This window comes from Juglans microcarpa x Juglans regia, chromosome 2D (genome assembly GCF_004785595.1).
Source record: "Juglans microcarpa x Juglans regia isolate MS1-56 chromosome 2D, Jm3101_v1.0, whole genome shotgun sequence".
NCBI lineage: Eukaryota > Viridiplantae > Streptophyta > Magnoliopsida > Fagales > Juglandaceae > Juglans > Juglans microcarpa x Juglans regia.
This window is the reverse complement of record NC_054596.1, coordinates 2746074-2884351: the sequence shown is the minus strand read 5'-3', so window position 1 is coordinate 2884351 and position 138278 is coordinate 2746074. Positions and strand designations below refer to the sequence as shown.

Genomic DNA, 138278 nt, shown 5'->3' with positions numbered 1-138278 from the left:
TGTAAAAGAGTACGAGGCAGAATCCCACTGGCTTTCAGGAAAATATAACGATGAGAAACTCTTTGCCAGTTGTGTAGTCTCAGGCTTTCTAGACTTGTTAATTTCGTTACAGAGTCAGATTCGTTTCTCATATAATATAGGCACGGCTTTTCTAAATACACTTGTAACTACAGGATATTGCAACTTTAAACTCCATTGTTACCCGACAAACAGAAACTTGTGTTTTAAGTTAGGTACCAGCGAAGAAGGTCCATCCACATGCCCCTCACAAAGACAGACCTCGTGTGCAGGCTAATAAATTAATGGCACTGATGAGAAATAGATATACTTATACAGCAGACACAGTTTCCAGGGCACGTGGGTCGAAATCTTGAGTTAAATCTTACTTCTGGACCAGCAATTTCCACCCAAAATAAAAGAAAAATACCCATTTAAGTTTCTGACAATTAGCCATAACTTGTGTTGCAGTGTTCCGGTGAAGCTGGCATGCGCAGTTTGATTAACTCGAAGCCAGCTTGTCCTCTCTCCATGCTTGAGCTCTATATATACCAGAGATGTTCTGACTTGAAGCAACATCGAGTGACTTTCCTTCCAATTTTCTTGTCTTCTTTTCTTGTCCTGCTCGATGGCTTTTAAAGTTCTGCTCTTTTTGTTCACCTGTTTTATTGTAGTTACCTCAAGAGTATGGCTCTCTCTCTCTCTCTCTCTCTCTCTCTCTCTCTCTCTCACACTCACACTCACACACACTTCAGTATATCTATTTGCTTCCTTTAGTTGGGTGTCCTAATTTGTAGGATTTGCTGTAGGTTTCATCTAAAGATGAGGAACTCGCAACGAAGGTGATTATTAAGACAACTTTATAGCTAGTCTTTTTTACTTTCTTTTCCTTTTTGTCCTTTTTATTAGTTTGGTTTAATTGATTCCCCCATGTATATGCTGTTATTTGAGTACCTAAACTTACATTCTTGATTCTTGTAAGTTGTTACCTACAATATCGTTTTTCACGAGAAACAAGGTTTACTTGCTACTTTGATTTACATGAAGTTCTATATTTTCTTCATGATTCTTGCAAAAAAGAAAAACCCAAGTGAATAGAAGTGGACTTCACCATTTTGTATAGGCTGTCATTGTCGAAGCCCCGGTACCATCACAGGCTCCTGCTAAGGTCCCTGCAGTGAAGGCACCAACTCATGCTCCTCCAGCGGCACCTACATATGCGCCTCCACCCAAAGAAACCGCCCCCGCACCCCCAGTTAAGCCACCTGCTCCTGCACCACCGTCCCCACTCCCAGTGAGGTCGAAAAAGGGTAAAATATATCTTTCCCACCACAGATAATAAAGTTCAACAGACACGTTTTGTCATGGTATATTTATATATTGTGCACTTTTTTTTTTGTGAATGTTTTGTGGTAAATGTGGTATTGTGGATTGGATGCACAGATTGCATCCCCCTATGTGATCAGAGATGCCAACTACATTCAAGGAAGAGGCTCTGCACGAGAGCCTGCATGACATGCTGTGACCGCTGCAAGTGTGTTCCCCCAGGAACTTTTGGCAACAGGGAAAAATGTGGCAAGTGTTACACAGATATGACAACTCATGGCAACAAATACAAGTGCCCTTGAGATGGCTCCCAATATATTTCCTAAAAAGTGGGTTATAAGTATGAGAAAGGGGTGAAAATAAATGGCTTTCCTGAGTCCTTTCTACTGCTTCCTGGAGCATTAATTAATTAGTTTGGCATCTAGTGTTGTTACCTTTCTGTTCTGTTTAGGCCAATTAAAAGTTCTCTGTACTGTCTATTAAATTTTCCAGTTCATATGGCAGATATTGATATTAATACATCTCTCATCTTTTCTTGTAAACCATTAAATGGAGTTTTGTCTTATTTGCAAATAATTTGTTACCCTGTGATTGGAAGCTCTCAAGACTCATAGCAGGTTCCAATACTTGGCACTTCACCTTGTTGATCAAAAATAAAGTGTAATTATTTATATCAACCTATAACTGCAGCATACATGCGCTGAGTTTAAAAATATATATATATATATATATATATCATGAGAGGTGCGTAAAGAGTATGATTGATGTATAGTTGCATTTAAAAAAAATATATATGCAAAATCAACGGTGCTTCTCTGGAAACTCATTAGGAAACAGATTTTTAAAAGCGATCAATTCATTTGGGTATCTTATGTACCATTTTATTATCATGATTAGGTCTTGTTTGAATGTTAAGCTGACTTAAATAAGTTGAATTCTTTATAAAAAATAGTGATTTAAAATAGTAAAGTGAGTTTTATAAGATTTATTTAAGATGATTTTAAATATATTTAGATGTTAAGTTTAGTTTAGATGTATTTATGAGAAATTAAAAAAAGTTAGATCTCGTGTCTAAAGAGGTGTTGAGTTAAAAAAGATTGTGAATTTTACGTATAAAGAGATTTTGAGTTTAGATGAGTTTAATGATTTGAGAGATGAGAGTTGAATATTTAGATATTAGATTTGCTTAAAAGTAGATTGACAGTCCAAATTTCAAATGAAACTTAAATTAAATTTACAGTTTTCAATCAGCTTAAATTTATGAGACAACTCATAAATTAACACATAAATATCATTAATTTTATGGCATAGCCATAATTCATAGTGTTGCTCAAGCCATCTGCTCTAATATCAAAGCTTTATAATTAATCATTCTGATAAAAAATAGTTATTTAAAATTAAGAAGTTAATTGATATGATTGTAGATGACAAAATTCATAATAAAAATAATATTTGTTTAACGGTTTTGATAAAGGGATACAGCCTTCAACCAATTCCATACAAATACAATTAGGGAAATTCTTTTTTTAAACTGTAAGAAATTCGGATGATTCTAATGAACAAGAAATTAGAGCGATGCCGCAGTTACGGGCTGATTCATGGACATATGCATGGGCCACTCACATTTTTATAACCGTTCACTATAATGATGTTCAATTGTCCGTGAATCAGCCCGTTTTCCTATCGTTTCGAAGAGTAGAGGCCCATGAACTGAGACCCATCATGTCTTCTAGATGTTAATTCCCTAGGCCCAATCAACCGGCCCACGTAGAGAGAGAGAGAGAGAGAGAGAGAGAGAATAGGGGTTGAATTTGGTTTTTCGTTATTCTTTCAGGTACCACTTCCAGGAAGCGACTTTCTCCGATGCGCATCGGAGCAGGGAGGTGTGACGCAGTTCGTTCTCTCTCTTTACAGACTATAGAAGAAAAATAGGACACGGAGCTCAAACCGAGAAGCAGCAAACATGAGAGGTGGCGATGGGATCTTAGGCAACAGAGAAGTAGAACGAAGAAATGTATTTGTGAGCACCACAAGGAGAAAATGGCTGAAACGGCGAGAGATATGGCTTGTTGTTCTAGGTGTCATTCTTCACGCCGTTTACATGATGAGCATTTTCGATATCTACTTCAAGACTCCCATTGTACACGGCATGGATCCCGTCGCGCCCCGCTTCAGCGCCCCGGCCAAGCGCCTCGTGCTGCTAGTCGGTACGTTCTACGGAAAATCGCACTCTACATGTTCGTCGAATTGTCTTGCTGCAGTATTTTGCTCTATTTTGTTCTTTTGGCGAAAACTCTCTTGGCGTTGTATACGGAATGGGCTGGGTTCGTATTGTGTATAGTACTAATAGGAGAGATCCATTTTTTGAGTTTACGCTATTTAGTTAACTTTAAATTAGTCGTTTGAGGTCTAAGGTTTTTCATTTTTTTAAAAATAAATATTTGGGTTTTTGAGTCCTTGTCGACGGATCATTGACGGAGTTGGAAGTGAGAAGTTTCTCTTATAGAATTCATTTGTTGTTAAGACTGACTTAACTAGAAATTTGAGTAAGCTGTAAAATTTGGAACTTTGTTTTAATTGGGAAAAATGTTTATGCAGCTGATGGTTTGCGTGCCGACAAGTTCTTTGAGCCGGATTCTGAAGGACATTATAGAGCTCCATTTTTAAGAACCATAATTAAAGGGCAAGGTCGCTGGGGAGTATCTCATGCACGCCCTCCAACTGAGTCGAGGCCTGGACATGTTGCCATAATTGCTGGTTTCTATGAGGATCCTAGTGCTGTTACAAAAGGTGGATTGTCTATTTTCTTGTGCCAAAGTTACCGTTGTGCTTCTTTCACTTTTATCATTATCCTCGTTGCATTCTGTCCGGACACTAAGGTAATCCATTCCGTTCACAGGATGGAAAGCTAATCCAGTTGAATTTGATTCGGTATTTAACCGAAGCCGGCATACATTTGCTTTTGGGAGCCCTGACATTATTCCAATCTTCTGTGGTGCTGTGCCACACAGCACGTGGAATGCCTATCCTCATGAGTTTGAAGACTTTGCAACTGGTTCAAATACAATCTCTGACCACAAATATTTTTATTAATTAATGTTATGATAAGTAAAGGCTCAAAGGGAATGGAAGGCTAAGATAGTTATATTTACATTTTAGAAATTAACTTCTATAACTCACTTTTATTCATGAATTATCAATTCAATATTGTTGATGCAGATGCATCCTTTTTGGATGAGTGGTCTTTTGATCAATTTCAGAGCCTTTTGAATAGGTCCAGTGAAGACTCAAAGTTGGAGAAGTTACTCCTGCAGGATAATCTTGTTGTATTTCTGCACCTACTTGGTTGTGATTCGAATGGTCATGCACATAGGCCCTATTCCTCCATCTATCTCAATAATGTAAAGGTTGTTGACAGTATTGCCGAAAGGGTGTACCATCTGATTGAAGATTATTACAAGGACAACAGTACAGCATATATATTTACGGCTGATCATGGAATGAGCGACAAAGGTTGAAACTTCCATTAACTTCATTTTTTTTTTTTTCTAAAACTCTTTTGCTTGACAGTCACTTGATGTTGATACTTTGATATAAGCAAGCCGTCTTCTGATACCTCCTTAAGGTTTGCACTTTGTCGAAGGCATCCTTAATTGGTTAAAAGTTTGTAGCACGAAAGAAATAGCATCAAAATGTTTCATGTTTATATGCATACCTGACTACTTCTTGGCCTTGAATATGGATGCTAGTAAACATTATCTGTTTTTTACATATGTTGTTGTAGAGTCCGTTTGTTAAGATGTTCTCTATTTGGTTTCCTTCGGGCTAACTTTTCTATTTGTTATCCCGAAATCATTTTTTCCCTGATACTTCAACTTGCTTTGAAATCTGATCCTGACACAATTGCGATTTTATTGATAGGAAGCCATGGAGATGGGCATCCTTCAAACACTGATACACCACTTGTTGCATGGGGAGCTGGTATTAAATATCCCAAGCCAATGTCGAGCACCAACCATTCTCATTGCAGTTTCCGTTTTGTAGATGAACATATGCATGACACACCAACACCTACAGAATGGGGCCTCCATGGCATAGAAAGAGTTGATGTCAATCAAGCTGATATTGCACCACTTATGGTTGTAAATTTTTTTCCCTTAATTTTTTATTCTCCAAGCCTATATCCATTGAAACATCCTCCATTTTACTGATCCCATGTCCTTGATGGATTTTGTTTCAGTCCACTCTTATTGGTTTGCCATGTCCTGTTAACTCTGTTGGAAGTCTTCCCCTCGATTACATTAACATGATCGAGGTATGTTCATTAAGCTTTTATTAATAGTTGAATTCTCTTATCTTGATAAATAACGACAAGCATCTCAGTTTCTTTTTAACATCTTGTTGTGTTATTGATAATTGAATTGGGCCTTCTCAGTTAAATGAATAGAGGAGTAACAATTTATAGTTCACCATAATCTTCAGGCAGAAATATTTTCGTTCTTAAAACTTCTAGTTGATTATTTGCATCAATCCAACTTGAATTGAAATTGGTAGATAAGTGATGGAGATTTTCATTTATTTTAATTTCAGGTGGAAGAAGTTCACGCTGTGTTAGCTAATACAGAGCAGGTTCTCAACCAGTTTCTTCGCAAGTCATGTATCCCGTATATCAATTTAATGTCAAGTAATATAGTCCTTAATGGATATCACTTTCTTGAAGCTTTGAGTAGTATATCTTTTGTTCCTCGCAGATAAATATTTTTGTAGGAGCTAATGGAAATAAGTTTTTTTTCTTAAATATTTGTTTGGAATAAGAAAAGTCTTCTCTTTAACCCATTGTGTTTCTATTTCTGATTTTCATTTTTGTGCACTAATTTTCTTCCCAATTGAACTCATTGTGTAATACCTGTATGATACTTTCACAGCATTGCTTCTTTGAAAAATGTTTATATTAAGTCTTCTTCCTAATTTAGTCTTAGCTATTCTGGTGGCGATAGAAAGAAAAGGTGGTAGGGGATGAGCTGTGTGATTTATGTTTGTTTTCTTAACTTGCTTAGATATAAAGCAGTCGAATTCATTATATTTCAAGCCTTTCAAACCATTAGCCAATTGTTCCTCCATACTGGATCAAATTGAGCATCTAATTTCTTTTAGAGACTATGAAGCTGCTATGAAGCTACTGGAAAATCTCAGAAGCTTGGCACTTCAAGGGCTTCATTATTTTCAAACATATGATTGGCTGATGCTTATGACTGTAATTACTCTTGGTTATATTGGTTGGATGATCTATCTTGTTCTCCACATCCTGCAATCTTATACTTCACTGCCAGGAAATATGTTAAGAAAGGAGCAAGCGGTTCACCAGAGGAACTATACCAGAAAGGTAATGTCTCTATAACTTAACCTCCAAGATGTATTAGGATCATTAAAAGTGAAGTAAGGGAGAAGTGAAATGAAAAAAAGAACAAAGAAGTTTAAAAAGGTGGGAGGAAAAGGAAAAGAGAACAGGCTGGAATAAAAATTTGACCTCTTGTGTTGTTTTTGCTAACTATGCATTTCATGTCTAATATGCCTCATTTGCTTGGCAGGTATACCTATTTGGATGCATGCTCATGGGATTACTTTCTGTTTTACTGTTTCTGGAGCACTCTCCTCCTCTTTATCATGCCTATGCTACAATGACAGTATTTCTCTGGACACAAATTGTTAGTGAATATTGGCTCATAAAAGCATTATGGAAGCACTTACATGGAAGAAAATTCAATTACATCGTCAAACTTTTAGTGACTACTGCTGTGTCAGTGGTCATTCTTGAATTCCTGGTATGGATATCAATATATTATATGTTGTCCTGCTGTAGTCATGATGACGTAATAGCCTTCATTCCAACCGATGTTTTCTGGTACCTTGTGCAGGTGAATAGTTTCACTGACAGGAAGCTCTACACTTGGTGCTTCCTGACCATTGGGGTCGCAGCTTCTCTTTATCTTTATAACTCAATTCCATGGAGATCTGGCATTCCAATTTTTGTTTGCATTGCATTTTGGTTTTTGTCTGTGTTTACATTGATGCCAGCAGAAATCCCAGATAACAATCAATTAGTGTAAGTCACTTTCCTTGTGTTTACATTTCCTATTGTGTGGATATGATGAAGGCAATGTATATGTTTAGGTTATGGTTTTGAACTTTTGAAACGATTTTAAATTTTTGAACTGAGAAGAAGGGAATTTTAAATGTTAGTTAGCATGAACGCAAACCCTCAATACAATGCATTTCTTCAATTGACATGCTAAGGGCTGACAAAGCTTTGTACACACAAGGTGGATATGCTGATTGACGGATTAACCATCTTTTAAAACTTCTTAACATTTATAGGTGTCTTCTCATCTATGTGATCATTTTACCATTAATTCTTTGTCATGGCTCATAAAATGTCTGTCATGTTTTCATTTTCCATGGTTCTTCGTGAATACTCAATCAGTCTACTTTTCTTTCACCTGCGATAATTGTGTAAATTTTTTAAAAAATTTAATCCTCTTTTTTTAATGGGTAAAAATACTTGTATAACGATAATTATTTGTAATCAGAGCACTCAAGAGGAAATTATTTATGGCAAGAGGCTCATCTATTAGTTGATTTCATTTGTATAGGTTGAATATGTGTTGGAACACAGTTGAGTACATTTGTGTCTCTATAACTGTTTGGGCTATGAATTGCTTTAAATCCACTAACAAAAACTGCCCTTTGCATTTGAGATGTGAAATTTCCATTATTGCTTTCCATCAGTCAGTAACTGTGCAGGTTGCCATCTTATGTTTTGTTCGTGTGGAATTAAGACAGGAATTCAGTTATTGAAATGATTACTTAATGAGATCCACAATTATGACAAATAATAGCGTGTTCGCTATCAGAGGTCAAAGTTTATCAGTTACATATGGGTGATCCTGATTGCATTGTATGTGTGTTAACATTAACTTCTGCAGAATTGTGAGTGGAGCTATGATTATCTTGATAGGAATAGTTGCAAGGTGGCTAAATCTGCATGCTGAAGGGAAATATTGGCTAAGTATCTCTAATCATGAAGTAAAGAAACCCGAGTTTCCCATGCTCTTTCAGTTACAGGTGCGTAGCTTGGCTTTACCTTTCACTGTATTACAATTAACTACATATGTTGCTGTACAGATTGAATGATTACTCCTTTTTTTTAAATGACAACCAGGCTCTTTTGGTTGGTTTATCTTCGGTGATGGTGTCATTATCAACATCTCATAGAACACAGAAGCAAGAACTACTTGCATTACACCAGCTGATAAATTGGTCTATAGCTGGTATACTCTTGCACTCTTCCTGCTTTGCTTGATGTTGACTTCTGCTGTCTGGGCTTTCCATGAAGACAACATCAAACTCTAACTTTAACTCTTATTCTTTTCGAGTTCTGATTTTCTTCTATAATGGTGATTGTTCTCTTGTACTGTATATAACTCAACCCATGCCATGCATGGTGTGCTAATCATTTTAGAACCTGTCCCACGCCCAGAGAAAGGATGAAGTTTATACCAATTGATTCTTTCTTACCATAAGCCAAAGATTCATGGTAGTGATGCTAGTACATGTAGTTTCCCTTCTTAGAATGTATTTAGGTGTTCTTCTGTATACTTCCTGTGTACACGGGCTATGACTATTTCATTCATATCAATAATATTTATCTCTTACTTATAAAAAAAAAGTACATGTAGTTTCATGAAAGTATTTGTTGAAAAACAGAAAAGAGCTTCAAACAATGGGTCTGCAGAACTTTATGCATGAGGGAATGCCTAAGGTAATATGATGGTTCATAACTAATACATCAGTTTTTTGTTAAACCCGGTAATAATAGAGGATAAAACTTTGTAAAGTATAGTCCCTATATTTTGAAATTGTCTTTTGAAAGACGTTGTACCTAGCCTGTATCCATATTTGCAGCTGACAGCCCATAGATTGGTTAGGCTCATGGTTAAGAAATGGTGTGAGCATGCCATCAAAGACCCACCATCAGTAACTGGCTAATTTGAATATCTGAAACAATAGGAGCACTTATGTGGACAATATTCAGGATTTCTTGTCTTTAATTTATCGTTCTTAGAATGTATTTAGGAGCACTTATGTATACTTCTTGTGTACAAGGGCTATACTTTTTCATCCATATATATAATATCTATCTTTTACTGAAAAAAAAAAAGAATATCTGAAAGATCTTCTGAGTTTTTGTTCTTTATCAGCACTTAATATTTTATTATATTACAACTTATCAAAAAAAAAAAAAAAACTTTCTTATATTACAAAACCGAACCGATATTCCTGTTTGATCATGGAAGCTTCTTGATTCTACATGTGTGCATTCCTATTTTCACTTCATGGTACTCATTGCGGAGTTTCCACTACTTGAAGCATATGCAAATGAACATTACCTATCTATCTCAATTCACCTGTTAGTTTTTGTATAATAGGTTTTTCGATGGTTCTCCCGTTATTTTCAGCAAATGGCCTCTTGTCCCGGCTTACTTCTATATTTCTAGGTTTTGCACCCACGTTCCTTCTTCTATCTATTGGGTATATATCTCGTTTATAAGCAACTGTGGTGGTATTCATTTAACAGCTTCATGAAAAACAGCTATTCTTTTTCTTTCTTTACATTTTTTCCTCTTTTTCAAACTTTTGCAGATATGAAGCTGTCTTTTATGGTGCTCTGGCTCTTGTACTAATGGCATGGATAATATTTGAAAACACAGTTTTATACTTTAGTAAGGTTAAGAAATCTTCAGCTTCCACTAATAATGAGAATGACAGTGTCATTTTTAAACTTGATGAGAGATGCTTGCAGCTGTCTGATGTGAGAATCCCTTTAATCTTTGTAAGTCACATCCTTTTTCTTGTTATAGTTTCATTTATACATCTTAATCAATTTTGACCATATGTAAATATGTCTAGTTTGGATTAATTCTCAGTATAGTGAGGTTGACTAGATGTTTTTCAAATATTTGTTCTTTTCCTTATGGTCACCAAGTAATTTCGGAACAATATCAGCCTTGCGTTTTTTTTTTTTTTTTTTTTTTTTTTTCCGTTTTAAGTAGTTTTCTTGTTTGGTGGTTATTTTATATTCATCCTTTCACGAAGTAATGTTGGTGGAGATTTTCTCAGATATTGACTTTATAGATTTGTAATAGGAGAGAGGCTAGGAACAGGATGTGGTGTAAAGATAGAATTTACACCCTCCAATGGTCGGACGACACATCATCATTCTAAGAAGATTACAATAAAACCGCCCGTACAATCCTTCCTCTCTTTCTCTCCTTCTCCCCTCTCTCTTTGTGCTCTCTCTCTCCTCAAGCCGCGCCCCCAGTCTCTCTCCTCTCAAGAATGCTGACCAGGAGCAGTACTTATCTTCCACAAATATACAACTTACATTGATTAATGTAAGGACTCGATTTTGGAATCATTCTCAAACCGTGTGAATGAGAAAGAAGAATCTGGGTCTGTAGCCAATGATTTGAAGAACAAAATGAAGAAACTTAATGCAGTGAGGTGCCAGGAAATGGATAATGTGGCCATGGGTGGAGTGGGTTTTGGTTTTGTGCAAACTGGTGGGTTTCTAAGGTTTGTGGAGTGGACCCATTTGCATAATTATTTGCTTAAGGCTGCGATGGATTGAGAAGGGGTGCGGCTTGAGGAGAGAGACTGAGAGACGGGATTGCATGGGAAAATCACCTCAGACGGGTCTTGTTGTAATATTCTCTGAAAGATGACGTGTCATCCGGCTATTGGAGGGTCTAAACTCTCTCTTTACACCACATTTGGTTTGAAGTTATTCTCTTGTAATAGTGATAGGGTTTGCAATGATTGGTGTGCAATTACCAATGATAAGATTGGGGTTTTAGTAACCTGTTTTTTATGCTTATTGTGTGAATAATTCAACGGCACAGCTTTGTAAGTTACAGAGAATCTAGAGACAGAGATGCAAAGAAATCTAGGCAACTATGTATGTCTTCCCTTCTTCTGGCTACTCCCAGATAATGAAATCAATGGCTCTGCTTGAAATTCTGTGAATGCTGATATTTAAGCTGATTTACTGTATATCAGTACGTTGAACTTAGATTTTTCGTAATTCTCCCGATTTCAAGAAATAGAATGATTTGCATTGTATAGAGTTGTATCACAATCAAAATGGTCATGATATTGACATGTGTGTCTCTTTTGGCTTTTTTGCTTTCTTTTTAGATGATTTTATTCAACGTTGCCTTCTTTGGAACGGGAAATTTTGCAAGTATTGCTAGCTTTGAGATTTCCTCTGTCTATCGGTTCATTACGGTCTTCAGTGTAAGTAAAGATTTTCCTTTGATGTGTATCACTTTCTTATTAGAAATCTGTTACTGAGCTGATATAGTTTACTTTTAAATGCAGCCGTTTCTGATGGCAGCCCTACTTATATTCAAGCTATTTATACCATTCATGCTCGTCATGTGAGTGAAATAAATGTATTTTTGTTTTTCTATTTCTAATGAAAAAATGATCGCATAAATTCTTCACTTTGAAAAGTTATTTTCCAGTTGCAATGGCATGTCAAAAAGGAGAACAAACTAAGATTTACCTGGACGGGGTCAATAGGTGATCAAGAAGGCCGATGGCCTAGGTTGGTGACCTCCATTGCACATAGGAGGGGTGCCCGCCTAAGAGTGGGAGAGCCTACATCATAATTTGTGGCATTGGGGGCCTAAAATTTAACTTAAAAAAAAAAAAAAAAAAAAAAGGAATAAAAGGGAAAACAACTCTAAAATAAAAATATTGAGGGTCTGTTTCTTTCTTTCTTTTTTGCGTACAATCATATTCATTTTTTCACTATCATCAGTGAGAACCATTTTAGGAAGTCTCTGTCCAGATAGCCAAAACTCAAAAGTCTCGATTGCTATAGCTTCCAGCACAACATAAATCTGCAGTCCTTATATTGCTTGTTTTGGTTTGAATTGCAGATGTTCGTTCAGTGCAATAACCAAACTACACCGACTTCCACGTTTGGGATGCTATTTTCTTGTTATAATATTTTCAGATGTAATGACCATTCACTTCTTCTTCCTGGTAAGAGCATTATTTTCTTCACCTGGCCCTTTGTTTTCATTGGTCCTCATTTCTTTCCCATCACATAAAATGACTCTTCTTTTTGTTGCTCGGTATAATAGACAGTACAAATATTTTCAATACTCAAGTGAAAATATGAAACTCACATTTGTGGTTAGGAGTTTTTAGTCACTGTAATCATTATTTATTGATCATGTGCTTGTCTTGCAAATACATGTCATTAATGGGCCTGGAATTTTTTTCTGGTCCAGCTTGGGAACTTTTTTTATTGGTGTTAATGTCTTGCTGGGCCAAGTTATCCCGTGAACTAAACGAAACTTACCTAGTTGGAATTTTTAGACTATCCAGATTAATGTCAGATTAATCATTCATTTTCGAGTCCCACCAAACCCAAAGCTCCCTGCTTCCATTGACTTGGCTGACTAACTTGTCCAGTTTTTCTTGAATGGTAAGAAATTATGACTTTATTGATAAAAAAATGACTTTGTGGATAGTTTTATATTGTCTGTTTGTCACGACGAAAGTAAAGTAATGGGAAATTGTGACTAGAGTTTGAGGTCGAGACAATGTATGGAATCATTGGGGGTGGTCCTACTGACTTTGTGAAGTATATCAGGTTCGGAACACAGGAAGTTGGATGGAAATTGGGAACAGCATCAGCCATTTCGGAATCATGAGTGCCCAAGTTGTTTTTGTGCTTTTACTCTTTGCACTCACAAATATATACACGAAAGATATCCAGTGTAATTCAGCACTGGCAACTTCTCATAAAGCGATGTGAGCCAAATCAAATTGGGAGATTCGGCATCAGCATTGGCCGTCTGCTTTCCTTGAAGGTTAGCGTTTTCGTTCCTACAGCGGCTTTCCTGGATATTTAAGAGCGGCTTCTCATCCCACATCGTTGTGAACGCATGCATGCGTGGTACAGGTGCTTTTATGTCTTTGTCTTTTACCAGAAACGCCAGGTTCACGTCTTTGTAGAATTATTTGCCATCTATTTATGTCGTTGTACAAGAACATTGTACCAATGGGATTTTTCAGATGTCCCCCATTCATTTGGCAGTCATGGCTGTATGTTTTGCATATTTACGAAAGACTTTCCTAGCTTATTGATATTTGCAAGCTATAATGTGTACGGATATCATTGTTACGGTTTTAATATATATGGAAAATTTTATACATCATATTATTATCTTACTTTCATTCCACTAAGTAGATGTGACATATTTATCATTATTAAATGATCATTTATTGCATGTCTCTTTATCATCTAATGGTGATACATGCGTCATATACTATTTAGTATAATCAAAATAAGATGAGAGTGTGGTGTATAGCATTACTTGTGGCAGTGCAGATGGGTGGATGATGAGCATAATTAATAAACAAGAGAGTCATTTAAACAATTATTTGGAATCTTCATTAAGCATTAAACCCGCAAATTTGAATTTCATGGAGATTATAATTATAACATGATTCTATCAAAATTGTTATTATCGTGCCACCATTATTGTCGTATCCATCCATATTGTAATTATCGTCCGTTGCCATTGTTACTCCCCCAAGTCCCACGGCAACTACTAGTCGACCTCAGTCAACTACCAGCAAAATCAATACAATCGACAGCATGCAGTCTACTCCATGTGATTGCATTTCCTTGAATCTATCCTTTCAAAAGTTCCAAAGGGAAAAAATAAAATAATTTCGTATTTCACGTTTCAATGGAAAAAAAGGCGTCGTTTTCTAGGATCTATTTGTAGCTATCAAAGAATAATTTTTATGGATAATTTTAGCTGGTTGCTCTCATCATATTCCAATCATATAATGTTGGTGTAAGATTGTGTATAATTCCGTAGATCAGTTCCATATATATATATATATAGCATTTTCCGGTTATGAATTTACTGCCTAACTACCCATGCATGTCTCTGTAATTACTTACAAGTTATATTGACTTGCTCTGCCGGTCGTCTGGTCCTTAATTTCCTATGTTTGACTCAGTAGCTATTGTCCATTTCTTAAATGTTAAGTTTCTTCGAAGTTACTCGGCTAAGCTGCAAAGTCAGATTGATATATTCTTTTTTCTCTCGGCTAAGCTTGGTATCGATTCTACTAATTGTTCATTTCTATAAAGCCAAATCAGTATTGCTGCTTGCGATAGCACATCTAACAAGGCAGTAGAGGATGAGCCAATCTCCATTGTAAGTTAAAAATTCAGTACTGCAGTTCTTTTGCTTTTTTTCCTTTTCTTTGTTGGTTTTGTTTCTGTTCTTTCTTCATGTTGTTTTTTCGACCAAGACATCTCTTACTCAAAATTTGTTACAGATTTGCATTTCTTGACTATTATTTTTTCCCTTTGATTCTTTATACCAGATTTAGCAGTGGGTCAGAATTAGGAAATTTGGCTGTGACCTCTGGTGTCCTGAGCGATTCATGGGATGTAATTTCTGCACTTTACAGAGAAATCAACAACGTATCATCCTCGGATTTCCCTGTTATATTCAAGATTGATGATAAGCGACCAAACTGTAACATCATTGCTTTTGTTACTTGGCCTCCTTGTACCAAAGAACATCTTCAAGCAATAGGAGCATCAGATGTTGTTTCATCGTCAGCTCTCAAAGATACACTTCCACTCTTTGAATTCCTCTGCTCCAAAACCAACCCATGTTTCTCCATTAACAAACTAGCTGTTGAGTGTTTTAAGTCTATCCGTGGAGTGCTCCCTTTCTTGAGATCTCAGGTACCTCTGGTTCTCTGTCCTGAAAATTTCCTCTCTTTTATTTATTTATTTGCGTTTTACTTTTCTCGGTGATCCATGTCTCGAGCTGCATGGGTCAAACTCCCTGCACAACGTTTCATTTCGTTGAAAGTTCTTTGTAACTACCAAGCTATGCTACGCTTTACCTCGTGTCGTTTATGTGTTAGTCTTACATATACCCGTACTTACCACCACATGATTGAACTTAGTGGTTTGGAAGATAGCTATGCAATGTACTTTTAAGGTCTTTGTATACTTAAATATATAATTTTTTTGTCTTTTTGTTGGGTAAAATGACGGGGATCAAGGGGTTAGAGTTGGAGTTGGGTGTTCAGGTAGAGTTTTAGTTCTAGGAGAAACAATGGGTTGGGGTCGGGTTTGGTGTTTTTTGGATTGTTTTTCCACGGACTTTTTGGATTATTTTGAGCAAGGTATTTTCTTGTATATATTCAGTGTTGTAAAATGACATTGAGAACGATCAATTGCCCTGTTTTTAATGTCGTATAAGATTCATATCTCAATGCAGATTTCGGATTCCAAGCCATTAATTATAAGTGGACACGGCCTGGGAGGATCTGTCGCCTCTCTCTTCACCTTATGGCTGCTATCAGAAATCAATTTATCAAAAACCAAACGCCCACTTTGCGTCACTTTTGGTTCACCCCTTATTGGTGATGAAGACCTGAAAGAAGCTATACTACAATACTCAGTATGGAACTCTTGCTTTCTGCATGTAGTTTCTGCCCAAGATCCACTCCCCAGAGTCTTAACTTCAACCCTCAATCCTCCTTCCACTGAATCAGCTTCCCGAACTAATGAATACAAGCCTTTTGGCACATTTATGTTGTGTTCGGAACTGGGTTTTACTTGTTTTGAGGACCCCGAGTTAATTTTAGTGTTTTTGACGGCAACCTACTCAGAGGTCTCGCCGCAGTTCCTTGACTATAAGCCAGTTGTCGAACAGCTCAAGCTTAAGGTAATTTGCAAGGACACAAGCTGGTTGGATGTATCTATTTCGCAACCATTACGGGAAGGCAATACTGTGCAAGTATTAGCAACCGGACTCGGACAGGTGCAACCTTTGGTAGCTAGCTCAATTTCAATTCAATCCGGACAATAATATATGTAACTGCATGCAATGCTTTTTTGACTCACACATATATATGTCATGATATGTGCACATACCTAATTGAGTCGAACCAAAACGTGCAATGCTTCTTACTAGCTGAAAATCACAAGCATTTTATATATCAAGACCTTGATTTGTGTTAAATTTGAGATCTTACAAATTAAACCGCACTTCTTGTTCAACTCAACTCATTTAAAGCCGTTGCAGCAGCAACCATGGCAGAATATCGACATCAACGATCTGATTGCAAAGGCAGAAAAACGGAAATTCTCATTGATGAGACAGGTTTTTGATCCGTCCATGGAGCTGAATGACATCAAAATAAACATGGCCCAGCTGGAATGGTATAAGAAGACTTCTAAAGATAGTGGAATTGGATATTATGACAGCTATAAGAATCAAAGCTTCACAAGTGATCAAGATGTTGAGAAGTATAAGAAAACCCTCACGTGCTACTGGCAGAGATTAGTTGATGAAGTAGACAAAAAGCCCCAGAAGGAAGGCGCCTCCTTTCGTACCCGCTGGCTCTTTGGAGGAACCAACTACCGAAGGATGATTGAACCTCTGGACATTGCTGCATTCTACAGAGATGGCCACACGGACTACTTACAAGAAAGGCCCAAACATTACAAACTATTGGAGCAATGGCTGAATGACGATGCGAGACCTGCAAGCAATCGAAATATTAATTCCAAGAAGAAAAACGTGGAGGCTAATCTGACCGAGGATTCTTGCTTCTGGGCACACGTCGAGGAGGCTCGCATTTCATGCAAATTAATGCTGATCCGTAACAGCGAGTCGAGCATCGTGGACTTGGAGGGACCACATAAATCCAACCTGATTGCATTTGAAGGCTATGTATGGGGGTTGCTCAGGAATTATGCAATATCGCCTGAGATTTTCTTAACAAAGAGCAGCTTCATGGGATGGTGGAAAGAGTACGAGGAAATTATAGCTAAAGGTATTATGGGAACTTCTCACAGTTCGCCACTCGCCGAGTTAATGAAGACCCGCCGGTACAGCCATTATGCTACTGGCTCTCTAGAGTTCCCTGAAATTTGTATGCAATAATCAAAGCTTTCGACATCCATGTGCACTTGGTTTTTAATTTGTGTGGGATTCCGAAGCCATTCCCCAACAATGCGTGAAGGGGTTTTTCCCAATGTCTTCTGTGCTTGCTATTTTTGGGTTGTATTTGAGCACACTTTCTATGGAATTATGAAAAAAATGGCTTTCTGTCTTTGTTTCTTCTTCCCTTTCTTTTAATGGCAAAGGAAGTATGCAAGTACCATACCTTTGGATGAATGACTTTTGTAGTAACGCACGTAGAGCTCTACGGACCAATCTCATCTTCAAACTTAAAAGAAGTTTAAAAAAACTCCTCGTCAAACTCGTGCCGTGGACAAGGTATGGCTAAGCAGAATGAAAATAACAGAGAGAGGATTGTTGTTGTCCTAGGCCAACTTAATACTCACGAAGGTGTGGGGCTTAGGAAAAGACAACTAGGGAAGGTGTGTGAACAACAGCTTTATTGAGGTAGGATCATGGATGAGATAGCTAGCAAGCAGATGGAGCAGAGCTCAGCTTTTGACCCAATAATCATGTCATGTACGTAACTATCTCTGTTTCGTGGGAAGCTGTTTAAGGCTTGCGATCGGATGCTTTCTTGTTTCTTGCGGCCTAGAGTTGCACCTTGCCTTTTTGTTAGGCCCTCTCTACTTTCTTCCAAGTCCTATCTGAAAATCCCTTTGTTTTCTACCCTTCATCGTCCTTTTTTTGTTTGTGAATGCTTCCACCGACACATGAATTCCGGTGCTCTTTTTTTCTTTCCAATATTTTTGTTCTACTAAAATTATCATTCATTTAATATATAGAGTTGTAAGAGAGTTATAAATTATTTATTTTTCATACTAGTTTATGACTCCATTACTTATAGAATTAAAAGAGCACAACTAGAGAAAAAAGTAAAAGAACTTTAATGCTGTGTTTGATAAGTAAAATAGTCTCAGATTACTTTACTAATATTCACAAACAAGTCATTATAATTTACAAAATTTTTATTTTTTTTATTATTATTCACAGATCATCTGAGATCACCACAATATCAAAACGCAGCCAAATGAAAGTAATTAATTCAAAGATATTGTTGAGTTTTCATCAAATGAGAAAATAAATGATATAGTTAAAAACAAAACTCTCCACTTCAAAAATTAAACATGATAATTAGTTGATCTTACATTTCCTATTTTTGAGTTGAAACGGACAGGCAAGTATAAGCCATAAAATGAGATAATTATAGTATTTATTTTAGAAAAATTTTACTCAATAATCTTACATCATATTCCTGTAAAGGAAAAAATAAATAAAAGAATAAAAGCATATAAATGATGTAAGGGATGTGAATAGAAAACTTTTTTTAAAAAACAAAACTAAAATTATGAAATAAAAAATAATAATTATATATTAATTGATGAGTGATGACTGAGTCCATCTGCACTTTACGCCGCAAGATCACCACCGTCAATCTATGGACAGAATTGAATGGGGCCCATCATATTAGAGAGCCGCGTTGTAAGATGAGTTGTCATCAAGCATTTATGATCCACCATGTGACCTAACGCAATCAGCGCAAAAGCTCATTGTTCAAACCCAAAAATACTCTCAATTATATTTTAATTTTTGTTTACTTTAATTTTAAAATAAATTATCAAATAACACTTTAATTATTTTATAATAAGTTCGAATTTCTATACCATTCATAATGCTAATAATTTTCTTTATTTTTTATTTTTTGCATTTAATTTAAACGGCTTTGTAGGTAAGAATAATGGCACCGTGTCCCCCCACAATACTTTCGCATCTACCATACTGGCATATCCTACGGTCCCAATTCACAGAGGCTCGAAAGATTCACCCATGTATGGTAGCTTTATACCCCTCCGTATCATAGTCATTTTGTCAAACACTGCAAAGGCATCTGAGTGATTTCGGGGCTTGTTTTGGTAAGCATCGGGGCCGTTTAACGTGTGTCCGGCGCCAACTGTCTGCATGTTGAGATTGTAATTCAAACACGAGGAGGCCCCACCCTTTCCCTAAACCACGCATCCCGTGATTGGTGGTGCAGAGAGTAACGCGTGCACTCTCTCTCTCTCTCTCTCTCTCTCTCTCTCTCTCTCTCTCTCTCTACGGTAAAATACTCCCAAGTCCCATCTATCCCCCACACCCTCAGTTTTCCGCATGCATAGCTCCAGTTCCTTCCGCTTCAGCTACAGCTTCTTATCTCTCTACAGCCCACTGAGGCATTAGGCTCCTTTCTTTCGTCTCTGAGAGAAAACCAAGAGAAATGGCATTGCTTCTCCTTCTCTTTCTCACATCCCTATCGCTCTTCGTCAATCCCTCACAGTCTCAGCTCAGCTTGGATTACTACCAGAAATCGTGCCCGAGATTTAACCAAATCATGCAAGACACCATCACCAGCAAGCAGATCAACAGCCCCACAACAGCCGCAGGAACTCTCCGCCTCTTCTTCCACGACTGCCTCGTCAACGGCTGCGACGCCTCCATCCTCGTCTCCTCCACCCCCTTCAACTCAGCCGAGCGCGACGCCGACATCAACCTTTCCCTCCCCGGCGACGCATTCGACGTCGTCGTCCGCGCCAAGACAGCCCTCGAGCTCGCCTGCCCCAACACCGTCTCGTGCGCCGACATCTTAGCCGTTGCCACTCGCGACCTTGTTACCATGGTGGGTGGTCCCTACTACAACGTCTTCTTGGGACGCAAAGATGGGCGGGTCTCTAAATCATCCTATGTCGAAGGCAAACTTCCAAGAGCCACAATGTCTATGTCTCAGATCATTAATCTTTTTTATTCTAATGGGTTCTCGATCCAAGAAACGGTGGCCTTGTGCGGTGCTCACACCATTGGGTTCTCTCATTGCAAGGAATTCAGCTCCGGGATCTATAACCAGAGCAGCAAGTATTCGCAGTACGATACGCAGTACAATCCGAGATTTGTTCAGGCGTTGCAGAAAGCTTGTGCGGATTATCAGAAAAACCCCACGTTGTCGGTGTTCAATGACATCATGACTCCCAACAAGTTCGACAACATGTACTTCCAGAATCTGCCTAAGGGGTTAGGGCTGTTGAGGTCGGATCACGGCCTGTACAGTGATTCGAGGACGAGGGAATTTGTACAAATGTACGCGGCGGATCAGAACAAATTCTTTGAGGCGTTTGGCAAGGCAATGGAGAAGCTAAGTTTGTATAAGGTCCAGACGGGGAGGCAAGGAGAGATTCGGCATAGATGTGATGCCTTTAACTAAGAATCATGAGTTGAAACCTTTTTCTGAGGCCGTTCTCTGTTTTGATTGTTGGTGCGAGCGAGTGTGCAATGAATGAGAATCTGATGGTGGCGGTGGTGGTGGTGGTGGTGGTGGTGGTTGTGGTGAGGACGAACTGTATATGTATACATATACAAATATATATGTATGTGTATATGTATACATGTATTTGTATTAATGTCGTATTTTCAAGCTCAAATATACACAATTATTTTATTTTCTGGGTTTCAAATTATATTTTTTATGTTTTCAGTTCTTCAGAATTTGTGTAAAGTGATCATGGCGCAGCTGGATAGAGATGGCTCTCTCTCTCTCACTCTCTTCAGTATCTGATGTTTGTAACTTGTGTGTTCTTTATAAATGATACAGTATTAAGAAGTCGTAGAACTACACATCTCATCGACAAAATCTAGTACTGCATGTCAATGAATTATTATGAAGTGCGGTAAAAAAATAAATGATAAATTGCAAAATTATTTTTATTATTAATATATTAATTAATAAATTTATTTTTATAAAAGTTATAGCTGTAGAGAGATTTTTTTTTTATCAATCCAACCTACCAACTACTGATCATTCGCAGTACGTCGGCTATGCAAGAAACCGAATCCTATGTTATTACTCGGTTTGAAATTCGACGCACGTATCCTTTTTTTGTGTTTGTGGTCCATGGCTACAGCTGGACTTCTTGGAATGCTCTCAGACCTCAAAGCACCAAGAAAACAGAAGGTGGGCAGAAAGAGTTTTATAAGCTCACTGCTTGATTATATTATCTTATCTATAGACTTTCAATTAATATGCTAAAGAATAAAAATATCAAGAATAATGGAGTCTGCGAATTGCGCCTCAAAAGCTGGTTAACCCTATCTGGTTAGTGAATGCTGGAATAATTCGTTTCTCTTTTACAAATGAATAGACAAGATGTCATAATCAGCAGACAATGGTAGTGCTGCCACTCCATAATGCAATCTCATTAATACATCGAAAAACAATCAATAAGCTTAACCCATTGGCCCTTTGGGAAAGGCTCCACCAGGAGAGATTCTAGCCTAAGGTATATGTGGCTGTTACCTTTGGGCTTTTCGTTCCCTACTAAGACACCCCCTTCCCATTTAAGTCAAGAGAAAACTCTAGCACCAATCTATTTAACATTATCTAATTAACAGCTCGTCAATAATTAAGTGACATGTAGCATCCCACCACAACTATCATGGAGATGTTGTGCATCTCAACTCCCACTCGTTTCTCCCTTCGCATTCGTTTTTTCCTTTACAGAAAAGCTAGTCTCCCACCTCATCCCAGAAAACATCTCCATCGGTCTCATCTCTCACCTCTTCGGCAGTGACTCATCCAGTTTCTACTCCTTCTCCTCAAGCGGCTGCTGAGTTTCTACTCCTTCTCCTCAAGCGGCTGCTCATTCTCCTCAGATGGCTGCTCCATCTCTGACTGCAGCTAAATCTCCTATGTCGCTATATCCAGGGTGCTCGACGCTGCACACGAGATGTAATCTCAAGATCAAGGAGTCAGATACAAGAATTTCTCTGTTCTCTATTTTGATGGATTAGAAAAAATTTCGAAAAAATGTTGATTGTTTGTATTATGGAAAAGAATGATGGAAACACAAAAGAGCTGCTACGATGGAGAACATGGTGTGCATTCAAGGTGTTTGCTAAAATGTAGAAGGGAAAATCACAAGTATATTGTGTAAATATCAGATTTTTCATATGATATTTATGGTGGTGTAAATATTAGGTTTTTCACAATTTGGGTGTTTTCATCTTGAACAAATTCAAGAAGCAAATGACATTTTTATTCCTCTTGATTTTGTGGTCTCAGATTTTAGGAGTATGGGGATAGTAATACCTTGCGTGGTAGAAATTTTTTTTTTTTTTTTTTTTTAGCTGATCTTCATAATAATTTGGATTGTTTTCATGTTGAACAAATTCGAGAAGCATATTTCAATCTGATTATTGTTGACTTTTGGTTATTATGAGAATTTATGTCATTCCGTTTGTTGAAATTTGGTAGTTGGGTTTGTGTAATTATTTGGAGACTTTGAGAATCTGTCAATGAGAGCTTTGGAAGAGGGACACTTCGACGTGGAGCTTGAGAATGAAGTGAAACTGGTTTGCACTGAATTGAGATTTGAAGCAAAATTGGATACTATAAACATTGAGGATGGGAGAGAGGAGAGAGGAGAGTGGATTAAGGGTCACAGGATCTGCGATAAAGGAGATGGGTTTGTGTGTGGTAGAGAGTATTGATGTTTTTGTATGATTCCTGACGTGGCAACAGTGCAATGGAAGGTTGTTTTACTTTAAAAAATAGCTTGACCACTTAGAAGCAGGACTGTTAGTCAAACCCATCATTCTTCTAAAAGAATTATTCCAGACATAAAAAAATTATACAAAATAAATTTACAAATAAATATGACTTTACGTGATTCATTAGATCTATTTTATAATACAAAATTAATTTTACAATCTAATGTATTGCATCAATTAACGTTAGTTTATAAATTTACTTTTTGTATAATCTCTTTGTAGTTAAAATATTTTCTTTTTTCGAATGGTTGAATCTGAAATAAGCTCATGGGAGGGATTATTAAACATAACAACTCCAATTTGAGCTCCTCCTTGAGCATGATGCTAAAATAAATTCTGCTAATACTTGCCGTATCATTTAACTAATAATTGACACACTTTATTGAGGAATTTGAAGAAGAAGAAAAAAAAAAAGGCAGTGGGGGGAATGGAATGATACAGTATGACACCCATCTCAAAATTGAATTCTTTCTAAGAATAAAGTACTGCACCGCAGCAAGTTGAGCTAGAACAGTCGTGCTCCAAAATCAGCTGTGACAAAAGCTCTTATTTACACCTTCACTGCCCATGATTTAGGTGAAAAAAAAAAAGTCACAAAAGATCAAAACCACAAAAACCACCCATATAAAACCCCACCAGTAATTACAACATGAACCCAAAAAAAAAAAAAAATGCAAAAAGGAGAAAAAAAGGCACCAAAAGAATAATAACTTCAAACACTGTACTTCAAAACTCAGACAAATTAACCCCTACTTGTCTGATCCACCATGGTGTCAACACCCAGTCTGACTCCCCAATTCAAGCAATTCCTCCCAATCTATGCCTTCATCCTCCTCTTCCCCGCCTCTCATTTTCATCATCTCAAGCATTCTTTTCGCCTTTTCCTTTGCCCGGTCCCTTCCTACTGTCTCCACCTTCTTCATTACTTCCGCCAGTTCAACTGCCATGGCCAACCCTTTGAACCTCAATCCACCATGACTCAACCCATATAATGCGGTAACACAACTCTCCCGAGCTGACTCGGACTCCAACTCGACCCCCTCAGCAACCCGACCAAACATTCCACCGCGCCAGCATCCAACATTGCAGCCCGCCCTTCCGGACACAAAGCCAAGTTACATAAAATGAGTAGTACCCGACCTGTCATGTGACCCGACCTCACCATGCCCAATAAAATGGGAACCGATCCGAGTTTTACCAACTTAGTCCGATTGGTTTGAACGAGTGAAAGATGGTAAAGGGCAAGTGCCGAGTCATGCCGAGTCCGCTCACTCTGGGACCGGAGCATGTGAATCAACGGCTGTAATGCACCCAAAACGCCAATGGCTGTCTTATTCCCATCATCAAGGGCTAGACTAAAGAGTGCACCGGAAGCGTGCTCCTGCGCCTCATGGAATCCTCCCTTCAAAACATCGATCAGAGGAGGAACGATTCCTGAACGTACGATCTTAACTTTATTGACATCCTCTAAAGACAGGTTCACTACCGCCGCGACTGAGTTCACTTGAATGGCTGAGTACCTGGACACGATCAAAGATCGGAGGGTTGAGAGTAACTGAGGAGTACATAGGTGGGCTCTCGTGTCCTCTCTGGTTCTTGTGATCTGTCTCAGCGAAATCACGGCCTCTTCGATCTCAAATACCTGTGGGCTTCTGAGTTTGGCAAAGATTTCCCTCTCTTCTTCGGTGTAATTATCGTCCAGGATTTCAATTTCTGAGGAAGAAGACGAGTAGCAGCTCGGCCGAGTCGCAAGTTGCAGGGATGGGGTCGATACGGAGGTCGCGACCGAGTCGTTCGAGCTCGAGTAGGAGTGAGTCTGGCGGCACCGATCCACCTCCGTTGCTACGTCCCCGAAGTTCACGCTCGGATTTTCTTGAGCCCCTTGGATTAGCTCCTTGTCTAAGATTATGACCTTTTGGGCTTGGTTCTCGTTCTGGGAACCTCGTTTCTTGGCCTCAGCCTCAACTAAAGCACGAACGAACTTTTCCGCGGTGTTGGAATCGATGGGTTTTGGAGGGTCCACAGAGAAATTGTTGCACCAGTTGAGAATGGTGGACCTGAGGGCGAGGTTGGGGATAACGGAGGAGAAGTCGGGCGTGGACGAGCCCACAAGGGTGGGCGTGAAGCCCAGGGCTTTGCAGGCTCGAACGCAGGCGCGTTCCAGTGTGTGGCCTGAGGAGACGATAACTGGGTCGGCCATGAGAGACCCGGAAATGGGGCAGATAAACTCCTTCGGGGGTTGCTTTGTTTTGAGGTTCAAGGGTTTTGAAGAAGGTAAAGATGAGAACTTGCCAAAGAAGATCTTCCATTTGCGCCGGGGTGTGGCAGTCTCCGTTTCTCTGCCGTTTTCTAGTACCCGTTTGGGTTGTACGGGCTTGTGAACGACGAACTTCATCATACCTTCTTGAAACTCCATTTTCGCTTTGTCAATCCCGCGACATTCAGTTCAGCATCATGGATGAACCAGAAAGGAATTGCAAAAAATGTTGATGAAAGCATATAGCTTTCAGGTGAAAATAAATTTAGAGGAACACAAGGTTGTGGAACTCAAAGAAGTTGTGTTGACTGTTGAGGAGCATGTTAACTTATGACTAGGCCGAAGGTAAGCAGAGAGAGAGAGAGAGGTTGTTGGGATGGTGTGACGAAAGTGACGATGTGGCATTGGGAGAGTACCAGTATGGGCGGATTCCTTTGCTTTCGGAAATCCGGGCCAACGAGAAAAGTAGCAAGGATGCTCTGGGGGGCAACCTATGGAGTATGGATGATCGAGTTCTGCTGTACTATAATGTTATCTTGTTTAAAGCCATTTGGGTTTGTCTCAAGTGTTTACGCAAGTGAGTGCCGCCAATCAATGCAACCCATGTCTGCATTAGAAGCGTGTTTCGTAATCTTGAGGTTGATTTGGATTTGGGTTCAATAATTTAACACTGTCCGGCACAGCATGTTTACAGTGACACATCAATGACCATTATTATGCTTTCCCGAATCTGAAACAGCAAGCCGAAGATTTTACATAAAATTCGTACTGAGGTATGTCCTGTAAGCATCTATTACTACTCTACTCATCTCCTGAAAAGGTTTTCACACTCCGTGACCCAACAGAGGTTTGGGTGAAGACTGATGTGGCATTTTCTCGAGTCTTCATCTGATAAAGAAACCTTTTTTTTTTTTTTTTTTTTTTAAGAATTATGATTATTATGGGCCATTAGTGGTAGACAATCCTTTATTCTGATTTAGTGCCCCACTGTTTAATCAAAAAGTTAAAGAAAAGGAGCTCTCAATTCTCCCTTTTGGTCCAATAATTTTGTTTTTGTTGGCTAATCGTTTTGACTACTTGGGCATGGAGATCATCAAACTAAAGCCACCCAGAATACCACCGCCAGTTCTTGTAATCATTGCATACTTAGTAGGTAAGTTTCTGCATTTGATAGACGCTGTACGAGTGTTCTAGGCTGGATAATATCTCCCTCTCTCTTTCTTTTTGATTTTTCTGATTTTCTTTTTGATCCAGAATATCTCGCTTTTCTTCACCAAAGTGATTGATTCCCCTGGTTGCTCTACGGATGGCCCACCCGTTCAAATAGAATTGAGTCATTGACAAAACTTTGCAGATTTTTTTCTTTCAAAATGGTAGGAGGGGATGATCGGTTATGTTTTTGTTTTTCTTCCATAGACAACTCTATCGACAAATGGTATATGAGGCCTAAACGTACAATGACAATGACAATGACAATGAAGACGCTCAAATCAAGTCCAAACCGTCTGCAAATTTAGGGTAGAGTACTCCTTAGAAACAGGGAAGAGGCCATTCCATTTGGATCAGGGTCGGGGCAACTATCAGGATCAGTGTCCACAACTATTTATGCGTAAACGACTTATCTTTTACGCTGACACCATCATGAGCAACAATCGGTCTATATTCTACCGCGTGGAATGTCAGGCTCTCGGCTAAAAAAGCAGGCCCGTTTCGCTCTTGCTTGTACTAAATTGGAAGGTCTGTGTTTTGAGGGTTTGTGATTGTGATACTCATGTATATCCTGCACTAAAAATGTTCAAATCAGTTTTCCACTACAAGGTTTGGATAACGAGACGAGATAAAATGATTTTAGTTGAAAGTTAAATAAAATATTATTATAATATTTTTTATATTATTATTATTTTAAAATTTAAAAAAGTTGAATTATTTGTTATATTTTATATAAGAATTTATGAAAATTATAATAATAAGATAAAATGAAATGAATTGAATTGTTTAATCTCTTTTTGAATTAAACAAACAAAAAGACTGTACATTGCACGTGAGGTACATTTGATATATGAGATGTGGTTGGCACCTGATGGAGACCCACTTCGCATCAAGAATAACAATATAACCGTCAAGAGAGATCTCGGATGCAATATGTCGGTATATATATAATATATATGTACCTATTAAAGATCGATTCTTTACATTGTCTTCGTTTAATAAGAGAGAACATGTTCAATCTTCAAAAGGGTGTTCTACCTTTACAAATTGGCATGGATCACTTTGGTTTAGTTTGCCAATTGAGTCTGGATTGTGGGCTAGGGTCTTATGAGACCGTGTCAATGACCTTGCCCTTTTTTTATTATAACTCGAGGTTTGTGTTACGGTGAAGCAACTTTTTTTTTTTTTTCAGTTTGAGCCAATGCGTATGCGTCCATTTAGTACGTTTTCATGTTGAGATGATTTCATATAATTTATGAATGGTAATAAATAAGTAACTAATAATATTAAAAAAATAATGAATAGTTTGTGAATAGTAATAAATTGTTTGTAAATAATAATAAATAGTAGTGAAGTAATCTAAAACTACTTCACTTACCAAACACAGTCTTAATTAAATACTTTCCCATATTATGTGTAAAAGCATACTGATGATACATATGCAATTCTTTTCACAATACATAATTATATTTTAAAATGAGGATATTTTTATAAATTAGTGTTATTTTTATAAGTTATTTTATATAAATGTCTCAAACTTAAAACCATGACTGAAAAAAATTGTGTATGTATCATTTTTTTTTTTTTTTTGTTTCAACTATTATAAAACCGTAGTTATTCTCTTGCGTCTGTACAAAAAACTTCATTATCTTTACAAGAAAGTACAGCGGAAAAATATCACAAGATCAGCTTATAAAATCGCTTCACAAATTTTTCTAAATTGACAAATTCCAAACATTTTCTCTTAGTGGCGAAGTGTACTACGTAGTATAAAATTAGAGTAACACTTAACAAATTTACAGTCTAAATATCTTATCAAGAGAGAATAAAAAGAGAATTTTTTGTCTACTTCAGATGATACCAAAACCAAATTTAGGGGGATTATTTATAGTCCATCTACACACAGCTGGCCTTGAAGACAAGACATTACACTACAATTAAATTGCAGACGTTGCAAGCTACAACATGTAACATATGACATTAAGTCATCCGTTACAAGTCAAGTAACGTATGGCTTAATGAAGGGAGGGGGTCATCCGTTACAAGTCAAGCCATCTGGTAGTGCCATACTTGGGTGCCCCTCCTGCCCTCCTGCTAACAATTTTAAACAGACTTATATTAGCATTAATCAAATAGAGTTATAATGAGTAGCCAAATGTGGTTAAAGATATGTTGAAAATCATAAAATTTGAAATTCAAAATTTAAATTTTAAAAGAAAACTAACAAAATGAATATTGTAAATAAAAGTGTAAGTAAAACTATAAGAACGTGTAACATTACTCTTATACTTTTACCAAATATATTTGTTGATTTTATCCTTATTTATATTTTTAACATATATAGAGGCACGGTGCTTTGGGAATAGAGCAGTGCTACTCAGGCGATAGAGTTACTAGAGTAGCACTACTCGTTTATACCGTTAGTCACTTTTTGTTTTTTTTTTTCTTTTCAAAATTTTTTAATATATTTAAATATTTAAAAAAATAAAAAAATACACTAATATATTTAAAATCACTTCTTTAAAGAATAATAAATAAATAAATCTCAACAATACAATATGCGGTCAACTATGAGCGGCATACAAGCTTTTGTCTTGAGAATAAAGAACTCCTACCTCGAGTTGACGTGGCATACTCCCAACGCAAAACTACGAATTACGCGTAAAGCTATTGGACGGCGGACCTAGAAACATCTTTGAGGTGCTAAATCCGAAACCGAGTTGGAGTTGTCTTCCTCCCCAAGTCGTCCAAAGCTATATAAACATACGCCCGTTGCTCCTGTATCCCTCATCATATTACATTCGAAGAAAAATTCGGGGCGAGAAAGATACACATTCATTTCATATATGGGAGGAGGAACCGAAGCTTTCCCTGATTTGGGTCAACACTGCCAGCACCCAGATTGCCATCAACTCGATTTTCTCCCCTTTAAATGCGACGGTTGTCGAAAGGTACATACTCTCCCTCATATCAGCCTCTTTTTCGTTAAATTTCTCGCTTTCCCAATTCGATTGACGTTGAATAATGGGTTATTATATATTTATTCCCTTTTTTTTTTTTTTGGGTATTCTTAGGTGTTCTGTTTAGATCATAGATCGTACAAGAAGCACGAGTGCCCGAAATCCGACCACAACAGCAGAAAGGTTGTCGTTTGCGAGAATTGCTCGATGTCGATTGAGACAACCGGGCAGGATGGAGAGGACGAGAAGGTGATGTTGGAGAGGCACGAGAAGTCAGGGAGTTGCGACCCCAAGAAGAAGAACAAACCGACGTGCCCCGTAAGGCGTTGCAAAGAGATATTGACGTTTTCGAATACAAACACGTGCAAGATTTGCCAGGTGAAGGTGTGCTTGAAGCATCGTTTCCCGGTCGACCATGCGTGCAAGCAGGCAAGGGCGTCTAGCGGGCCGTGGAATGGGAAATTCTTGGCGGCTTTGGCTTCGAGGAACGCCGGCGATTGTGCCAGGACCGGACGTGGCTCCCCGTCTTCTTCATCGAGCACCCCTTCATCCGTTAAAGCATATTGAGAGAATTTAGTTTTCAAAATGCATGCTTTGTATCCCACAATTCATTTTCGCAAGATGTTGGAAACTCGTTGTGCCACATTTGTAATCTCATTCTATCATGCACTCTCTCTCTTTTTAAAATTATTTAACAGACGTGTTTGACTTTGTGCTTTCAATAATCTCAATCAGCTATCTATCTAAGCCCAGGAGCTATTTTAACTTAACATCACATTTTTTTAATATTAAGTAACTTAACATCATATTCACCGACTGTTATTAAAATCACATATACCTATATCGTGGTCGCAACATGATCAGCCTAGATTGGATTAATACGTGTGCAGTACTTATACGTAGGGCTGCAACCCGTCCAACCCGCACTACTTTTTGACCCAACCCGTCCGCATACTCAGATAAAAGACAACCCGACCCGTAACATGCAGGTCGGGTCATTTGATATTCACAGACTCCTGGGAAAACTTTCCCAATTCCTCAAATCTTTTTTTTTTTTTTTTTGTTCGTTCGTAGAGCTTTACCTTGAGGGGAGTCTTTCCAGAAATTCTCGACGGCCAAGGTTGAACCCAGGGCGAAGAGGAGGTTTGGAAATAGTTTTCAACCAGCAATAGACGCGCCTCAGTTAGAACCTCACTAGCTGCGTCATTGCCCCAAGCGCAAAGATAACCCAATTCCTCAGTCACAACAAAACAAACTCTCCAAATTCATCAGAAGGCAAAACGAAAACACCAACAAAATCCAACGCCATCGCAACATCGTTCGCATCAAATACTTCGATGTAGTGTCGTGCATGAGCTTGAACGAAGAGCTTGGCTTGTTATATTGGAGTCCATCAACGCCCACAAAGATGCCGTAAACATCATCGTCATAGACTTCGATGCCTTTGTGTTCATGAGCTCGGCGGATGGAACTGTCAAGGTATGGCGAAGGGAGCTACAGAACCAAGCACTTCCTGGTTTAGGTTTTGTTGAAACAGGAAAACGCGGTGACTGTAAACAAATCGTCGGCTGTTGTATATTGCGGATCCTCGGATGGGCTGGTGAACTTCTGGGAACGCGAGAAGAGGCAGAGTGAAAGCCAGAGTGAAGAAGAGGCAATGGTCGCCTAAGTTAGGGAAGGGCAAATGAAATCTATGTAACATCTTACCTGATCAATACGTTGGTTGCAGATGAAACAACAGGCGATTCGCAATCATCGATGACCAACAGGGGCGACTTGGCTGCTAGGTTTGTGTCTGAAGATCGAAGTGTTTTATTTTTATTTTTGTAAGAGTCGGGTCTGCCCGTTATTTATCGGGTTCAACCCGAGACTGATGCAAAACTGTCTTCTATCATACGGATCTAATCGAGCCAGACAGGTTGACGGGTCCAACGGGTATTTTGCACAACCCTACTTATAGGTGGAATTTTCTCTTAATCCCAAATGAAATATTGAAGCATATGCAAAACAAACCTTTATAATAAATATTTTGATGCTTTAATGCAATTGTCAATAAATTATAACATTAAATACACTCGGTAAGCTTGTTAATATTATTTCACGGTTATATCATAGAGTGCAAGGGAACTCGATTCAATGAATGACAAAACAATGCTCGAAAAGGATTAGTAACCCTGATTCAAGATTAGTAACCTTGATTCAGGTACTTCGCCAATAACAGGAGCTCAACTCGCTAATAAGATTTAGGATACGTTTGGTTATTAAACTACTTTTTACTCATCTTAATTCATCATTATAACTTTTTTAAATTTCAATACAAAATATAATAAACAATTCAACTTTTTCAAATTTTAAAATAATAATAATATTAAAAAATAATATTCTAATAATATTTTATCATCTTAATTCAACTCAATTCAACTCACTTCAATATCTAAACACACTTAAATTTTGGCCAAATGCCTAACTGACATAACTCACAGCCTCCAAAACAGAGGGCTAAAGCTTGAAACATCCATCCCCCAATAAAAAAAATAAGGAAAAGAAATAGATTTCGAAAGTAAAAAATTATAAATAATTTGATTAACTTATATATAAAAAATTATATCACATTATTAATCTTGAGAACTTTATTAAAAATTAATTTTGATTCTAGGTCCTTAATACTAAATTTACAAAGAGAATTAAAAAATATTGAAATGAACATTTAAATTATTTAATATTTTTTAAACTTTTCAATAGCCCCAAAAAAAAGTCCAAAGAAAGCATCATTTGCTCGGGTAATCTAATCACGAGGCCCCCGACTTTACAATAAAAATTTCACCTATTTCTTTTCTCAGAAAATACATGGATCCAGTTTCAATAAAAATTGAATACTCTAAATAAGAGACACGTGTATGTCAAAAGTCACACGTGTCAAGCCAAGTCACTTTTAGTATTGGCTGCATTTACCCACAAGGCAGCTCTGCGCCTAAAAAGACCATACCGGGAGTGGGGGGAGGGAGAGTGGGGATGCAATTAACATTCGGCTTTACCGAAACAGACATCGTGACAAAAAACTACTAGAAGCATCTGAATAAAATGAAGAAAATTTTGGGAGGGGGGACGGAAAAGCCAGATATGGTTATTGATTAGTATAAAATATACATACAATGATGATTCTCTCTCATTCTTAGCCAAAATACAAGTGATGCCTGCTTAAACGAGTGATTATGATACACTAAATCATGTTACATATTTGCTGTCGATTCTCTGATCTCTTCCAAGGAGATGGTCTACAATGGCAATACAACGTTAATTCGCATTAGACAAGAAACAAAATTCTAATTACAGCATGTCTTCTTATGATAATGCTAATTGGAAGAAGTTTAGTAGTAGTAGTAGTAGTAGTAGTAGTAGTTGCAATAGTTGTGTGTGGAAGGACGAGCAACCATGCATGCCTACACATGCGTGCTTCTGTCTAATTTTGAGTTGTTCTTACTGAATATCTTAATGGCAATCTAGCATCATATGCAAACTTCAACATGGCTAATCCCACTTGAGAAAAGCCATTTAATATCTACCTCCTATTGATATCGTTAAAATGTGCCCCATCAAAATCTGGTGAATAAAAGAGTGTAAATAACTACCTGTTCCTTGCCAGCAAAATCATTGTCGGGAGTGAGAAAGAGCATGCAGTGGCACTCCTTCCTGCCAAAGGAAATATAACATGTTAATTTGCAAGACAGATTGATATAAATGAACATATGTAATTGAAGAAAATGATGATCTGCGATAGCTCACAAATTCACATGTTCAAGACTTATGTGATTTGATAAGCTTACGATTTCAAGCCCTGTTCAATAGAAAAACTTTAAATCTTTTAATAGCATTATATTTTACAATCTAAACAAATCGACACCCATGCTTGATACAGACTTTCAAGCAATGATGAATTCCTGAAAGAACATATCATAGCAGATCACTATAAGGTTGGAAATGTTTATAAACTATACACAATGCAGCTGTAGCCTAGACATAAGATATACTAGCATTAACAAATTAATAAGGATTCTGTCATTAGTTGATTTTATCTCTCTGACAAAGGTGATCAAGATGAAAATTATTGCAAAAGACTGTGTGATGCCATACAGATATCTCACCCATATACCTTACAAATAACCGACATTATAATTTGCCAACTAAGTTTATTTGGAGCAAATCCACATTTCAATAAGATTTAACAAAGTCTGCCATACATACTGGCACCCACATCCCAAATTAGGACAGCTAGTGAGTGCCCTCAATGAACTTTCACTTTAGGCTGTAAATAATACTTCAATAACAGGAGTTTTGTGACCTGAAGCTTTCACTTGTTCTCTCGGGTGACACTTCCACCTAATTAATGTTCCCAACGAGACTAATGACTAAAACCTTGCACTGGCTATCAGCTACAAGTAATCCCAATGAACTTAAACTGCTAGTGTTTTTCAAACAATTCAATACAATATCTTCTCCAAACTCTTCTCGCAATATATATGCTGTCTCAGTGTTTAATCTAAGCACATATCTTCTGTAAGATTATTTGCCAACACTATTCCTTTGCTAGCTGAATTGACATCCAGAGTCTGTTCTCTTCCCACTTCTAACTCCATGTGATTGCATTTCATTGAATCTAATTGTGTCTCTTACTCGACCTTGTAGCTAGACTAACCCAAACTCCACGCCATGGGCTTTGAGTCAACGTAAGGCAAAGTTTCTGTACTTGAAAGTGCACTTATATTCTCTCTAATGATTCTTATCGTTTACACATCCTGGATCAAGTTAGCATGTGTGTTCATGCCTCGATATACATATACAACATCAATTTCTTGGCCCAAAAATCCTATCTCATGCCTTCTCTTAGTTAAGAAAGTGCACACAGAAAACTTCACACTTCTCTTGGAACCATATAATCATTTACCAACATTAATTAATTCCCTTGTCCTCACTGGCCAGAAGATTAAGGATAGCTCACAAATGAACCATAGCAGCTTATTCAATTTCAAAATTCCTTTAAGAAAAAAATTCAAATATATCAGTGGCCATGAAGCTCCGATATTGTATGAAAAATGCTTGCAAAGTATAATTTTGATTTCCTTATTAGACGTTTGGCAACAGCAAACAATCATCCATGAAAAACTCATAATGAGCACGGGCACAATTATGGTCATAAGGATTTCAAGTATGTTAAATCCAAATCCACAACAATCAAAAAGAAAATATATCAGTTAATTTGTTGCATTTGATTTCAAAATAATAAAAACATCTCTACCTTTCTCTCATAGGGACACATGGACAGTTCCAGAACCCCTGCCCAGCCTCAGCAGGTTTGTCATCATAATGCCTGATAAAAAATAGGTGCATGCATGGATTATGATCTGGATTAATATAACCCGATATGGAACTCATGATCCAGTTAGGAATTCCACCGGACAGATAAGACAAAGAGAAAAATATCAAGGAAAAACAAGAATAAAAGAGCAAATATTTACCGGCAAGGGCAAAGTGGTGCACCCAATGAATCTTTGTGGTCAGCCAATCCCTGAGTAAATATAAAGGTGAGTTTTTTTACGTGTAATACACAAAATGACATTTGACAAACTAACAAAAAGATAAACACAATATAAAGAGAAAAATATAGAAAAGTAGAAAATAGCACAGCGAGTTCAATATTAAAAATCAGATTGGAAAAGACTATCATATTTAATTGTGTGCATTCTTATTCAGGCAAAATCTAAATATTAGCAATATCTGTTCTCACCAACCATCAGACAAGGTCACAACTGTGCATCAGTCTACAACTTATATCTGACTAATTAAGAAAACTCAACATATTCTTCATTCCACCTAATTTCTAAGAGATAGATAAGATATAGATATTAATCCATAACATTCTTTCCTAAAAATAATATATAGATACATATATATACATACAGATATCCCCTTCCGCATGTATATACACATGGTATGAGCTAATGTTTTGATCATGAACTGCTCCAACACTTAAACAAAACATACCGAAATCTGGGAGATGAAAAACAGAACATAATTTGATATATTCTTCTCCCTCACATCATTCAAAACCGTCTGATAGAACTTTATTAAAAACGTTTGGACGTCAACGGACATCAGATGGCAGAGGAAATCGACACATGAAAATTAAAAGGGGATGCTAAACTCCTAGAAATTGATGACCCTTATAGACAAGCCAAAAATAGGCCTGAACATGAACATGTCGATACATTAAAACTTCTAACTAGAGGAGAGCAAACTCAAAGATAAGCAATAAGGTTCAAAAGCAATTTCTCCAGAGTAGAATAGTACAATAGTTTAGAATCCATTTAGTAATATTTACACCAGAAAACTTATTTTCAATTGACCAGAGAGTAAGCTACTGCAGGTAAATTTGAGGAACAACATAAATCTACCGTTTGTGATCTTTTTTTTTTTTTTTTTAAAAAAAAAAAAACCAGGTTGAGGAAGTTTATGATTCCTACCCAATTTCCACCGAAGAGTTTCGTACATATATGATAAAAAAAATCACAAATACAATATTAATCGTCACAAAAGTGTGGCAAATCCGATCCAGATATACCTTGATAACAACAGAAGTCACTCCCTTGTCCACACAGAAGTATGTTCCGGACTTCCGAGCATACTGCTCGGAGAACTTCCTCATTATCTCAACAGACTTATCAGAAGGTTCCACTGAAAGAACAAACCAATTCGAATCAGTGTTAATCAGATTCAATTACAGCACAGCACGTTCTCGAGGCTTCCAGAAATGATGGTTTGGGACCTCTAGGTTATGCTTATAGCAGAAAAAAAAGTCAAATTCAGTGCGAGTTTTGATGCGAAAATTGAATGAATTATTCCAAGCAATTAATCAAGAGAAATAATATTTAGAGGTCCTGGTTACCTTTGGCTCGAACGACGAGGCGGTGGCGAGAGCCTCCGAGAGGAGACGTGAACGACGGAATGCCAACGGCGAAAGAGGACGACGAGGCTTGAGCTTGAAGAGTCATAGCGGGCCAACGATTACTGCCTCTGCAATCACGACGGGGGAACAGCTCTTGTTCGCGAGAGAAAGAGAGAACACTGCGATATTTTTGCTTCGCTTATTTTTGTTTGTCTTTATTTTCTTTCTAATTTTTATTTTAAAGCAGTGCCCGCCACTCGTTATGAATATCGGCCTAGAAATTACGCGAACCACTGAACTCTCTCGATCTTGGGCCTATTTGAGGAGCTATATACGAATTTCTTAAAATTGTTGGCCCATTAAAGAATAAAATAAAATATAAATATTTTTTTTTTTTTATGAATGTTATTATCTGTTTAGATATAGAAACAATCTCATCTCATCTCATCTCATCAATTTTTTTAAAATTTTACACAAAATATAATAAAAAATTCAACTTTTTCAAATCCTAAAATAATAATAATATTAAAAAATAATATTCTAACAATATTTTATTTAATTTTTATATAAAACCATCTAATTTCATCTCATCTCACTATCCAAACTGTGCTCAATTACACTAATTTATATGTTAAGATGAGGAATGACATGATTTTCTTGAATTGAATTATAGTTGTGAAGATAATAATAATAATAAATCCCCTTCTCATTTATTGGTTAAAAAATTGCTTCCTCAATGATATGCCTCGTTACGAGAAATTCTGTTTCGAAACATGCTTATTGGTACACCAAAACACTACTGACATTTAAAAAAAAAAAAAAAAAAAACTTGTCACATTAACTATCATAACAGATCCTTGCGTTTAAATTTGTTAATCACGCTAAGTCCATAATAAGTAGCTGCAGAATGTCAGAATTCGGGCCAATATATTATCATAAAATGGATCAATTCAAACTAATGCACCAAAGTCAACAAAATTCCGACCACGAAATCAAAACATGAAGCTGATCTATGCATGTGAAAATGATGTCATGTGTATGATAAAAGTGTGCATCTTGTCAATAGAATTACTGATCAGAATCTTGTAATGCTAAATTAAGTTGTTAATAATAACTACTACATCAGTTGAAGCTTAGCTTTGGGTCTTACCTTTACCACGTAAAGTGCACGCAGGTATGTGTTGGAGAATTGAATATTGCAGTAGTTGATCAGCCTGCTTCAATTCTCAACTAGTTCAAACTTCAAAACCTCGACTCGTAGAGTTTTAGATAGGGGCCGTCGGCACACCTAGAGATGATGAAGGGCATGATGGAAGCTGGGTCTAGTTTTATACATACATACATACATATATTTATATATATATAGAGAGAGAGAGAGAGAGAGAGAGAGAGAGGGGCATATATCAGCCATTCATGATGAGGGGGGAGCTAGGGGACTTGTAGTTATAACCACCTATATATAGTTGGGTGGGTAATTACACCAAGTTTTGAAGAGTTCTGGGGATATTTAACGTACGTGCATGCTTTGTCTTGGGGGAGATGATGCTGGTCCCGTTGAAGGGCCAGTAGCAGCTTAATTTGCTGTACACGTACTACGTGCTTTGTCTTCGGAGAAGATTCTAATACATATCTAATTGCAAATTCCCTGAACCATCTCCATCATGCAGCTAGCTGGCATGCATGGTCAAACGCAGCCCTTCCTAGCTTTCTATTCATTCTCTTTATTTATTTTTAACTTCTTATTTTGGTCAAACAACTACTCATTCCTCGATCTAAATTTGAAACAGGTTAAGTTTGAAATGCAGGTAGGTCATCGCGAGAAGCCCAAGCAGTCCTGATGTTGAGTTGAGCCCAATACTTGCATATATAATGAGGTGAGAGCCAGCCCAAAAGGCCTCTCGATCGATGAACTGATAACCTTAGCTATAGCTAGCACTGTTCTTTGTATATAGTGATTACAAATAATCGCACGAGTGTATACTCCTACCTATTTCTCGGAGAATTGCTATGGCCATGAATTGATTCTATAAAATTAAATTAATAAATTGATATGATTTTACATGATATGTATATATGTAATTTATAATCTAATATTTTGTATATTTTAAATCACGTCAATTTATAAATTTATTTTTATGAAATTTCTTTATAAATAAAACATTTATCCTAATAATTAAATGATCAACAATGATATGGTATGTAACAATGGCGCATGTATATATTATATATATATATAAAATAAAATAATAATTAGCTACGATCCTGTCATGATGAGATGTGCCGCACAAGACATGATTAAGGGCAAACCTCATGTGCCAAAAGTCTTACATTTTAGTTACGGTACTGCATGGCGTCAACAAATTAAGATGGACAAATTAAAAGTCAGAAACTGACGTTTACGGGCATCTTGAAAACCAAAAAATAATAATAATAATAATACTGGAAATGTTGCCTGCTCATCAATCTCATGTCTCAATTCTAGGACATGTGAATTAAGAGTACTTGATTACATCGATCAATGCAACACGTAAAAGAGCATCATATATATATATATATATATATATATATATAATATATATGCTTAAGACAATCGCCTGTCTCAAGTGCCATGTAAACGGCTTTTGAGTTGCGTTTTGTTTTTTTGTCATTTGTCCCACTGCAAGACCTTTCCCTCTCCTCGAGACATTCCAAATCACGCAAACCCTTCCCTCTCCTCCATCCCAAATCAAGCTGCAAGACCTTCCCTCTCTCTTCTCATATCCACGTTGCAAGACGACAAGACAACAAGACCCTTCCCTCTCCTCCATCCCAAGATCATCATGTTGCAAGACATTCCCTCTCTCTCCTCAGACCCACGCTGCAAGACCTTCCCTTTCTCTACACAAACCGAATGGACTCAGGAGGTCGCATAGGTCCAACATTGCCTGGTAGTCCAAGGCCCACGCGGATTTGTCCCAATAATATCCTTTGAGGTTCTCATCTGGTTCTAACCGAAGCCGAAGGAATCCATTGATGAGTCTGTGGAAGCTGTTGAAGGGTTGTATGTCCACTGGTTTGCTTCCATTTTAATACATGCCCAGATATCCGTTTGTGTTTACTTGGGCGTAAATCATTCCTTGCCCTTCTACTACCTCTGCTTTGGCATCCATCGTTGTGTGTTTGCAGTATATCTAATCAGAGTTCGATCCAAAGTTTACATATAAGCCTCGAAAGTTGTAGCTTAAGCACATCGAGTAAAGCCTATTCAATGAAATCAAACACAAATAATTATGGTTTGTAATGGGAGTTTCTCCTCCACAAACTGTGTCAGGTTTTGACACAGAAACATGAATTTCATTCACATGAATTTACATTTCTACGGCATAAACACAAGAATATATTTTTCGTTTTTGTGTTTTCATTTTTTTAAAATAATAAATAAAAATTGACGTGGCATTATTATGTTTTTCGTTTAGTTAATGAGCATGATCATTTCCCTTTCTCAACACTAGCTAGTTATATATTTGCCACAAATCATAACTACACATTCTCAAAACCATTATAGCTAGCTAAGCGAGCTAGGTTGCCACGTACCAGCTTCCAAATAAGTTTATTGTTTTTTAGAACAATTTGTCTCACATTTAATCTTGTTTTTTAGTAAAAAAATAATAATTATTTACATCTAATACCAACAAAGAATGAATGAAAACAACAATTATTTTCTTCTTCATCATTATTACCAGAGACGATTAATAGGACTATACACCGATGGGTTCGGCATCGATTTCGGTGCCAAACCAAGACCCCACCAATGTCTGTCATGAGTTTATTGAGCCGGTCGAAACTGATCGATTGGGGAGAGAAAACCCACCATATCGGTCTCAACATGCATCGGTGCAATCTTTGGTCTACCGTTGACATCTTTTTGTTAACTTCAAGGCCGGTTCCATGGTTTTATATACATATATTAAAAAAAAAAAATGGGATCAACCAGTTCAGTGATTTCCCAGGGGTTCAAACCGGTGCTAAACCGCCGATATCGGTTTTCCCTCAAATCCTCTTGCCTACCAATTGGTTCCGGCTAGTTTCGTACTCCGACAGCCGGCCTAATTGGTTCCCTGCCGATTTCGGCAGTTCCTATACACTCCTAGTGATTAATATGAGTTCGTTTAACTTGAGATATCAATAAAAGTTATCTCTATGCACGTCTAATATATATGTATATATTATGGAAGTTGTCAATTTAGAATTTGAAATTTTTACAAATCATTTGATACAAGTGATTTGGCATTGCCATAATTTTCTAGAAATTGAAAACCACAAAATGTTGCAGGTTCATGAAAATATCACCACCCGATCTGACATGCATCAATTGATCTGACATGCATCTATGTATATATAGTACCTGCAAAACCACTACTCCCTCCAGGCTCCGGGAAGATAAATTAGCTAGGACGAAAGAAAAACAACGAATCATACCGCAACAGAACAAAGGAAAGAAAAGGAAAATATATATTAACCTGAAAGTTCCAGTGTCTAGATTGTAATGCCTTTTCCTTAACAATTACAGTCATGTGCTCCCAATCAGCGAGATAGACTAATTGAGCATGCGATGTCTTTTAGGTGCATGTATTGGAAAGAAGACGGGCAGTCAACTAGTACTACTAGAACATAAACATTAATGCGTACCACATGATTCACGCAGTAATTTTTGCAGATAGATAGAGGCCAGAGGGTTATTTTATCTTTAATTGTTTTACTAAAAGACTCGTGATTAATAAACCAAACCAAGACCTAAATTCAAGGCTTCAACCACGTACGCCAAAGAAAAAGCTGAAGAAATTAAGGCTCATGCATTGAAATCAAAGACACTAAACCATAAGTATTCAAAGTATATATTCTAGATCATAGCAAAAGCATTTCTTACCGTATAATATGCGTATATATGTGTATATATATATATATATGTACATCATGCATGTTTACATATATGTGATGGTCATAATAATTTCAGGCCGGCCGTAGCTAAAACATTTGATCATTCAATTGATATTAAAGAGTCAAAACCCAATTTGTTCCAAGTATTCGTGTACGTACAACCTATATATTCTCTTACGTACATGTGCGTATACGCGTACACATTAATGTAGATCCAGAAATACAATTAGCAGTACTGTAAATGAATATCATGTATATAAGATCGAGGTTCATCAAACATCATCATGAGCACTTTGCATGGCACGGCAAGCAGCTAATTTTATCATTCTAAATCCAACGATAATTCCATAACGTACATGGTAAAAGCTAGCTAGGAGACGTTGATCTTTAGGATATCCATAAGAAGGGGAAAAAAGTTTAAAGCAAAGCAAGTTCGATCCGGCCATAACATGCATCTCGTAGATCTGCTTGAGATAAACCAAGCTAAAATCAGTAGGCAAATATTATAGACTAGAGTCCCCTTCACACCTTAGACGATAGTCATGAAGTTCTTCAAGCTGGTAAGATCATATGTTTCATTTCGATTATCATAAGCCAAATCCAGAAATTTATGTTACACCTGAACAGTACTATCGACATAACAAACACAACGAAAACCACACGGCTCAAGACGAGAGAGAGAGAGAGAGAGAGAGAGAGAGAGAGAGAGAGCAAACAATAAGAAACTTTGTCATAACTTCCTTGGTAGTACTCTAGCTTCAAAAACCTAAAACCAGACCAAAAAAACCACAAACCCTAATTGTCTTACAAGATCTATGAAGTTCACCTAAGGAAAAGGGAGAGACCCATGCCATACAGGTAAGAACTCGAGAAGTTAATTTGCTTGATCAAGCAAATCGTCGGACCAGGACGCTTGATTCCCCAAAAGTAAAGACTGGAAAGCCTTAAAAGGAGCAGACCCTTCAGTACTCGAAACCAAAAAGAAAGCTCAACGAAGAAAGCTAGCTAGGGGTGTCTTCCATTACTTCTTTTGCAAACACGTGTTCATGTTTCCGATCTCGCTTTCCTTTTCTTCCTTCTCTTCCAGCGTGCTGCTGTAAATGATGATACTTTGAAGTTCGTGGGGTGGTTGAGGGCAAAAGGAAGCATGGTGTGGGAACAATGATGGCGATGGAGAAGGTACAGAGAAGACATGATGATTGCTATTGCGTCTCGCTTTGAAAGAAAGGCAGGGGGGATTCGAGGTATTTTGTGCCCTCTCTTTCTGATCTCGGTCTGTCAGAGTGGGGAGAGAGAGAGAGAGAGAGAGGGAGAGTGAGTGAGTGATGATAATCATGAAAGTATGAAACCCAAGACTTATTAAACATATACAGTATGTGAGGAGCGAGCTAGTTCCAATCTACATCAGCGCGCGTGTGAAATATTGAAGAGATCCCTCGACCACTTGGAGCCTAATTAATTATCTTCAATTTAAGAATTTATTTATATATCTGTTTGCTTTACAATTTTATTTAAAAAATTACTACATGCATAAAAAAAAATTATATAAAATTAAATTTATAAATTGATGTAATTTAATATAATTCGTTATATATATTTTACAATAAAAATAATTTTAAAATTTGACATCATATTAAATCACATCAATTTATAAATTTTATTTGGTGTAATCTCTTTATATTTAAAATATTTTCTTTTCTTTTTTAAACTCACTTCATTATCTTCAAGCTCTTGGGCTCCAAAAGAGCAAATTTTAATTTTGATTTGTGCCAAGCGAGTCAGCGACTAGTGATAATTATTTAAATGTGGCATGACGAGGGTTTAATATTATTAAATATTGGCCTGGATGCCTTTTTCTTTAAAAAAAAAAAAAAAGTTATATATAGCTTTCACAAATTTTCTCTACAATTCTGAAACCCTTTAATTAAAAATACAAGGAAAAAAAAATAGAAAAAACTGGCGACCGAAAATTAAGTGGTCGATAAGGGTTTAATTAACATATGTGAAAACATTCCAATTAAACTTAATGGACCGTCTCTAATCTATTATTTCCACAGAAAAAAAAAATTATGATTCTTCGCATAATAAAATACATTGATGCTGCTGAATATATGGGAGTCATGAGGACTAAAGAGTCTAAGAATTATCTGCTCTAATTATTTTTTATAATTCAAAAAGAGATAAACACATGAGCGTGTAAAGTCCACTTGCATGTGTATATATTTTCTCTCAATTATTTTGATTTTAAAAAAAAAAAAAAAATACATAATTGAATAGAATTATAATCGCCGTTCCTAACATGCTAGCAATTGCTTGGAAGTTGGAAGGACGATTGACTTTCGAAGATATTTTTTTAAAAAAAAAAAAGAAAAAGAAAAGAAGAAACGGTGATATATCCAACATCGACCTAGCTATTCTACAGAGGTGTGGTAGACATGGAATCTGGACTTTTTAGATTGAAAATTAACGATAGAGACTCGGCCTCAGTTAAAAGTAACAAGCTCATTCTAACCTTTTCTATTTGTCTTTACGCAACACTGCCTGTTGGATCAAAGACATGTAATTCGAAAAGTAAAAGAACTATAAACATGTAAAACAATAGAAGTCACTTTTGCATTGACCTCTGAGACTGGGGGCGTGGATTTTAAAAACCAAAAGCTAAAAGGGTATCATGGGGTTGAGTGCCGTGGTGGAACTTAACATCTTAATATATATAAGAAAATAAATTTAAATTAGATTTTTCGTTTTAAAGTTGTGTGACCTTTTTTTTTTTCTTTTTTGCTGCTTGGACAACCTCTAGGCTGATGATGGGGCCACTTGGTTGCATGAATACCCTCCGATTCAAGCATTGGTTCCATGCTATAGAGCCATCTCTTCCTTGTGGTAACCCTGTAATCCACATTCCAGTCTGATTGCTGCCAAGAGTTCTGGAGAGACAGTTAGCTGAGTTGCACCCTCTTCCCCAGCAACCCTAGCATTCTTCTTTTCAATGTGCCCAGGTTTATCTTCTGCTCCCCAACCTCTATAAAGTATGACTTTGCTAGGCTCCTGAGAAACGAGAACTGCACCTGTTGCTTGCTGTGAGAGAGGGAGGGAGGGAGGGAGGAAAACTCTCAGCCAATCTGTTCAGTCTAACTAGAAAGAAAATGAAGATAAAGATCGTGGGTTTACACACCTCCAGCAGAAAAACCACTTCCTGGACTGAAGTGCCTTCTGCTCTACCTTTGACATTTACTATAGCAAGAGGATGCTTCTTAAAGTGCGCCATTATTGTTTTTGCTACACCAGTGACAATGTTACTCCTCCCTAAGTAGGAGCAGCAAAGATTACCCCAAATTGATAGGTTGTTCATTATTATATCAATTGTTAGGAAATGCATAAGATAGATAAACAACCCAAAAATTATTGCTTTCAGGTAAAATTCAAGCAATGTATGTGAAAAGGAAATAATCTTGAATATAAAAAAAATTACGAACAATCAACCCCCATATGAAGTTAGAAAAGCAATGCCAATAGCAATAATGACTAACAACATTAGCAACAATGAGGACCGTAAATGAGAGTAATATTACCTACTGCCAATACAGGACGTTTTTTCATCTTAAGGGCTTGCTTTCGTAAAAGCAGCCTCTCTTTATTTGAAAGCTGTAAAGCTCTGCGAGGCATCTTTGATCCATTTTCCATCGTTATTTGATCTGGTTTGGAATCAGTTTTCACTGACTTATCTGATAACTCTTTTGCCTTGTTTTTATAAGCACAATCCTCAACTACTGCAGAATGCCTCTTTCCTTCTGACTGAAGTCCACACAAACCATACTGCATCATTCATTGCAAGAGGAACAAGAATCCAAATAAATATAGAGGAAAATGGATTCTTGAAATTACCATAAAGTTGTCGGGGAAAGATGTAGAGACAGCAGCTCCAACTTCACCATTCTTATCCATGAACACATTTGCATGAGTTTCTTTACCAACTGATTCAGATGATCCTATTTCAACTTTACCAGCAGGATCCCCCTCATACATTGCTGAGAGGCCAATTACTTCATCCTGTTGAGTGGATTGTAGAATGTTGTTTATTGGAGCATCCACACCCTCATTAAAGTTCATGGAAGCTGAATGAGCTCCATGTTTGTCTTTAGCCTTGAGTAATTAAACCAAACAACTATTTCAGATGTCGAGTTGGAGAGCATATGAAGTTACAAAATGTCAACAGTAAAATAATAATTTAAATGCAGATCCACTAAAAAAAGATGTCCGTGAATTGGCACGTCATGTTGGATCATTGTTGTGAAAATGAGTACCACTGGAATGCATAAACGGTATTTTAGACAATCAATACATGCATAAACCTTCAAATACATGTAAATCAAGAAATATAACCCGAACCATTTTAGTAAATAGCTTCAATATCCAAGATCTCAGCAATATATTCCCCACCTCTGCATTCTCTTCATGGCATGCAGAAATTACTGGGTGAGAGAGATGGCCATATTTAACTTCTGCATGTGATCTAGAGCATTCAGCTGGCTGCACACTGTTCGTATCCTCTTTCACCTAATTTAAGTAAAAATGTGAAATTCACCTCAAATTTAGAACTTTTATTGGGGTAAAAAGGGCACAGACTAAACAAAAATATAAGATGGCTCACAAATTTATTTCTCAATTCATCAACTGACTGTATATTGTTTACCTTCTTATTTACCCATTAATATGAATGGGTAAATCTTATTTTCCTTAATATAAACAAAAATAGGAAAATACTTTCTTATTTACTCTTCAGACTAAATAGATAACTCATTATTTTCCTTCAAATGAATGGGTAAATCTATGAAATCTAAAGAGTAAATTAAATCCACCAAAAAAGAAAGTGTAAATGGGAAATATGGACGAAGGATAACTCACCAACTGAAGTTTCAAGTCATCTATGTTTCTGTTAAGCTTCAAAACATGAAGTTTTAGGGACTGCATGAAGAAGCAGGAAAAAAAAAAAAAAAAAACGTAAGAGTGAATATCATGGTTGGTCAAATATTAGCAAAGAAAATAAAACAAATTAGTGATAATTCTCCCCAAAGATTAAAAAAGTCTATATAATTTCAGAATCTTTTAACAAAACTCCAACCAAACAAATAAATTCTAATTGTCTCTTATTGGGTTTTGCATTGCATATTTGAATATAGAACTTCAATTTAAATGGAATGGATTAATTGGTCATCAACTGAATCTCGTTTCCATATGAATGTGGGAAGTGTTTCTACTAAATTTTCAATTGCTTTTGAAAAAAAATGTTCAGGAAGGGAGTGAGTATTGAAACTAATTTCATACATGTGTGTGCACAGGTAGACAAACAAATTTTACCTTTCGCCGCTGTGCCTCTAGAGAACGCTTCATTGCTTCTCTTTTATTAAGAAGCGTCTGAGGTCTTAGAGAAGCAGGTCTTTTATAGTTCTTCCCACGATACACAATGATTGCATAACCCTTGTTCACTCTTTCCACTGCCACTAATATTCCCCCGCTTTCTGCCTCTAAGGTCCGTGCTTCTTGGTGAACAGCTTCAATGCTTTTCTCTTTAGATATCACCTTCACGAGTTCCCTGTACTTCCAGTGAAGATGCATGTTTTCAACTGTGCCATCAAAAATCCCTCGTCTACCTGAGCATGGAAGAGAATAAAGCTTATTAGGGCCCACTTCTATATGACCCTTCAGTTTAGTCTTAAGAAAGATAAAGTTGCATACTAACTATCCTGACTGTAAAAGAACATGTACTAGAAGGCACTCACCCATCAGTAGGAAAGGTTTCATTCTCAAGCCAACCTTCCTTAGCATATTCCTTTCTTCTTCAGTTATACCTTCTTTATCTATTTCAGGTGCTTGGGGGATCTCTGCCTCCTCAAGCTCTGCCAGAAGTTTCTCTGCCTTTGCTTTCTTTTCTAATGCCTATTTATGAAAAAAAATAAAAAATAAGATGAATAACATGAAAAAAGGGACAAGAAATTAGCCAACTGTATCACCTTAACAAGTCATACCATTGATAACTTGATGCTAGTTCTTTTGATAACTGCCTCTGTGGACCGTAACATTCTTTGTTCTAAGATTCCACCCTTTTCCTTGTAATTGGCCCCATCAAGTTCACTTTCAGAACCACCCTCTGCATTCCCGAGTTTAAGCTCCTGTGCAGTTGTCACTGATGTACTACAGTTTGCCCTCTCTTTTTCCCCATGAATTACATGCTTCCTCCGCTCTTCTATTGCAGAACAAACTGAAAGCGGCAGGAAATCTTTTCCTCTATATAATACAAAAAACTCTGAATCCCGGGAAAGCAGTACTCCTCCAGTCAGCCGCTGCAACATTAAAAAAAAAAAGATCTGTAAAGATTTTCATCCTGATAAAGATGAAAAAAATAGAGTTTTGCAAAGGATTTTTAAATGAGTAGACCAGATCAAATATTATCTCCGCATAAAAAGTACGTAAACTTATTTAATATAACAAGAAAACAGGGGGGTCAATAGATAAGAAGCATGCCGTCACGGTGCCCGTGATACAGCTAATACTTATTCTTATTTTGCTGGAGGGAAAAGCAAACTCCATTTGACTGTGAAGAAAGATGATTCAAAGCCACCAAATTGATTCTTTTAACATACCAAATATTACTTATCAGGGAGAGGGGGTTCAAATTACCACCTTCTAACCATTTATTTATTGGGTTTCTTAAGAGAATTTGGGGCCACAAGCCTTAAGAAGAATTTAAAATCTTTAAGAGTACAAAGAATTGGAAAAACATAGAGCCTTCTACATTCATAAACTAAAATCAACAGAGGGTGTTGCAGATTAGTATATGAGATATTGAGTCTCTATATATATTGAAAATCCAAAATGGCCGTTCATGGGTCAATGTCGGAGAGTGCTCCTCCGTAATTAAGCATCAAAATGTCCCTTGGCACTGAAATGATTCAAGGGTTTCAACTCATTGGTTTTCAGTCACTTACAGCCCACTGTCTAACCACAAATCACTGTTGAAGCACTGATAAAGTTTTTGAAACTTGTTATTTACCAACATTCTGAAAGAAAGAGTAAAATTTTATCACATATATATAAGAGAATAAAAAAATTACAGAAGGATGGATTCCAAAACTTGTAACAACTTTCTTAGGGGGGCAAGTAGAGCGCTACTTACACATAAACATCTTGCAAGGGAACTGCATATCTATTGGAGTGAATTTTTCAGGAAAATCTAATAGATTTATGTGAAGTGCTCCATCCATACCACCATCCCACCATTATCTCACTTCATTAACATGACAGTATGTAATAACCCTTGGATTTTTCCTTATTGTCTGTAGTGATTCGTTAATGGCTTTTCCTCCTTGAGGGGTTTAGTGTATCACTAAGTCATTAGGGTTGTATTGTTTTGTGGGCTGGTTTAGATGGGGTTGTGTAATGAGGTGTTCATTGACCAGAAGCTTTTTGAGTTCAGAAATGAGAACGCAAGGTGGTGGAGGATTATAGAAAGTAATCGCCGTGTGGTGAAATACATTTCAGTAGATGTTGAAACACTGGGCTGGCTGGGTTCTATGGTGAAGGAAGGCGCAGTAACACTGGACTCTCATGAGTTTTTGAGAACTCGTAGAAAAGGAGAAACTGTGTTAATAGTGAGGAAGGGATGTAATCTTCATGGCAGTTTCATATCCCTCTCAGAATTTGGTCGCGATAAGAGGAGAGGTTTGCTTGTGATTCCGGAAGGGAGAAAGGGGGAAGGATGGAGGAACTTTGGAGATACTTTAATGGAGCTTTCTGCATCCTCTATTTCGACCCAGGCAGATTTTGTAAAGAAGAACAGAGGAGTGGGAGGTGCTCCATCGTCGTGGGCAGGAATTGCAAGATCGTACAGTAAGGTGCTGAAGAAGGTAGAGCCGCGTGCTGTGCGAGACGTGGTGCCAGGCGTAAACAATGTCGAGGACGTGCAGAGGTATGGTGGAGAAGACAGTAGACTGTTGGGGTTAAATGAGGAAAGTATATGGAGGACGTTAGTTGGCTTAGAGGAGAAGATGGGCATTGTGTTAGACGAAATTAGTTTCTTAAAACGATGCGTTAAGGGCAAGGCTGAGCTGATGGATTTCGTGGGCTGTAAGGATGGGCTTGGTTTTACGGGTCTTGTGTTGGGCCAGGGTACGGGTCAGGCCTCAGGCCCAAAGAAAGTATAGAGGGCAGTGGCAATCGAGGTGTCGGGGCAAGTTTCAGGGTCAAAGATTTCGGACCAGGCTGCGGCGCCGATATGCATCTCACCGGCAACCCTTCCGGCACAGAAATTGTCGACGAACTCCGTCGACCACTCTGGTGAGCCGGTAAAGGTGTTCTGACGGGAGGATTTAAAGGAGGAGGAGATTTCGGGGGAGCCGTTAGTGCTGGAGAGTTTGAGAAATGATTCTGCGTCCTCGTTACTAGGAATGATGGTGGAGAATGGGCTTTCTGAGCCATGTGTGGTGGTCGAAGGTCCTGAGGTTGTGCAGGTGCAGTCAGTAGCGATGGAAAATGGGTTATCATCTTCGGGTGAGGCTGTGCAGGTGCAGTCTGAGTATCCGCTTGGATCCACACCAATTGAGTTGAGTGTTTTTGGTGGGATAATTTCTGGGGATGGCATTCCTCATAAAAATATGGCCTCAAGTGGTGAACCAATTAGCTTGGGTGGCTCGGAACTGATTTTGAATCCCAATAATAGTGTTGGTGAGGAGGGGGCTCTTACTCCTCTATGTACACTTCCTCCCAGTTCTGAATATGGGAGTGGTTCGTCGAATTGGATTTTTAAAAAGGTAGAGGAGTTACAAAATATCTTTGGGGTCTCTTTTGGAGGTTATGAGGAGCAATTTATGGCCCTTCTTGTGGCTATTGAAGCTAGTCGATCGAAATCAGCTACAAAACAAGTCAGGGAACTTAAACGTTTAACATGCTCCATCAATTATGAAGTTAAGGATGGGAGTAGCGGACGGGTTAGACCGAAAGGGAGGGGGAAGTTAAGTTTTAATGAAGCCTAAGATTGTATCGTGGAATGTACGGGGTCTCAATGATAGTACTAAATGTCTTCGTATCAAAGCTTTATTGAGATCGTGGAAGGGTGATGTGATATGTTTGCAAGAAACAAAGTTGGGTTTTATTGATAGAAGTTTTGTGCATAGTATTTGGGGATGTTCTTATATGGGTTGGTCCTATTTGGCCTCTCAGGGAGCATCAGGTGGCGTATTATTAATGTGGGATAAAAGAGTGGTTGAGACGATTGAGGAGTGTGTTGGAGAGTTTTCGGTTTCGATGTTATTCAAAAATGTGAGCGATGGGTGGATTTGGGCTTTTGCAGGGTCTTATGGTCCTAACATAGATAGAGATAGACGACAGTTGTGGGAGGAGTTGGCAGGAATACACTCTTTATGGGATGTGCCGTGGTGTATGGGGGGTGATTTTAACATTACTCGTTTTCCTAGTGAACGATCGGGGCATCATCGGCACACTTTAGCTATGTCGGAATTCTCTGAGTTCATCTTTGATTTGGACCTTATGGACCTTCCCTTGGTGGGTGGTGAGTACACATAGTCTAACGGCCATGTTTGGTTGAAATTGGATAGATTCCTTGTCTCGCCGTAATGGGAAGCCCACTATCCAGAAGTAAGTCAGAAAAGGTTAACTCGAGTCAATTCAGACCATTTTCCCATTCTCTTAGATTGTGAGGGCATTCACGGGGGTCGCCGGTATTTCAAGTTTAAGAATATGTGGCTTAAAGTGAACGAGTTTGTAGAGTTGGTGAGTACTTGGTGGGCATCGTACCAGTTTAGTGGCACTCCGAGTTTCATTCTTGCAGGTAAGCTGAAGGCTCTAAACAAAATCTGAAGAAGTGGAACTTGGAAGTATTTGGTCACATTGACAATCAAAAGTCCACTTTGTTGGAGGAATTGCAGGAGCTAGAGGGTGAGGAATCATTGGGAGGGGCCTCTGAGGAGGAGTTATTGAGGAAACCACGGTTATGTCAGAGTTGGAAAGGGTTTTGTTGGCAGAGGAGACATCATGGCGTCAAAAATCCCGAGCCCTTTGGTTGAAAGAGGGTGATAGGTGTATGAAGTTTTTTCACAAAGTGGCTAATTCTCATCGACGTAACAATGTGATTGAGTCGCTTCATTCAGGTACTCAGGTGCTATCCTCTCCCACTGAACTAGAAAGTCATATTGCACAATATTATGAGACACTTCTCACCGAATCGGTATCTTGGAGGCCGAAACTTGATGATTTATTGTTTGAGGCAATTGATCCGCAACTTGTCAGTGTGTTGGAGAGACCTTTCGATGAAGATGAGATTTTCAAGGTCATCTCTAGTATGGCTAAGGACAAAGCGCCGGGTCCGGATGGTTTCTTAATGGGTTTCTTCCAAACTTGTTGGGATGTGGTGAAAGGTGATGTCATGCAGGTGTTCAGTGAATTTCACGCTTTTAAAAAGTTTGAGAAATCACTTAACACGACCTTTATTGCACTCACTCCCAAGAAACATGGGGCTTCGTGTATTGAGGATTTTCGTCTAATAAGTTTGGTTAGTAGTGTCTATAAGATTATATCAAAGGTTCTTGCTATTTGCTCAAGAGGTGTGGTTTTAGAGATAGGTGGATTTCTTGGATGCGTCATTGTATTTCATCGGCTCGGTTTTCTGTGCTAGTTAACGGCACTCCTGCAGGTTTTTTTGATAGTTCGAGGGGTTTACGGCAGGCTGATCTGTTATCTCCTCTTCTTTTTGTTATAGTTATGGAGGCGTTGAGTAGGATGGTGCAGGCTACTGTTGATGGGGGTTTTTTATCTGGTTTCAGGTTGGAAATGGCTCTGGCAGCCCTTGTATCATTTCTCATCTCCTATTCGCAGATGACACTCTGATTTTCTGTGAAGCGGATAGGAGTCAGGTCTAAACTCTACGTACATTATTACTTTGCTTTGAAGCAGTATCAGGGCTTAAGGTCAATCTTGGCAAATCTGAGATGGTTCCTATGGGTGTGGTTCCTAATATACATAGTCTAGCAAGTCTTCTGGATTGTAGTGTGTCCTCTTTCCCAATGAAATATTTGGGCCTTCCATTAGGCGCAACTTTCAAGAGTAGAACAATATGGAATGGGGTGATAAAGAAAAGGTTGACTGGATGGAAAAGGGTGTATTTATCGAAAGGGGGTCGTCTCACTCTTATCAAGAGCACCCTCACTAACCTTCCCACTTATTTTTTATCTCTTTTTCCTATGCTTGCAGGGGTGGCGAATAGGATTGAGAAACTTTTCAAGACTTTTTTATGGGGAGGCATAGGGGAGGAGAAGAAATTTCATTTGGTTAATTGGAAGACAGTATGTGCCCCAGTTGTGAATGGGGAGTTGGGTGTATGTAATTTGAGAACTTTTAATAAAACGTTATTGGGGAAATAGCTTTGGAGATATCATTTGGAAGGGGGATCACTGTGGAAAGAAACTATAGATGCTGGATATGGCGTTGCTTGGAGTGGTTGGTGTTCCTAAGAAGTGAGGGGGGGCATAGAGTGGGGCTATGGAAGTTTATAAGGAAGGGGTGGACAAGCTTCATAAATCATATTCGCTTTGTCGCAGGGGAGGGCAACCGTATCAGTTTTTGGCAGAACGTGTGGTGTGGAGATCAGGCATTGGAAAGGGTGTTTCCGGCTTTATATCGTATTGCAGTTAACAAGGAGGCTTCAGTGGCGGATGTGCGGTTATCTGCTCATGGTTCGCATCAGTGGAATATTCTATTTAATATGGATATTCATGATTGGGAATTATCTATGGTTTCAGACTTTTTCAGCTTGCTACACTCCTTGGGGACTTCTATGGCACAGCATGACAGTTTGAAATGGAGGTTTTAGGATCACAAGAAATGCACCGTAAAGGCGTATTAGAAACTCTTGATTGCACAGGATCACACCCATTTTCCTTGGAAGAACATTTGGAGGTCTCGTGTACCCTCTAGAGTTGCTTTCTTTGTTTGGAATGCCGCCCTTAGGAAGATCTTAACCACAGACAACTTGAGGAAGAGAGGACGTGTAATGTTGGATTGGTGTTACATGTGTAAAAAGAATGGGGAATCAATAGATCATCTTTTATTACATTGTGACGTAGCAAGGGGGTTGTGGGATGAGATTTTTAGAAAGGTTGGTGTGGCTTGGGTAATGCCTATGAGGGTGGTGGATTTGATGGCTTCTTGGAGAAAATTGCAGGGCAATCCTCAAGTGGCAGCAGTTTGGAGAATGATTCCGTTTTGTATCATGTGGTGTATTTGGACGGAAAGGAATGCGCGCTGTTTTGAAGACAAGGAACGAACAATGGTGGAGCTGAAGAATTTTTTTCTACATACTTTATTGCTTTGGTTTTCAGCTATTGTATTAAATGGGGATGACATTCATGAATTTCTATCCTTAGTTCATCGCTCTTAGAATGTATTTAGGAGTTCTATTGTATACTTCCTGTGTACATGGCACATGCCTATTTCATTCACATCAATAAAGTTATCTCTTACTTATCAAAAAGAAAAAGTGCTCCATCCATTTTGATATATATAGAAACACCAGAAAATATCTGACACATTATATCTTTAAGAGCGACCAGATAGTATATACTCACATTAACCATCTTCCAGCATTTTTCTTACACTCTCCAAGTGCAGGGCATTACTTCCCGTTGACCATTACAATAATGTGCCAAACATGATTGAGGTGAGAGCATAAAGTTAAAACATTGCCACATTAATACCAACCTTCAGCTCTGCAGCCATCATCTCACTATTAGTATTCTGTACCCCTCTCTTAACAGCAATCTTGGCGATCTCACATTTTTCCCAGAGCTTGACAATGGAAGCAGCTAATCCTTGAAGATTCCTATTTCTTCCTGTTAAAAAGTGCAAAGCAAGTAAATTTTGGTTGACCAGATTATAACAATTGTATTGTAGGAAGTCAAACTCACCTAGTGCAAAATGGCAGGCCATTGGTCGACCAAGTCTTTTTAGAGTGGTCATTTCATCATTGGTTAATATAGGCTTCACACCATATGGAAGAAGGCGGAAAGGTCTCCTGTATCCAGGAACAACGGCAGGGAGAAGATCAGCATCAACAGGTAGAGGGTCATAACCCCACCAATCAGTAAAACGTGGGCCCAACCCCTCTAACAAGCGATCAGCTACTTCCGCAAGCTGTGCCTCACCAGGCAGTTGAAATCTTACTCTATTTGGCCTACCAACACCTTGTATTAATTTTGGTTGAGATATTTTTTTGGTTGGACTTGTTATAGAAGATTCTACACCATCTATGCTCGGTAAGAAGCTCTCCATTTTATCACTTCCTCCATCATCCATGTTCGGATCCGGTAAAGCATCGGTAGAAGTCTCATTTTTCAAAATCTCATCAGACAAAAAGTAAGGGTATTTATAATTGGCACCCCTATACAACACTATCTTACTTCCAGACCTCCAAACAACCAGACCTCCAGTTGTCCTCTGAAAATATAGCAAGAAAAATAATTTTAGACGGTTTTACCAAATAAACCTCATAACAGAAAATGTAAGCACGGATATCACCAATCTAAATGAAGTGATTATCCCGAGTCAAACTGAGTAAATGCATGCTAAAATTTTCTTTGATGATAGAAACAAAAGCCCAACCGATATTATAGAAAGACATACTTAAGTAGGCAATCAAAACATTACTTAAGTTAGATGCTTGAGATAATCCTGTATACAAATTTCTTTTCCTTTTCAAATATGATCTCCAATTGATATTGGCATATTAACTTTTTGGCTTTGATTGTAATCCAAGAAGTAACCGCTCGATATCAATCATTTTAAAAAATTTAGAACATAAAGTGTCCGAATTCCAAGTAAAACTCTGTTGTGAAATGTTCAAAGCGGAATCATAAAAAATCAAGCGCGTGAACTACCCCTATTGACCAAACCACACACACACACACTCAATTACAATTCAGAACCAGAACAATTCCATTCATAAAAGTGGACCTAACCTCCAATAAATCATGAGTCCTCTTCATGTTCTTCCTACAAAGATCCTCGCAGACGATCTTGACGACCTCGGAATGCCGCCACCGCTCGTGAATGCCGTTCACTATACCTTCCGTGATCCCGGCCTTCCCTATCTTCAGCTTCTTCCTCGTTTCAATGCCGATTTTCCTCAATCTTCGCAGCTCCTTCTCGTTCAAAGTCAGCTCCGCCAATGTTGGCGCCCTCTCGTCTCTCTTCTCCTTCTTATCTTTTCTCTCCAACGCCTTCTGCTTGAACACCTCCCTCCTCACCTCATGGTACGTTGCTATCGCCGAGCCAGTACCCGGCTCGGGAACCGGGTTCTCCGGCGTGGACCAGCTCCTATCGATTGTGTACCCGACCCGGCGCTTTGGTACTCGATTGGGCAGGGGGATAAATATTTCCCCGGCCGAAGTTTCAGAATCGGGTCTAGCATTGAGGCCAGGGTTTGAGCTTGGAGTTTCTTCGGTGATGCCGAGGCTACGGAGCTTGTCGGCAATGCGCTGGATGGCGGACTTGGGAATGGTTTGGGTGTCGGAGGCGGAGGCGGAGGTCCTGATGAGGAAACTGGGGGATCTGGGGGTTGAGGAGATGAGGGTATTAGGAAGCGGCGACGGGAAGAAGATGAAGGGGAAAGGTGATTGGTGAGTGAGGGGTTTAGAGGGGATTGAGGAGTTGGGGTGGTGGAGATGAGTAAAAGGAAGCAACATACTATTTCATGAGGATAGAGTAGAGCCTAATCTGCCTAAACGCACGTACAAGAGTCTTGTAACAAGACGCAGTTGAAAATGAAGATGAGGATTGATGAGGGTAACGCGCACTCACCAGGCACTCTGATTTTTACAATTCAAGGTTAACGAACTTTATAACGGACAAACTACCTCCACTTTCTATCAATTCAAAAATTTGCCACATGAAATTGTGGGGGATTTTTCACATCAACAACCCTTGAAAAATGAAAAATAAATACCTCTAAATTTTGATAAAAATGATTTTATAACAAGGAGTATCATATCAAATCATATTATTTTATATATTTATCTTTATTTAAATTTTTTTTTTATTTGTAGCATTCCACTTAATCTAAACAATAAGAGCTAATTCAATTACAAGACCATTCTCTTCCCCAAATTTAGAAGCGACTTAGGCCCCGTTTGAATATGCATTAGTCTCGTCTCATCTCAACATCTTAAAACTATTTAAATACAAATATTTTTTAATTTATTTTTCATACTTTTTCATCTAATCATTACTAATCATTATAAAGTTCTCAAACTTCTATATAAAACGTAAAAAACAATTCAATATTTTTAAATCTCAAAATAAAAATTATATTAAAAAATTATATTGTAATAACATTTTTATTTTATAATATTTTTATTCAAATTCTTTACTCTCCTTTTTCAAAATCTAATAAAAATCTTAATGCAAATTGTTTAATTACTATTTACAAATCATCTTAATACTATTCATAAGTTTTTTATCTCATATCATCTTATCTGACTATCGATACCTTAATTCACATGTCATTCCATAAATGAATAGTTGCGCTTCTAGTATTGGGTACAATGATTCAAGTCGGAGATAATGCTCAATGCATAGCTATTGAAGGCATTTTAACAGACTCGGAATCTCCTGAAGTGTATGATCGGTGATATTTTGTTCTATAACTACGGACAAAATCAACCGAGATGCATCAACATTTTTTTTTTGAAAGGAAGGGCCGAGATGCATCAACTTGAGTAGCAGTTCAAGTAATTTGTGACACTTCCACAATATTATAAAGAGAAATTATATGTGAAAATCTTATATTACATATTAGGCATGTTCATCCGAATCGAATTTTTTTCGACCCAGTCTGAAAATTACCGGATTCTAGCTCAGGACATACCCGGGCCGATACCCGAATAGAAAAATCCGAGTACATCCGGTATTTTTTTTTTTTTTTTTGTTAATTTTTGATTTGAATGTTTTGATGTTTTGAAAGAGATATTTTTTAAGACAAACGAATGGGGCGTTTGATTATGTGCACACAGATTGTTTCGTTACTATATGTGCAAGACAAACCGGTTATTAATGGATCTTTGCTGTCTTTGTTGTCTGAACTGGGTCCATCGTGTCTGTTATGGATCTCTGATTTTAATTATTCATTATGAAAGCTTTTTTCATTGGCTTTTATCGAAAAGGGAAATTATTGCTAGTTGTATACAGAAAGTCTGGTTAATGGTTATCTGTTGTTTCTCCTTTTCGCCAAAAGTAAGCATATGAATGTTATCCGTTATTCCTCTGGGCCTCTGGCATGGCGTTTGGAATTCTACACTCAAAAGTCTGTTCAAAAAGCTTCTTTCAAATCCAACTAAGTTATTAATATAAGATACATTGTAATTTGAAAGCAAAAGTTGAATTTCTATAATACCAATTAAGTTGAATTTTTATTAATAAATAAATAAATAAATAAAAATATCGGGTAAAACCCATAAATTCGAATTTCAAAAATCTGAATTCATCCGGATTTCGGTCCGGGTCCTAATCGGACTAACGTGGACCAGAACTGGCCAGAGTTTGAAACTTAGGTTCCAGTCAGGATATACTCGGATACTCGGTCCGAAACCTGAGTAAATAGTACTATTACATATATTTATTTAATCAATATGTAATTTGTCATTTTTATTATTTTATCTTAATGTCTAAATAAGTGTGTTTAAATAGAAATACAAAAATAACAAATTACATATTAATTAGATAGATGTGTGTGATATAAGATTTTTTTTTTTTTTTTTTTGTAGAATTTCTCTATTATAAATATTAATATAACACATCAAACTCGTACTCGATGATGACACGTCAATTCCTGAGTCCACCTCTAACGTTAATCGGGTCAGTGAGGCTGGCACAAAATTAAAAGACCAATTGGGCCATTGGGTAGTGGGTTTTTGTAGCTTGGAATTAGAGACGTGGGCACACTGGATATGGATTGAAACTTACTTTGGGCCAGACTTCCGGGCTAAAGTTAGATTTACAACCACTCTGAGCTATGATTGTCAATTTTGGTAACGATGGTGCTACGTCGTTTAGGTTTGATCACTCGACGTATTTTTTAATGTAAATTAAAAAAGAGAACTGCTTCCGTCGGGCTGTAAATCCCACAAAAGCAGCCATCAATTCAACTCAAACCACGTAAAAAAATATATTGTAAGAGAAATACGCTCCATCACAAAGAAGTCATATGTATGCCATCCCTTTCCCTTCTCATTTGCACGCCCCTCTCTTCAGTGACTACCTCTCTTTGCACCGCCCTCAGTTCGACGTCAACGCCGACACAGCTCAAAATGTCTCACCTGGAATATTTGGCTCCTAGGATGTCTTTCTGATCATATTTCCTCCAACCATTGCCATCTTCATGGGGTCCTTCCAACCCAATCTCAGATCTCACTCTCACACGGTCTGTTTATCTGGGCAATATCTTCCTGCAACCCAATTTTAAAAAACATGTATTAGCTAAAGTTTCTTGGCAATAGACAATAATTATGTTTTGCTGCTCTGAAGTTCACCTCTTATTTGAGATATCGTCAGTTTCCTGATGATCCTTTATATCCTTATCAAATTCATCGGTCCCGAGACTTTCGTTGATAGAAATTGGAGACTCGGGTACACCTGACATTACTTCTTCAATTTGGGACTGTCCGATCGAACCACTCCATCTCAGAATCATAAGAGCCTTCTCATATGAAGCTAATATCCTTTACAACGATGACTCTATGGTCTCGGGTGATGACGATGTTGTACTAAATTGTACCCTTAACTGTTTCACTAGCTCCATTCCCTGTATTAGTTCACCAATCAGTGGTTTCTACTCCCAGCTCCAACCGTTCTCCATTTTATACTATGCTTAATTTCAATAAGGACTACCAAAAGCAACAGGGTAAATTGTGCTAACTAAATGTGAATGTGTTGTCAAGAGCAAATTGGCAGTAGAAGTAGAAACCAAATGGAAATCAAGGGGTTGAGCTTCGAGGGGGGTTTTGAAGAGGGCCGATGCTGACATTGTTCATTGGGTTAAGCGATGAAGGGAAATCAAGGGTTCCTTCGGGTTGAGCTTCGAGGGGGTGCAAGGGGGCTAAGATGCGATGGAAAGGGCTTCGATGGGTTGAGCAACATTCCTTCGGGTGCGACGTTCCTTCGATGGGCTAAAATCAGCTTCGAGGGGGTGCAAGGGGTAAGGGGCTGAAATCGCGAAGAAGAAATCGAACTTTTCTTATGCTCTTTTTTGATGTAGTGCTGATTTAAGATAAATGAAGTGGAAGTCCTAGGTGTCACTATGAGATTGGGAGGCTGTTATTTGGCTAATAACAACCTGACCAGCCCTAATAATATAATAATTAAATTAAATGGTTAATTAACATATAATTAATGTAATTGTAAAATATGAAAAAATGATATTATTATTATAAAGATAATATTATATTATTATTTTAATAAATTTAATAGTTAATTTAATATAGAGTTATAATTAAGAAAGTTTTGGATGATGAAAAATATGTATATTTTATCAAATTTTAGAAATGATTATGAAACCAATGTTAATGCTCGAATTACTTGAGAAAACCGAAAAGAAAAACAACTTTGCCCTTTTCTAGACTTCTAGTGTCTCTGACTTCCCTCCATCCAACCAGACCGCAACCATGGCTTCTTTCTTAGCTAACGGTACTATTTCACGCTTATCTCCTCAACCCACCCACGAATCATCTAACCTGCCCAAAGGGTTTCGCCCAAAATTCACAATTCCGAATTTCCAAAACCCCAGAACCCTAACTTCAAGGCTCCTCAAGATTCGAGCAGATGTCGCGTATTCGGGCCCAAGTTCTTCTTCTTCTTCTTCTTCGCCAGGTAGGTCCTCGATTCCAACTACTACTACTACTACATCAACAACAGCTACGGCCAGTGAGAAAATCCAAGAAATCCTTCGTAACGTCGAGTACGATAAGAAATACGGTTTTAATGTGGACATCGATTCGTACTCGATCCCTAAAGGGCTTTCTAAGGAAACAATCCGGTTGATTTCTTCGCTTAAAGAAGAACCCGATTGGATGCTTGAGTTTAGATTGAATGCCTTTGAGAAATTCTTGAGGATGAGAGAGCCCATGTGGTCTGATAACCGATACCCACCTATTGATTTCCAAGATATTTGTTATTACTCGGCGCCCAAGAAGAAATCCACTTTGAATAGCCTCGATGAGGCCGACCCGGAACTCATTAGGTACTTTGATAAACTGGGTGTCCCTTTGAATGAACAGAACCGATTGGCTAATGTAGCCGTTGATGCCGTTCTCGATAGCGTATCGATTGCCACGACGCATAGGAAGACATTAGAGAAGGCTGGTGTGATATTTTGTTCGATATCTGAGGCGATTAGGGAGTACCCAGATTTGGTTAGGCAGTATTTGGGGAGAGTAGTGCCCAGTGAGGATAATTACTATGCAGCGTTGAATTCGGCAGTGTTCAGTGATGGTTCGTTTTGCTATATTCCGAAAGACACGAAGTGTCCGATGCAAATTTCAACTTACTTTCGGATAAATGCACTTGAAACTGGGCAGTTTGAGAGGACGTTAATAGTTGCGGAAGAGAGGAGTTTTGTGGAGTATTTGGAGGGGTGTACAGCGCCTTCATATGATAGAAACCAACTTCATGCTGCTGTGGTGGAGCTGTACAGTGCTGAGGGTGCGGAGATTAAGTACTCCACAGTTCAGAACTGGTATGCTGGGGATGAGGAAGGGAAAGGAGGGGTTTATAATTTTGTTACAAAGCGAGGCCTTTGTGCTGGGGCTCGCTCAAAGATATCTTGGACCCAAGTGGAGACGGGGTCTGCCATTACATGGAAGTATCCAAGTGTTGTTTTGGAGGGAGATGATAGTGTGGGTGAGTTCTATTCTGTTGCTCTGACTAATAATCATCAGCAGGCAGACACGGGGACAAAGATGATACACAAAGGGAAGAATACTAGAAGTAGGATTATTTCCAAAGGTATATCAGCTGGGAATTCAAGGAATTGCTATAGGGGTCTCGTTCAGGTTCAGTCAAGGGCAAAGAATGCTCGGAATTCCTCTCAGTGTGATTCTATGCTTATCGGTGACAATGCAGCTGCCAATACATATCCATACATTCAGGTAATTTCTTCAATTTTAACATGTCTTTTTGTTCGTATAGCATTTCTGTTTTGACTACTTATTCATTTCTCATATTAGTATTTTAGTTTTATACCTTGTTCAATAATGTCATTTAAATTCAGATCCCTCTTCCCCTCCCGGCCCAATGGGGTTACTGGATGTCATACCTGCAATTCTTTGTACTACTATGTAGTCCTACTGAAACCTGCCATTAAGTACTTTTTCGATGCACATATCTTTCCCTATTTACGTGGGTACTTGCCCTTTGGGATTCTTTTATTCCCCTCTGTTACTTTTTTATAGTTAGGTATTTCTCTTGTATATACTTTTTGTGTACTTGCGCTATGACTTTTGCAATTTTTAATTAAATTTCAGTAACTTATTAAAAAAAAAATTGTGGAAAACGTACATGTGATGCTAGTTAGCTACTTGGGCATTGCTGAAGTTAAGATAACAACGTACATGTGGTGCACGGGACCAGAGTTTACTTTGCAGGGATGGATCCGAAGGGCCCTGCCTTGAAGAGGTTCCCCGACAAAAATAAAATAAAATAAAATAGAGAGGCCACTTGAGGGGTGATCCCAGTTAACAGAAGTTACAAAAATGGTTGGCTTTTAAAGAATAACAGGCCTGAAGCCATTATTGACTTAAAAAGAATGTGGTTTTGGGGAAAGATGAAATATTGTTTCTGAAAATAGATAACTTCAATTGTGGAAGTTCTGTTGGACATAAAAGAAGCGTTTCTGGGATCATAAAATAGCTAAAAGCTATGAGCCGCTTAGGAATAAATCATTTCCTCCTGAGCATTTACAAGAAATCCCATTACTTCGGGACCGGATGTTTGTATCATCCCGTGATTATATTTTGTCTCATTTTACTATTTCATGTCTGAAGAGGTGGAGGCAGTTAATTAATAAGTTTGTTTAACTGCCTGGGACATTGGAGGTGCCTTTTATCTCTTACACAATTGCTTCAAGAAGCCGCAGGGGATTTGGAATAGAAAGTTATTTCCATCACTTCATATAGCAGGATGGTCTATGGAACCCTTTGCATGTATTCTTATTTTAGAAAACTACAATTTTGAAGTTGTATTTACTATAAAAGTGTCAAATAAACTTTTCTTGTAGTCTTGTAAAAGCTTTTTTCATTGTTGTCTTGGAAGTCTGAAGCTTATGACGTGTTGTGCTAGTCCAATGGATTGTAGTCCTTGCAATACGTGATTGTATAATCTATCATCTAGCCCAATTCCTGGTAAGATACGTAAAATGTTAGTTGAAAGTGCATCTGAATTGGACTATTTTTTGTCATTCCAGTCCCCGAAAAGGTCAGAAAAGTGTTTTGAAAAATGGATCTCATTTTTGGGTGCGACAAACTGTGAAGAAGAACTTTTCCATATCCATTAGTCGCCTCTAAATATTGCTGTCTCAATTGTCTTGTGTCTATAGTTGCCTTAAATAACTCTTTCATTATTTTTTGACAACTTGTATTATTCTTTTGACAGGTGAAGAATCCAACAGCTCGCATTGAACACGAAGCCAGTACCTCCAAAATTGGTGAAGACCAGCTGTTTTACTTTCAGCAGAGGGGCATCGAGTATGAGAAAGCCATGGCGGCCATGATTTCTGGGTTTTGCAGAGATGTGTTCAATGAGCTTCCGGATGAGTTTGGTTCTGAGGTGAATCAACTTATGAGCTTGAAGCTTGAAGGATCAGTTGGTTAGCCATCAAGCGGTGTCTTAGCCAAGAGCTCGTGTTTGACGGTGAAATTTAGGTCTTTTTGTAAAAAAAAAAAAAATACAATTGTACATAAAAATATTTCCTGTTCTGAATTAATTTGTCTGTTGTATAAAAATGATCGATTATCATGCATTCAATAAGTTGTAAGTTGTTAGATTCGTTTTTATACATTATGTACAGCCGTTGCGTTGTCGTTCGGGTTTTTGTTGTTTTTTTCTTGTTATTGTCAATGAGTCATGGAGTGTTATCGTTTAGTTTGGCTTGCAAATAAAATTTATGGATTGCATATTATGTCACCAAGTTCAAATCATTGTTATGCCAAAGATTTGTGTGTGTTGTATGCCAGGGAATCACTTTTTAATTGCATGAACAGATGAACTGTTGTGAGAGCTAACTTGACTTTCAAGAACATGTAGTACACATCGATGGCATGTGTTTGAGCGCACGCATTGATGTTTAAGTGCTGATAAATGAACGTTTTCACAGTACTAGTGGAACAAAGAATAGTCATGCTTGTGCCGTCTGTGTGTGTGTGTGTGTGATTACACGTAATCTGTAATCACAATTGTCACATCTTATTTAAAGTGAATTCATTGTACACATCTTATTTCACATTAACATCCAATGCACAGGCAGATCAGGAAGAGACAATTAGATGAGCAGTCTCAGAAGGAGAGAGCTAGTTTGTTTCTGTAGAGTCAGACGCACAAGTTTGGTGAAAGAAAATGCATCAGCGAGCAACAAAATAAGCACTGGAAAATAAAAGCATGCTATATATATTTGATTATTTGACAGTATAGGGATGTCAATTAACTTAAGTTGCAGCAATATTTTCCTGTGTGATTGCTGTTTGGAAACATGGTATAAGTGCTCCAGCACTCTCGTTCTGAGATGCTCCACTGTGAGAGGTTTGGGCAACCAAACCAATTGATCAGAAATATATCCATAATTTCCAACTCGAAGAATCGTAACTTATGATCCTAATAACTAATAAGGCCAGTCCGTCACCCATCCAAAATATTAGGAGCTGCTACATACACAAAGGGATCTCACACTGCCACGTCTCCCCCCTCCATTTTTTGTTTTTCTTTCTTTTTTTCTCCCCCTCTCACGTGCGTCTCCCCTCCCCTCCTCCCCTTTCCTTCTCTATCTCCGCCTTCCCCTTGCCCACCATGGTGGTCGGGGACCACCTCAGGGCCGACAGAAGCCGCTGATAGTCCAAGCGGCACCGTTCGACGGAGACATGGGAGCTCACAACAAGAAAGGGGGAGGAGGGGAGGAGAGACTCAAGGGAGAGGTGCTGCCGTGAATGGGAAAGTGCCGCTTGGACTAGGGGTGTAACCGGTCCGGTTCGGTCTGGTTTTAGACAAAACTTAGGACCGAAACGGTATGTACCGGTTTTGCATTTTTCAAAACCGATTACGCACCGGTTACCCTCCTAAACCGGTACTTCCGGTTTTACCGGTTTCCGGTCCGGTCCTGTCCGGTTTTCCGGTTTTTTTAAAATGTAAGTTTGATAGTTTGTCATCTGTCAGTGCATGCAAATTACTATATGATTCTTAATTGATTTTGGTAGTTTTGAGCCACATTTAAAGATGTTTTAGTTCTCGTTACCTATTCAAACTTAGTGATGATTTTGTTTATATAGATAGTGATTATGATGAAAATTGTTACAATGTTGTTCAATCAATACAATAATTTCCTGGGCACTGCTGAATAATCAGGAAGTGACCATGTACCATGTTTGAAATATTTGTGAATTGAATGCCATTTAATTGTAATTTACTACATATTGACAATGTATATATATATATATAAACCAGATGCAATATCCCAGATGCAATTATCCCATTTTTTTAAAGTTATAAACTCAATCATAAAATCCTAATAACACAAACTCAATCACAAAACCCTAATAACACAGACACAATCACAAACACAATCACAAAAATCTTAAATTTCGGATTAAAAAACCGTAATAAAACAAATACCATCTACGGTTTTACCATATTTCAAAGTAATTTAAAAAACACAAAAATAAATTACCGTGGGTCCGTGAGGAATCGAAGAGAGGGTGAGGTGAGGCCGAGGGTCTATGCATGGTAGGCTGCGGTTCTGCGGCTAAGTTATGTGCAACGGCCAGTGAGGGGATAGAGAGACAGAGACGAGAGAGTGAGGTAGAGAGACGAGAGAGTGAGGCAAAGAGTCTAAGAGACGGGCGTCGTCTGCAGAGAGAACTTCGACGAAGTCACGGAGGCGTCGAAGAGGCTAGAGGAAAGGGGGAATGCGAGGGAGGGAGGGAGGGAGGGCTAGGATTTTCACCTTTCGAGGGAGTGGGGGGAAGTGAAAGTGAAAAGTGAAAAGTGAAAACTGAGAGGGGAGGTGGTGAAGTGACGAAAACTTGTTGAAACGGTGCCGTTTGGATTGAAATTGGACCCAAACGGCGCCGTTTCAACAGACGGTTTATTTAAAAAAAAAAAAAAAACCAAGCTGCGTGAAACTAGTTTCAAAATTCTCCCCCTTGGACTTAAACAGAGCCGTTTAGGTCCTGTTTTATACTAAACAGCGTCGTTTTGTGTTTGGCACATGAGGTATAGTGTGATTCTTTTATCTTTTTGGCACATAATTTAATTAAAAAAATTATTTAAATTAGTAAAATTAAAATTAAATAAACTATTCAATGTGGATTATTTAATTAAGTGATTAAAAAATTAATTAATTATATTTATATTTATGATGTTAATTGCTAATTTGTTACTAACTTAGAGTTAGAATATGTCAATGTATTAATATTATGAATCTATGTTAATTGTCAATATATTAAGCTTTTCAGTTTTCACATTTTGTATATGATTACATTTAGTTAATTACATTAATATTTGTAATTGCTTTATACTAAATAAATATAGACTATAACAATATTAATACTGACATCCATATTATATATAGTAGACTTATAGTGAACTTAATACTATTAGTCTATTATACATATATTATGCTATAACTCTAATATATTATAATGATATTAGTATTAGTTATATATTAGTATGGCTACATAATATATTAGACTATATAATTGTATTAATATTAGACTATACAATTGTATTAATATTAGACTATTAGTATAGCTATATATTAGTATTAGTTATAAACTTATAGTGATTTAGTATAACTATATTAGTATAACTATAACTATTAGTATAGTTATATATTAGTATTAGTTACAAACTTATAGTGATTTAGTAGAATTATATTGGTATAAGTATGACTATAGTCTATATTATATATTAGTATTAGTTATAAACTTATAGTGATTTAGTATAACTATAGTCTATATTATATATTAGTATTAGTTATAAACTTATAGTGATTTAGTATAGCTATATAATATATTAGACTATATAATAGTATTAATATTATACTATTAGTAATTTAGTATAGTTATATATTAGTATTAGTTATAAACTTATAGTGATTTAGTATAACTATATTAGTATATCTATAACTATTAGTATAGTTATATATTAGTATTAGTTATAAACTTATATATTAGTAGAATTATATAATATATTAGACTATATATAATATAATTTAATATATATTTTTATGTTTAAAGCACATGATCAATTAAATTTTCATCTTTAAGATTAAATTTTTATTTTATAAATTATATAACATTATCTTATATATAATTATATTAATATATATATACAACTTTCACATATAATTATATATTATATATAAAACTTATATATAAAAAATATTTTGTATAATATTAATTTTGTATAAAATTTATATATAAAATATTAATTTATATATATATATTTCTCCAACCGGTCCGGTTCGGGAAAGCGTAAAACTGGAACCGGATTGGTTCCGACCGGTTTCCCTAAGACATGAACCGGTCCTGGACCGAACCGATTCAAAACCGGAAAAACTGGTCCAGTCGGTCTGATTTTTCAGTTTTTCGGTGTAAATTTACACCCTTAGCTTGGACCGCTAGCGGCTTCTGTTGGCTTTGAGGTGGTCCCCGACTACCATGGCGGGCATAGGGAGGGCAGAAACAGAGAGGAAAAGGAGGAGGAAGGGAGGAAAGATGAACGAGAGAGGAGGAGAAAAAAGAAAGAAAAAAAAAAAAAGAGGGGGGAGACGTGGCGCTACATCAGTGTATGAGATCTTTTTGTGAGATTCTTTTAATGTCGGTAATATTTTTTAAATATTAGAATAATATTTAGTACAGTTTGTAGCATAAAGATGGCAATGGAAAAAAGGAACCATCTAAATAGCCAAAGAGAGATTTTGACAAGGTAAAAGCTCTTTACAAGCTTATTGTAAAAATGTAGGTCCGAAAAAAAATTACACTTTTTCGTTATGGGGCCAATTGTTTATAAATAACTTGTACGTGTACAATTTGACCATTGAAAACGAGCAATTACGCTCTGACCATTCTTACAGGACCAACCTCGCCGTCTCAGATGACATTTTTGTTTTGTTTTGTACATCCTATAATCCTATCTCAGAAGACTAGCCTCCGCCTCGGGATCAAGATCTCCTCATCGACATAGAGTAAACTTGCGTAGTCTGAGGGAGAAAGTAAGAGAACAGAGAAATTCAGTAATGGCGCTCTTCACGTACACCATGGCAGGCGCTGGATTCATTCTGATCGGTGCATGGGAAGCCCTCACGTCCTCAAATTCATCCCGTAATCCAATCCAAAATTCGTTTCCATCTTCAACCTCAACTTCGATTCGCACATCAACACAGGCTTCATCGTCGAGAACCAAAAAGAACCAATTTTATCCTTCTTTGACCTTCATCTCCGTCTCTGTCCTCTCCTTCTTATTCGTTTTAAACTCTATGGTCTCCTTCGTTGACGCGTTCAATTCTGGTGACAAAGTCGGCTCTGCACTCCAATTACAAGTCCTCGCCATTGCGTCGCTCTTTCTGCTATATTCCATTACGGGTTTCTTGGTAAATTTTACGAATTCAATTCCTCTGCCTTGTTCGATTCTTAGTTTGATTGGTCTTTTCGCTTTCGTCGAAGAGTTTTTGCTGTTTTACTTACAGAGGAAAGACCCAAGTGGAATTGAGAACCGGTATTTCGATCTGTTGCTTGTACCTATAACTGTTTGTTTATTCTCCACAGTGATGGAATTGAGATCCCCGACATCGAACTACCCGAAGTTGGCTCGTGGGGTTGGGTTAATTTTACAGGGTACATGGTTTGTGCAAATGGGTCTTTCTTTTTACACCAATTTGATCACTAGTGGGTGCTCTTTGCACGAAAAGAGTAGAGGGAATTACACTCTCAGGTGTAAGGGACACCCTGAGTATCACCGAGCAAGAGCGATTGCCACGCTTCAATTTAATTGTCATCTCGCTCTTCTTGTGGTGTCGATTGTGGGGGTGTACTCACTTTTTGTGAGGAAATATGGAGCCCCTGGTGATTTTACACAGTATAAACCTCTCAGTGCAGAAATGCAGCAATTTGAGAATGCGCAATTTACTTTGGATTCTGATGATGATGGTGGTGAAGAAATTAAGGAAGAGGACAATGGGGGACAGCAGAGGTTAGACGTGGTGGAATCGGGTGCGAATGGTTATGGCACTCATAAATGAGGTAAATCTAGTAGCTGGTGAACGTAATATTTCAAAATTTTTTATCATTTTCTATGTGATCAGTGCTGAGATTTTGGTTCACTTTTGTGTTAGTGAATCGAGGTAGCAGTTCTACTGGATTTCAGTCTTTGTATATTTGGTTCTAGCTCTCTGTAGTAATGGATTTCAAGGTGCTTATAGAAATGTAATACATTATACCCTCAGTTTCTTCTAATGAAACTCCAGATTTCAGTCATTTTCTCGTTTTATGTTATTTCTATGAGCTTTGGATACTAATATTCAGGGGTTTGTTGTGACTCATGTGCTTAGTCTAGATAAATTTTCTTTTTGAATAAGCTTATTTTCCATGGATTTTCAGTTATGCTATTTTATATAGTGTTTAACGACAAAATTGGTATTATGGATCGGAGAGTACATCACCTTTATTTCTGAGAAGAGAGAATTTGGTTAAATGTTAGGCTGGTGAATTGATATATTAATGTTAAAGAAGCATAACTGGTCCCGAAGGTGATTAGGCTAGTTCTGAATCCCTATAAAACGGAACTTCCTTATTCAATTTCTATGGGATGCGCTACAACCTAACAATTGTGTTAATAAAAATTTCTCCAATTTTCTTTTGTAACATCTGCTGTTCTTTCATCCTTACTGGTAATGTTGCAGTAATGTTCAGTGGTAGTTGGCTTGTCAATGACTGTGGTTGGATGAATTGCTAGTAATCATCTTTAAAAATTTTGAATGGTAGAAGGCACCATTTATATTCCTGTCTTAAAGGTGCTAACCATCTTGACAATTACACAAAGTAATTGTTTTGAAATACAAAGAAAACTCTTGGTTAATATTAAGGGCAATTAGAAAAGGCAGCCTAAGATTGTAAAAGAGTAGGCAGAATGCTATTCGTCGTGGAAGTCTTGTTATCACAAATCACTAATTGAATGCGGCTTGCATTTCTGAGAATGAAAAAAAAAATGGTGGTTTGATTCTGAGAGAAAAATAAAAGTGATGATTTTTATTTTTGTGATTTTTTTGAAGATCTTTTTTATGTGAAAGCTTTAGTGTTTAAAAGTCAAAAGAAACGCTATTTTTGTATTGGGCAAGTGATTCTACAAGTTTGCCAGGAGCACTTACCCAATGTCTTGTCACCCAAGGCTGAATGATATGAACGCTTTGCTTGGGTAAAAGTCGTAGAAAGCAAGGGAGAGGAGATGAAAAGAAGCAACTGCAGAGTACCCTCAATCTATTCCTATGAATCATATGTAGAATGTTGGGTATGTGTCTTATTATTGATTATACTAGAGGCTTTATGTGACTAAGATGGGTCTTGTCTTGATGATAAGGGAAGGGCAGTAGTATAATAGACTCATGTTGTTTTTACCAGAATTTGACGACATGTTGTGCGTGTTTGCTGGGCAAGTACTAAATTCCTTTGGTTTTGTAACGAAGCGTGCCAGACATTGTGCTGGAGTCTTGACTGCTTGTATAAGATTAATTTACAGACTAGGCTAGCATATATTAGCTTGACGCACCCTAGCTGCAACCTGTTACCTGGAACGGTAATAGAATTCTGGTTGTGTGGGCTTGCAATTATCCGTCTTTTGTGGGCTAGGGTCCACATCAAGGTTTCGTGTAATAGAAGTTAAAGGGTTAGTTTCACTCTCGCTCATTTGTTTCAGTGTAGAATCTTCCTAAAAGCAAGGGAAGAGGGTTGGGTTTCCTCCTCACGTCTTGTCGGCTTCTAAAGCTTTCTTTGAGTGGCAGCCATTTGCTGCCTTTTTCTATTCTTCATCCAAAAGGCTTATGAATTATAATTGCTAATTTTGGGTTTTTAAGGTATAGTCACTCGTAAATCCCAATGTTTGTAGGGTGCGGGACATTTTCCTGACTTAGCACATACGGTGATGACTCCTAGACAAGATCTTGAAGACATGAATTTTAGTCGTATTTTGATCAAAATCACTCGCAAGCATCCATACAAGATCTCCCCTTGTGAGTAGTTTTCAATCCACACCTTGGTTGACCTTCAATTGATATCCTGAGTGCACTATTCTCCGCATCAAATGTATGGCATCTAAAGCTTGTTCTCTCTTCTCATTCACTCTTCTCATTCTTCCTCTCCTCTCTCAAGCAACATAATCACCATCTAGTGACAAAAAGTCATCACCATTTGAGCTCCTCAAGCAACTTCAGGGGTGTCATAACGGAAATAAAAACCAAGATTTGCTCTATCTGATATCAAATGCGAGCTAGGAAGAATGGGGTCGTTAATAGTCTTTTGTATGCAAACCGATGCGAAATTCCATTAACAAAAACTGTGTTAAACTCGAGACACAGATTATTTACAGTTTTCACTCTCCAATTCAGTCCTACTCTTGTAGCACTTACACAAAACTACGTATAATAGCAAGCTCAGTGCGCCTAATAAGGCTAGGAGCCAGTAGAATTTGTCTAGGCAAGCTTCATTCATGTTGTCAGAGAACCAGCTGTGCCCTTTTGAACTGGTAAAGATTTCGACGAGTGAAATCGATAGGGCACTCAAGAAGCTCCCCACCCCAAAAACACTCGTGTACAGCGCAAAGCCCATGGTCCTCATTCTAACGGGAACTTCATTGTAAAAGAACTCCTGCATCCCAACAACAGTGAAAATGTCTGAAACGCCTAAGAGAATGTATTGGGGCAGCAACCAAAAGATGCTTAGTGGCACCGTTCCTGATGGTGATTCAAAATTTCCAATCTTTCTACTGATCTCCAGCCTCTTTGTTTCAACGATTGCCGCGATAACCATGGCTATGATCGACAGGAACATTCCTATCCCCATTCTTTTCATTACACTGATACCCTTTTCATCACAAGTTATCAACCGGATAATCGGGATCAAAATCTTATCATATAAAGGCATCAGGAGAATAATAGACAACGTTATAGCACTCTGTAGCGTAGCTGGGGGAATCTTGAAGCTGCTCCCAATGTTCCTCTTCATTGTCATACCTTGTTTAGTAAAGAAAGTTGCAGGTTGTTGAAAAATTACTGCAAACATTAGAAGCAGTGTCCATATGGGTAAAAGCCGCAGCACTACTTTCGCATTTTCGAGCATGATATGGACACCATTTCTGGGTTTCTGATCTTCTAAGCCCTCGATGCTGTCAAACTCTTCACGACAAAGAGGTTTCTCTTGAAGCCTACAAACAAGCGAGAGAACTGTCGTAAAAAATAGACAGACAAATTGTCCTTATGATTGAAATGAAGCTCCTTTGAAGTTGACTATAAAAATAAAGAAGGAAAGAAAACTTACTCTAGCTCGACCTTCTCAGATTTGTAACTCAAGTGTGTGATTCCACAAGTCATAAACATTGATTTGGTTGCTTTGAAAGCCTGAGCTATGCACTCAAAGGGCTTATGATTATAGAAAGCCCCGTCCCTTTTATACATATACATCCGGCTTCCACAAGAAAAAAGTGCAATAGATAGTACCATTGCCATCATGGGAATGGCAAATCCCAGTACCCAACCAAATGTATCTTGGATGTAGGACATAAATGTGACCCCCATTAGGCTTCCACTGCAAACGCCAAAATACCACCACTGGAAGAATAAACTCTTTTGATCATTAGTCGACTTGCACTCTTCTTTATTACTGCAGGATAATTCCTGATCTTGATCATGATCATCATCAAGCTGATCTGCTCCAAATGCTTGCAAAGATGGGTTATATCCACCTTGGCCTATTGAAATCAAGTATAGGGACCAAAAGAGAAATGGATAGGACCTTGTACTTTTGCTTGTAGGGGACCGTGCCCATGCCAATGATGTCGATGTCAATGCCACAAGCCCCTGAAACCAGAATACAGGAGCAGAGCCAAATTTAGAAAATTTCCCCAGTAGTAGTACTACAATTAACTGAAGTTCTCATAGATAATTTAAGTAGAAACATTTTTCTGTTGTACTGGGTTTTTTAGTTCTTATATATGGCCATGGCTACGTTCCACTTTCCACTCGGAGTGTTAGCTAGATCACTGGGTTATCCAAATGCATATAAATGCATGTGTATGACTTAATGGATTTTACTGGCTCCCCCTACTTGGTAACAGGTGTTTCCTCGCATCACTACTAGGTACAAACGCTTTTTTTTTTTTTTTTTTTATTGGTATCAGGTGTTCAAGAATAACGTCTCAACTAATCTTGAGGTGCACAAGTCATTGGTAATGAGTTTTCTGCAAGTGTACATAAGGTATTTCAAGGAAAAAAATTTCCTAGTGATGACCCCTAAAAATTATTTGCACCTAAGAGAATTTGACCCAAGATCTTTTACCACTTTTGCTATTAGATTTCCAATCAAAGTCAAGTTAAGCTAATAGAAAAGATTGCCGAGGCCAGCTCTTTAGTTGTCAGCCAGGCCAAAAATAACAAAAAGGAGAAAACAAAACCCTAATTAGGTGATAATTAATTCTTAGCATGCTTGCACATTTATTTCAATCAAGGTAATTTAACAGAACATGGCCATGAGGCACTAATCATGAGTAATCAATATTGTAATTGGGTACGTAGTTTTAACACAATATATAAATCAGTTCTAATAACTTTCTATATATAGACCCCCCAAAAACTGACCCACGACTCTTAACTTTAAGGATATTAATTTCATAATTCATGAGTTGGGTGGGGATGACTCAGGCTCCATTATCATATATAATGGCTCATCTTATCAGCATCTTTGTAAAATCCAATAAATCCTAAGCGCCAACTTAAGACATGCACAATCCTAGAAAGCTGTACAAAACCATGCGAGCACTCAACGTGGCAATGTAATAATCGAACAATAACAGTAGAATAATTAATAATAATATTTAGCCAAATAAGGACGACGACGATGCATGATATATACAACAAAGAAAGAGTTCATGGAAGAGTGTGTGTGTGTGTGTGTGTGTGTATACTGCATGATGAATGGAGGAATATTGGCATACCACAACATAGAGGAAAGAAGAGACCAAAATAGTGGGATAGCGATCCCAGTAAGAGTCCGCAAGGGGTGCCACCAGCAGTGGCAGCATGGAAGTAAACCCGCACCAACTGTTGACAGCCTTTGCCGCAGAAGAGTTGCTCATCTTCACCACATCCGTGAGATAAGTCACTAAATTAGACGCCACCCCTTTGAATGCAAACCTCTCCATACCGGATATCACTAATATATATATATATATTCTTAGTGCGTGATCGATGCAATCAGGAAATTTAGAAAGATATATTCTTATGTATTATATATGGAAATATTGCTGGATCGTCAAGCTAGATGTACATGAAAGCTAGCTGGTCCTAGAATGGATTTCGAATCCCCTCCAATATCAAGGGTGTCCAAGTAATCATGAATTGTACAAAGATGTTGATATATACAGAGAATTATAATTGAATAAGTACCTATTAGGAGAATGCATGACTTGCTAAGTTCCTTCGCTCTCTGTCGTCCTCCAGCCATATTTATGCGAAAGATAGAGAATGGATACTCTGATCAAAGATACTCCCAGGTTGAAGAGCAGCCAGTGAAGAGCTGGGAAATGAAAGTTGAAGCAAACAAATTAATACTTTCTAATTTGTCATCTGTTCCAATAAGTATACGTCGTTTTCACACCCAAAATCTGAGTCACCTCAACAAGCTGGAAGCGATGGTTCTACATTCATTATTGACACTACACAATAATGCAATCTCTAATTTCCATTTACTCATCCTTGGAAGCAGTTTTTCAAAGGTTTTGGTTTTATAGCCTTAATGGGGGACACTAGATAAATCACCAAAGCTAAAGCGCTCCCGACAATGGTTGTGTTATCTGAGAAAAAAAAAAAAAAGAAGCTAAATCCCACTTTCAGCTAGCTTGGACAATATGGTGTCATGGCGACGTTATCGAGAAAAAATAATGTCGACATGCAAACAGTAAACCGAACCCGCTGCGCGGGTACTTTGATTCTGGGATGCACCACTCTTGTGTGCCACTTCGTCGCCACGTGGTATCATTGACACGTGGGATGTGTACACATGTACCAGGTTGGCTAGTAACATGTAAGAACAAATATAAATAACCAGCAAAAACAGTTCGTAGTAGCAAGCAAGCGGTTCGTTTATCAACAAGGAGGTAAAAAGATCGAAGTAATAGCATGCATGTTGCTAGTTCATGTACTGACATCATGATTGATCATTTTTGTGATAATTAATTACTACCAAATTGAGAGGGATCTAGCTAATTGCAAACCATACCCGGCCATGATCAGGCATATATATATATAGCTCCACAAAACTCAGACCTCATTGGATCCGGCAGAAACTTTTAGCATCAACGAGATCAAGAGTGTTTGTGCTGCCATGTTGTTATCTTCTTATTTCTTTACCTGATAACCATGCATGATTGATGATCTCTTTGCTACTTTTGTTCAAAACCTATCCCGTCCATCAAAACCATGATATAAATCATGAGCGATGAAACAGCTAGCGCCTAGCAAGTAAAAGTTAAACCCAGACACGAAGACGTAGTACTAGTACTACTGCTCTGCGACAGATCATCAGAATGATGAATGCATGCGTTACCATGAAGGCCGAGTACGACACACACGTACAGGCACACACAATCCACATGCAGACACACAATAAACATGGTTTTGAAGAACAGAGCAATGTTCTGTTCTAGTGCTAGCTGACGGGTATCGGACCTTAATATTCATTGATATTAACCCAGCTATCTAAGCAAAAAATGGACAGATGGCGCAATCATGCATGCATGTATATATATAAGCAGCGAGTATAAACCTTTTCCGCTGCTGCAGAGATATATCATTCCCCTTCCTAGATGCCTCGGTGGTTTAGTGAGGTGGATATCACTTTGTTTTAATTCCAGCACCACCACTAGCCCGCCGCCCAGAATATTTGATATATGTTCAAGAAAATATATATTGCAGTAGTCACCAAATCATATCACCAAAACCCAACTCGTCATCACTACGTAGACATGCATATTGCTTTTTTCTTTTCTTTTCTTTTTTTTCCTTCCTGATTTGATGTTTCTTGTACAACTTTTCTCTGCCCAGCTTGGTAATTTTATTTTTTCTTTTAGCGAAACCTCCGGAGTTTATTAAAGCTCTCACTTAACCTCAAAGAAAACACAAGTGGAGAACAAAAACAACCAAAAAAAATAAAGGTCGCCACTCCTGATATAAGCCCCACTAAAGGACATGTACATGGACGCCACTACAACCCAGACCAGAAAAAAGACTAACATCTCAAATGAGGGAGGCCCAGCTTGTCTAATTTCAAAAGAGTAATGCTATACACCATACTCTCATCCTATTGAAAAGAGGAAGCGCACTATATATTTAATCTTTGGTTGGTCTAAATCACGTTTAACAATTCAAGGTATTTCAATAATGATGGTAATAATGTCGATTAAGAAAAATGAAAAATCGTACCACCTTTTGATCTCATTGATCGACGACAAATTTAATTAGAACGTACCCATGTTAAGTTCGATTAATTACTAATGGGTCTACAAAGAAAGCAAATAACTTTGAAAAAATTTAATAGCAATCATCACTGTACTTGTCTATATTCATCGATCTTCTTGAAAAAACTCTCAGTAATTGACATGTATATATAATACGGTTCTACATCTTTTATCTACACATAGATAGATAGTCTTCCAAGGTCAATCGACCAAAAGCCGATCGATCTACATTTCCAAAGTAACCGATATAGCTAGATCAATCCATTTTCAGCTCATTAATGGGGAGGGTACGTTTACATTAACAGAGTTACAGAAGTGTGAGAGCTATTTGGATGGGCTGAAGTTAGTTTTAACTTTTAAGTTTGCTTTTACATGTTGCTTAACTGGTTGCTTGAGAGAGAGGAGGATTCCTCTGCAACAACAAAGATCCAGAGTTCAAGCACATAACTCATCTGTGGCCCATTCCTCAGATTCATGAGATTTCAAGCCCAATTTCCCAGTATCTTCGTTCGAGCCAGCATAGATCTTAAACCCACGATTAAATTCTGGGCTTTCACGGAAAGCCACTTCACTGTCCTCCGGTACCATTGAGGACCAACGACTTGTCTGTCTTGTCCGTCTGTTACAAGGCAAAGTCAATACAGAAAGCTTGACAAAGTCACACATCCAACGGTCAAGATCATCAGATTAGGTTTCTGGGTTCCCACTCCAAAGACCTCATGCGTTACTGAATCCTGGGTATTCGCGGTTGTTCTCCGAAGTCGTACATCTCTCGTCTCTTCTCTGGAAATTCAACAACCCAAAATTCTCTCGGGCCGGAAGTCCAAGGTCCATCATGGCCGACCACCACCACCACCACCACCGTCCTCACCGCATCTCACTCCCACCGCGCGCCACCACATCAACCACCTTCGGCACCCCCACCACGCCGACTACTATTAACAGACCCTACCCTCCCTACCCCTACGCTTCCTCAACTCCAATCTCAACCCCGTCCAAACACCGCCTCTCCTCCCTCTCTTCCTTCAACTCCAGATCTTCCACTTCTACCGAATCCTCCCTCTCCTTCCTCTTCCTTCTCCTATTCTCTCTCCGCTCCCTCTATTCCCTCCTCCCTTTCCTTCGGTCCTCTCCTTCCTTCTCTCTTTTCCCCTTCTCTTTCCTCGTTTCCCTCCTCTCTTTCCTCCTCACACTCTCTTTCTCTTTTTTCACCTCCAATTCTTCCTCTTTCAAAAACCCATTTAACCGAAAACCTCAAAACCAACCCCTGTTTTCACTATCCTTGATTACGCAATCTCAGCTGAGACTTTTGGTCGCCAAGTCCATTCTTTTGGCCGTGGTTTTTCTTCTTCGATTCCAAGCGCTCCGCTACTGCGGCACAGCAGCGATGATTCTAGCTGAATTGTCCGGCAATGTCGCTGCCAGGTTGGTTGCCGAGGGGAAGGATAGGAGTATCGGTGTCCGGATTTGGAAACGGTCCTCTAAGGTTGGTGGGTTTTTCGCTTTGTTTTCTGGATTGTTTTTGTTGTCTATTAGTTGGGATCGGGTTGAATGCTTTCCGTTGTCTGCTTCTTTGGTTGAGAAATTGGGAGTTTCAGTGTTTCCGAGGGAGAATTGTGTGAGGGTTTGGCCAATGCTGCTTCCGTTTCTTTCTGGATTTTTGGGTTGCTACGAGCGCATTTCGATGAATTGGGGGACAGTTAGGCAACTAGGTCGGAAACGGGTTAGGCTGATTTCCCTGTTTTTCACTACTGTTGTACTTTTTGTACCTGCCGTTATTAGTATGCTCGTGTTTGAAGCTGAGGGAAATAGTGTCTCCGTTGGGAATATGATTTGGCCTCTGGCAAACACTGTTCTTTTTGGGGTTCTTTTGAGTGAAAATTTTGGCGATGAGAAGCTGGTGAGTTCCAAGGATTTTCGGAGGGAGTTTTTGGTTACATTTGTCTGTACTCTTGTCTTAGAGCTGTTCTATTTTCCTGAGCTCTCGCTTTGGGGATTGCTTCTTTGTGGTTTGTTGCTTTATGTTGCTGTTAGGGAATTAGATCCTATCTTTTCCAATAATCTTGAATTGGGAGTGGAGTCTCCAGAGTCATTTACCACCTCAATTATGAAACCAATACGGCACATTTTGAGCGAGAGGAAGTCCCGGAAGATAGCACTTTTCCTTTTGATCAACACGGGGTATATGGTTGTGGAATTTGTTGCCGGGTTCATGAGCAACAGTCTTGGCTTGATATCTGATGCATGTCACATGTTGTTTGATTGTGCTGCCCTTGCAATTGGGCTATATGCTTCATATATTTCTCGTTTGCCTGCAAACAACCAATTTAATTATGGTCGTGGGAGATTTGAGGTTCTTTCAGGATATGTTAATGCTGTTTTCCTGGTTCTGGTTGGAGCACTAATAGTTCTGGAGTCAATTGAAAGGATTTTGGACCCTCAGGAGATATCAACTAGTAGTCTCTTGATTGTTTCAATAGGAGGGCTTTTGGTAAATGTGGTCGGTTTAATTTTCTTTCATGAGGAACATCATCATGCCCATGGTGGATGCTCACATTCTCACTCCGACTCCCACCATCATGAGCAACATTCTCATGACCATCTTGGACATGCTCACGAGGATCATGGAAAACATCATGAATGTAGCTTTGGTTCCCACAAATGCCATGAAAAGTCATGCTCTGACCACAGTGACCATCATGAACACCACAGCCACCATCCCGATGCCCGTGCTGACAGTCGGAAAGAAGATCACATTAGCGAGGGAACTAACTGTCACAATCACCTTGACCATGACCACCACCATCATCATCAAGCAGCTGACAACCATGTCCATGAAAGCAGTCACAATCACCTTGACCATGTTCATCAACATGACCACCACCACCACCATCATCAAGCTGAGAACTGTGTCCATCAAAGAAGTCATGATCACCTTGGCCACGGTCACAAGCATGACCACCAACATCATCATCAAACTGACAACCATGTTCATGAAAGCTTCCTCAATGGCTCTTCAAGAAGTTTGCATGATCACACATTCGAAGGTCAAAATATGGCAGAATCTCATGGTCGTGGAGCAGGTTCCCAGATCCACACACACTGTTCAGATACTCAAAGTTGCTCCTCCATGGGAAATCATGATTCCCAGCCAAGAAAACTTCCATCTGGTGGAGAAAAACCACAAAATCACCACCATCAGCATATTGACCACAACATGGAAGGAATATTTTTGCATGTTCTGGCAGACACTTTGGGAAGTGTTGGAGTTGTTATATCAACGCTTTTAATTAAGTACAAGGGATGGCTTGTTGCCGATCCTGGCTGCTCAATATTTATTTCAGTCTTGATTGTATCTTCAGTTATCCCATTACTCAGAAACTCTGCAGAAATTTTGCTCCAAAGAGTTCCAAGGATGCATGAGCAAGATTTAAAAGAAGCTCTAAACGGTGTTATGAATATAAAGGGAGTGTGTGGAATCCAGAATTTGCATGTTTGGAGCTTTACCAACACAGATGTTGTAGGGACCCTAAATCTTCATATCTCGGAAGAAACTGATAAGGCTTCTACAAAGGCACAGGTGTCACGGATATTACATGAAGCTGGAATCAAAGATTTGACATTACAGGTGGAATGTGTTAGGTAAATGTTGTAGTAACTTCTGTTAATTTCATTGTCGTTTGAGAGGTCTTCCAGTGAGTAGTGACCACATCATCAATTTTCATCACCTTAAAGATGCTGTTGGCGTCTAGAGAAAGTGTGGATCTTCTGTTCTTCCTCTTGTGTTGACAATATCAACGTGGCCGTGCTTTTTAGATACTAGCCGGTGTGTGATAGCTACTTGTAGGATCAGTGTGCTTTTTCCTATCAACTCAGGAAGGCTAACGAATTCCATATACGTATTTAAAAAAGAAAATGGTTAACATTCTGACAGAGACAAAGTTACTTGCTATAGGATTATTTGGTCATATGCAATTTTCCACTCATGTAAAGAAACAAGCAGAGGATGATGCATTACTACATAGTTGTGACTATTTGCTGGCGTGGGCATACTTTTGTGGTTCAGGTCCATGGATCATTTGGATCTTAAAAGTTCTATTCATGTTGTATTTGTGGCACCCTTATTTTCATGTCATTGGTTGCTCTTGAAATCGCATCTAAGCTGGGTGAAACTACATAGTTGGAACAATTTTGATTCTACACAGTACACTGTTCTCACCATATTGAATAACAAGGTCACAATATCAATCTCCAATGTGAGTTGGAAAGTTAATGGACCAGGAGAGAGGACTGGGTGAAGGTGGATGGATTATAGAGGGTTTCCAACGTTATATGAGTGTGCCTTTGCCAATGTGTACGTTTAAAGTCCACATTTTAGGATGTCCAGCCGTCCTCTTTCGCCCTAACTTGTTTTACTGTGGAAAAATTATTTTTCAAGTTTTTTTTTTATTAAGTACTAAAATGTAATAGAGTAATGATTTATACAAATCTTAATTATACAAATTCTATAGTTTTTTTGTAAAAAATTTGACACCACTATGAAAGTACAAAAAAATTTTACTTTTTTATGGATTTATTTTTTTATAAAGAGCTGTGCGAGATTTATCTATTTAAAGTCTGCCGTCATATCAGAAGGTATGAAAATATATTTATATTTTGTTTTTTATAATTATTAAAAATTTCCTACATTTAGTGGTATAGAAGCAACGGTAATTTTCAGAATTCATATAATGGCAGCGTTAATAAAAGAATACCAAAACTCGGATTCAATGATTTATTAAACTCGCATTTGAAATACGACATTGAAATACCAATGGTATCATCAGTAGTTTCTCGGTGCCTCATCTGCCAACTATGGAGTTGAGACCACGTAATCAAAGCCTTTTTCCTCTAAGGTACAACCGAATGTAGCATAGTAAAATCCAACGACACGATGCTTCAATGTCGTTCTTCTTGTTCGTTTTTAGCGTTTTCATTCGCTGAGAAACCCAGACAGGCTGTTAACGTCTCTCTCTCTTTGAAGTTTGAACGCCCGCACTGAATTCAGTTTTCAACGACCAAAGAAGAGAAGAGGAGGAAGAAAAAGAAAGAAGATTTATCTCAAGCTCCGTTTACAGTTCGGTATTTGTTTTCTGCAACACCAAAATCACCTTCTTTGTTCCCTGCATCACAGAAAATACCTTTTTTTAAAAAAAAAAAAAAGAAAAAAAAAATCTTTCGAAATAATTTGTTACTTTCGTGTGAGAAGCTGACTAATTGGAGCTTAAGATCTAGGGTCATCGACATGGAAATCTCGGAGGAGAAGGTTGTCGCCGTGATCATGGTTGGTGGCCCCACCAAAGGTATTAAACTCTGCTGCACTTGGAGACTTTCTTTTTCTTCTATTTTTAAGCATTTTTCAGTTTTTCCTTCCTGTGTTATTTTTCTTCCAGGGACTAGATTTAGGCCTCTTTCGTTCAATACCCCGAAGCCCCTATTCCCTTTGGCTGGGCAGGCAATGGTTCACCATCCCATTTCAGCTTGTAAAAGGGTTAGCTTTTCTAGATTTTCCCATTTCCTTTTGTTTGGTTCACCGGCCATTTGGATTTTACCAATTTGAAAAATGTTCCTCTCAAATAATTGAAAAAAAGCCAAGTGGAATTCCTAAACGAATTTGCAATTATAGTTTATTGAGTTGATTGTGAGGGTTGTTCATCTCTGTGTTGTAGATACCCAATCTGGCCCAAATTTTCTTGATTGGATTTTACGAGGAGCGGGAATTTGCGCTATATGTGTCTTCGATATCCAATGAGCTGAAAGTTCCAGTGAGGTGAACTGTGCTTTGATTTTTCATGATGGTGTAGCAGGTATAAAGCTCTGACAGTCTTGGAATTTTGATCTTAAATTGGTTTCTTGTTGATCGTGTTGAATCTAGGTACTTGAAAGAGGACAAACCACACGGTTCAGCTGGTGGCCTTTACTACTTCAGAAATATGATCATGGAAGACTGCCCGGTTTAAGCCATGCTCTTTCTTTCCCTTCTTTGCGATCCGTTGTTGGGTCCTACCATTAATCCAAAATTGTGCACCAACTATTTGCTTATAAATTCTCATTACACAAATCTACTTTTGCGCAGTCGCATATCTTTCTGCTGAATTGTGATGTTTGCTGCAATTTTCCACTGCCTGACATGCTTGGTGAGTGTCACACTTTGTGCGATACATGTTTAATGGCTTACGTTTACAGTTGTGTTTCCCAAAAATAAGGTTATTATTTGTTGAATCATGCCTAAGATGTATAAAACGTAATTTTTGCAATTCTTCTTTCCATCAGAGGCTCATAGAAGATATGGTGGAATGGGAACAATGTTAGTCATCAAGGTTGGTACATAGCACTGCAGCATTATTATGTACATCACTCTCCAATTGGAATGCTCCACATCACTCTCAAATTGAAAATACTCTACATCGGGTTTCTTATTTTCTGCCTTCACATGCAGGTTTCTGCTGAATCAGCAAGCCAGTTTGGTGAGTTGGTTGCTGATCCAATCACCAAAGAGTTGTTGCACTACACCGAGAAACCTGAGACCTTCGTATGTAGAGTGTGCACATTTTGTAGTTTTGTGAATTAATTTGTTGCTTGATAGCCCTACTGGCTTACTTGTGGTTCATCACTTCTGGCCATGTTTACTTATGGTTAACTATTTTCATGACATGTAGGTAAGTGATTTGATAAACTGTGGTGTCTATGTATTTACCCCCGACATTTTTACTGCCATTGAAGGTGTGTCCACTCACAGGGAAGACCGAGGTTGGTATTTATTTTTTCAAACCCAAGTTATCTAAAGTCACAATGCCAAATCATTACCAATGGCGAAATGGTGTTGCACAATGTTCCCTTTTAAGGCCTCAAATATGCATATCAAGTTAAGAAGAAAATTGTTGATTCTTTTGGCCAATTGTGTGCGTTACAATGTTAAGAGTAAGTCACAACAGGTATCATTAGTAACAGCTTTACATTTTATCATATGATCAGAAGCATGAGATTAACTTGATGAAATTTGGGTTTTGAACAGTCTTTTTTAAGTACTCGAGTCCTTGTGGAAAGTATAATTTGATAATCTAAAACACTAGCTATACTGAAATTGAATACTTGTATTTATTGGATTGGTGGAATGATATTTAAGTTATGATTTAGAGTTCATTTCATGTACCTAATAAGTGGAGAAGCTGCTTGTTGTAGTCATTAAGTTTTCACATGTCCAAATTGTTTCTTTTGGTGTGGGATATACAAAGTAGTTTCTCCATCCTGTTTGCACTTGACTAATTTTACATTAATTGCAGCTAATCTACGTCGCGTGTCCAGCTTTGAATCCCTCCAGTCTGTGACAAGGTTTAATTTTACTGCTACTTTCAATATTGAAAAATGGAATTCTGAATTGTCATGCAATGCAAATTTTAGTTGTATTACAACAAGCACAATGCATTAGAGGCATTGCAACAGTAGATACAAGTCATATACGTGGAATTTATGCATGATTATGTGGATTTCCTTGGGGCATGAAAGGGATCTGGCACATTAACGAAAAACTTAACTATTTTATAATGCATTTATTAGTGTTTCTTTGTTCATCTGTTGATTTTTGAAGGCCACAGTTCCTTTCTGTTCTCATTGCTGATTTTTATCTCTTAACAGAACCTTTTCTATGGATTTTGTGAGACTGGATCAAGATATTTTGTCACCTCTTGCTGGAAAGAAGCAATTGTATACATATGAGACTATGGATTTCTGGGAACAGATAAAAACTCCAGGGTAGAATAACTGAGCCCAACATTTTGATTTGTCTCATCATGTCTAACTTTGGACTACCTTTCCCCCATCTAAATCTGTCTTTGACATTGCAGAATGTCTTTAAAATGTTCTGCTCTGTATCTTGCCCAATTCCGATCAGCCTCCCCCCATCTTTTGGCTAGTGGGGATGGCACTAAAAGTGCTACAGTTATCGGTGATGTTTATGTTCATCCATCTGCAAAAGTTCACCCAACTGCAAAGGTAGTGACCTATCTTCTCCGAAAGCAGTATCCCATGATCCTTTTATTTGGAAATGTTAATAATAATGTCGTTGACTAGAATTTTAACTATGAGAGACCTAAGATCCTTTCATATAACGTGGTTAGGTACTGTGGACTCAAATGTGAAAGCTAGAAATAAGTCGACTTCAGTAGTTGATTAGTTCAACAATAACCTTTATTGTCAGGGAAAACCCAGGAAAATGTTAATTTGGATGAAAAGAGAGGGAGTATCAAATAAAGTATTATATTTTATATTTCATTTCTCTGGACACATCAGTCTTTAAAGTAATAGGAGGTCATGACGGAATCCAAAGAAATATGGCGTCCCTTCTACCATTATTATATTACACATAGTGAAAGTAAAGTTTACAGGAAAAAGACATAGAATGTTCTTAATTCATTGTACAAAACATTAGGTGTGTTCTCCAAGGAAGAAAACTTGCAAGTAAAATGATCGCTGAGTATTCTGACTGTCCTAGCCTTTTAGACAAGAGGCACTTGCATGTGAACCCAAGCATCCAACTTCTGTAAGAAGCCAATATTGTAAAAGGCTGCAACCCAAGAATCTCGAGTTTTGACTGTCTTGAATTTGCTAGCTTTCATCTTACCCTCTCTCTCAATTTTTTTCTGTTGCTTATTTGAACAGATTGGCCCCAATGTGTCTATTTCAGCAAATGTTCGTGTAGGTGCCGGTGTAAGGCTTATAAGCTGCATCATCTTGGATGACGTTGAAATTAAGGTAAAGAAGTGGATACATAATAAGACAAGGAAATAAATTCATGATAAACTGTTGTGTTGTCTAAAGCTGACGATGTTCTCTTGACAGGAAAATGCAGTCATCATTCATTCTATTGTTGGGTGGAAGTCATCTATTGGGAAATGGTCACGTGTCCAGGCAAGTCCAGTGATGTGTTTCTTCATGTTCTGATTATAACTTTCCCCTGAGATCATTCCAGGAGGCCCTTGATGTTAATTGTAGACAATTAAACCTTTCAATTTATAGGAGGAAGGTTTATTTTCTTCGAAAAATACAGTTGAATAAATGAAGTTCATTTTGATCTTTCAGTCATAGCTTACACTAGGTACATTTGAAGACTGATTAAAAGAATTTATAGTTAAGTTTTCATGCTCTTAAGAACCGGGCAATTGTCCCGCACTTATGCACAAGGACAGACATTTCATCCCTTCAAAATTTTGACAAGACCACATTGCCATTTGATTTGTTCAGGCAGATGGAGACTACAACGCAAAGCTTGGAATTACGATCCTAGGTCTGCATCCTCACCTTCTCGGATTTATACTATACAATTCAATACTATTGATGTTCAAAGGCATTAGTTCCAGTGCACTTTAACCTATAATGAGTGTCGTTTAACTGTATGCAGGAGAAGCAGTCATTGTGGAAGATGAAGCTGCTGTGATAAACAGCATTGTTCTACCAAATAAGACTCTTAATATTAGTGTACAGGATGAGATAATTTTGTGATTTGAAGAGACAGATCCCGCAATGCCTCCTGTTTTTTCCCCGCTTCCGTTGTTGCAGCGAGGAACAGCTAGGCAACATTTTTGTTTGCCATTTTAATTGTCATATCAGCATAAAAAAATTTATCAACTTAGAATGAAAGAGATTTCTGGGTTTTTTGCAGATTTGATTCCTGAAATCTGGAAACTCTTGACTGAACATTTATGTTTTCAGTTTACTTGCCTACTGCTAAGTATATCCAAATCTACTTGATGGCAACTGTAAATTCGTCCATTGTATATGTTAGTTGAACCAACCCTACCCATCTGCTTATCTCAGTATTTCTCCTTTAATTTATTTCCTCTGAAGAATGCTTGGCATTGTTGATGATGATGTAACTGTCTCAATCAAAGCAATACAACAGAAAATCATAAAGTTTTAGCAAAGTAGCAGAAATGAAATTTCGGCTTTGTTTTATTTTCACAAATGAGCTGAACTCAAATAAGATGAATTGAGATTAAAGTTAAAAGTTGAATAAAATATTATTAGAATATATTTTTTTAATATTATTTTTATTTTGAGATTTAAAAAAGTTAGATTATTTATTTTATTTTGCGTAAAAATTTAAAAAAATTATAATAATTAAATGAGATGAGATGAGAGCAGTTATAAAAGCAAAAGTCGATTGAGACCTTAATAAATTTTAAATCATCCACACTGTTGAACAAAGTAGCAGTTTTTTTAAAGAAACTGATGGCCACTGTATTTTTTTTTTTTTTTTTTCAGAATAATAGCTGCATTGAGAATATCACTAATAATTATTAACTAGATCTTTAACCTACAGTCATGAATGTTGGCCACTTCGACCTAAAGCAAAATACAATACGGAAAAAGTCGTCCGTGTTTATAGTTAAGTGCAAGTCTGTAAGTGGTAAACATAAATGCTACTGTCTCACAATAGTAGTACTTACAAAAAAGTCATAGATACGAATTCTCTCTCAAGTATTTTGAAACGGTATTGGACACCAAAAAATTTTCATGCTGATGTGCTTTATAATCAAATTCCTCAGCAAGGTAACCCACCCAGTTCATTGACAACATCCCTGCTGCTTCTAAAAACCGTCCATGCCCATCCACAATTTGGACTTAATCACACGTTTCAACTTTCATTGAGATAGCAGACTGCTGATGATTTCTCTCAGGTATGATGCGTCCTATGCAGTAGAATCATTCAGTCACTGATCCAGAACAATTAGCATCAGCAAAATTAGTGTATATTCATTGGTGTGGTGGCCGTAATTCCAACTTGTAAGCCTGTATTTCCATGGGAGAAATAAGTACGTGTCCCTCTTGTGCAACATCTCCAAACTGCTCGGTGTAACCAAGAATCTGTGTGTCTTCATGCAAAAGATTTAAAGAAGTTGCCTTTGCATTCAATACTGCAAGCCCCTTGAACATGTAGAACAGATTCACAGGCTCATCAGCAACACTGGTGCATTGAGATCTGCCCTTCCGACAGTATGAAGAATCCCAATGACGCCTCTGTAAGAGCAGAATGAACCTAGAATCTTCAGGTGGCTGCTGAGAATATTTTAAAGGCCGAGGGACCTTAAAGCTCACAATATGCAAGTCACATGGCAAGGGAGAAGCTAAAGGGGAGAAGGATCTTGGGGGCGGCTGCACAGATAATTCCAAAGGCTTCTTTGCAATGAATGTATGTAATGGATAGTTCAAATGAGCACCAACACAATGAGAAAGAAGAGAAGGGCTTAAGGGAAAATTATTGGAACCCAAGCTTGGAATGGAGGAAATATTGGATTCTATAAGGATGTGGAAGACTACATTCATTGGACGATTATCCATCACTCCTTGCCCAAGACCACGTCCATCATCTCTAACCAATCGGCGATCAAGCATGATCTCTAGCCATCCCTCTTTAAGGCTTGCCACACCCAAAGACTGCCGAGTATGAACAGAAAATCGCTGCCCATTAGACCCTTGCATGAATGCAAGAGAAGGCATAGGGTAGTAATTTCCCTGCAGTGGGATCTTATCATATGTCTCTCTCCGACTCATCTGAAAGCCATTTAGATCAGAGTAAAAAACCCTTTTGTTATTGATATCCGTCTTGTATCTAACTATTAATTCCTTGTCATCAAAATCAGGGCCAATAAGCTCAACATGGTATTCCTTCTCAATGAGTAACTGCTGTATAGTATTATCTCCATTATATATACGGGTGCTGTGGGAGACGGGGGGTTTCTCCCATGTTGTCCTTGGATAAGAGGATACTTCCTGCATCAAATGACCCTCTACAATCACCATCAGCCCACCAGCTTCGATGATAGATTGTGCATCGCCATTAGGTTTGAATAGGTAAGCCCCACTTCCCCAACTAGAGTACATGCCTATTTCTTCACCCACAACATTTTGGGAACCATTCCTAAAGATTATTTTCTGCAACAAGCCATGCCTGACATCAAAGGTGAGCGTTTGATGCCAATTCTGGATTTCAGCTACATCACCTTCTGCTTTTGAGCAAGCATAAGGAGTCGGACAATGTATGGAAGTAGACTGGGTGAAAAATTTTATTTTTGCTGGTTTTGCCTTCTCACATTGACCAAATCCATTAGCAATGTAATATGTTTGCAGACCCAAGGCAGGAACAGAGACTTTCCAGTGGACACGGTGCTTCCCGGTAAAAACCCTGCTTTTGTTCTGCTGCAATTCAGGTGAAATTTGGCTCTGAACACATGTCCAGTTTGAGTCCAAAACAGTAACATCTGGCCTGTTAACTATAACCATCACAATCTCTTCTCTTGTTTGCTCCAAAGGATTAAAAAAGACCACTGAATGAGAAGTTCCTTCACGAGCACTGATTGCCTTATGCATTGGTTGAACATCATATTTAGATCGCACCTGTTCTGGCTCAAATTGAGAAGGGTTTTGATCAGCTTTCTCTGGGCGGATACCAAGCAGAACTTCTATAGCTTTAGACATGAAAATCTGCAAATCCTGCAAAGAAGTATGCATCCGACTTCCATAGTCCTGAACCACATGATCCTTAGCAGTACCAGTGACCCCATCATGATGCTGGAAAAGAGCCAAGTTTCTTCTTGCAGCTGTCAGCTTGTAGGAAAACCCTACGGGCAACTTTTCACACTGCGATCTCTGGCAATATCCAAGTAATAAAGCCATCAGCATCTCTGTGGCACGTAGTGTATGCTCTAGCACCCGATCAACAGCCTTGAAGAAAGGCCTTGAAACATAATAACCACTCCAATAGTCCTGTTGCCTATCAGCATAGGTAAAGAAGTCGCCTGATAAAGAAGGAAAACCCCCAACCTGACCAGACCCTATCTCACCAGGAAGTGAATAATTTATCCTATCAGCCTCGTCGCGTAGGGTTCGGAAGTAGTCTTCCAAAGTACCAAACTTCACCTCTGCATTTAAACTTGGATTAGAATTGATATAATCAAATAGCATCTCATAATTCCTAAACTGAGCTTCTGCTTCATCAATGCTAATGTAACGAAAATCATCCCCTAGAGGAACAAGAAGTGTATTTGTTCGGTAGAGGGTTGATTTCTTTTTATACTGATCTAGTAGCTTCAGAGCCCTCTCCTGAACATTTCCCGAATTGGTCTCTACTGGATGCTGTCCCCATGGGCAAAGTTCATAAGAAAAGCCATGCATCCGAGCAAAGTCAAACTGGCAACAAATAGCAGGCTCTGGCCCACATGTATGTGGAATATCATATGAATAGAAGGGCATCATGTGTACAAAAATATCAGTAGTTTCCTCAGCATCCCAGCTCTGACGCCATATGTACTCCAAATTCTTATGCAGTGCGAGTTCCTTCTTCAGCTCATAATGGGTCCTCTGGATAAGCATATTCTCGAAACCCATACGGCGGAGAAGATAAGCCATGGTAGGTGAGTAACCAAATGGATCTATTGCCCAAGCATTTTTAGGAACAACCCCAATTGTGTCATTCAACCACATATTCCCCTCTGCCATCTGATACAAGGATTATGCAAAGATCAGGGCAGCTACTCAAAATGGGATAATAAATTCAGGACACATTCCTGAATGAATGGTAACACACCCACCCACACAGTCCCACACACACACAGAGCAGACTGATTCTTTGACAATGGATATTAGCTCTATGCAGCAATATATAGTTAGTTCCCCCCTGCGAGTACATGCGCGCGCACACACACACATATCATCTACCAGAAAGTATGCCACATTATTGTGTTTTTTGGGGGAAAAAAAATTAGAAGATGCGGATTACCGAACATACAGCTGAATTGAATGATAGAATGTACAAAACGGCAATACAAAAACATAATAGCACCCAAAACCAAATAGTTCTCTGTCACCACCCTCACATGTTAATTGACTTGTCTGTTAATGTTTCATATGACCTAACCCAAAGGAGAGGAGAAATATAATGAGGTGTAAAATATAATTCTTAACACCACAACAAAACAAGTAACTTAAAACATGCAAATGATATCACACATGAACAGTAGTCCAACAAGCTTAAAATTAGATAATGTGTAAACTAAAAATGCAATAAAATATCAAAAGAAAGTGTATCATAAAGAATAAATTAAACCAGACAATGAGCATTTCAAAAGCATCAACGTGATCAACTTGTCAAAAAGTACATTTTAGTTATATTAAACAAAAATTCTACCATTGCCATCGATCAGCCCTAGTGTCCTGATAACGTACAAGTACTTTACACAGGAATTACCCATACAAAAAAGTACTTTACACTGGAATTAAATTCCAAGATTTCACTCTTTCCTTCTTAAAGGAACTGTTCACTGTTTAAGTTTTAACCTATTGGCGAGAAAATGAATGGTTGAAACAATCGTTCTTGGCAATAAGTTCTGGCCCTTGAAGAATATTATATGAGGAATATACAAAAACAAAAAATTAGGTGATTCTTCTATACACTTTGACTATACTTAGGTCTGTCCTTTTACTAATAAAATTTCTATACTACTTATTTTTTGTAAAAAAAAAAAAAATGTCAAACTGAAGATGTCCTGCACTCAATGCAAATCACAGCTGATCGGAGCTTAATTAATTCTAAGATGAATAATGCTAAAAGTAAATATATAATATGGTGAAACCTAAGAAATTTATACAGTGATAATAATTATGACAAAAAGTTTTCAGCTTACCTGCTCAATAATGGCAAAATAATGTGAATTAGCCTGCATAAAAAAGAATGATATGATAAGTCAAGATTCCAGCTCGTTAGAACAAAATATCTTTCCCCAACATTAACAATTTGGAAAAAAAAAAAAACCTATAAAAAAAAAAAACAATTTGGAAATGAACTTGGGCATAAATTTACCTATACTAGGCGTCTAAAATCCCAACTAACTGTATGTAAGCTCATATAAAGCCATGAACATTACCTCATCATTCATTACCCAGCCACCTCCAACAATTTCGAGCTGCCCATTCTTTACTAAATTGACCAGTGACTCCCTTTTGCTCTCTGAGGCCTCCTTCCACCATCTCTCCAAATAAGACATTTCTTCCCATATAAATTTGCGTCTAACATCCTGCATCTTCAAATACGTTAATCCCGCAACAAACAAAAAACCTAAGCATATTTTCTTTTCTCACAATATTATAGTCCAAAATAACTGTTGTTAACAACAATAAATAAATTCGTTGCGGTCCCTTAATATTTCAAAAAGACCATCATAACAGCAATAAGCTCTCTAATTAATACCTCAGAGTATCCAAACATTATAAGAAACTAGGATACAAAACCATCTCTTCGTCTTCACTTGATCTCTGAACAGAAAAGTCCAAAACCAAACAGTGAACCGTTTGGCATCTTTAACCTCCTTGTAATAGTGACAAGTTCATTAATCACTTCACACGCGCGCGCATCTTAAATATATTTCGGTAACATACAAAACATCAAAGCTTCGAAACCAATTATTTGATTCATCGGCTCCACTGTAATTCAACGCAAAAAGAAAGAATAAGAAGGAAAGAGTAAAAGAAAAGCCCACTTCACCTTAGAAAGCGTCTCAACAATCGTATCGAGTATGCGCCTAGACTGCCTCTCATAGTACTCCTCCACGGTGAGCTTCCAACCGGGATCGTTATGCGAATGAGGCACCACAAACACCTTCAACTTCTCCGAGTCCCACTCGTTCCCTTTGTAGGACACCCTCCACCCTTGCTTCCAGGGCCCACCATCCACATCAAGGAACTGGATCGTGTCGTACAAATCCTTAGTCGTGATGTCCACCGTGGATCTCAAAACGGCGTCCTTGGCAGCGGCGTCGGACAACACCGGTTTCCGGTAAACGGGTTTCCGGGGCCTGGGGAAGCGTGGCGCCTGTGATTTGAAGTGGGAGGAGATGGGCCTGGGCACGCCGTAGCGGAGGACGACGAGGAGGAAGAGGAAGAGAGAGATCGCGAGGCAGATAGCCAAGAAGTTGGTGAAAATGAAGTTGCGGATGGACAATCGGCGGCGGGACTTTCGGGGGAGCTTGGATTTGGGGGTTGGGGTGCTCGATAAGGGAAGCAAGGTGTGGGCCCAGCCCCCACGCCGGGTGCTAAAGGCCATTGCCGTTGTTGGAGAAAAACAGTAGTGTGTTGCGCTCTCTCTCTCTCTCTCTCTCTGGATGACTGTGTCTGCGTCTAGGCGTGTAAATTGGGTGAGTCTTCTTTTTTATTTTTCTTTACTGCTTAGAGTCTTGGACTGATATTTAACGTTTAGTTTGCGTTTGGGCAGTTTGGATATTTTTAGATATTACGTGAATAGTAATGAAAAATAATATAAAAATAATAATTAAATATTAAATAATGTGAATAATAATGAAAAGTAATTAAAAAATAATAATAAAATAATAACTAATAGTATTACTAAAAGTGTCTCGTTTGTTTTTAAAAATGAGATAATATGAGTTGAGATTAAAGTTAAAATATTAAATAAAATATTATTAAAATATATTTTTTTAATATTATTTTTGTTTTAAAATTTGAAAAAGTTGAATTGTTTATTTTATTTTGTGTAAGAATTTAAAAAAATTGTAATGATAAAATGAAAGATTTTCAAAATTTTTAAAATATTGAGTTTTAGTCTTGAAAACAAACCAAGCTTAATCTTATACTTTTAAAAAAATTATTTATAATCATTTTATCATCATTCTTTTAATATTTTTTAATGTGATATTAAATAATATGTTTATAAATAAAATATAATAAATAAAATATAATTATTTCATGATACTAGGAAACTGTCCCGGATGCATTGGCCTCAAGGTGCACCTGCATAATAATTTAAATAAAAAAATAAAAAAGTTAGTTGCTTGTTTATCTGGAAAAATAAAATATAACATTAAAGAAAGATAAAAAATTAAAATTAAAAAAAAATTAAACTTTAGCAAAGCATGAGTATTAGTCAGCATCCATATTAGATTATCTATTTAGGTTGCGTTTGAATGTTGAGATGAGTTGAAGTGAGTTGAGTTTTTTATGAATAGTAGTGAGTTGAGATTGTTGAATGAGTTTAGTGGGGTCTACTTAAAATGAGTTTAAAATATGTTTGGATGTTAATATGAGTTTAGATATATTTATGAGAAGTTGAAAAAAAAGGTCCCACCGTTATTTTATACTGTTCATATCACAGTAAAAACGGAAATCATTTTCGTAGCTGGCGCCAAATGCTTCAGAAAAAATATCAAATAAATGGACACTGTAGCTTATAAGACAAGAGAGGAAATAACTTTTGGATGCCATCGTGTTTATTTATTTATTTATTTATAATAGTATGCACTATTCACAGATTTGTACTCTTTGAAGTTGTTATTCACAGATTTGCACTGTCGCGTCCTGCATCTGTACGTAAAAATGAGTTTACGGATTAAAGTGATTTCAAACTCGGCTTTCACGTGTGTTTGGAGGGCATAGCTCAGTTTAAATTTGAACTGAGTTTAGATGCTTTTAGCATCCAAACGAAGTCTTACTCTCTATATAATAAAAAAATATTATTAATTTTTTATTTTAAAAAAAATTAAAACAAAATAAAATAAAATTAGTATACTGTCAGAACAAAAATGATATGAAAAAGATACGTCAATTCATGTGAAACGCAGGGCTATTAAGGATCTTTTAGTAAAACATGATCATTCATTAAATTTTACAAGAGAGTTACACGCCAAATAGTCAAGAGTCTTAAAAACCTTTTGATAAAACAGGATCCTTCATTAAATTCTACAAGAAAGTTACATGCCAAATGATCAAGAGTTTTAAGAACCTTTTGATAAAATATGATCATTCATTAAATTATACAATTATGCTACATATTAAATGGTCAAGAATTTTAAAGATTTTTTAATAAAATAGGACTTAACTGACTTAACAAAAAATAAATAAAAGTTAACAAAAAATAAATAAAAATTATTATTCACAATTAGATAATCACTTATTATAATAAAATAAACATCATAAAATAATAAAAACATAATAATAAAAAGGGACGACGTGTACTATTACTTTTAAAAAAAAAATCTTACTAGAGATGATGGCCCCAAAAAAAACTGAGAGATGGGATCTATCCTACGTGGTCCCGTGAAAAATAAAAATTATATTTAAAACTTTACATTTCACACCATCACGTGGTCATGAAAAAATGTAGGATACATTAGACTTTTGCGGTTGGAAAATGCTGGCCTTCTTCTTGCCGTGACTTTCGCTGTAATTTTTCTTATTTAATGATTGACTAAGTATTTTTTTTAAAAATCTACTCTCACCACTCAAATTTATCGTTCGGTGATATTGTTCGATTTTTGTATTTTTTTTTAATTTTTCTTTTTATTTAATGATGAATAAAATATTTTTTTAATAATATTATAAATATTTTTTTTATTTTTTTAATATTTAAAAATATTAAAAATACATGTAAGAAAAATGAGAAAGAAAAAAATTTAATTAAAACTAACAGTGGCTCCAGGGGAGCTGGGAGTGGTGGGCGTAAACCCACTCATTTTTTTATGATGATGTGAATTTTAAAAAATATATAAGATGAAATACATTAGTAGGAGCTCCATAACTCCCAACCATGGTTGTAGAGCCGCTTTGCGGTTATGCAATTTTTTGATAAAAAAGTATGCCATTTACAATTAAATTAAAAGCACAATAAATGATAGTTTTATAATATTAAGTTTTATTTTTTTAAAAAATTGTGTGACTATGATGGAGTTAAAATTGATTATAAAATAATAGTAAAAAAAGTTATAAGTAAAAAGAAAAGTGAAATATACAGAAAAATGGAGAGAAAGTAAAAGGAAGAAAAAAAAAAAAAGAAAAGCAAAAAGTGGAAATCGAGATGAATATCTCATTTCTGAGCATCGTTTTTGAGTTTTCTTCTCCCTCCCGAGCTTCGTCTTCGACTAAACCCAACTTTGTCTTTGACTCATTTTGTCCTGAAAATCACATATGGTCTGAAACTTCATCTTCTCCCCCGAGCTTCATCTCCTTCAAGATTTTGCACAAGTGCGTGCGTGCGTCCAAAGGTAAACGGGAAGGAGACATATTCACCAATCATTGAGAGAGGATGAAAGGCGTGACGGGACAGAAAGTTGGGCAATGATCAATGGCGACGAGTACGGCAGCATGGCACAAGTAGACAACCGAGAAGAGTGGAGGAGAGCTGGGCTTTCGTGGCAGCGTGAAATCCCGTGGCTGGTTGCGTCAATGGCCTACATGCAATGGCCATTTGACAGTTATTTACATGGTGGCAGTGTTGCTAGGGGTTAAGAAGGCAGGTTGCTCCAGTTCCACGTACACTTCGTCCTCCTTCGTTGCGGGATGTAAAAATAAGACTCTGAAGTAGTGCATCCTCCATGTTGTGGCTGTGCGTGGCTGAGGGAAAGTATTTAGTACCTGTTCAGCTTGCTCTACTCTTAGTTATAAAAACAGGGGATGGTTGAAATGAAACGAACCGTTTCATTAAGCCTCCAGCTAAGACACGATTATGCACCGATTTTCCAAGCCGGTTGCATTCAACATTTTACTTACTTTTTTTTTTTTTTTTTTAATAACCACGCTAGAATGTTTGTGGTTTTATCATCTCAACTTCTATCTTATACTTAAATTTGATTGCTTTAGATGTTGCATATCGCCGTACAATACTACAAAATCTTGAATATTACGATATTCAATAGGTCCAAAAACCATATTGACATATTATTTACATTAGTCAAATATCAACTAGGCCGCTATCTCACAAATCCAAGATTAAAACAAGGATAAGTAACTTATCATTTAGGCTGCATTTGGATATTGATATGAGTTGACTTGAAATAATAAAATATTATTTTTTAATATTATTATTATTTTAAAATTTAAAAAAATTAAAATTATTTTATTATATTTTGTATTGAGATTTAAAAAAATTATAATTATAAGTTGAGATGAGTTTAATTATCAAACGAAACCAAGTATTGATTAGTGTTTTGTTTACAAAAAGATAATTGAAAATAAAATTTATTTATTGACTCGACTTAATGATACATGTCAAATATGTTTTATAATAAAATAAATTATACTATAGTGTTAAATTAAATCACATTAATTTATAAATTTATTTTATAAGACTTTTATCATTTAGCACCGAGCAGTATTCTGTTTACAAAAAGATAATTGGGAGTAAAGTTTATTAATTGACGTGACATAATGATACATGTCAAATATGTTTTATAATAAAAAAATTATACTAATTTACATATTATATTAAATTACGTAAATTTTATTTTGTAAAACTTTTTAGATCAAACATTTATCTTTAGTATTTATATATATATATATATATATATAGATAATTGGGTTGAGTATTGAACTTTTAATTTTATTTAAACAAAAAATGGTTTTAATTATATTAGAGAATTCAAGCCATGATAAGTGATTGGTTAATATTCATTAACAACTTTAAATTAATTAACATTAAAAATAATAACAATTTCACTTTAATCTAAACACACAATGTGAAAATATTGTATTAAAGGTGTAAAACGATATTTTTTAAATATTGTAAAAATATTGCGTTAAAGTTTTTTTTTTTGAATAATATTGTGTTAAAGTTGTAACAGTGTAAAAATACTGAAAAAATTAATTTTTTAATATTAGTTATGTTAAAGATGCTAGTGACCCGCCACCGAGCCAGGAAGCGAAGCCCAACAAAGGACCGAAACCGTGTCCAAAAAATAGAGCAGATTTCAATTTAAATTCCTGCGAGCCAAACAACCATCCTCCCTCCCAATTATATCTGTAGAATATATCAGGAAAAAAATAAGAGAGAGTGAGACGGAGAGATCAGAAACGGGTTGAATCCTCCTTTTCAGGTGGCTGTCAGGAGCAATGTCTTCTCTTGATCTTCAAAATCCCGAAACGAGGCCACCCGCTTACCACCGCAAGGAGAAGTCTCTCGGACTTTTGTGTTCCAAGTAATTAAAATCTCTCCATACCTTTTTCTAACTTACTTCTGTGTTCTATTTTTCTTCAAGTTTCTATTTTTTTTCTTAATATCTTTAATGGTTTTTATTTTTTATTCAATCTCACATTCCATCAGTTTCTTGAGGTTGTATAGTGAAGAAGGCGTCGCAACGTTCGAGCTCGACGATGCAGCTAGCAAACTAGGTCTTGATCCGATCTCTCTGATTACTGATTCTTGTGTGCTTCTTTTACAGAATAAAATTGTTGTCTTCATTCAGTTACCTTATGCTTGGTTGCCGAGAAAATGGAAGAAGAGCAATCAACCTACTTGTAGGGATCTATATGGAGTCTACTTTTCCAGAAATGGAAAATATTCAAGGGAACGAAGCCGGAAAGGATTGTTGTTGACAGGCTTTGTGTTCTCGAATCAAAATTAGTGGAAGTTTTAAGCTGAACATATTGACTCTTTCTTTTTTTCTTATGTCATTTTTTTATCGGTAGCCAAACGATACCTAGGGGTCGTTGATTGCATCTACTAAAAACATTCGAATTTGCAGGAGTTGAGCGGCGCCGTATGTACGACGTAGTCAACATATTGGAGAGTATTAGAGTAAGATTCTATGCTTTTCTCGTCCGACAAAAATATAAAAATAAATGAAAGAAGATAGTTCTTGAGTTACGTGTTCCCAAGCTTAGACTTCAGTCGGTTTTCTGCCTAAATTGCCCGAGTTGATGGCGTATTCCATTATTGTTAACAGATTATAGCAAAAAAGGGGAAGAACCAATACTCGTGGAAGGGTTTTGGAGAAGTTCCTCGGGCTTTAGAGGAGCTCAAGGTAAGTTTTAAAATTGGTTTTGTCATTCAAATTTTAATGCTCTGGCTTTGAAACCGTGAGACAATGTCTATTTTTATCCATTTACAGGAAGACGGTATGAGAGAAAAATCCAATCACTCTGATTTCTGCAATCCTGTTAAAGTATGTCAGAATTCTATCGTTAGTTTTCGTATTAAATGTCTTTCTGCTTGCGGAGAAACTGCAAGAAGAAATTAAGGTGTTATATTGAAATATGCTGACAGATTTTTCATTGCTTAATCTCTTACTCAGTTTGGTCTTAAAAATTGGAGTTCTGGATTTCTTTTCAAATTTCCTTTTATGAATACAACAGCAAAAGAACACAAGGACCAGCCTTTATATCCTTTGTATTTTAAACAGAGATTTTGTTGAAATTTTAGTTTTTCTCATAATTTTTGTTTGAGTTATGCTGATTAGGTTTCAAAGAACATTGAAAATGGAGTGCCTTCTAGTCTCCAAAATAATTGGGAGGCCCGGTCTACAGCCTCTTTGAGAAGCGGAAACCTCTATTTCCTTTTTTTTTTTTTTTTTTTTTTTTTTTTTTTTTTTTTTTTCTGTCTTAATTTTGTGAAGTAAATTACAAGAAACTGAGATCATTATCCACATATATAAACTTAGAATGTCCTTGATTGACCTCAACTTTGAGTAGGGGATGGTTTAAACATTTAGACTTGGCATAATGAATTTTTACATTGGCTAATTTGGCATCATTCATTTCCATAGACAACAGAAGGGACAAATCTCTAGTGATTCTCACTCAGAGCTTTATCAAGCTTTTCCTCTGTTCAGATGTAAGGGACTTTTTATTATGGTTTCCCCACAACGAATTTTTCTTGTTTGTGGGCTTGACACCATTTTTTTTTTCTTCAGATGGATTTTATCTTGCTTGATGATGCTGCGCAGGCATTGCTGGGTGATAACCATGACACAACAGCTTTGAGAAGTAACTGACCTTACCAATCTTTATCATTCTTTTGAAGAAAGTTAAATTGAACTTAACACTAGGTCTCCTTTCTGAAATAACTGCACAGCAAAAGTTAGACGACTGTATGATATTGCGAATGTTTTTTCTTCCATGAATATGATTGAGAAGGTAAAAAAAGATCCCCTCGGTGATTGTAGCAAGTTTATCTTCTCGTATCACTTCATAATTTTCTTAATCGATGTGCAGACTCACTTCCCAGAGAGTAGGAAACCAGCATTCAGGTGGTTGGGATGGAAAGAGAAACGCGAGAATGGATCTGATACGCCTTCAGATCTGAATGAATCCAAAAAGAGACTGTTTGGGATTGATATTACAAACGACATCTCAAAGAGAAATAGGGTGGAGTCTTCTACGAATTGCATAAATCAGACGGCAATAGATGTGCCAATGCATAACAGACATGGTGATTTGCGAATTGTCCATGATGGGATCAAATTGAAGCAGCGTTCAAAACACAGCTCAAAGGGTATAGAATTTGGCCCTTTTGCTCCTGTGAATGTATCCGGTTTGAAAGATCCTGAAAGGAGAAGAGTGATAGAGTTTCAGGAGAACTTGACTTCAACTTATCGTCCTCAATAACACGACCAAGGTGATTTATAATGTGTCTACGGATATGATTTTGATAAACGGGATATAGTACTGCAGAAGTCTAACGACAGTTTTCGTGGTGGATTACTTTGAATGCAGCAGATGTTCTTAAGTTATTCTTGTCTTACCATGTCAAATGCTGATTTAACTGATGTCAATTATCATAATATAATGGATTTGCATATGTTTGATTGTCTTTGATAGTGGCTCGTTATCGAATGTGAAATAAGAAATTGCTTCCAATCTTGATTTCTGTTCTAGTTGGTGGAAAAAAGTTCCTTTTTTTTTTTTTGCCATTTTTTTTTTTCTTTTCGGTCAATTAAGAGTTTTTTTCACTGAATCAGCATGTCGACTCTTCTCCTTTGAACTGAAATTTAGTTTTGGAAGTATAGTTCATCAGCACATTATTGTGTAGTTTTCCCTTTGTTCTATAATTATATGTCCAGATGCAACAAACATCCCATTATTTCTACTACGTTGGAAAAAATGAATCTCATGCTCCGATTACATTGCTGATATTTTTCATTCCTAAAGCCATAGAAAACTAAAACTTGTTTCACGATGTTCACCTGTGTGGTACATGTAATGCAGCACTTAGTTTTGATAAGATAAAAAAACGTGCATGTTTACTTGAACATTTAGGACCTGGGAAATGGCATTGTCGACATTCTCAATTACAAAAGGGATAATAAGGTAACAAATACTAGTCTAATTTTCAATTACGGTATCGGTATATATAGGTAGGGTACAAGGCCACAACATTTGTGGTGCTAAGGTGCTGTGTGGACAGGCAACCAACCCACACTCACCACTTGTTGCTCGGCCCACTCCCCGAGCTTTGCGATTTTAGACGTTATTTTGTATGATTATCCATTTCAATTTATGCTGAAATAGCCTGATATATAATAATTTTATACCATATGTTAGATTTATTTTATAATAAAAATTAATTTTTAATTAAATATATTATGTCAATTTATAAATTTTAGTGAAATCTCTTTATTTATTATTTTGCTAAGGATCATCTTTTATCGCTTAAAGTAAGAAATAATTCTTTTTCCTTTAAATACCCGTCATGACTTGTATGTTATAGACCAGATAAGAAGTTCAAAAGAAAAAAGAAAAGAAAAGAAAAGAAAAGAAAAGAACTATGCAATGTCGAATCTGTAATTAAGCCTAACAAAATGGGCGAATTCATTCCGTCACAACACGTGCCAACAAAAATCTCTTTGGGGTGGGGGGGCTAAGATGGATGGATGGATGGATATCAGGATGATGAAATAGCAAACAAAGAAAGAAAGGGAAAGATTCGGAGGAGACGTGAGAGCAGCCCGTCGAGGAATCACCAACAAGCACTCTAAGGAGAGAGAGAGAGAGAGAGAGAGAGAGCACTCTCATTCTCATATCTCAATTCATGGCTGCCTCAGCTGCTCGAGCTCTCGTACTCTCCCACCTCACCGACCTGTCACTCAAGCCCCTCCGCCCCAACCAAGCACCGGCCTATCTATTTTCCCGCCACCTTCTCGCCACCAGAAAACGCCGTCTCTCCTCTTCGGCCTCCATCTTCAGCTGCCTTATATCCGGCGTCGATGGGGCGGCGTCTCCGACGACTTCGTCTCGACTCGGAAGTCCGGTTTCGACCGCGGATTCTCAGTAATCGCCAACATGCTTAAGCGAATCGAGCCATTGGACACCTCCGTTATCTCCAAGGGCATCTCTGATGCCGCCAAGGATTCCATGAAGCAGACCATCTCCACCATGCTAGGCTTGCTCCCATCCGACCAATTCTCCGTCACGGTTAGGGTTTCCAAGCGCCCCCTTCATCGCCTTCTCGTCTCCTCCATCATCACCGGGTACCGAACCAAAATTTCTCTCCTTCAGTTTCAATAAATTTCAGAAAATAAATCGTCCAATTCTCACTAAAGAAATATTACAAAAAATTGTATTGGTGTTAGGTATACGCTGTGGAACGCTGAGTACCGTATATTGTTGACGAGGAACTTGGAGATCTCGACTGATAGTACGAATAATAGGTCGAATTGTTCGGAGCGGCGCGAGATTTCGGAGGCGGAGAAGGAGAGTGGGGAGGATAGGGATACTGATATGAGAATGGAGGATTTGAAAAGTATAGGGCCTCAGGTTTTCGGGGATTTGTCGCCGGAGGCGTTGAATTATATTCAACGGTTGCAGTCGGAGTTGTCTGATGCAAAGGAGGTCAGGGATTAGTTTGTATTTCACATAATTTTAGAATTGTTAGTAATTTGGATGTTTAATTGACAAGAGCAATCTTTGGAAAACGTTCTTCGAGTTTTGGTGCTGTTTAGTTAGCGTTTTTATTGGTACTTTCCTTTTGAAAGTTGCTTGGGGTTTTTTAACTCTGAAGGTAATATTTACATCATTACATGTGTGTAATCCTAAGTAAGCAAGACCTTAGAGTTAATTCCATTCCAGGTAAGCAGGCTTGCGTTTCCTAGGTCTCTTCCCAATGGAAGACCTTCAACTGTTGGTTCCTTGATTTGCTTCTTGGAATTTGTCTTTTTCAATGCACTTGCAGTTGCGCAATATCAAATATAATATCCTTTCAAATGGTCGTGAGTTTTCAATGACCAGCCTTTCATGTAGTTTGCAAGCTTAATGTACTATCAAAATAACTTGCTGTTTTCCATGCACTTTTCTGTTACAATCAATTATATTCTGGTTTCCTTCAATCATGCACAAACTGTAAATTGTAAATTAATATTAACCAGCTCAATCAAAGAAATATGACTTGTATCCAAAGTAAATTGCATTGTTTCAAGTACCTCCTGCATGATTAGATATCAAGGTGCTTGATACTCTTGCTGGAAGCTGACTGGTGTATATTGTACCAGGAACTTAATGCCTGGAAGCAGGAAAATTTGCAAATAGAAAATGGCAGAGGAAATAGGAACAATTTGTTAGAGTATCTGCGTTCCTTGGATCCTGATATGGTAATGACCTAAAATTCCTTTGCTAATAGTGTTCCTCAATACTTTTTCTAGTCTCCGGTGCTCTATTTTCTTCTGTTTCCCTCCTGTTTTAAGCCTTCATTATATCTGAAAAGTCTTCTCTTGGCAATTGATTTATTTCAACAGGTGACTGAACTATCTCGTCCATCCTCACTAGAGGTTGAAGAAGTTATCCAACAACTTGTTCAAAATGTATTGCTTACATTCTTCAAAGAGGAGAGGACTCCTGATTTTATGGGAGGTCCAATCAATGGAAGTACTGAGAAACACCCGGATGGGGGTGATGAATTTTGTGGCACTATAGGCACTTCGCGTGATTACCTGGCGAAGTTGCTTTTCTGGTTAGCATTTGTCATTTTGGCTGATTCTGTAGCCGATCTAGGCTCAAATTCTGTCTTATTAAGTGCATCAATTCCCGTCTGGGTATATCTCATACTAAGATTAACTTTTCGGCCATCAGGTGTATGCTGCTGGGTCATCACTTAAGGGGCTTGGAGAACAGGTTGCATTTGAGCTGTGTTGTTGGATTGTTGTGAAGGGAAGAAAGCGGAAAATTGTATGTTCTTTTCTTCTCCTCTCTTTGTTTTGTTCTGTTTTAATTTTTTCCCCTTACCTGTGTTAATATTGTGGTTAATCTAGAAACTGCCTTCTGTTCATGCTCTTGCTTGTTTCATCTCAGTTTACCAACTTGCGGGACTCTAGTGGCGGTGGCGGTGGTGTACAGAAAGCAGGGGGTGTCCAAAGAAGCTGAGAACGCGACCTGACCCGAATGCTCGGAGCAGCCAACCCGACCTTTTGTGTATTATAATAACTTATATATATATTTTTTTGCCACTTGTCATATTTTAATAAGCTCTTAAGGTTTTCTACCAAACCCAATTTAATCTTCATTTTATCATTGTTCTTCTCGCACTCCTTATTACCTTCCCCCCCCCCCCCCCCCCCCCCCCCCCCCCCCCCCCCCCCAAAAAAAAAAAACCTTTTCAATTCGTGGACCGTCGCCATCTGAAACTTCCAACCATATGTTAATGCTCAGCCGCCCGTTGATTTCAACACTTCTACAGCAATAAGGGAAAGATCTTTCTTTTTTAATGTGTGAAACATGCTATTCATTTATTCAATAAACGTCTTTATAATACCACTAAGAGAGATTTTTCTTTTTCCATTTTTTTGGTTCTCGCCCCACTCTTACGAACATCAAATTCTTTTTACCATTTGAAGGTTTGAGATTCATGCGTGGTACAGTTATATATAGGATGCCTGCCTCGTATTCTGATATTTTTTTTTTAAGAGAATTGTTACAGATATAGAGATTACACAAAGTAAACTCACAAATTGATATGATTTTATAGAATCCGTTATATCTACTTTATAATAAAATTAACTTTACGATATGATATTTTCTATTAAGTCATATCAGTTTGTAGGTTTATTTTTTTATGTAATCATTTTGTATTTTTTTTTTTTAATATAATTTGCTTATGCAATCACTCATGATCCAAGGACCATATGCAGAACGCTCAATTGATGGTGTCTTGCTTATGCGCGTAGAACTACGCTTGAGTATCCAAAGTAATAAGAAACTACTTATTATGACCTTGAGAAGTCGAAGATGAGTTGGTATTCTTCATGGAGACTTTTATCAAGCACGTAGACTTTGAAACTTTGGGAACAAAACCTGGACTGGTGATAAAAGTTCAGAAAAGTTTCAATTATAAAATTCATATTGCATTTCCGATCAATTTCACTGCCAAAATTTGGTCTCAACCAAAAACCATAAAGAGGAAAAAAAAAAAAAAACCGATACGTAATTTCCACCGAATATGCCTCTCTTTATACAAAAAATGAATATTGTTGGCTGTAGAAAAAATCAAAACAATCATAGTATACTGTACTAGAAGAATGTCCAGTAGCTGTTGTTTGCGCCTTGACCTGGTAATGATGGTGATGAGGATGGTCACGGTGTTTGTACTTTGTAGAGATCGTAAGGAGCCCAAAGGTAATCAACTGCGCATGGTGTCCTCCCATCGAGCCTAGCCCATGGCTTCCCCTTACCGCTCCAATGCAGCAAACTAACAGGACCTGGATGCAAAGACCTGCAACTACTCACAACATTGTCTCCACCAAGCCCGTGTTGGTTCCACCTATGATCAATTGCTTCAACATCTCCACCAAAAACCAACAAAAATGGCGGAAGAGAACCCAACTCATATATCCTCCTCTCTTTCTGAATCTCCATCCATTTCTCAATCTTCCTCGTGTACTCACCCTCTCTCCATCTCACCAAATCCATCAGCATCACACCCGTGTTGAAATAACAGGGTCTTTTCCCTTTTAGAACCTTCGAGAATTCAGGGTCGGACCAAAATTCATCCGAGAAGTATTTGGTGAAGTTTGCACGACAATATTCCGGAGCTCCAATTGTTCTTGACCCAGTTAGAGGAATCCTCCACAGCTTCTGAATGTCGTCGACTACAATGACATCGGAGTCCAGATAGATTACACGTTCAACGCATGGATCGAGTATATCGGCTAAGTAGCTTCTTGCATAGTTTAATGGGTTCTCAAGAGCCCGACGAATCGAGGATGATATTATCTTATTGACTGTAGTTTCCTTGAATATGTAAACCCTGTAACCCAAAGAAGGGAACGCCGACCTTACTATCCTTGTAAGCTCAGATATGTTTTCTAAACTGGAATCAGAAGCAATAAAGTGAAAGAATATATTTTCAGGGCAAGAAGTGTGTCTGAGAACTGAATGTACAGCCGCAACAGACCCTCGCAAGTACTCCAAATCGATCGTCATGGCGATGTGAACAAGCGAAGGGTCACACGCAAATACCATGCTGTTTCTGGGAGGGGCAGCGCATTGGGGCTCGTTTTGGTACTCTGGTGCCTCTGAGAATTGCATAGACATGCGAAATCCAATGGGTGCTTCTTCGCCAACACATTTCAGCTTGTTAGGAAATGATCGAATTGCATCGCCGGAGGATAGAAACATGAAAACCAGAATAGTCACAGAAAAAAGAGCTCTCGGAATAAACATTATCAAACTATATCGACTGGGTCTCTACGTTTAGCCTTCCAAAAACTCAAACAATGAATGAAATGGAAGTGAAAATAGAAAAAAAAAAAAAAAAGAACCTCTAAATATATAAATATAAGAGAGACACGGCATTTGGAGATGGTCAAGGAGTGGACAATTAGATGAAGAAGGCGAGACAAAACGCGGTGTTGTTACGTATATGGCAGAGAAGCAAAACGCGGCTGTCCTTGATGGGAGAGTTTGGCCGGTTTGAATGGGCTGGTTCTTGGAATGTTCTTCGTTTCTGCTTTTGCTTTATTATTATTATTATATTATTAATATTATTTATTTACTCAACTTGGGGAGCTTCTCGTAGTCCACCTTTTGGTTCGTCCTTAATTGAAGAAGAGTAACATGTGACCACGTGCTCTGAACAGATTCCTTTTAAGCGTCGTTTGAATGCTCTGAACCACTAAGCTTTGAATAAATCTTATTATATTTCCTTCTTAATTATAGTTATGGCTCTCTCTCTCTCTCTCCGTGTATTGGAAATTTGGAAGGTCGAAGTCAAGACTCAAAATTGTCAATTACTTGCAAAGATCAGGGACATCCCATGCAAATCATTAAAATTATCTCATGGGGGATAGTGCAGTAATCAAGAAGCCCGAGCAGTACAATAATCCCATTTAATAAAGTTATGCATGACTATCTAGCAAGTGATGAGGTAAAAAAAAGAGAGGTAGTGATAGGTTATTACTCTCTTATTCTCAATTTGCAACTTATAATGTATTTAAAGTTTTTTATTTTTTGATCATTTTATTTTTAAGTATTTTTTAACATCTTTAATCATTAAGAAAAAATTAAAAGAATATATAATTTTACTAATAGTCACTTCTTTAACTATTAAGTAAACTAAAAAATTAAAAAAAAATCAAATACAAAAAGAGTAGTAAATGAGTAGTAGGAGGGTAGTAACCTATCATTATCCAAAAAAGAGATATTTTTCATTCTCTCTATAAAACTCAAATCACTTGGAGTGCCTTCGTTGGAGAGGATGGTAGAGTTTTGGCTCTCACTTTTCTCTCTTTTTCCTTTCCATTACCGCAATATGTATACACTTTCATGATAGTTTTTTTTCTTCCCCCTCCATCAGTTTGGTTTTGGTCAGATCTATTGCACTCTGACCGCCATTAGTCGACATGGCCCATCACGCCATCCTACAGTTGCTGATCTATTGTGACGGAGTGGAATCGCCCCAAAAAGCTTAGAGTGTGGCCCTCACGCGTGGCTTGTTTCCACGCATGGTCTTCACGTTCCGCCACACCACAACACCTCCACCGGTTACATGCTCCGTACCAGCAGATTCGCCACACTGAGATCTTCCAGATTTGCCCTACCTCACCTCCTTACTATCGACATGTGGTTGTCAAGCGCCACCACAAATGTGCGAGAAGACAAATGATTGGCCGCAAATCAGTCTATCCGATGTCGTGCTTTCGATTATATTATCGCTCTTCCTAACTAATGATCTTGAAAAAGGGACTACGAATCTCTTTAAAAAAAATCTCAAGACAACAAACTATAGTGCATTTACAACTTTCGCCACTTCCAACGGAGGTTCACTGCCATCAGTGGTGGTTCCATAATTCGCATAACTTTGCGAATTGCTAACTATCGTCTTTTAAGACGGCGTCCTCTCTGTAGGGCATGGGTGTGAACTAAGAAATTGGTCTCAAAATCCATTTTATTTCACTCTTTTCCACCACTTTTATACTGTGGTTATTGGACGTTTGTGGAGACTTCACCCCTCAATCCTCATCATGTATCATCCTTTCCATTTCTAATAGAAATTTATTTGCGAAAAAAAAAAATAATAATACCATTTAATACAGGGTAAAGTCAACAGGTGAGCTGGCATTCTGTTAGCTGCTTTATGAGAGAAGAGCTTTCGGTATGACATCAGAAGTTTTTTTTTTTTTTTTTTCTTTTCTTTTTGTAATTAACTTGCACAGTGTCAACAAGTCACAGGCAAGAGTAGCATTGCCCAGCAATTGGATGTAATAAACATGTGCTACATGTGCTATGCGTTTTTCTTCGAACGAGTATGAAGTTCACAATACAGATCCATTATTCATTTAGAGGATATAAAAGAAGGTGAAAGAATATACAAATGGGAACACATGATGGTGCAGTACTTCCCATCCAGCCAATAATTAACAAGGCTGGGACATGATGCTTTGCCATGCCAACGTGATGGCTTCACAAGTACCAAAACGACGTTCTGAATTCAATGGAAAAGTCTGCTGCTTGGAGAGAGCTAGCTAGCGGGCAGACTATGCGGTAGGAAAGCATCATCGGGTCTCCATGCTTGGCAATTCCCATCAGTGATTCAAAATAGGGAGGGAGGGAATGACAGTGGCTCAGGCCGAACGACGTGGAAGCCTCGTTGAGAAGAGAAGGCCGCTGCTTATACGAGGACGCGTGGACATCTAGACTTCGCAGATCCTTTTACCATCTATCATCAGCCTTTGCCCACTTCTAATTTGTCCTTTTTTTTAAAAAACAATTTCTATCCACAGAGACAACAACTTTGTTAAGAAAGAAAGCATTAACCACAAAACAACGAAGGTTCCGCGGGCAGGTGGTAACTGCAGGTGCAAGACATCCACGATAACGATAAAAGTTTCATTTGCAACTGTATGTGTCACCTCTGCTTTTGTTAATCAATGGTCCTTTTTTTCTTTGGGCCTTCCTGAAGGCTGAAGCCAACACAAAGCGTTTCTTTTTACATAGAACAATATATGGTCTCTAAGCTGAAAGATTTCTGCCATTTCCCATATCTTGGATCCAGCATTAGGCCCGTGGTTATTAAATGTGGGTTTGGAGAGCAGAAGAAGAAGAAATGTTCCTATTTACAAAAAGAGCAATGATAAGATTTGTACAAAATGTTATGCAGCCAACCCTATTTACAGTGGCTTTAAAACCGCTCATTTGCTGCCCTCACGGCATACTTCCATCCCCGGGCCATTAACATCCCCTTCACTTGGTCATTTGGCAAATAGGTGTACAATACGCGAATAGAATAATCACATTCCCGAACAAAAAAAAAAAAAAAAAAAAAGAACTTGTCTGGGTTCAACGCGCCAATGACCTACAAACGAACAAAAGCAGGATGAGTCCCCAATTACTACGCACAGTGCTTTGGAAGAAGGTCTAAAAGTTGACTGTACAACATTTAAAGTGTGCAATCTCGACGTCTACCTCGAGTGTTCGTGTGGCACACAATACACTGCTATGCAGACAATAAGAATCTGTGGAACCGTTGTACTCTTGCCTCATCACGACTCGAAGATGTGCCTCTTGATGAATTCATTCTATTCCTTCTAGGTCGGAAGAAGAAATCCTCCGTGTCCAGAACATAGGAAATCTGGCAACATGATACATCAATGAATATGAAAATCAGAAGCAAACTATACATGCTGACAAGCATTAACGTAAAGCACGTGATTTCTCTAGTTGTACTTTACTTTTCACTAATTAATTTGGAAGAAACTGTAGCCAATAATGAAAGGATGTTATGTTAAAAAGACATCTAGGAAATGAAAAAAACAATAACAAAAAAGGAAAAACAAGACAATCTTCTCAACGGAACCACCTCTAAAACACCCATCACCCCCCCCCCCCCCCCCCCCCCCCCCCCCCAAAAAAAAAAAAAAAGGTACCTCTAATTTTTTTATACCAAAAATGGTGATTATGCCTCAAATAATTAGAATTATTAGGGTATCATGCTGTCAATTCCAATTAATATTATCTCTGTAACCTACCAAACATATGAAAGCAATGTAGCTTAAGGAAAAGAGCAACATCAAATGAAACATAAGATTTCTAAGACCGCACACTTTATTATACCTTTGATGAGTTGCAAGCTATTTTACACTCCAAACCATGAACCGCATGAATACCTTCCATGGCCATGTATATAGCAGAACACTCATCTAGGCCTGCATATGTTTGCTTGTTTCTGCATATAAAAATAACAAGCAACAGGTTATACCCTCAGTAATCAATAAAATTTCAAAAACTACCATCTTGAAATCGAAGCATATTAAGCTTGTTTTTGTGAACCTAATAGTAAGCAGCAAGTTACACCCTGGACCTAATATGTTTCCTCAGACATTATATTGAGCTCTAATCAAATGCTTATATCCCCCCAGAGGTTTGTTGGGGGAATGGTTGGAAAGGCATACAGAATGAAGAGTTGAAATCACTAGACTATAAAAAAGCCTTGCATTTCTTTTCTATGGGATCTCAATTGAGAACCAGAACTCTACCAGCACCCTGTCATTGAAACAAGAAAAGATACATTACCAAAGTGTGCATTTCTGAAGTGCAAGATTACTACCTTCGTAGCATGATGCCGTGTGGCTCCTTTTTCCCAGGAAAAAATGACAGATAATCATTATGTAGATAAGCTGCAAAATTAGGATCCATGGAAACTGCAAACACCTCAGGCTTTTGACTGACACTGTCCGTCAGCTGGATGGACAGCCGGGAGGTGGCAGAGGACTGCAGAACAGACAAAAAATAAAGTATGTGCAAAACAGTAATCTATGAACCGAAGCAAATACTGCATTCAGCAAATACTTTACTTTTTTGGGGGTGGGTATTGAGCACAAAGGACTTACACATGCCAAACGATATATGTTTTCCTCGTGAAGAAGAACACGTGCATTTTTGTAATAAACAGAATCAATTGACTTCCCAGGCTTCCGGGATTTTTCGTACTCGTACAATTGAAGAAGCTTATTGTCAACCTCATCAGCAACAACAGTTTGAAGCTGCAGCAAAAACTACAATTCAGAACTTTTGGTGTTAATAAGAGATAAGTATATCAAATGAGCAATGAGCAAACCTGTTTGACTAATTTATAGATTAACTTGTCCAATGTGAATAACACATATGACTGGTTTCCGATGATAGCTCGGCATTCATCCTCAAACTTAGCATTATCAGCAGATCCATCAAGTAAATTGTATAATGCATTCATAAATCTGCAGAACATGTGTATGATGCAGCCAAAAGTATTACGCATGGGCACTACCAATTTTAAATAGGACTTAAGATGTGGTATACTATAGTACCTGGAATAGAGATCTGGTGAACTAGCATCATTTGAAGTTTTCCATTTCATTTCAGCACCCGTCGAATTCAATTTTGCCGATAAGATCCTTTCGTATAGTATCTGGCAAGTTCAAAGAGGGTAGGTAGATCTTAAGCATGCTGAAAAAAATAAACAAAGTAAACTCTTAACAAGAAAAGTAAATGCTTGAGCTTAAGTAAGAAGGGCCTCTTCGCGCTTGGGATGATTTTAGGAGTGGAGTATTCCCTTTGGCTATATAATAATGTGGTTTCTGGAAATTTAAAATCCGATTTCCTCCAGAAATTCTCTAGCATTAACTAATAAAGATTTCTCACCTGATGAAGCCTAAAAAGTACATAGAAATTGTCGTTTCCATAAAAAACTCGAGAATCTTTTCTTTCTTTGTCAAGAAATGCCTCGGGCACGTGCCTTGTGAGAGGCTTCACAGACAGAAGAAACCGTTCTGACAATGGTAACATGCCATCCCCTCCAGAAACATGTCCACCAACCATTCCCTCAGCCTCACCTTCGCTCTCAGCCTTACCGTCAGCTTCATCGGGTTCTACATCCTCCTCCTCATGCTCATCTCTAGAACACTCATCACCACCAGACTCGCTGCCTGAGACATCTTCACCAGCCTCAGAAACATTTTCACTGTCCTCATCATCAGCATCCGCATCATTCTCTCCAGCATTCTGACAAATATTTTCCTCTACATTCCCAGCCTGGTATTGCCTGATTTGTTTTTCCTTTGCCATAGCCAGCTCAACAGATTGTCCAAAGGCAACAAAATTATCCTCCTCAAAATCACCATTAGGCGATAACTCACCCTCTTCTTTTTCAATTTTAGAGGGTCTAGCAGATGCTTCATGACGTCTATTAAGATTGGTTCCTTCTGTAACCATTCCAATTGGCAATAAAACTAGTTTGGCACCATCAACTCCCTGAAGCACCAAAGAGAGGCATACAAACATGTTATTATCAATAAAACAAACACCCCCTTATAATGAACACATGTCTTACTGATGTAAAGTACTTTTGCTGAGGCAAGCAGAGTAAGAATTTCCAAGACTCAATTCATACCTCAGATGAAGGTACCACACCAGCATTAGCTCTGGATACATGGTCATCTTGAATGACAGTGTGACCAAGTCTGGATGGAGTTGCATCACAACCTTGAATACCAAGAAAGAAAAAAAAAAAATTCAATATCAGCAGGCCGTAAAATGTACATAAAAAAAGGAAAGGGTCCTAAAGATAATTAGGCCAATCAATCATATACCATAAGTAGAGTGAAGGATACAAACTTTGAAGTTAACCCATAAATACGAACCTGAAGTCACCTCCAAGCTTGTTTTCACATGACTAAATTCTGGTCCAGTTGCAAAAGATGGATTTGAATCAGCTATTTGTTTACCAGAGGCAACTTGTGTGTTTAATCCTGACAATTTATGAGTCACATCTGTATTCTTCAGCTCTTTATCTGGCCAAAGTGTATTACAAATCGTATCATCTCTACTGACATGATTTATGCCATGATAATTATTTTCTTTAGCCAAATTCCCATTTGCAATGGTCCCACAAAACTTAGCTAGTTCTGGCAAAGTGTTTTTATTCTCATCACTACCAGGTTGCTTAGAATCCATCATGGCAGCATCATCACCAGGGCTTTCATCACTTTCTCCTATGCTTGATGCAGTGCAGTTTATGGAACGTCGCTTAGATTTTCCAACATCTTCGGTATCCTCTATATCATGAGGACGAGAAGGAACACCCAACATTGGCTCTAAGAAGGTAGTCCAAAGCCTCATGACTTTATTCACCTGTTCTTTGGTTGAGCAAACCTCTTCACATGAATATTGGACAAGTTTATACAAGTCTTCATGTATGCTAATATCAGAATATCCAAATTCCAGATGTGGAACTACAAGTTGCCTGTGTCCAGCAGCAATAGCCAGAAGAAAATCATCCTCCTTTTGCTTCGTATCCTTCAAGTCCTTGATCTCAGCCACCAAAGCTATGTAGAAAAGGAGGAACTATGAGAATAGGAAAGCCGATGCAACAATAGTTATAAGAAGAAACAAGTATAAGCAACTTCCTTATATAAAAATGTAACATTTCCACTGGAAGATGTCTTGATTTTACTAAAGCTCACTCACATTTTGTGCTCAAGTTCTTTGAATCTTGTTGTTTGAAATAGAAGCTGCGGTGATCAAGCGACTTGTAGTGGTTTTTGGCATAGATTTCAGCCCAAACCTTGTTAAAATCAGAACGGCACCTTGTCCACTCCTCTTGTTTCTGCTTTAGGCGAGTTAATACGACAGGTAGTGCAACAGTTGGACTTTTCCGCAAAATATCCATCACATCAAGCCCATGATCACCATACAAACGTTCAATACACCTTAGATTTAAAGCTGCAATGAGTAAAAAAGCCAATATAGTCAGAAGCAAACAGAAGTATATAGCTCAAACAAGTAGCTAGTAAATACAAACCAGTGAAGTGATCTTCAATGTGGAAAGGAGTCTCCAAATTGACATTATTTTCATTGACACGGTTCAACAATTCCTCCACGCGTTTAGCAGCTGAGCTGACAGACTCCAACAACATGTCCAGCTCAAATCTAAATGTAAAGAAAAAAGATCCCGTCATTACATGCCAAAGAATTTGGGGAAAAAATCAGAATTATCAAGTTCCACCCTTGATGAAAGGTAAAAAAAAAAAAAATACTAATAATTGCAAAAGCCAGATCATGCATTAATAAGAAAATGAAGAAATTAGTGAAGAACTAAATCAGATCCCCAAACTCCTTTTCATCTAGATTAATATGCAAGCACCGAAAAAATCAAAAGCCAACATAAATAAACTCTCCAAAGAAATCAAATGCTGCATTAAGAGATAAACATGAAAATCAAGGACTGATGAACTACCACCAAGTCTTTTTACCTATCATCCTCACATCTGAATAGATTTTCTTCATACTGATTTCTACGCATATGTTTAAAAGAGTAGTCCTCACTTCCAGAAGTAACTGATACCCAATGATCGTTCAATACTTGAGCACCAAGCTCTGACCTCTGGCTGGCTAAAGGTATAGGATACTGCAAGTGATAAGCAGAAAGAGTGATGCATAATTTAACAAGTAATTTGATTATGTTTATTAGGACGAATATAAACCCAAAAAATAAACTCTTACGTCGTCTGGCAGAAGCCTGTAACTGGGGGTACAACGTTCACAAGTGGAGAGGTCAAGCTCTTGAATGGATTTATACATATACTTCTCCCTGTACCTTTCCTTTTCTTTAGCTCCATCAGTTTCACGCTTCTGCTCTCTGTCCTTGTCCTCTACCTTCAATGGTCTCGTTATATGGCCATCATTACCCAATGATTCTGCAATCAACACTTTTAGCTACATCAGAGTTTACAGAATTTAGCAGAAACTTCAAAATGTTTGGAAAATTGTCCAGCAAATTAAATTAAGCCATGTAAAAGATCAAGTTCTTCCTCTAAACACAAATATAAGAACAAGTATCAAGAAAATAATGAAATCTACAATACAAAGACACAGAAAAAAAAGGAAAGGATATATTGGTTTACGTACTTTTACCAATAACACCAGCAAGAAAGCCATCTGCAATGAAAATTATAATCAGAAACAACCTCGTGGATAAGGAACCGAGCGAAAAGAATGTAACTAATGGAAATATTCCACAACTACCAATATTCTCGCAGCGCTGCAAAAATTCATTGAACCCGTCCATAAGATCTGAATATTTTCCAAGTAAATCAGTCACCTGAGATGAACAGATTTTGAACCAAAGTGACTTAAAAGATGTGCAATAGCATTTGCAGATGTCAATCTATCAGATTGCCAAATTAAATTCAACAGAGATCAAATATTACAATCGATATCTTTATGACTCATACAGGACATGAAACGACGGTTTGGCTCCAACATACACGAATTAGAAATGCAATCGATAACATTAGTTCACCAACATAATCCTGGAACGTCAGACATATAAGAGTAATCTTCTACTCGATTACTCAATTATAATTCATGCCATTATATACCAACTGTAGTCTGTAGTTACTTTTTTTTTCTTTCTTTTTTTTTTTTTTTTTTATAAGTACACCAACTGTAGTTACTTGATGGCGTAGAGCAAAAGAAAACCCAAAATGTAATATAACAATTCATTCAGATGAGCACCGACAGTTCAAGGCAAAATGATTTTTAAAAATATGATGAATTAAAAGATTTTCCTTCAGGTAATGGTGAATTACACACACACACACACACAAACGGAGCAAAAGGGCGTAAAAAATAAAGAACTTACTATAATGATTAAGCCAATACGGCACTCCCACCCCACAAAAAAATTACAGAATTGACAAACATCCATATGCTTCATCATTTGACAGATTGAACACGAATTATGCTCCTTTTTTTTTTTTTTTTTATCATAATGCATCCCCCTTTGATCATAATACACGAATTATGCTCCTAATGATGCACTCTAGGCCCGGTTTGGATACAAAAGTGATCTCAACTCATCTCATTTAATTATTACAACTTTCCTAAATTCCCACACAAAATATAGTAAACAATTCAACATTTTCAAATCTCAAAATGACAATAATTTTAAAAAATAATATTATAATAATATTTTATTCAATTTTCAACTTTCATCTCAACTCACTATTCAAACGGTACCTAAGTGATTTTACATGTGCAGAATAATAGCAGAAGATAGTCTAAGACATACCAGATTTTGTAAATCACTCCTTTTAATTATTCCATTGCTATAAATATTAAGGCACTTCAAGAAAGCCTGGTAGTCATCTGAACTGCCCAACTTCTCCTTAACTTTATCACAGAAAATGAATCCTTGGTTGCACATGTCTGGAACGAAAAGTAAGAAACCACAAAATCTTGAAGCTGACATGCAATATGATAATGCCACTAAAAACGAAAAGTATGAAACCACAAAATCATGAAGCTGACATGCAATATGATAATGCCACTAAAAGCTAAATTTTAGGAACAACTAGATGCCTTTAATGACTTACTTTCAGTGTTCCAAAATCCCAATCAAGTATCAGATTAAAAAACAACAACAAATATACCTAGCAGCCCCAGTGTACTAATAATAAAACCCATTATGGATGCCATGATGCAGAATTTTTCTTTCACATGATAATCAAGATAAAGCCTATTAATTTCATCTAAACAGCTGTAATATATGTTTACACACAACTCGACTTATGCAAGTTTTTTTTTTTTTTTATTATTATTGTGGGGGAAAGGTGTGCAGAGATATTTCTTACATATGTCTAATGGATTTTGACATTGACCAGAAATCCTTTGTTCGCCAAAATAGAGACAACCAATTATAAATAACAGCACGGTTATAAGTCCAAGTTAGGTGTTATTCATGTATGCTGTGTACTTGGGCTATGCCTAGTATCTTATATATAAAATTTCCTGATTGCCTATCAAAAGAATAATGGCAGTAAATATAACAGGCATATCAATGTGACATATAACAAATTGACAACTTCTTCAACTAAGATCCATAAAATATGTGTACTTGTATTTGTGATTGTCCAATCAAATAGCATGATTGACTCACTCTTTAAGGTATCTTTGTCTTCATAAGAAGGAAAGTTTGCATGCACTCCAAATCCTTCAATCTTCCTTGCAGATTTTCTTTTGTCGACAAAACGCTGCAACTTGAAGTCCCTATTATTATCATGATCAGGGTCTCTTTCATCCTGATCACGATTTCTCCTATCCCTACTATCCTTTTCAGTACGTTTCCTCTGCTCCTTGTGTATTTTCACCATTGTTTTGTCATCGTCCAGCTCAGGATGATCAACACCAAGATTGCGATCAGCATGGGAAGTAATGATCCTATCCCGCCTAATACGTTGCTGAAAGAAATGTATTTGTTTGCTCACAATTAAGAATTTGTTGAAAAGAATAAAACTGGGAAACGAAGAAGGGAAGGCAGAAGTCAACCTTGTCCATATGCATTTGTTGCAATGTAGGTGCGGCAGAGCTCCGTTCATTGAAACGCAGAAATGAGTTTTGAAGAAGTGGAGTATTATGTGCAGTGTCTGGCAGAAATCTTGTGAACTCATCAAGCAGATCTGGATGGCCACCAAAAAGTGTGGCAACCTGAAGATTGATAAGACAAAAACCACAAAGAATTCTGAAACTACAAAAACCACCAACTTTCCAAAAAAGCAAAGATGCAGAGCAACGACCAGAGCCATAACATATCTTTACCTCATCATAGACCTCATTTATGTCTTTGTGCTCCTTCCGGTACATATTCAAAATGTCCAGGAATGCTTTATAAACATGTTCATCATTTTGGAAGCGCTTCTGCATGAATGAAATTATTCGTTAATCTAATCGGAACTGACATTTACAGTTGAGATTCAACAGAAAGAAAATATTTTACCTTTATCTTGTTTACAAAGCTGATAGCTTCTTGAAATTCAACTGTCTTCTTTGGTGGAAGAGCCTCGTCTTCATCAATGGTTATCTCATACCCCTTTGGCAAGAAGGTGTTAAACCCAAAAATCAAGTTGTTATGCCCTTTAAATAATTCCTTCACTCTTGCAATGACACCAACAGTGTCAGTTCTGTGAAAGAGAAAATAATGGCTTAATCAGTTAGCTTTTAGATTCAAGCCTTAACGAAAGACATAGTTCATAGGTGCAAGGCATGTACCTTTGTGCCTTAAAATCTTTCATGACCTCAAGGAACATGTCATATTTTTCCCTCTGGTCTTGAAACATGTCCTTCACTTCCTTAAGATATGTCATGGCATCAGTGGTTGTTAGTTTCTGCGAGGTACCACCAAGACCACTACCTACTCCCCCTCCTTCTCCCCCAACGCTTCCTCCGCCCCCTGGGGGTTGGGATTGCCCATAGCTTCACATGGAGAATTTTTTTTTTTTTGTTTTTGTTTTATCCCAAGAAGTTAATATATATCGCAAAGTTATTCCACAAAACAACATATTCATGCAATCTATGTACTCCCACGAAGGTACAAATATCTAAGATCTTATGCCGAGTCTCAGTCAACTCAACACTCGAATTATTCCAGGAAGATTTTCCCAAAAAATAGAAGCCATTTGCCTCAATTAACTCAAAATTTTCTCGCTGAAACTTTCCTCCACGAATAAATTAGCGAATTAAAGTGAATCAGATAACATGCCCCAGACAAATTCAGCAAACACCATGACAGAAAAATCACAAAGCAGAATCATTGATGGAGAAAATATCAAATACAGCACGACCAACAACATGATCGAGTATGTTTATACACCCCCCCCCCCCCTCCCCCTCTCTCTCGGGTGAAATATTTATTAGCGAACCATACAAAACTAACAACTCTAGAGAGAAAGGAGAGGGGGGAAAGGAAAATGAAAAAGTAAGTTTACATAGAAAGGAAACTTACGAGTCCGCACGTGAAGAACCAAATGGCCGCTTGAATTGAGAAGGACCAGCGTAAAGGTCGTCTTTTAATCTCTTCATCTCCACCAAACGCAACAAACTAATCCACCACCGAAATCACAAATCAGCATAGAATGAAGAAACTAAAACGCAAAAAGCACTTTTTAGAAATTCCGAGACAATACCAAAAAAAAAAAAAAACTCTCTCTCTCTCTCTGGCTCACAGATTTTCTAGGGAAAAATATGTAGGCAAAAAGAGTGAGCAGATCTCCAGGGATGCAAGGAAAAGTTGGTTCAGGTAATTGATCGCCAAGAAGAAGAAGAAAGAAGAAGAAGAGAAATATATAGAGGGATGTGCGGAAATATATGTTGAATGGAAAAGCTTTCGGCTTTGGTTTTGGTTTTGGTTTTGGTTTTGGAACGTGAGAGTTGAGACGCCGTGTCACAATAGGCGAAACTTGGATACGCCTGTGGGTTCATTGTGTGTACCTTGGTTTTTCAAAAAATAAAATTCAACTCTTCATTCTCACATTACACATTATAAATAATTTTTTAATTTTTTTCTCTTATCAAATATATAGTATATAAATAATAATTAAAATAATTCAATTAATTTAACAAGAATAAAATAAAAATAAAAAATAATATATAATATATAGTATATGAGAATGATAAGTAACGAAACTCTTTTTATCCTTATTTTTTATCTTAGATTAATTTCTATAATACTAAACCTAAAATCCAGAAAATAAAAACTCAAAAAACTAATGCTTTCGACCAAAAAAAAAAAAAATCTATTAAATAATGACGTGGCCAATTATTTTGCATGAAAAATGTGTTATAAAATCAATTTTATTTTCTTAATCATATAGGTTGAGATTGCAATTTTTTGTAGCATTTTTTAATTAAAAATATTTCTTACCATGAATTGTTAATAAATACACAAATAAACGAAGCGTATTTTTCATTAATTCTTACTTAGTATCGTTTTGAAAATGCCGATGCCAGACCATCTTGCCTTCTTTATCACAAAATCAGCCCCTATGCTCATCTCAGATTCTCATCCTAGATGCCATGTACGTATATTCGGAAAAAATTAAACCATTTTTAATACGAATTAAGCCTGTCATTAAAATAAAACAGGCCCAAAAAAAATAATTTGCAGTTCAATTCTGCATATTTTAATGCATATATATATATATATATATACACACACATGTACATGTGATCTTATTGTGTCAAAAGGGAAAAAAAAAAAAAAAAGGAAATTTAGGTATATACTTTACTTAGGCTTTCTAATGCCTTAAAGGTAACATTAATTTAGGAAAATTATATTTATTATATTTCAAATTATTGATCATGATTTTAACATGACACTAAACTATCAAAATTATCACCTAAATTTTCTAATAATTCATTTTATAATAAGATTGTAACTTATCCTCTTTATCAAAAAAAAAAAAAAAACTTATCCTCTCGTTAATGTTTAAAATAATAAATAATCGTGGCATAACTTTAATTGTGTAATCTTGAAACTTGAAAGGTGGGTTTAATGCAACTTAAATTTCAAAAAAAAAAAAAAAAAAAAAAAAAAAGTAGGTTGGGCCAAGGCTATACTAGGTTTTAGCTCAAGTAGGACACTCAACATTAATTTTGCTCGAATTTTCTGGATGTACTATATATTGGGCCGAATGGGTCTTCAGGCCCATGGCTGAGAAAGCGATTGCCCAACTAGACGTACAAAGTACAAGCTGAATTCAGAAGCAGAAAATGAGATGGAAAGTACACTTTGATGTTCGCCGCAAAAGCTACAAACTCTTGTTCCTCAATATGGTCGTGTTCAAACGCTCGAGGAGTTACAAGTTACAACTCGTTTGTTTATCTGTTTGCATAATCTTAAAACAAAGTGGTGTTTGTGCAAAAGTGAAAACTTGGGAATTTTTGTTTTTATAGAAGAGCAATACTACACAACCCCCGACCTTCACTCACCATATTTTTTTTTTAAATTTTTTAAATTTATTCTTTTTAAACTAATTCAATTCTTCTATTCATTATTTATATATTAAATATTTGATAAAAGAAAAGAATAATAAAAATTAAAAAAAATGTTGTGTATGAAAGTTGTGTAAATGGTAAGAGGATATAGAGAGCTCAAGTGCGGCACTTTGCGAGCCCCAATTAGAGCCGAAAGGTCCCAGTTTTAGCGGGCCATGCAAAGCAAATTTCATGAAATTTTTACGAAAGATCGACAACCCAACTGCATCTGGTCCCTCATGACGAGGTCTCAATTCATACTTCCACAGTTATTCCACGTTCCATGGATCGGTACCGTACGGTAGTCCCAGATTTGCCAGGGTACTTTGACTTGAAATCAAGCTCAGGATTTATAGGCTTACATCTTTAAAAGAAAGAAGAAAATAAAAAACATAAAAGAGTCTTGCATTCTAAAGCACACCTTTTACTCCTTGCCGTCGATCTGTACATACATATATATATATATATATATATATATATAATATATAGATACAAAGTTTATATTTTGCATGGAAAAGAGAATATATATATTTATATATATATGTTGCATTCTGAAGCAAACCTTTTTTGATCTCCTCGTGTGTTACGTACGTTTGCAGATCATAACGATAGAAAGATAGATGGAGTAGTACAAAAAAGAAAAAGAAAAAGAAAAAGATATTGATCAAGCTGGCCATGATGCATGCAACATGATGTCCGGCTGCCATGCATACATACACATGATGATCATGGGGTTGGGTGTTTAATTAATTCACCGACCAAAAAAGGAGGTTTAAATTAAATAGGAAGCCGGTCCTCGATCATGATTGCATGCAAGTACTACTTCAGTTGAAGGGGCGGCTAATATCGGTCGGGGTCCTTTGAAGATTGATTAGCGAGTAGTAAGCTCCATTTGGGCCCTTCTCTAACAAAGATGAATGGGTCCCCATTTCCACCACCCTCCCCTTTTCCAGTACTGCAATCATATTACAGTTTCTTATGGTGCTCAATCTATGTGCCACCACCACGCTCGTCCTCCCCACCATCACCCTCTCCAACGCGTCTTGCACTACTTTCTCCGACTGACTATCTAGTGCACTTGTCGCCTCGTCTAGCAATAGCACAGACGGGTTTTTTAATATGGCTCGAGCTATTGCAATACGTTGCTTCTGTCCCCCCGAGAGCTGCACCCCTTTGTCTCCACACCAAGTGTCATATCCATCCTTTAGGCCCGCAATGAAATTGTGAGCATTGGCTAATTTACCAGCCTCTATGATCTCTGTTTCATCAACTTTATCCGATGCTCCGTATGCGATGTTCTCTCTAATGGTGCCGGCAAATAGTGTGGGCTCTTGGCTAACAAGTGCAATGTGCTTCCTTAAGGACCTAAGATGGAATGACCTTATATCCCTACCATCGATTTTCACTGAACCTTTGAGTGGGTCGTAAAATCTCTCAATTAATCCTATGATAGTTGATTTTCCAGACCCACTTTGTCCCACCAACGCTGTTGATTTCCCAGCTTCTATAACGATCGAGAAGCCTTTGAAGATCATCACGTCAGGCCTAGCTGGGTATGCAAAGTCCACATCACGAATTTCCACTTTGCCCGTTATCTTCTCAGCATGGTAACCTTCAGGGTCTGTGGGCTCAATTCTTGTGTATCGATCTAAAACGGCAAAGACTGACCCAACGGCATCTGAGCCCTTTACAAGGTCGGAGGTCATGCTTCCAGCATCAGCAATAACACGACCCGTGCTTACCAAGATCATGAAAGTCTCAAACAAAGCTTTTGCCGTGATGTAACCCTGGGATATGAGTTTGCCACCGTACCAAAAGTCTAAAGCCCAAGTGCAAGTTGTGAGGCTTTGAGAGGCGCCAAGCCCAACACCTGCGTACCACGACTGTCTTATGCTCTCTAGTCGTGGACCTTCTTGGGCCTTTTCAAGCATTTTTAGGATTCTATCTTGGGATGAGAAGGCAGTGACTGTTCGAAGGTTAGCAACAGCCTCAGCAGCGAGTTTACTGCTTTCGTCTTGGGCTTTGATGGCTTTGCTGGACATGCTTTTGAGTAGGACCCGCCGAGTGTAGTAGCAAACTATGATGATGGGCTGGACGGCTATCATGACAATGGCAAGCCTCCATGCAATGACCAAGCCCATGGTGAAGGCGACCACTACAGCCGAGAAGGTTTGTACGATGAGGGCTATCCTGTCACCCACTAAAGATCTCACCTGCCAAATTGGTCCAAGTAGATTAATCACATAAAATAATACACAAGTTTTTTATTTATAATGTTTTTCTCTACGGTGGCTTGGCTTCATTAGGGTGTGGGTGGGTTGCCTCGTCTTTACCTGGTGATTTAATTAAGGGTTGTGTGAGCTGTAATCATACCCTAAGTTTGAAAGAACAGTACATGGCTTGTATTCATGCCATGAACCTCAACTAATGCCAATCCATCATTTTGATTAGGGTGACTTTCTAATTGGTTTAATGCTTTATTGCAACATGCTTTGACCTAATCAGGGCAAGAATAAAGTTTTCAGAAAAGAAGAAAAGTGTATATATACTTACCACATTGGCATCCTTGGCGAGTCTAGAGCAAATGGCGCCACTAGAATTCTCATCCTCATCGAACCACCCAACTTCAAAAGTGAGTATCTTGGAAAGCATCCTCTCCCTAATCCTCTTCGTCAAGTGCTCTCCCATGTAGGCGAAATTATAATGCTGGATAACATTAATTAGCAGCGAGAACACAGCCAATCCAAGAAAACATAGTGCGTAGATTCTTGTCTTGTCCTTAATCTCATCGTGGCTTGTCAGAAAGTATACTGATATCATAGACCCCATTGCGAATGCATACACAGGTTGAACCGCACCAAACAATATAGCACCCAAACACCCTAAGCATGCCTGCTTCCACTCCGGGAGATTCAAACCTAGCAATCTCCGAAACGATGGTACTGGCAATTTGTTGTCATCTACACGGTCTTGATCTCCAGCAAGTGAAGCTCGACTTGGCGCTGCCGAGTTGGCAGAACTGGACCTGCTCACCATAGAGAGCCTGCGGCTGCTGGTGTTGTTTATGTCCACATTTGATATGTAAGATGAATTAACATGATTGACTAGATCTTCTGGACCCCTTTGTTTCTCGGTCTGTTGAAGACGGATAAGGGAAGTGTAAAGGCCATCTTCGATTTGGTTCAAGTCGTCGTGTGACCCTGTCTCCATGACTTGGCCAATTTGGACGACAGCAATCACGTCTGCATTTCGAATGGTGGACAGACGGTGAGCAATGACAATGGTGGTGCGGCCAACGGCTGCCTTGTCGAGGGCTTCCTGGACAACCCGTTCGGATTCTGAGTCTAATGCGCTTGTGGCCTCGTCTAGGAGTAGGATTCTGGGTTTCTTGATTATTGCTCGCGCAATGGCGATCCTCTGCTTCTGGCCTCCCGACATTTGAACACCTCTCTCACCAACCTGATCCATTTTCATGGGGGGTTTTAATTTCATGATAGATTACTAACTAAAGTAGTAACATCAGAACAGGTCGACATATAATTGCTCCTAATTCTAAAATTTTTAATATATTTAATTAGTTCTTATTTGATTGAAAAACAACTAATTAATCATGGTTGACCTTCTATATTAGGATGTAGACAGATGAATCTAAGATTTAAAATAGTAATAAAAACGAAAAATCATTGCGGTTTTTAAACCATGATTCCTGTGAGGTCAACATCTAGCATAGCTAACAGCAACGATTGTTGATAGTACAATTAATCCTACTGTAATAAATATTTTTATTATATTTTCAAGGCTTCTTGGATTATATTCGAATATATGCCTGTTCGGGACAAAGTACAAATTCGGATTTATATAAAAATAGTTAAAAGTAATTTTGAGTTAAAGGAGACAAGCAGAACCACCAATTACCTGAGTATCATATCCGTGAGGGAGCTGAGAAATGAAATTGTGAGCGTTGGCAGCTTTGGCAGCCTCGATAACCTCTTCCTCTGTTGCATCCTCCTTACCGAAAAGTATGTTTTCCTTGATGGTGGTTGCAAAAAGTGCAGGCTCTTGGCTCACCAATCCCATCTGCGACCTTAGCCACCTGAGCTGCAACTTATCAATGGCAACCCCATCAAGAAGTATCTCTCCTCCAAGTGGGTCATAAAACCTCTGCAACAGTGCTATTACGGTGGATTTTCCCGAGCCACTCCCGCCCACCAAAGCCAGAGTCTTTCCTGCTGGAATCTCTAAGCAGAAATCTTTAAAGATAATGCTCTCGGGTCTTGATGGGTATGCGAATTCAACATGTTTAAATTCCACGCTTCCAGCTGAGACACTCTCTAAAATCTCGCCTTCCATGTTGTCGGAGTCAATCTTGGGGACTCTTTTTATCACTTCCGTTATACGTTCTCCAGCTGACATTGCTTCAGAGATGTATTTCAAGTTGGATAAACCAGCACCTAGAGCTCTGTTGAACAAGACCAAAGAAAAACAAAGGAATAAGTGAAATTAACTTCGGTGAAATCCAAAAGGATACACAAAAGAAGCTACCCACTTGGAATTTTTTTTTAAATGCAACAAGTACTGCGATAAAGTTATTAATTGGATTGAGCAAATAATTAAAGGACAATATTCTTACAATCCACCAACGGCAATGGCAGCACCGACAACGAAAACAGTCCCACCTTTGGCGTCATGGTACATGACAAGTCTACTACCGTAGTAAGACGTGAAGGACCAAATAGCAAAAACAACGCCGTTGCTTCCGATGGCCAAGCCTTTAGCCAAGCCCTGACTCAGCCCCAACTTCACCGACCCTTGCAAAGCTGCAGAGAACGCCGCCGTTGTCTTGCTTTCCCCAACAAACGCATAGACTGTTCTGATAGAAGATATTGCCTGCTCTGCTATTGTGCCCGCTTGATTGTACTCTTCCCTGATCTTCCTCGCCAGTCCCATTAGAGTCCTTCCGTACATCAGACCAGGAATTACTAGAAGCACAATAAATGGGAACCCCACAATGGCTAGTCTCCATAGCAATAAGAACGCTGCTATATAGCTTCCGATGAACATAGAAGCATTCATCAAAAAATTTGGGACCTGATTATATATTCGAAATGAATATCATTTAATCAAGAATTATAACAGAGATTCAAAATGAATTTTACAAAATTAAAGAGCTTTAAATGATCCTTTATTGAAAAGTTGTTAACTTTAATTAATGAAGAACCTTTTCGCTTATAGCATCTTGGATTACGAGGCTATCATTGGAGACACTCGTGATGACCTCGGATGTGCTTGTCACATGCAAATCAAAGTAACCCACATCTTGGCGCAACACTGCCTTCAGATATTTAGCTCTCATTCTTGCGGCTTGTCTTTCACCTGTTCTGGTCCAACAATACCCCTCTACGCAAAACAAGAAGAAGACAAAATAATTCACAATCACTGGTTTTTGTTGTGAGCAAGGAATTTAATAAACACCGTTAAATCCATGAAACATCCTAGCTAGATATACAAAAAAATCATTCCCACAGTGCAACCCACCTAGGAAACAAGCTACGAATGACCCACAAGCCAAGTACATCAGAGCCACAGCATTCTGTCACCCAACAAAACCAAACCCAATTAGCTTTTTTTTTTTTTTTTTAATGGGTTGCGTATGCACGCGTGCGTATGTGCAAGTATGAGAGACAGATGCATACCTTATTGATGTTACGCTGAAAACTCTCTGATAACGAAATTGACACACCGCCGATATTGTTCATCAACTGGCTACTGATATACAACACCAGCGGCGTAGAGAACCCATCGCCAACGCATCCAAGGATCCCAAAAACCATCAACAACAAGTCTACACCGTCCGCATGAATGAACATAGAGCGTATGGAGCCCTTCCCCTTCTTCATGACCACGCTACCTTTTTCCTTGTCCATTTTTCTACTTTTTCCCGGGAAACAAACAACAGTAAGATTCGCGGACCACGTCAGGAGGTTGCGACTGCAGACTGCCCTTTACTTGCTTTCCGAAAGGGCGTGACCCTGCATCCCTCGCAAGGAAGGAAATTAATGTGGGTAACATATATATAGGTGTGCGTGTTCGAGGGAAGGGCCAGAATAGGCGAAAGAAGAGGTGGTCAGCAGATTGTTAGCATGTGGACAAGTCTAGTGTATTAAAATAAACTTGGATGAACATATGCCGAGGGAGACGATCATGGTTGACTTTAATGCTCTCTGCCAAAGCGTCATTAATGACGATGGGGTGGGTTTCTGGGACCCACTCCGGGACTAGAACTGTAGTACACCGCATAAAAAGCCTCTCCTTAAAAAGAATGCAAAGTTTTACACCGCCGGACTTTTCTCTCCGATTCTTTCCCGTTTAAGTTATCCATCTAATTCCAGCAATCTGGCTATATATGGATACTCAACCTAAGAAAATGACTTGATTTTGTAGAATTCGAATCTCTCTAAACCTGTATTTGCATCTTTCTATATAATTTTAGGAGACAACTTTTAATTAAGACTGTCTTACTCGAAGCTTGCATTCCTTTTCAAATGATCTGTCAACTAGATAACGTCAATAGGATACAAGCAGGAATACTTATATTTTGCTGGTTTGTGTCAACGGTAGTTTCTATACTGTTGATATATCAAATTGGAAAAAATCTAACTTTAAATTATTTTTGTGCTTGTTTCTCTTGTAAATAAGCTCTTATTATACATGAATAAGCAGAGTGTTCATCATCTACATGCATGCCTCTTTCCAAAGATCTCAGGTGGCAATATTAGAGCGGCAGAGATCAGCTCATGGATGTTGGATTCATAAGAGGGTTCCTTATAATTAAGCTGCCTGGCTCTGTGTTTAACATGTTGGATGCGCGCACATACATGTGAATGCCAGGAGTAGTGGCAATATTCGATTATCTCCATGGGTCTTATCCAGATAGAAATCTCATTGTGTTAATGGCTTTCAATTCTAGTTTAGTCGCCAGCAGAATGGGACACGAGCTGAGCAGTATATAGACTACGGTCGGTTTGCCGATTTGAGACCTTACTTCATGTCAAACACGCGGCACACCTTGCATCCAATCATGCCCCCCCAACTCTCCCTTTTTAATAATAAAGAAAAAACTAAAGACACCGTAAATATTCACTGTCAAATTACTGAAAATAAATATAGTTTTGAATGATGATAACTTATAACCTCATTAATTTTATGTAATAAAACTTGTAATATTATTGAAGATATAGTTTTTTTAAAATATATATATATATATATATCAATAATTTTATTGTAAGAAAAGAAAAGAAAATCATATATAGGAATAATGGCCTGCATGAAGTTTTAAGCCGATCGACCTGAATCCGCTTTGGAAATTGAGCATTCTAAACCCATTGATATGTCCACAAAATATATATATACAACGGAAATCTATTTGGATAAGGCAATTTTTTTGTATTTTGTTTCTCTATGGAGAAAAATCTTTAGATTTATTTATTTTACCTTGCTGTCTATGAATGTGGTGAAGAAAGGGGAAAAAAAAACTAATGAGATTGGATTTTCTTTTTTATGTGCAAAAGTAATTGTACAAATTAGATGATAAAACACTCAAATTACTATTTCTCCTATACTTTTTTTCATATCATGTCATATATTTTTTCAATGACTTCTGTTTTAATTTTATGCCAATATGAGAATTTTAATAGTTTAATAATCAAATTATTAAAAGATTACTAATTTGAAGAAGGAAAACATAATTTTTAAATAACTTCGACCGACCATAAAAGAAATTTTGGACAATAAAAAAAGGAGAAGCTGCCAAATACCACGTGCGTGGATTTTAATTTATAAAAACTTGTATGAATTGGAGTGAAGCACAAAATGACAATAAATAAATTAGTAGATGCTCTGTAAATAATTTTTTTCGTTTGTCGTTTTAGGATAGAAAGTACTGTAATTATAAAGAAATTTTATAAAAACAAACTCATATAAGATGTTATGAAATCACTTTGTGACTTGCTTAAAATTCGTGTTTATCATAACGGAAATATTCTAGTCATAAAAAATTCATATAAAGATAATCTCATAAATTGTCGTGTTTCGTCAAATTATAGAATTACTTTTAATATAATTAGATTTAATATAAATCAGTTTATAGAATTATTTTTATATAATTCGTTTGTATTGTAGATGTTCTCGTTATAATACTGAAAACTAGTCATTTTCTTCGACTTGGAAAAGGAAAGCCACACAAGCATTTGGCATTTTGCCACTAAAGTTTGGAAATAATGGTACTAAGTACTGGACTCGTGTGCGCAAGAGACGTGTTTGAAGTTTACGTTGTCCTTTTGTTATTTATTTATTAAAGTCACTAATTAAAGCAAATTGTGATCATATAATACTGCACTTAATTACAGCCGTAAACATGCATGCATGTACTCCGATCCCTCAGTGGCTCGTTTGGACCAAAACCATAAGTTTATCATTTTTATTGAAAAAGGAAACGCGAGCTGGCCGTTGCTTGATGGACCATCATCAGTTTTATATTCTGCACTTGCGATTAATTAAACACGAGGTATTATTAATTTATTATATATATATATTTCAATTAATTATTTAAAAAATAAATAACTTGCATGTTACCATATATTTCCTTCCAAAAAACATAATAAAAAAAAGGCACGTGTGTTGGCTCGCTCAACATGACTTATATATATTTTATTTTTGCTTGAGGCAGGTACGTACTGACCATCAGGTGATAGAAAGTCTAAAGGGAGATGGTGACGCACTTGCTTACGCCTACGTACATTAGAAAAAGTTTTTATTGTCCAAAGCATATTAATACATGACATTTTGTAATTTGTACGGCTTAATCTTTGCATTAGAAAGCTTTAATTATTTAAAATAATAATAATAAAAAAATATATAATTTGTAAGTCATTAATTCGTACACGCAACAGTACATTATTGATGTAAAAATCTTCTACATCAATTGATATAAAATATATTAATATTTTAATTTTTCTACAACTGCTATATATAAATATTATAAAAATTATATATTAATATAATAGATAGTTGAATTCAAAACTAAATTAAGAAGAAAAGGTCCGTGCATTTGATATATAGTTGAATCATCATGCAGATTAATGATCTCGTGATAATATATATATATATATATCTAACTGCTTCTAAGTACTCCTCATGATGTAAGCTAACTAGCTAACGTTTATTCTCCAACAATATTTGTTTGATTTCTTTTTTCTTGATTTGTTTTGGTACTGGTTGACAGTTGTGTTGAAAGCTTAGGGTTGTCCTTTAATTTTGTAGATATATATGGGTCAGTTTACAGTAGTTGGGGTCACAAATTAATATTATACGATCGATCATTAATAATTTATAAAGTATAATTAGCAGGCCGTAACTTCGTTATATATATTCGGTAGTCAACTGATCGATCGAAGAGAAATATATAAATATATATATTTATATGAAAAATGATAATTAATTAACACCTGTCATTTTTAACAATACATTATACAATTACGTTTTAAAATAAAAGGTAATTTAGTAAAATATTTTATAAAAGTAGCATCATTTTACAAAAATATTCTCACTTTTAAACATGTGTTGTGAAATATGTTGTAAAATGTATTGTATAGATATCATTACTCTATATATATATAAATAAGGAAAAGAAGTTGCTCTCATTCCTACGTACTAAATAAATTACCATTCATAATAACATTTTTAAAGCACACCTTTCGAATCTCTTAATTCCACATCTGGCATGCATCTGTCAATGATCTTAAATTAATTATAATGATCTAGATCTTCTGTATCATGTCATAAACATATATATATATATATATATAAATATATATATAATATGTATATGGCCATCGATCCTTCAAGTTTTCCTGAACTATAAACGCATGCCATGACGTTGAAGTTTGATATGATCGATGACGTTTAAGTTTTCCTGAACTATATATAAATAAAACTAGTTACTTTTCTCTTTGCTCGGTGTCACATTAATCTATATATGAAATAAAGAGTCTAATAAAACTCTCTCGGTGAAAATTATATCTATTGGTCTACGTACGTACGTATTAATTCATGCATGTGAAGGCAGATCATGCATAAAATATACGGAATTTCTGTTTGGATGAATGCTGATCAGCCGTTAAATTATAAAGATCATATATAAATTGCAGGATACGTATATACATACATACATATATATATATATGTATGTATTATATACACGCTCCAAGTAATGCATGCACCAGCTAATAATATAATTTCATAAATACTAATGAAATAGACTAAAAACAGAGAGATAGAGTCTGAAAATATTTGTTTTCCTTGATATCAAAATGTTTGATACAGACTGCTATTTATACACATAAGGTGGAATCTTCTTTGTAACAGATTTTATCACTACAAATAGAAAAAGTACACGTGTATAACAGAAAGTTATTCTTGAACATTCTGGCTTGGTACGTCTTCTGCCTTTTCTGATGTGGTGTCCTTTGAGGGTTGATCTTGAGTGGTAGTGATATTGCTGATACACCCCTGCGAGCCAAGCATGTCTGGAAGAACAGTGAGGCTCGATCTTAGTGTTGAAAATCTGGAGATACATAAAGGCTTTGTAAAAATATCCGCAAGCTGATCCTTACTTGAAAGAAATGAAACTTGAAGTGCTTTTGCTTGAATTCGATCCCGTACAAAATGATAGTCAATATCAACATGTTTTGTACGAGAATGCATCACAGGATTCATGGACAGGTAAGTAGCCCCCCAAATTATCACAATAAAGAGTAGGTGTTTTGTTAAAAAAATTCCCAATTCAGACAATAGAGATTGGAGCAACAACAACTCACAAGTGGCATGTGCAAGAGCCTTGTATTCAGCTTTTGTACTTGATCTGGCTATAGTAGACTGTTTCTTTGAGCTCCATGAGACCAAATTTTTTCTATAAAAAACACAATAACCACCGGTTGATTTCCTGTCATCGAGGCACCCTGCCCAGTCCGCATTGGTGTATGCAGCTAGAAATGGAGTAGAAGATAATTGAAGAAATAAACCATAATGCAGTGTATGCTTTAAGTAGCGTAAAATCCTCTTAACACTCTGCCAATGAGATAAGCATGGGGCATGCATGAACTGACAAACACGGTTGACAGAGAAAGCAAGATCTGGTCTAGTGAAGAGTAAGTACTGTAAGCTGCCCACTATACTGCGATATAATGTAGGATCTTCTACAGATGTGGAATCAAACGCAGACAACTTAGTGGAAGGAGACATAGGGCTGCTAACTGGCTTACAGTCCAACATATTCACCTTCTTAAGTAAATCCAAAATATACTTCCTTTGAGAAATCATAAGTCCAGTAGCATCACGTCGACATTCAAGGCCCAAGAAATAATGTAAATTGCCTAGATCTTTAAGAGGAAAATCAGTGCTTAACTCAGAAATGAGATGGGTTAAAACACTCGGACTGGAGCCAGTAAGCACGATATCGTCTACATAGACTAGAAAATACACAACCACCAATTGATGTCTATAAATGAATAAAGAGGTGTCTGATTTTGAAACTACAAATCCTAACTCAAGTAACTGAGAATTGAGCCTTGCATACTAGGCTCGTAGAGCCTGTTTAAGGCCATATAAAGCTCGGTTGAGTTTACAAACATATTGGGGAAATTGAGGGTGTATAAACCCAGGAGGTTGAGTCATAAAAACATGCTCATCAAGAGTCCCATGCAAGAAATCATTCTGAACATCTAACTGGTGAATCGGCCAACCAGAAAAGACTGCAATGGAGAGAACTAACCTGATGGATGTGGGCTTGATCACGGGATTAAACGTTTCATTGTAGTCCAGGCCTTCAAGTTGACTATAGCCCTTAGCAACCAGTCTCGCTTTCCTCCATTCAACAGAACCATTTGACAAATATTTGGTTTTAAAAATCTATCGACAACCAATTGTATTCTGATTAGAGGCAGGAGGAACCAGCGACCAAGTGTTGGTGGACATAAGCGCGTCAAATTCCAGCTGCATTGCATGCCTCCATTCGGGAAATTTAGAGGCTTGTGTAACTGAGGTGAGTTCCTCTGGAATGACAATGGAAGTAGCATGGGCATGTGGTAACGACCATGAAATTGTGTCGTCAATTCTTATTTTGGGATATGTTTTGTTGGCTTTGGCCCTTGTTTTCATGGGATGACTAGAGCTGGGAGTGATTTCAGGAGGAGAAGTCGCGATGGGAAGGGAGTAGTCTGGAGAGGATAAGTGTAAAATTGCCCTAGATGAGTCAATGAGTGAGCTTGATGGAAGAGACGGTTCGGGTGAGTCTAACGGAAGTTGGGTTTGCGGGCTAGGAGTTATAGATGAAGGGGTATTGGAGAAGGGTGATGAACTAGGCCGTGTGAGATGTTGATTATGAGAGGAGGAAGGCCCGTTATTTTGAGAAGGAAAAAGAAGTGGCAGCTGAACGTGAGATGAGTTGGACTGAGAAGCATTTGCTGCAAATTTGTTTGATTGAGAAACCGAGAATGGAAAATTATTTTCATCAAATAATACATCTCTTGAAATGTACATTCTTGTCGTAGGAATATGAAAGCACATATAGCCATGATGAGAAGAACTATATCCAAGAAAAACACATGAAAGAGACCTGAAGTTCATCTTGTGATTATTATAAGGCCTAAGGTTAGGCCAACATTGACAACCAAAGTTTTTAAAAAAAAGATAATCTAGTTTTTGATGGAATAGAACTTCAATTGGAGACTTGTTATTTAAAGTAGGAGTAGGAAGTCGGTTAATTAGGTACACAGCAGTGACAAAAACATCAGACCAGTAAGAGTGAGGTAAAGAGGAGTGAGCAAGTAATGCAAGACCCGTTTCTACAATATATCTATGTTTTCTTTCTACCGACCCATTTTGAGAATAAGCATAGGGACAAGAGAGGCGATGAGAGATGCCAAAAGAGTGTAACACATTATTAAGAGATCTGAATTCTTTACCCCAATCAGATTGTAATGCACAAATTTTTGTATTAAAGAACGTTTCTACATAACTCTTGAAAGAAAGAAAAATTGTCACTACATCAAATTTACATTTTATTGGAAAGATCTAGGTAAACCGACTATAGTCATCAACAAAGGAAAGATAATATCTAAAACTACCACGAGATAGCATCGGTGCAGGACCCCATACATCTAAAAACAGAAGATTAAGAGGAGCAGGTGATCTATAGGAGGATCGACCATATGGTAGTTGATGGAGTTTGGCCTTACAACACGAAGAGCATAAACCTGAGGAGGAAGATGACTTGATAGGAAGAGACACTTGTGAAATTATTTTGTGAATTAGTTGCATAGAAGGATGACTGAGCCGAATATGCCATTGAGAGGAGGAGACACGTTCACCAACATGAGCTTGAAGAGATGATGATGTTTGTGGAAACACATACATGCCATCTTTAGTAGGGCCTTGAAGAAGAACATTCTGGGTTCGAGAATCCTTCACATAGAAAAAGGAAGAGTGAAATTCAAAATATACACAATTATCTTCACAAAATTTTCTAACTGAAATTAAATTTTTAGAAATGGAAGGAACATGATAGAGTTTTGAGAGAAAGAAATTGCCATGAGTGGAAGGGATGGTGGAGCTACCAACATGATGTATTGGAAGAGAGTTACCATCACCTATACGGACTTGTTCATCACCCTTGTACTCCGATGGATTAAGAGATAGGTTAGAAAAATCATGTGTGAAATGGTGTGTAGTAGCGGAATCAGGATACCAGTTTGTGTAAGTGGGGTGTGAAGTTGTTTGAGTGTAGTGAGGTCCTGAAGTGAAATGAGCCGAGAGGGAGGGTAGAGGTGGTGATTGAAAACTAAAATCAAACCTATGGTAGCATGTGCTAGCTGTGTGACCTTGCTTATGACACATTTGACAAGTGGGTCGATTAGGTGCAGAGACATGTGAGAAGGGGGGAAAACCACGGCCACCATTTCTGCCACGACCACCACGCCCTCTGAAACTTCCCTTGCCATGATAGAAACCACGGCCTCGTGAGAAATTATTCCCAGTGTGTTTCTAAGTAGCATTAGCAGAAAAATCAAGAGAGGCAGTAAGACCATTGTTCTGATGAAGTATTCTTGACTCATGCGTGAGAAGATGACTATATACTTGAGCTGGAGTGAGGGGATCCACACGGGTAGTAATGGACGTGACTACGGAATCATAGTCAGTGCCCAAACCAACCAAGAGAGAAGTAATGAAGTCAGAAGGAGATAAGATTTTACCAGCCATAGCCAGTGTATCTTGAAGAAGCTTAGCACGCCTGTAGTATTCGGCAATGGAGTCCAAACCCTTCTTGAGGGTATTAAGTTGCAGCTGCACTTGCATGGTGCGAGCTTGTGAATTTGCAGCAAATAATGCTTTGAGGATATCCCATATTTCACGAGAAGAGGATGCCCTTAACACATGTGCAATCAAAGGTTCAGATAAAGAAGAAATGAGGACACTCATGATCACTTGGTCCTGTTGTTGCCAAGCTAGAAAGGCATAGGTTGGTTTAGAACTTTCATCAAGCAGTTGGGGGGGAACAATGGTCCCATCAATATGCCAGAATAGGTTTTGTCCTCTGAGGTAAGGCATGATTTGTGCCTTCCCATTATTTAACTTGACAGTAATCAAATTATAGGATGAGGAAAGAGAGATATTCGTAGTTGATTTTGGGAAAATTGGTGGTGTAGAAGTTGATTTTGGGAGAATGGGTGTTTCGGGAGTTTCAGCCATGGACATGAGCTTTGTGCGCTCTGGACTAAAAACCTCGAGGAAAAGAAAGAAGAAAATATGGACATGAGTCCTAACCAGCTCTTGATACCATAATGAAATAGACTAAAAACAGAGAGACAGAGTCTGAAAATATTTGTTTTCCTTGATATCGAAATGTTTGATACAGACTGCTATTTATACACATAAGGTGGAATCTTCTTTGTAACAGATTTTATCACTGCAAATAGAAAAGTACACGTGTATAACAGAAAGTTATTTTTGAACATTCTGGCTTGGTACGTCTTCTGCCTTTTCTGATGTGGTGTCCTTTGAGAGCTGATCTTGAGTGGTAGTGATATTGCTGATATATACATGAATGTCTATGTATTTTTTTCTTTTCTGGAATTACCATGCTCATATTATATGTTTACTCGAAGTACTGCATGTACGTACGTTAATATATATAGTATCATTGATCAACTATTATTGATGACAAGTTATTAATTAATAACCAACGAAATGCGAAATTATATATATATATATATGTTGCAATTTGCAGTAGCGCCCATCTATGTACTATATATATAGTACATATACATACTATATATGATATATATATATATATATATAGGCGGACAGATTAATAATTATGGTCCTCTAGAAAAGTACTATGACAAATAATGTCACATATGTCTGCTACCAGTTTGCGCATATATATCTATATATATATATATACATATATAGATATGCAATACTAATAGTAAGTTCTAGCTTGCCATGGAGAAGGCTAAGGAAAATAAAGACGAAATTAGTACACGATCGAGTTGCAATATATCATGTGCTCATGAAGATGGTCCATCAAATTTGAGAATCCATCCACTGCGGCCTTTAGTTATGTACGTGGGGATAGACAACGACATTTATGACAGAGTACGCACCTATATATATATATATATATATATATCTATTACTATTATATAAGTGGCTATTAAACGGCTACTAAACGGAAATTCTTGTTTTCTGTCTACTTTCGTTAAATCTGCGTCAAGTTACTAACGTGCTTTGGGAACCCATAGCAGGCAAACGCAGCAAACCCAGACCCTCTCTAGAAAATTCCTTCTAGAAACCAGACCCTTTATCTCTAGAAACTCACTCGTCCGAATCCAGTTGAGGGAAAAGGGAGCTTTGGCTTCTTCTTCCTCTTCCTTTCCTCCCTCTGCTTGCCAGCCCTTCGTCTCCAGTGGCTTTGTTTGGTTTTTTTTTTTTCAAGGTTTTGGCTAAATAAAGGGGGTAGCCGTTTCGAGCTTCTTCGGTGACCATCGTTCGACACGCTCACCACCGGGAGAAGCCTTACTCGCCTATCTTGCGGTCGACCGGATTGGGAGCCAATCGGAGCGGCGCGTTGCGCAAATGTGCAGTTTAAAGGAAACGCGTGGGGTTCTCAAACCACCGCGATTCATCTTCTGTCGACGCCATGCGTGGCAACTCAGGGTCCAGCAACTCTGGCTACATCTTGATCGGCCGAACAACTCCTTTCCAGTGTGGCGCGTGTCATGCATGCACCACCGTCGATTTCCATCGCAGCTAACCCCATCACAGCCCAATTCGGTCCGTTGTCGCATCATCGTTCCTACTTCAATCAGCCCACACTTACGGTAATCTTTCCAATCTCCTGCGATTGATTTCTTGTGTGTGTATATATATATATATATATATATATATATATAGTATGTTTGTGTGCTTTCAGCAAGATTTTCCAGCATTCGATGATCATCAATTCACGAACTCAACTTTCTGGTAGCAACTGAACCAAGACTCTGGGTTTTTTGTATTGAACTTTTGACATTTGGTTGAATTGGTTATACATGGTTTGTTAAATCTTTTATTGGGTTATGCATGGTTTTTTGAGCTGACTCCCTTCTCAAGCCTGCATTTGTTAGATCTGCTAGGCCTGTAAAATTGTTTTGGTGGAAAATTTCAAAAGGTGGGGATAGACACCGATGCCTAATATAGGTATAATTCATTGGTTTGTAAAAGCGGATGCAATTGAAATTTTAGTGATAATTACTTGTACCCCTCTGTTGGGTATTGCATATGATCTGGTTTTGTCAAGATTTTGTTTCCATGCGATTTTCCCTTTAGTTAGTTCACTAAAATAGGTGTATTTTATCTTGGGATATTCTTAAAATTGAGTTCTTGTTTATGTAGTTTCCAACTGCTCCCTAAATAATATAGCTGTGATTTACTTGTATTATTTTGTTCTATTATGTTTCGTTCTTTGCTGTTGTTTGTGGTGAAGAGCGACAGAACCTGAACTTCAAGGTTTAAGCCTTCAAGTTCTTTAATAGAATTCTGATCTCATCACTCTGTTACAGCTGATAAATAAATCTTCAAGCGTGTAGCTCCGCAAGACCAAACCATCAAGCAAACAAACAAACATGTTTCATCTTAGCCACACATTTACCATAAACCTTCCTAATTGTAACACTAATCAATTTGGTGATTGCTTTTTCTTTTTCTTTTTCTGCAGAACATACATGTGAGAGATATGGTGAATATATCTACAATTTCTCTATTTTTTTTTTTTAATTTTGTTAAAGAGATGACAAACCTGTGAATGTTAGAATCCACAACTTCCCCTTCCCTTTGATACCAGTCGACTGATTGGTGTTTCCTTTTGATTGCAAATCCATATTTTTGAAAAAGAAAAAATATATTGTAGAGAATGTACCAAGTTTGAAGATTTAGGTGAGGTCATTGTGGGAAGTCATCCTATAATCTGTAATCAACTGTTATAATAAAAGAAGTCGTGTAGTATTGGCATGTCTTTGGAGATTGAAAATGTAGAAGGGTTTGAGGAATTGCTTTGTTAGAGAGAGTACTACTCTAAGTTGACAAAACTACTATCCTTGAAAGTCTTGCTACAACCTCTTTGAAAAGAAAGCATTCTGATTGGAGACTTGGGTTAGCGATATGGTTAATGACATAACATCATGGTACATCATGGTATTTGTGTAGGTTTGATATTATATCTTCTTGTCTTATTACTTACTTTCATGGGATTAGATTCCTTGCTTTAGGATTGAGTTTGGTTGTTGGCTTAATGTTAA

The 138278-nt window shown here is 37.5% G+C and overlaps 19 protein-coding genes, 1 long non-coding RNA gene, 1 other non-coding gene and 2 pseudogenes across 31 annotated transcripts; 12 read left to right on the top strand and 11 right to left on the bottom strand.

Annotated features, from left to right (window-relative positions):
• The first annotated feature begins 327 nt into the window (after positions 1-327).
• Positions 328-1840, top strand: LOC121251000 (gibberellin-regulated protein 14-like). Its single transcript, XM_041150279.1, has 4 exons — positions 328-682; positions 807-839; positions 1121-1307; positions 1441-1840. Exons 1-4 carry the CDS (start codon positions 626-628, stop codon positions 1623-1625), a joined length of 462 nt encoding a protein of 153 aa, XP_041006213.1. The 5' UTR covers positions 328-625; the 3' UTR covers positions 1626-1840.
• A 1285-nt stretch (positions 1841-3125) lies between these two features.
• On the top strand, positions 3126-13558 carry LOC121250999 (GPI ethanolamine phosphate transferase 1). 2 transcript variants are annotated; one of them, XM_041150277.1, is made up of 18 exons: positions 3127-3530; positions 3922-4113; positions 4223-4378; positions 4543-4836; positions 5245-5462; positions 5564-5638; positions 5914-5980; positions 6381-6706; positions 6912-7145; positions 7239-7426; positions 8307-8445; positions 8543-8651; positions 9810-9912; positions 10024-10213; positions 11578-11676; positions 11761-11819; positions 12327-12432; positions 13049-13558. In XM_041150277.1, the coding sequence occupies exons 1-18, from the start codon at positions 3287-3289 to the stop codon at positions 13211-13213; spliced, it is 2964 nt and encodes a 987-aa protein (XP_041006211.1). In that variant the 5' UTR covers positions 3127-3286; the 3' UTR covers positions 13214-13558. The 2 variants fall into 2 exon arrangements, with proteins under 2 accessions (XP_041006212.1, XP_041006211.1); XM_041150278.1 differs by lacking the exon at positions 11761-11819 and having other exon boundaries at positions 3126-3530.
• LOC121251325 lies at positions 11940-12073 on the top strand (annotated as a pseudogene).
• Positions 13559-14226: 668 nt separating the features above from the next.
• LOC121250996 (senescence-associated carboxylesterase 101) lies at positions 14227-17564 on the top strand. Of its 3 annotated transcripts, none has more exons than XM_041150274.1 (4): positions 14227-14633; positions 14806-15175; positions 15720-16265; positions 16533-17564. In XM_041150274.1, the coding sequence occupies exons 1-4, from the start codon at positions 14617-14619 to the stop codon at positions 17391-17393; spliced, it is 1794 nt and encodes a 597-aa protein (XP_041006208.1). In that variant the 5' UTR covers positions 14227-14616; the 3' UTR covers positions 17394-17564. The 3 variants fall into 3 exon arrangements, with proteins under 3 accessions (XP_041006208.1, XP_041006207.1, XP_041006206.1); XM_041150273.1 differs by having other exon boundaries at positions 16530-17564; XM_041150272.1 differs by having other exon boundaries at positions 16527-17564.
• LOC121250998 lies at positions 17302-19337 on the bottom strand. Its single transcript, XR_005937908.1, has 2 exons — positions 19010-19337; positions 17302-17496 (listed from the first exon to the last, which is right to left on the bottom strand). It is a non-coding gene; the product is annotated as an uncharacterized LOC121250998 (long non-coding RNA).
• A 182-nt stretch (positions 19338-19519) lies between these two features.
• On the top strand, positions 19520-20674 carry LOC121250997 (peroxidase 31-like). Its single transcript, XM_041150275.1, has one exon. The coding sequence runs from the start codon at positions 19666-19668 to the stop codon at positions 20641-20643; it is 978 nt and encodes a 325-aa protein (XP_041006209.1). The 5' UTR covers positions 19520-19665; the 3' UTR covers positions 20644-20674.
• A 2831-nt stretch (positions 20675-23505) lies between these two features.
• On the bottom strand, positions 23506-26083 carry LOC121250993 (U-box domain-containing protein 40). Its single transcript, XM_041150267.1, is given in 2 exon segments — positions 23506-24015; positions 24018-26083. Coding segments are annotated over 2 exon segments (1641 nt in total). The 5' UTR covers positions 25402-26083; the 3' UTR covers positions 23506-23758.
• A 3095-nt stretch (positions 26084-29178) lies between these two features.
• On the top strand, positions 29179-30133 carry LOC121250994 (zinc finger AN1 domain-containing stress-associated protein 12). 2 transcript variants are annotated; one of them, XM_041150269.1, is made up of 2 exons: positions 29179-29402; positions 29526-30133. In XM_041150269.1, exons 1-2 carry the CDS (start codon positions 29298-29300, stop codon positions 29976-29978), a joined length of 558 nt encoding a protein of 185 aa, XP_041006203.1. In that variant the 5' UTR covers positions 29179-29297; the 3' UTR covers positions 29979-30133. The 2 variants fall into 2 exon arrangements, with proteins under 2 accessions (XP_041006203.1, XP_041006204.1); XM_041150270.1 differs by having other exon boundaries at positions 29248-29402; positions 29539-30133.
• Positions 30134-30490: 357 nt separating this feature from the next.
• On the bottom strand, positions 30491-30636 carry LOC121251282. Its single transcript, XR_005937951.1, has one exon. It is a non-coding gene; the product is annotated as a U4 spliceosomal RNA (small nuclear RNA).
• Positions 30637-32488: 1852 nt separating this feature from the next.
• On the bottom strand, positions 32489-36619 carry LOC121250995 (ferredoxin-thioredoxin reductase catalytic chain, chloroplastic). The gene is made up of 6 exons (XM_041150271.1): positions 36352-36619; positions 36028-36140; positions 34925-34974; positions 34705-34776; positions 33041-33101; positions 32489-32686 (listed from the first exon to the last, which is right to left on the bottom strand). Exons 1-6 carry the CDS (start codon positions 36455-36457, stop codon positions 32642-32644), a joined length of 447 nt encoding a protein of 148 aa, XP_041006205.1. The 5' UTR covers positions 36458-36619; the 3' UTR covers positions 32489-32641.
• Positions 36620-43834: 7215 nt separating this feature from the next.
• LOC121250992 (CRM-domain containing factor CFM2, chloroplastic) lies at positions 43835-56145 on the bottom strand. Of its 2 annotated transcripts, XM_041150265.1 has the most exons (12): positions 55293-56144; positions 54243-54771; positions 54037-54167; positions 47295-47609; positions 47049-47205; positions 46627-46919; positions 46174-46233; positions 45709-45825; positions 45154-45411; positions 44841-45063; positions 44444-44574; positions 43835-44346 (listed from the first exon to the last, which is right to left on the bottom strand). In XM_041150265.1, the coding sequence occupies exons 1-12, from the start codon at positions 56016-56018 to the stop codon at positions 44128-44130; spliced, it is 3159 nt and encodes a 1052-aa protein (XP_041006199.1). In that variant the 5' UTR covers positions 56019-56144; the 3' UTR covers positions 43835-44127. The 2 variants fall into 2 exon arrangements, with proteins under 2 accessions (XP_041006199.1, XP_041006200.1); XM_041150266.1 differs by lacking the exon at positions 45709-45825 and having other exon boundaries at positions 44070-44346; positions 55293-56145.
• Positions 56146-58491: 2346 nt separating this feature from the next.
• Positions 58492-59185, bottom strand: LOC121251133 (annotated as a pseudogene).
• A 728-nt stretch (positions 59186-59913) lies between these two features.
• LOC121250991 (UPF0051 protein ABCI8, chloroplastic-like) lies at positions 59914-63374 on the top strand. Its single transcript, XM_041150264.1, has 2 exons — positions 59914-61472; positions 62974-63374. Exons 1-2 carry the CDS (start codon positions 59991-59993, stop codon positions 63190-63192), a joined length of 1701 nt encoding a protein of 566 aa, XP_041006198.1. The 5' UTR covers positions 59914-59990; the 3' UTR covers positions 63193-63374.
• Positions 63375-67633: 4259 nt separating this feature from the next.
• LOC121250990 lies at positions 67634-69030 on the top strand. Its single transcript, XM_041150263.1, has one exon. It carries the CDS (start codon positions 67826-67828, stop codon positions 68825-68827), a length of 1002 nt encoding a protein of 333 aa, XP_041006197.1. The 5' UTR covers positions 67634-67825; the 3' UTR covers positions 68828-69030.
• Positions 69031-71094: 2064 nt separating this feature from the next.
• On the bottom strand, positions 71095-74633 carry LOC121250989 (protein NRT1/ PTR FAMILY 5.9). 3 transcript variants are annotated; one of them, XM_041150261.1, is made up of 5 exons: positions 74464-74633; positions 74237-74366; positions 73786-74003; positions 72114-72652; positions 71095-72000 (listed from the first exon to the last, which is right to left on the bottom strand). In XM_041150261.1, exons 2-5 carry the CDS (start codon positions 74292-74294, stop codon positions 71157-71159), a joined length of 1659 nt encoding a protein of 552 aa, XP_041006195.1. In that variant the 5' UTR covers positions 74295-74366; positions 74464-74633; the 3' UTR covers positions 71095-71156. The 3 variants fall into 3 exon arrangements, with proteins under 3 accessions (XP_041006195.1, XP_041006194.1, XP_041006196.1); XM_041150260.1 differs by having other exon boundaries at positions 74237-74633; XM_041150262.1 differs by having other exon boundaries at positions 73786-73986; positions 74237-74633.
• Positions 74634-77048: 2415 nt separating this feature from the next.
• Positions 77049-80403, top strand: LOC121250988 (zinc transporter 5). Its single transcript, XM_041150258.1, has one exon. The coding sequence runs from the start codon at positions 77141-77143 to the stop codon at positions 79949-79951; it is 2811 nt and encodes a 936-aa protein (XP_041006192.1). The 5' UTR covers positions 77049-77140; the 3' UTR covers positions 79952-80403.
• Positions 80404-81238: 835 nt separating this feature from the next.
• On the top strand, positions 81239-86112 carry LOC121250987 (mannose-1-phosphate guanyltransferase alpha-like). 2 transcript variants are annotated; one of them, XM_041150257.1, is made up of 16 exons: positions 81239-81426; positions 81580-81647; positions 81738-81835; positions 82014-82114; positions 82220-82298; positions 82421-82481; positions 82618-82664; positions 82784-82876; positions 83004-83094; positions 83628-83676; positions 83980-84096; positions 84189-84336; positions 85003-85095; positions 85183-85251; positions 85585-85627; positions 85742-86112. In XM_041150257.1, exons 2-16 carry the CDS (start codon positions 81590-81592, stop codon positions 85840-85842), a joined length of 1248 nt encoding a protein of 415 aa, XP_041006191.1. In that variant the 5' UTR covers positions 81239-81426; positions 81580-81589; the 3' UTR covers positions 85843-86112. The 2 variants fall into 2 exon arrangements, with proteins under 2 accessions (XP_041006191.1, XP_041006190.1); XM_041150256.1 differs by having other exon boundaries at positions 81574-81647.
• A 589-nt stretch (positions 86113-86701) lies between these two features.
• Positions 86702-92568, bottom strand: LOC121250986 (alpha-mannosidase 2). The gene is made up of 4 exons (XM_041150255.1): positions 91880-92568; positions 91263-91412; positions 91023-91055; positions 86702-89838 (listed from the first exon to the last, which is right to left on the bottom strand). Exons 1-4 carry the CDS (start codon positions 92435-92437, stop codon positions 87097-87099), a joined length of 3483 nt encoding a protein of 1160 aa, XP_041006189.1. The 5' UTR covers positions 92438-92568; the 3' UTR covers positions 86702-87096.
• A 4465-nt stretch (positions 92569-97033) lies between these two features.
• LOC121250985 (E2F transcription factor-like E2FF) lies at positions 97034-99916 on the top strand. Of its 2 annotated transcripts, XM_041150253.1 has the most exons (10): positions 97035-97316; positions 97442-97509; positions 97863-97915; positions 98064-98141; positions 98229-98282; positions 98577-98656; positions 98881-98950; positions 99030-99102; positions 99191-99252; positions 99331-99916. In XM_041150253.1, exons 1-10 carry the CDS (start codon positions 97231-97233, stop codon positions 99721-99723), a joined length of 1017 nt encoding a protein of 338 aa, XP_041006187.1. In that variant the 5' UTR covers positions 97035-97230; the 3' UTR covers positions 99724-99916. The 2 variants fall into 2 exon arrangements, with proteins under 2 accessions (XP_041006188.1, XP_041006187.1); XM_041150254.1 differs by lacking the exon at positions 98229-98282 and having other exon boundaries at positions 97034-97316.
• A 1076-nt stretch (positions 99917-100992) lies between these two features.
• On the top strand, positions 100993-103617 carry LOC121250984. The gene is given in 7 exon segments (XM_041150252.1): positions 100993-101323; positions 101326-101585; positions 101688-101946; positions 102603-102701; positions 102846-103060; positions 103180-103275; positions 103399-103617. Coding segments are annotated over 6 exon segments (1086 nt in total). The 5' UTR covers positions 100993-101146; the 3' UTR covers positions 103256-103275; positions 103399-103617.
• An 833-nt stretch (positions 103618-104450) lies between these two features.
• LOC121250983 (probable galacturonosyltransferase-like 10) lies at positions 104451-105851 on the bottom strand. The gene has a single exon (XM_041150250.1). It carries the CDS (start codon positions 105763-105765, stop codon positions 104677-104679), a length of 1089 nt encoding a protein of 362 aa, XP_041006184.1. The 5' UTR covers positions 105766-105851; the 3' UTR covers positions 104451-104676.
• A 2786-nt stretch (positions 105852-108637) lies between these two features.
• LOC121250982 (paired amphipathic helix protein Sin3-like 2) lies at positions 108638-118782 on the bottom strand. 2 transcript variants are annotated; one of them, XM_041150248.1, is made up of 24 exons: positions 118539-118782; positions 118358-118453; positions 117625-117828; positions 117353-117536; positions 117175-117273; positions 116905-117063; positions 116516-116816; positions 115649-115785; positions 114598-114676; positions 114484-114513; positions 114079-114272; positions 113829-113983; positions 113378-113505; positions 113044-113298; positions 112218-112901; positions 111968-112059; positions 111220-111828; positions 110886-110986; positions 110657-110795; positions 110430-110582; positions 110147-110310; positions 109654-109765; positions 109006-109171; positions 108638-108895 (listed from the first exon to the last, which is right to left on the bottom strand). In XM_041150248.1, exons 2-23 carry the CDS (start codon positions 118432-118434, stop codon positions 109037-109039), a joined length of 4191 nt encoding a protein of 1396 aa, XP_041006182.1. In that variant the 5' UTR covers positions 118435-118453; positions 118539-118782; the 3' UTR covers positions 108638-108895; positions 109006-109036. The 2 variants fall into 2 exon arrangements, with proteins under 2 accessions (XP_041006182.1, XP_041006183.1); XM_041150249.1 differs by having other exon boundaries at positions 114601-114676; positions 118358-118781.
• A 2133-nt stretch (positions 118783-120915) lies between these two features.
• Positions 120916-126446, bottom strand: LOC121250980 (ABC transporter B family member 15-like). Its single transcript, XM_041150247.1, has 7 exons — positions 126081-126446; positions 125923-125977; positions 125606-125784; positions 125018-125475; positions 124303-124846; positions 122941-123846; positions 120916-122600 (listed from the first exon to the last, which is right to left on the bottom strand). Exons 1-7 carry the CDS (start codon positions 126309-126311, stop codon positions 121212-121214), a joined length of 3762 nt encoding a protein of 1253 aa, XP_041006181.1. The 5' UTR covers positions 126312-126446; the 3' UTR covers positions 120916-121211.
• Positions 126447-138278: the final 11832 nt, after the last annotated feature.

Bases quoted from the DNA above. Each gene is read 5' to 3' on its own strand.
- LOC121251000 (XM_041150279.1), top strand. From the start codon at position 626: ATGGCTTTTAAAGTTCTGCTCTTTTTGTTCACCTGTTTTATTGTAGTT. The intron at 683-806 runs GTATGGCTCTCT...GATTTGCTGTAG, and splicing joins TTATTGTAGTTACCTCAAGA to GTTTCATCTAAAGATGAGGA. The intron at 840-1,120 runs GTGATTATTAAG...CATTTTGTATAG, and splicing joins ATGAGGAACTCGCAACGAAG to GCTGTCATTGTCGAAGCCCC.
- LOC121250999 (XM_041150277.1), top strand. From the start codon at position 3,287: ATGAGAGGTGGCGATGGGATCTTAGGCAACAGAGAAGTAGAACGAAGA. The intron at 6,707-6,911 runs GTAATGTCTCTA...TTTGCTTGGCAG, and splicing joins AGAGGAACTATACCAGAAAG to GTATACCTATTTGGATGCAT. The intron at 12,433-13,048 runs GTAAGAGCATTA...GAAGTATATCAG, and splicing joins CCATTCACTTCTTCTTCCTG to GTTCGGAACACAGGAAGTTG.
- LOC121250996 (XM_041150272.1), top strand. The intron at 15,176-15,719 runs GTACCTCTGGTT...ATCTCAATGCAG, and splicing joins TCCCTTTCTTGAGATCTCAG to ATTTCGGATTCCAAGCCATT. The intron at 16,266-16,526 runs GTGCAACCTTTG...TTAAAGCCGTTG, and splicing joins TAGCAACCGGACTCGGACAG to CAGCAGCAACCATGGCAGAA.
- LOC121250997 (XM_041150275.1), top strand. From the start codon at position 19,666: ATGGCATTGCTTCTCCTTCTCTTTCTCACATCCCTATCGCTCTTCGTC.
- LOC121250994 (XM_041150269.1), top strand. From the start codon at position 29,298: ATGGGAGGAGGAACCGAAGCTTTCCCTGATTTGGGTCAACACTGCCAG. The intron at 29,403-29,525 runs GTACATACTCTC...GGGTATTCTTAG, and splicing joins AATGCGACGGTTGTCGAAAG to GTGTTCTGTTTAGATCATAG.
- LOC121250995 (XM_041150271.1), bottom strand. From the start codon at position 36,457: ATGACTCTTCAAGCTCAAGCCTCGTCGTCCTCTTTCGCCGTTGGCATT. The intron at 34,975-36,027 runs GTATATCTGGAT...ATATTTACTCAG, and splicing joins TGACTTCTGTTGTTATCAAG to GGATTGGCTGACCACAAAGA. The intron at 34,777-34,924 runs GTAAATATTTGC...ATTTTTTATCAG, and splicing joins GCACCACTTTGCCCTTGCCG to GCATTATGATGACAAACCTG.
- LOC121250992 (XM_041150265.1), bottom strand. From the start codon at position 56,018: ATGTTGCTTCCTTTTACTCATCTCCACCACCCCAACTCCTCAATCCCC. The intron at 47,610-54,036 runs GTTGGTATTAAT...TTAATGTTGCAG, and splicing joins TGATGGCTGCAGAGCTGAAG to CGGCTGACTGGAGGAGTACT. The intron at 45,064-45,153 runs GTAATTTCAAGA...TGTGGACTTCAG, and splicing joins CTTTCCCCGACAACTTTATG to TCAGAAGGAAAGAGGCATTC.
- LOC121250991 (XM_041150264.1), top strand. From the start codon at position 59,991: ATGGCTTCTTTCTTAGCTAACGGTACTATTTCACGCTTATCTCCTCAA. The intron at 61,473-62,973 runs GTAATTTCTTCA...TTCTTTTGACAG, and splicing joins ATACATATCCATACATTCAG to GTGAAGAATCCAACAGCTCG.
- LOC121250990 (XM_041150263.1), top strand. From the start codon at position 67,826: ATGGCGCTCTTCACGTACACCATGGCAGGCGCTGGATTCATTCTGATC.
- LOC121250989 (XM_041150260.1), bottom strand. From the start codon at position 74,294: ATGGCTGGAGGACGACAGAGAGCGAAGGAACTTAGCAAGTCATGCATT. The intron at 74,004-74,236 runs GTACTTATTCAA...TATATATATTAG, and splicing joins GTCATGCATTCTCCTAATAG to TGATATCCGGTATGGAGAGG. The intron at 72,653-73,785 runs GTATGCCAATAT...TTCTGGTTTCAG, and splicing joins CTTCTTTCCTCTATGTTGTG to GGGCTTGTGGCATTGACATC.
- LOC121250988 (XM_041150258.1), top strand. From the start codon at position 77,141: ATGGCCGACCACCACCACCACCACCACCGTCCTCACCGCATCTCACTC.
- LOC121250987 (XM_041150257.1), top strand. From the start codon at position 81,590: ATGGAAATCTCGGAGGAGAAGGTTGTCGCCGTGATCATGGTTGGTGGC. The intron at 82,115-82,219 runs GTGAACTGTGCT...TGTTGAATCTAG, and splicing joins GAGCTGAAAGTTCCAGTGAG to GTACTTGAAAGAGGACAAAC. The intron at 83,095-83,627 runs GTTGGTATTTAT...CATTAATTGCAG, and splicing joins CACTCACAGGGAAGACCGAG to CTAATCTACGTCGCGTGTCC.
- LOC121250986 (XM_041150255.1), bottom strand. From the start codon at position 92,437: ATGGCCTTTAGCACCCGGCGTGGGGGCTGGGCCCACACCTTGCTTCCC. The intron at 91,056-91,262 runs GTAATGTTCATG...TTTTTTATGCAG, and splicing joins GCTGGGTAATGAATGATGAG to GCTAATTCACATTATTTTGC. The intron at 89,839-91,022 runs GTAAGCTGAAAA...TCCTTGTATCAG, and splicing joins ATTTTGCCATTATTGAGCAG to ATGGCAGAGGGGAATATGTG.
- LOC121250985 (XM_041150253.1), top strand. From the start codon at position 97,231: ATGTCTTCTCTTGATCTTCAAAATCCCGAAACGAGGCCACCCGCTTAC. The intron at 97,317-97,441 runs GTAATTAAAATC...ACATTCCATCAG, and splicing joins CTCGGACTTTTGTGTTCCAA to TTTCTTGAGGTTGTATAGTG. The intron at 99,253-99,330 runs GTAAAAAAAGAT...ATCGATGTGCAG, and splicing joins CCATGAATATGATTGAGAAG to ACTCACTTCCCAGAGAGTAG.
- LOC121250983 (XM_041150250.1), bottom strand. From the start codon at position 105,765: ATGTTTATTCCGAGAGCTCTTTTTTCTGTGACTATTCTGGTTTTCATG.
- LOC121250982 (XM_041150248.1), bottom strand. From the start codon at position 118,434: ATGAAGAGATTAAAAGACGACCTTTACGCTGGTCCTTCTCAATTCAAG. The intron at 117,064-117,174 runs GTAAAGATATGT...ATCAATCTTCAG, and splicing joins TAAATGAGGTCTATGATGAG to GTTGCCACACTTTTTGGTGG. The intron at 114,514-114,597 runs GTTGTGGAATAT...TTTTCATTGCAG, and splicing joins GCGCTGCGAGAATATTGGTA to ATGGCTTTCTTGCTGGTGTT.
- LOC121250980 (XM_041150247.1), bottom strand. From the start codon at position 126,311: ATGGACAAGGAAAAAGGTAGCGTGGTCATGAAGAAGGGGAAGGGCTCC. The intron at 125,476-125,605 runs GTTCTTCATTAA...ATATATAATCAG, and splicing joins AAGATGCTATAAGCGAAAAG to GTCCCAAATTTTTTGATGAA. The intron at 122,601-122,940 runs GTAAGTATATAT...CCAATTTGGCAG, and splicing joins TCGCCAAGGATGCCAATGTG to GTGAGATCTTTAGTGGGTGA.